This window comes from Schistocerca nitens, chromosome 4 (assembly GCF_023898315.1).
Source record: "Schistocerca nitens isolate TAMUIC-IGC-003100 chromosome 4, iqSchNite1.1, whole genome shotgun sequence".
Taxonomy (NCBI): Eukaryota; Metazoa; Arthropoda; class Insecta; order Orthoptera; family Acrididae; genus Schistocerca; species Schistocerca nitens.
Window position 1 is genome coordinate 407,406,524 of NC_064617.1, and position 144,179 is coordinate 407,550,702.

General features: G+C 40.0%; 1 protein-coding gene across 1 annotated transcript; it reads right to left on the reverse strand.

The window, feature by feature from the left end:
• Positions 1-4,626: 4,626 nt before the first annotated feature.
• LOC126251992 (enolase-like) lies at positions 4,627-119,864 on the reverse strand. The gene is made up of 7 exons (XM_049952772.1): positions 119,796-119,864; positions 114,850-114,949; positions 114,529-114,705; positions 64,003-64,157; positions 59,743-60,105; positions 46,174-46,594; positions 4,627-4,941 (listed from the first exon to the last, which is right to left on the reverse strand). The coding sequence occupies exons 2-7, from the start codon at positions 114,910-114,912 to the stop codon at positions 4,819-4,821; spliced, it is 1,302 nt and encodes a 433-aa protein (XP_049808729.1). The 5' UTR covers positions 114,913-114,949; positions 119,796-119,864; the 3' UTR covers positions 4,627-4,818.
• Between the last annotated feature and the right edge of the window lie 24,315 nt (positions 119,865-144,179).

Genomic DNA, 144,179 nt, shown 5'->3' on the forward strand with positions numbered 1-144,179 from the left:
ACCATTTTGAGTGGCGTGACTACGAACAGTGAACATTCACACATTCCGTCCCACGTTCGACATCATTTCCCACATTGTGCTTCCAGACAGCCCACACCTCCACAGCCTCCCTGCAACACGGGTGGCCCTGGCTCTGATCATACGTCGAGCTTTCCGCAGACTAACACGCGTTCTCAAACTTTGAACTTTTTCTCACCTGTTGCCCCCGCGCCAGCTCCAGTCGAGCTTCCGTCACCGTTCTCAGCACATCTTGGTGTCTCATACACGTTGGTCTACTGCGACGCGTCAATCCGGACACACCCACAACGTGTTGAGCTATCGCAACCGCAATCGACAATTACAGTGTCTCACCCGTGTCGGCCTTCCGCGTCACAACGGATCGCACTCAACCATAACGCGTCACTTTCATGCTGCCACCCAAACAGCTGTCGTTACCTCATCCCATGGAGGAATACTCTCCTGGAATACTACAGCAACAACAGCTCGATTCAGGCTGTGCCCTGACGAACTCAACTCAACCTGTTCTTCCAAACATTCTACAACACTTACCGACACTGCCGCCATTTAATCCCGACAGAGCAACAACCTGGTTCAAAATTATGGACGAAGTATTCAACCATTACAAATTCAACGAGTCAACCAGGTTTCTGTGCCTCATCACCCACCTGCACGACCAGGAGGACTTGATTGCTGACCTGGTCAACGCCCCGGACTCATCTACCCGGTACACTCTAGCCAAAAAGACAGTTCTACATTGGCTTCCTCACTCAACTGAGGCAGCAATACGGCAAGTGCTCCATGTTGAGCAACTAGGCAACAACAAACCTTCCCAGCTCTGGAGACAGCTATGTGCCCTGGTCAGCGCCGATCTATTCTTTGACACAGTTCTCCTCGCCATCTGGTCAGATAAACTATCTCCTCACATCCGCTTTGCTCTGGCTCAAAGGTCTCCTGAACCCATCGAGCAAAGAATGACAATTGCTGACAAGCTAGACGATGCATCACTGCTCTATTTCGCCAACCACTGCCTACCTGACAAGTCTCAGATTCAGGCTCATCGCCCTCTGGCCGGATGTGGCCGGGGCCATACTGTGCCAACCGTTCCGCTCGCTCTGGGAAGCAGTAAACAAGCAACTGGGATGTCACTGCCCCACCCACGGTCACGCCCCCTCCTGCAACCCTACCTGCCAAGGCCACCGAACCTCGGCCACCCACTGGCAATGAACTTTCCACAGGAAATGCAACCGCACTACCCGTACTGTTACTTCCACACACGGTTTGGCGAGGCGGCACGCAACTGCAGACCACCCTGCTACTTCCCAAATACCAATCGCAGGTAGGTCAGGATGCCGCCTCCTGCACATAACATGACAGGCACCCCCCAACAGTGCAAACTGTTATGAACAGTCTCGCGGTAGCAAGCATCGAGACCAACCAGGACAAATTGCAGCTACATCAACCCGCTGTCACTTTTCTTGGTTTTCAGGTCTCTGCCGATGGCATTTCACTGCCTCCTGAGAAAGTACAAACAATACTAAACCTATCCATACCTTCGTCATTCAAAGACCTCCAGCGCTATCTGGGGACGGTTAATTGTTATCACCGACATCTACCTCGGGCTGCGGAGATTCAGGCTCCACTGACGGACGCCTTGGCAGGCACCAACACTTCTGGATCTCGGCCCGTTCCATGGACCCCTGCTATGACTGACTCTTTCACTGCTCTCAAAAAACTTCTTGCCGAGGCCTGCACCATCGCACACCCTCATCCCAATGCGCAGCTTTTCATCACCACAGACATGAGCGATACTGCCATCGGCGCTGTCCTTAGCCAGACAATTGATGGCCAAACTTCGCCTCTGCAGTTCTTCTCACACAAGCTCACCAATGCACAACGCAAATATTCCACGTTTGACAGGGAGTTGCTCACGGTCTACAAAGCAATCAAGCATTTTAAGACTGATGTTGAGGGACGCCCTTTCTATGTTTTAACGGACCACAAACCCCTGGCTGTGGCCATTATAAACCTGCCAGCTAACCCGCCTCCTCGCCACTTCAGATACATGGACTTCATATCTCAGTTGACCACTGATGGTCAATGCTCCGACCACTCCCTCCACGTCGGACTTACGTACTTGGTCGAGTGACTTCCAGCTCCAATCGTTGAGCTCTCCTCCGACCTCCCATCTACTCCGGTCACACGCACTCCGTTGAGTGACCACATGCTCCCCACATTGAGCTTACCTATGATCAGGCCCTCACTGCCAGGCTCTTCGCCGGCCCCTTCGACCTTTCCACTGTTGCCTGTCTCGCCCTGTCGAGGTTTCTCACGCCCCCACCCCCCATCTTGAACGTTGAACATGCCCTCGTTCGAGGTGTTTGTGCCTGTCCCCCGAGACAAAATTCACGACATCTCAATAATACCGCACGAAGATACACTGTTTGTCATGTGTTTCTCTTCATCCAGTGCTCATGACACAACCTCCGCCATTCCCTGCCACCTGGTGGAATGTGTTTCTCTCCCACACGATGTCAACCTGGACATGCTTTGTGTGTTCGCCACGTCCACTGGAGACATCGTCATCATTGCTCCGTTCCACCTGCAATCCACCAGCCTACCTATCGCCACACAACCAGCACGCCCAGTACAACGCCCGGCTCGCTTCAACAACTTCCAGGTTTGGTGGCCGAACCATCCTTCACGACATCTACCCACACAGCTCCCCAATGACGCTGTCAAGCTGACCATGGTCCGGCTCCCGTGGACTACTCCTGCCAATGCGATAGTCACCCCCCCCCCCCCCACTTCTCAAGAGTACTCCGTACTGCAGGTGGGAGTGGGGGGGGGGGGGGGCGGCGGCGGCTATGTGGCGCTGACGAAATCGACACCAACATCGATGTATCCATCTTTGAACTAAGCTAAGATTATCTTTGGCCTCTTCCGCCATGTTCAGTTCTTTGTGAACCTTGCTTGTGTGTAGTTGTATAAATGAACTACTCCAAAATGGGAGTGTTGTTTGATGTAACTGACCCGAACATCCCCCTCAGCCATATGATCACTGAAGACAAGTCATCATTCACGTGGGTGATGGCAGCTGTATGTTGTCGCTATTGAAATGATTTACAGGTGGGCAGAAACGATGATACTCATGAAAAAACATATTTCCAGGATGACTTTTCATTCCAATGTCACACTGCTGTCTTCTGTTTTCCAAGTAGTTTTCAAACAACTACAGTGTACTGTCTAAAAATCTTAGCTGTCACATATTTCTGAGCAGTCTGTGAAACACTTTGCTGCAGTCAAGTAGTTACAAGGCTACATCATCAACCCCAGGAACTACTTAAAACTCTTCTTTGCCTCTTGAGGAATTATATGTTAATTAGACCTTTCTCTTCAAAGTGGTTGCACCTATGGTACCATTAACCGTATTGTTACGGCATGCAAGCCACCGCACCCTGGCGAGGTAAGTAGTTCACAGGCGTTTTTTAGTTTTATGTAGATGAAAAAGAGACAGTGATGGACACTGTGTCCCTGTCTAGTACACACAATAGAGATTCTCAGGACTCAAAAAATCTCACCAGTCACGAGTCAAGGAGGCTCATCAGTCAGCTAAATTATGAACATATCAAGACTTCTGTTGGTATGATGCAAGATGACTGTTCTATAAATGAATTTGATGGCATATAATCACATCAGTTTGTATGAGAAGTCGATCGAGAAGCTCCTGGTACAGAATCTGTCAGTGATGAGATATGCCAGCAATTATCTGATGCCATTCAGTCCAAGACAGTACTTTGTGTGAGGTGTAGCAAAGGCTGTGAAACTTAGGATCAGCCACACATTTCATTTCATTAACAAGAAAACAATGAGTCACAGTTTTGTCACCTACGAATCCTGCCAATAAGCTGAATCTCTAATGGTCTCAATGAAGGGGCCAAGCAAAGTATGCAACTAATAAATTTACTTGCTGATTCATTGGGAAACAATGTAGATTTAATTTCCCAGCAGTATTAGCAATAAAGCTTAGTATACAGAGATTAGAATGAAATAATTTGCATGTAACTGATTATTGCAGTATGTTATTTTGCCCGTCACTCCTTCAGTACTGCGTAACCGAATCCAATTATTCCAGACACTATTATTCATCTATGCAACTATCACACCTGATGCCTGTCTTCACTTGCAATCTGGAATCACTTATATGTTGTCCTTTCTCAGACATTTGTGCCAGCTCCTATATGGACTGCATCATCTGAGTTTGCAATACAGTGTTAAAAAATTCAGTGAAATCTTGCATAACATTTTTAGTGATTGAGTATCACCATTCTACCAGTTAACACACAGATCTTACTGCATGTAAAATTGTAGAACAATTAATCAGATTTCTCTGTACATTATCCACATGGAAATGCTCATTTGAGAGACTAGCTTTGGAAGTGACAACAATGAAAAATAAAAATAGATTTTATTTCTTCATCAGTTCTGTATTTTTTCACATTATGGCTGTTTATACAATGGCTTCATTTCTCACCTGTAAATAACATTTTTCAGCGAATGTGTTGAGATATATTGAGTGTCAGATTTTAAGATTTTAGATGAATATCAGATTTTAAGATTTTGGTCTAATGTTTTTGTTTGTAATCTGTATTCTCTCTTCTTTAAATATGAACATTTCTGTAAATGCATAATAATAAAAAAACTAGTTAGTATGACATAAGAACAATAATTATGTCTAAGAGCTCAGACACTATACTGAAGACACTGACAACATTATCACTATAAAACAACATCACATTCCACAGAAATGTAAAAGGTGGTTTAGACTGGGCGGCGGAAATCTTTTCCAGCGAACCTAGCCGTGTGCCCCAGTTCCTCCTCAATGCGTAATAACTGATTATATTTAGCTAATCTTTCTGAACGACATGGTGCACCAGTTTTTATCTGCAACAAATAATTTTAACAAATTTGCATTACATTAATAAAAATTAATATTGTTCAAGACAGTAAAATCGTATAAAAATTACCAAACAACTTAAATTACAGAATTCTTCAATCAATTCTCTGTTAATTTTAGACAGAGACTTTTAGGTATTTACTCTCCATCACATTAAATCATATGTTTATGTATGTCCAGGCAACCTGACTAAAAAATAAATACTGTGGCAACGTCAATACAAACCTGGGGCAACACGCTTACCAGATGTCTTGTATTACTCAGGTCATTCATTACATTCCCATAAGTGAACTACGAACTGGTTCTCATGTTTCATCTATATATCCTTATTTTTCAAAACACTTACGTTGTTTTAAATTTCAGATCATTGAACAAACTGTTATTCTGACAATGTATCACCCAAGATGAATATTATACTGACTACTATGGTTAATGTATTTCATAGGTTTTTTCAGACAAATTTCAGCAAAAAACTCAATGATACTGAACTGCATTAACTGAATTTTATTATGAAATACAGTTAATGCAGTTCATTGTCATGAGTTTTTTGAATCCTCTACTTCAGTTTGTCTTTGCCACTGACACCTTCCTGCTAATTATATATTTGTTCTTTCTTCTTTACCTTCCTTCATCCTGCATTTCCTCCTTATGTCATTACCATCTCACACAACTTCCATTTCCTCTGCAGCTACCAAAAAAGTCACCAGTTAATTCCATGATTTGTTCATTTTATTCATTATAATGGATCCCTGTTACCCATGCCACATACACTGCATTTTTTAAACAAAGTATTAGTGTCTATTTTCCTTCACACTTGGGAATTGTAATTTATTACAGAGGTAATTAATATGTTTCAGATCACTACTATCAGCAACAAAATCTCCATGCTCTTGCGTGCACTGATGAAGATGATTATATTTTTGTTTAAATGTGCCATTGTAGAATTGTTGCCATTTCCAAGTTATTTTGAATTTCACACCATTCTGAAGATACAATATTTTGTCAATCATTTGTTTTATTACTCCTTTTCTGTTGTTTCATGGCATATTGTCTCTCTTGTAGTACAAGTGCAACATAATTTCTGAGAAGTAATGGTTTGAGTGTTACATGTATTTGTTTCCTTTTGGAGAGTGCTGTGTAACAGTAAAGATTAGCTTCATTCCACACAATTTTGTATCCTTCTACACAATTTTGTATACTTCTGTAGATAATCTGATATCTTTGCATGAGTGTACTTATCAAAAACATGATCTTCAGCTTTTTTAACTACACCTTCCAAGAACAAAAAAAAAAAAAAAAAAAAAAAAAAAAATTTCTGAAAATTTGGAATAGTGTTAGTCCGGCTCATTTATTTCATGCCACTGAGATACATCACTCTAGTGACATAACTTACAATGCTCATCATTAGTGATTGTCCTGCAATGAATAGGAAAAAGCACTGAAACATCTTATGGTCAAAGTGTTTTGATTTTTTCATCTTTCACAGGGCTAAATTAAAATAAGAACTGTGCACTTTCTTGCCAAAGTCTTTCTACTGCAAAATGCTGTACTTTGTTACTAGTGTTCACAATTTTTAATGCAAGATATTTCCAAACTAGGGGACTTTGTTCATCCAATGATTAGAATTTTTTCATTGATTTTTTTATTATAATGTTCAATGTCCCCCACTCTGTTTGTTCAGCAAGGTTTCCTTCTTTAAATAATTATCTCTATTTATTTATTTGCCATGTCCACTTTAATTCTTTTTCTTCGTGTTCCTACTACTCCACAGACATTAATATTCTTCACATAAAGACATTCACTTATATCTGATTGTATTCTAGATTTGGAAAGAAAATTATTTATTATTCTTTATATTCATTAATATATCAAAATTTATTCTATAACTTGTTATCAAAATTTAGGAAACACAAAACAACCAATATGGTCAATACAGCATTTGATAACATATTGCTTGCTGTAAAATTGTGATTCATTGTAAAATTGCTGCACACAACTTGTGAAACTTTTGCTAGAGAAATTTTGCCATGCATTTCATTTCCATCAGTGATGATGGGGTAGAAACAATCTTTATAGGGGGGAGGGAGACAAAACTATGGAAACACCAAAAACATAACAGATTATCATGGCTAATATAATGTAGGAAAACTGTTGGCATTCAACAGCTTCCAGTCATCTTAGAATGGATAAATATAGGTCCTGCATAGTTTTGGGACAAATATTATACTATGCTTCCTGCAAAATGGTGGTCAAGCTCAGTTAACAATGACAGAGGTGAACAGCAATCACAAACCCTTCTCTCCAAAGTAGAATACAAAGGCTAAATAAATACTGAGATCTGGTGACTGCGAAAGCCAGGAGAGATGTGGCAATTCATCCTCATGCTTACAAAACCAGTCCTGGACGATACGAGATGTATGAACAGAGGCCCTGTCATCTTTGAACCCAGCATCACCATTGGGGAACAAACATTGTCCCATGGGATGGACCTGATTAGTCAAAATAGTCACATAATCCTTGCAGAGTGCCCCTGGAATATCTCAATATGGCTGCCCAAATCCTCACTGAACCCCCACCATGTTTCACTCTTGGGATGTAAACTCAGTCAGAAGTTGGAAGAAGTGTGATACAGGACTCATCCAACCAAATGACTTCACTCCATTGCTCCACAGTCCAGGTTTGTGGCTTCAGCACCATGTTTTCCAGTTATGGACACTTGTGTTGCATGTGTGGTTTTGGATTTCCAGCTCACCCTGCAATTCCCAGCTTATGTAGCTCACATCTTATTGTTTTGGTTCTAACAGTGTTCACAAGTGGAACATTCAGTTCCGCTGTGACTTTGCAACTGTCGTCCTGTTATTTTTTGTCACAGTCTTCTCCAATGACCATCTGTCACAATCACTTAGGACACACGTCTGTCCACATTGTGACTTAGTAGATGAATTTTGTCCATTTTCCCTGCATGCAGTTCAGACATTCAATATGGTGCCTCTTGAAGCACCAAACACTTTGACTACCTTGGTTACTGAAGCACTACCATATGAGCATCAACAATTTTCTCACATTTCAATTCATTTTGCTCTGATATAATACATTCACAACTGCACAGAACACTGATCTGACCATGATTGACACTTGGACTATATTGAGGACACTGCACAGGTGTCGTTTGTGATCAAATACAGCAGAGCAACCTGCAGGCTTGGCTAACATTTGGATTTATGTTCAAGCATGCATTTCTCATGATGTTTCCACATTTTTGTGCAATCCCTGTAGTTAATTATCCTAGCAAGAATCATTTCCTCATCTTGGTGTACAAAATCATTGACTGAAGTATGGAGAACTAATACCTCATGATATAATCTGATGTGACACCCTTGGTCTAGAGGGAGCATCTTTGACTATTGATCAAAACTTTCTAGATCCTTCTTTCGAACGTTGTTAATACTTAAATTTTGAATAATAATCATCAGCAATGGTGGCCAAAGATTTCTGGCATGAGAAGTCACCCTTGCTCTGTCAATGGCCTCATCAAAGAGGGTGGAGAAGTGGACAGAGTTTAGGGCATTCAATCACCCTTTGGGTGAGAAACTGCCCCTAAAAGGCAGAAGAACCAGCAACGATCAATGGCATGTGTATAAAGAAGGCAATAGGAACCACAGGCTTAAAAACACACAAAATATATCCATGTCACATATGGCCTTTAAGTGAGAGAGAGTCATGATGCTCCGTCTACAGGCAAATGATTCTGGATTAGATCCCATTTGGATCTCAGTAAAGGGCTGCCAAGGTGGAGGTGATCATGACAAATGATTCTGGATTAGACCCCACTTTGATCTTGGTAAAGGGCTGCCAAGGTGGATGTGACCATGACAAAAAGATGGCATAACCAATGAAAGGGTAATACTCTGTGAATCAGAGCATGGAATGTCAAAAATTTGAATATGATAGAGAAGCTAGAAAATCTAAAAAGGGAAATGCAAAGGCTCAGTCTAGATATAGTGGAAGATGGATGAAGTAAAATGGAAAGACGATAAGAATTTCTCATCGGATGAGTAGAGGGTAAAATCAAAAGCAGCAGAAAATGGTGTAATGGAAGTAGGACTCATTATGAATGGAAAGGTAGGACAGACAATAAGTTACTGTGAACATTTCAGTCATCATATTCAACAGCAAATCAACACCAACTGTAGTTCAGGTATACAAGCTGATATCACAAACAGGAGGTGAAGAGACAGAGAAAGGATATGAGGATATTGAATAGGTAATTCAATGGAAAAAAGTAGATAAAAAAAATCTACTCACCAAGTAGCAGCATGGGAACACACACACAAAAGGGTTTAACTTTTACAAGCTTTTCGAGCCAGTGGCTCCTCCTCCTGGCAGAAGAGTTGAAGGGGAAGGAAGAGGGGTGAAGGACAAGGACTGGAGAGGTTTAGGGAAATGGGTACAATTCAGAAAAGCCACCCAGAACCCCAGGTCAGGGGAGACTTACCGGACAGGATGAGAAGGAAAGACTATCCATTTACATTATATTATCAATAACTGAATATTTTCATTGTTATATTAGCTCATACGGCCATCATTTCTTATGTAACCCTCTGAACAGGTAATTCAGTCGTAAAGAGAAGATGAGAATTTATTAATCGTGGGGGATTGGTATACAGTTGTAGGGGAAGGAATAGAAAAAAATGGTTACGGGAGAATATGGGCTTGGTTTAGGAATAAGAAAGACCGAGTTCTGCAATAAAATTCAGTTAGAAATAGCAAATACACTGTTCAAAAATCACAAGAGGAATAGATAGATTTGGAAACGCCTGTAGGTACAGGAAGATTCTGTTGGATTACATCATGGTTAGACAGATATTTCAAAAACAGATACAGGAATGCAGAGAGTCCCCAGGAACAGATGAAGACTCATATCACAATTTCATAATAATGAAGAGCAGACTGAAGTTTAAGACAATCATACAAAAGAATTAAATGTGGCAGTAAGTGGGATACTACAGTACTGAGGAATGGGATACCACAGTACTGAGGAATGATGAGACGTGTTTGAAGTTTATTAAAGATATGGATACTGCTATAAGGAGTCCACAGTAGGCAGTTCAATTGATGAGGAAAAGAAATCTCTAAACAGAGCAATCACAGATGACGGAAAGACAAGCATAGGTACTTTGAAGGTAACTGTGAATAAATCTTGGGTAACAGATGAAATACTTTAGCTGATGAACAAGAGAAGGAAGTACAAAAATGTTCAGGGAAAAACAGTAATACAGCAATATAAATCACTGAAGAATGAAATGGATGGCTGGAGGACAAATGTAAGGCTGTAGAGGCTTATCTTACTAGGGGTAAGATAGATACTGCCTACAGGAAAATTAAAGAGACCTTTGGAGATAAGAGAACCACTTGTATGAACATCAAGAGCTCAGATGGAAACCCAGTTCTAAGCAAAGAAGGGAAAGCAGAAAGGTGGAAGGAGTATATAGAGGGTCTATACAAGGGCGATGTACTTGAGGACAATATTATGGAAATGGAAGAGGATGTAGATGAAGATGAAATGGGAGATACGATACTGCGTGAAGAGTTTGACAGAGCACTGAAAGACCTGAGTCGAAACAAGGCCCCCGGAGTAGACAACATTCCATTGGAACTACTGGCGGCCTTGGGAGAGCCAGTCCTGACAAAACTCTACCATCTGGTGAGCAAGATGTATGAAACAGGCGAAATACCCTCAGACTTCAATAAGAATATAATAATTCCAATCCCAAAGAAAGCAGGTGTTGACAGATGTGAGAATTACCGAACAATCAGTTTAATAAGCCACAGCTGCAAAATACTAACACGAATTCTTTACAGACGAATGGAAAAACTAGTAGAAGTTGACCTCGGGGAAGATCAGTTTGGATTCCGTAGAAATACTGGAACACGTGAGGCAATACTGACCTTACGACTTATCTTAGAAGAAAGATTAAGGAAAGGCAAACCTACGTTTCTAGCATTTGTAGACTTTTGACAATGTTGACTGGAATACTCTCTTTCAAATTCTAAAGGTGGCAGGGGTAAAATACAGGGAGCGAAAGGCTATTTACAATTTGTACAGAAACCAGATGGCAGTTATAAGAGTCGAGGGACATGAAAGGGAAGCAGTGGTTGGGAAGGGAGTAAGATAGGGTTGTAGCCTCTCCCCGATGTTATTCAATCTGTATATTGAGCAAGCAGTAAAGAAAACAAAAGAAAAATTCGGAGTAGGTATTAAAATCCATGGAGCAGAAATAATAACGTTGAGGTTCGCCAATGACATTGTAATTCTGTCAGAGACAGCAAAGGACTTGGAAGAGCAGTTGAACGGAATGGATGGTGTCTTGCAGGGAGGATATAAGATGAACATCAACAAAAGCAAAATGAGGATAATGGAATGTAGTCGAATTAAGTCGGGTGATGTTGAGGGTATTAGATTAGGAAATGAGACACTTAAAGTAGTAAAGGAGTTTTGCTATTTGGGGAGCAAAATAACTGATGATGGTCGAAGTAGAGAGGATATAAAATGTAGACTGGCAATGGCAAGGAAAGCGTTTCTGAAGAAGAGAAATTTGTTAACATTGAGTATAGATTTAAGTGTCAGGAAGTCATTTCTGAAAGTATTTGTATGGAGTGTAGCCATGTATGGAAGTGAAACATGGACGGTAAATAGTTTGGACAAGAAGAGAATAGAAGCTTTCGAAATGTGGTGCTACAGAAGAATGCTGAAGATTAGATGGGTAGATCACATAACTAGGAGGTACTGAATAGGATTGGGGAGAAGAGGAGTTTGTGGCACAACTTGACCAGAAGAAGGGATCGGTTGGTAGGACATGTTCTGAGGCATCAAGGGATCACCAATTTAGTGTTGGAGGGCAGCATGGAGGGTAAAAATCGTAGGGGGAGACCAAGAGATGAATACACTAAGCAGATTCAGAAGGATGTAGGTTGCAGTAGGTACTGGGAGATGAAGAAGCTTGCACAGGATAGAGTAGCATGGAGAGCTGCATCAAACCAGTCTCAGGACTGAAGACCACAACAACAACAACGAAGAATGAAATTAACAGGAATTGCAGGGAAGCCAAAGCAAAATGGCTGCTGGAAAAATGTGAATAAATCAAAAAAGAAATTATTGTTGGAAGGACTGAATAAGCATGTAGGTCAGTCAAAACAACCTATGGTGAAATTAAAAGAAAGGAAGGCATCATTAAGAGTGCAATGGGAATTCCATTGTTAAATGCAGAGGAGAGAGCAAATAGATGGAACGAGTACACTGAAGAGCTCTATGAGGGAAGAAAATGTCTGATGACTTGATAGAAGAAATTCAAGTTGAAATGGAAGAGATTTGGATTTTCAGTATTAGAGTCAGAATTTAAAAGAGCTGTGGAAGATTTGAAATAAAATAAGGCAGAGGGGACAAATAACATTCAATCAAAATTTCTAAAATCACTGGGGGACAGAGGACGGGAGTTCGCAGTCAAATGACTATTCAAGTTGGTATGTAAAATCTACAAAACTGGCAACTTTCCATCATATTTCTGGAAAAATATCATCCACTCAATTCTGAAGATAGCAAGAGCAGGTAAGTGCAAGAACTATTGTACAATCAGTTTAATAGCTCATACATCCAAGATGGTGAAAAAAATAATATACAGAAAAACAGAAAAGAAAATTCGTTACATGAGGATCACCATGCCTTTAGGAAAGGTGAATGCACCAGAGGCAGTTCTGACAGTGTGCTTGATAATGGAAGCAAGACTGAAGAAAACCAAGACAAGTTCATAGGATTTGTTCACCTAGAAAAAACATTCAACAATATAAAATGGTGCAAAATGTTTGAAATTCTGAGAAAACAGGGGTAAGTTACAGGGAAAGATGGGTAATATACAATATGTCTGAGAACTAAGAGGGAACTACAAGACCAGAAGACCAAGAACAAAGTGCTTGGATTAAAAAGGGTGTGAGACAGGGATGCAGTCTTTCATCCCTACTGTTCAATCTGTACATCAAAGAGGCAATGGCAGAAATAAAGAAAGGTTCAAGATCAGGATTAAAATTCAGAGTGGAAGAGTATCAATAACAAGATTTGCTATTGACATTGCTATCATCGGTGAATGTGAACAAGGATTACAATATTTGTTGAATGCAATGAACACACTGATGAGTACAGAATATGTATTGATAAACTGAAAAACAACAAAAGTAATGAGGAGTAGCAGAAATGAGAATAGCGAGAAACATTAGAATTTGGGATCAAAAAGTGGACAAAATTATGAATTCTGCTACCCAATCAGTGAGGGGCGAAGTAAAGCCAACATAAATAGTAGACAAGTACAGACAAAGCGGGCATTTCTGGCCAAAATAAGTTTACTATTATCAAACATAGGCATTAATTTGAGGAACGTCCTTTGTAGACGGATTGCATTTTCCTAATATTCTGCTAATAAACTGAAGTCTACCAGTTGTTTAACCCATGACTGAGCTTATGTGATCATTCCATTTCAAATACCTACAAAGTGTTACGCCCAGGTATTTGTATCAGTTGGCTGATTCTAAGAGTGACTCACTGATATTATAGTCATAGGATACTATGTTTTTTTCTGTTTTGTGAAGTGCATAGTTTTACATTTCTGAACGTTTAAAGTGAGTCGCCAATCTTTGCACCACTTTGAAATCTTATAAAGAACTCACAGAACATCTATGCACTTTCTTTCAGACAGTACTTCATTACAGATACTCATCACCTGCAAATAGTCTGAGGTTAATATTGCCAGCAAGATCATTAATATACAACGCAAACAGCAAGAGTTCCAACACAATTCCCCGGAGCACAACTAAAGTTACTTCTACACCTGATGATGACTCTCCATCCAAGATAACAGATTGCATTCTCCCTACCAAAAAGTCCTCAATTCAGTCACAAATTTCACTTTATACTCTATACGATAGCACTTTTGGCAATAAGTGTAGGTGTGGTACTGAATCAAATGCTTTTTGGAATTCAAGAAATACTGCATCTACTTGACTGCCTTGATCGAAAGTTTCCAGTGTGTCACGTGAGAAGAGCAAGTTGGATTTCAAATGACTGATGTTTTCTGAATCCTTTTTGGTTGGCTTGGAAGATGTTATTCTGTTCAAGATATAGCATTACGTTTGAGCTCAGAATATGTTCTACAACAAACCGATGTCAAAGATAACGGATAGTAGTTTTTTGGATCACTTCTACTACGCTTCTTGTAAACTGATGTAACCAGTGCTTTCTCCCAACTACTGGGCATGGTTTTCTGTTTGTGTTATGACAATAGATTGTAGTTGAGGGAGGCACTAATGCCACCACAAATTCAGTGCAGAATCTGATAGGGATTCCATCTGGTCCTCGAGCTTTGTTCAGTTTTAATTATTTCAGCTATTACTCAGTTCGCACAGACGAAGGTCAATGGCTGGTTAGCCTTTAACTATATACGTGAAGACAGTAACTATTCTTGAAAGAACAGAATACTGTTGATGACCGTGCAGCTTTTCCCTGGAATAAATGATGACTAACTGAAACCCTCAGCTGCCGACAGGTGTTGTTGATATACCACGATGTGGACAGCTGAAAATGTGTGCCCCGACCGGGACTCGAAGCCGGGATATCCTGCTTACATGGCAGACGCTCTATCCATCTGAGCCACCGAGGACACAGATGAATAGTGCGACTGCAGAGACTTATCCCTTGCATGCTTCCCATGAGACTCACATTCCCAACTGTCCAAATGTCTATAAGGTACATTACATTTGTAGAATTGTGGACAGTTGGGAATGTGAGTCTCACAGGAAGCGTGCAAGGGATAAGTCCCTGCAGTCTATAAGGTACATTACATTTGTAGAATTGTGGACAGTTGGGAATGTGAGTCTCATGGGAAGTGTGCAAGGGATAAGTCCCTGCAGTCGCGCTATTCATCTGTGTCCTCGGTGGCTCAGATGGATAGAGTGTCTGCCATGTAAGCAGGAGATCCCGAGTTCGAGTCCCGGTCGGGGCACACATTTTCAGTTGTCCACATCGAGGTATATCAACAACACCTGTCGGCAGCTGAGGGTTTCAGTTAGTCATCATCAATTGCAAGATGATTTAGACAAGATACCTGTATGGTGCAAAAAGTGAAAAGTGACTCTAAATAATGAAAAGTGGTTACATGATAAATCACACAAATCTAAAGGCTGCAACCAACTAAATACTTACAGATTACAATTATGAATAACTTAAACTGGAATGATCGCATAGATAATGTAGTGGGGGATGCAAAGCAACGACTGTGATTTATTTGCAGAAGACTTACAAAATGCAACAGACTGCTTACACCATACTTGTCCACCCTCCTATGGAGTGCTGTTGTGTGCTGTGGGCAGTGCGATATCAGTTCAGAAAAGGGTAGCTCATTTTGTATTATTGCGAAACGGGAGAGAAAGTGTCATGGACATGATACATGAACTGGAATGGCAATCATTAAAACAAAGACATTTTTCATTGCAGCAGAATCTTCTCATGAAATTTCAATCAGCAACTTTCTCCTCCAACTGCGAAAATATGCTGTTACGCCCATGCTTTGCTTTCTTAACAGCCATGTTAAACTAAGAGAAATGAGAGCTCACATGAAATGAAACAAGAACTGGTTTCTCCTGTGTGCCATTCGAGAGAGGGATTGTAGAGAAATAGCTTGAAGGTGGTTTGATGAGCCCTCAGCATGCTCTTAGTTGTGAATTGCAGGGTAATAATGTGCACATAGATGTAGGTGTATGGGGTAGCAGGGTGACCTGAGAGCCCTTGAAACAGCCAAAATGCCAAAGAATAATGTCTTGGTGGCAGAACGCAGGGCTATACATGCTCTGTGAGGGGACTATGACACAGTTTTCCCAGCAGATGACAAAGGCAATGCAATGATGCTATTATGATCAGATGACTATTTGCAAAGATTGAGATGCTACTACAGGATCCAGCACAGAAGCAACTGCCGAAGGAGCCTACATAAGCTGTGACAACAAAGACCATCTCACTCCTCAACAACTCAGGACTGGACAGGAATATGGTCAGAATGCTATCCTTCAGAACACCAGTACTACGACAACTTTGGGCCTCCCAAAAACACAGACAAAGTTCACTATTTCTGAGAGGGAACACTATATATTCACTAATCTATGGCATAGCCAAACACCTGGCACAGCTACTAAAACCTCTCATCGATCACTGTCCACACCACATCAAGAAGTGAACACAGTTTATGAAAGTGCTTCAGGAAATATGTCTAGACAAGGGGGGTTCCTAGTCAGTTCACTAACACTTCAAGGTAACAGCTCTCAAATCTGCACTACTGAAACCAGAGCCAGTCTGCGGATATGTAGCTGATGTGGATGACATAATTGTGGTTTGGCCACATCGTGAAGAATTCCTGTCACCTTCACAGTATACACAACAATGTCAGCTTCACTATGGAGGTGGTGGTAAATGGATGACTACAATTCCAAGACATTCTGATAAAGAAGAATGCTTATGGCATGCTGGAACATTCAGCCTGCAGCAAGAGGACATACACAAAGACCTGTATCTTATCATGAATTGTTGCCACCATCCAGCACAATGCAAATCCGTGCTAACCATCCCAGTATGCAGAATAAGAGAAATATGAGACAAGGAAAGTTTGACTCCCAAGTTACAGGATCTATGAGAAACCTTCCTTAAGAAAAACTACTCAGAGGCCCAAATAATAGGTGCTATAGAGCTGGGCAAAAAGGGGAAAGAGAACAATCCAGAGGAAGAACCCTTCCCAGTGCTGGACCCCACAGCTGAGGCTGTCAGATAATGTAGAAGCTCAGCATATAAACCATTTTCCACTCAGCAGTTAAAATCAAGAACATACTTGGATCAGTCAAAGATCAACTAACCTGGCAGCTTCAATGCGAGTAGTGAGTGTAGCATGTAGTACATTGGTAGGTTCCAGTGACGTATCTCGCAGCACTATTCAGAAAATGTGAGGAGCATTTGACTTGGTCTAACCAATAAGACTGCAATGACAGAGCACAGCATCAACAAAGGATATAACTTTCAGTTCCCAACTGAGCTCTGCATGGGATGTGCCATTAGCAAAAATAAGTCAGGAGTGCTCTGATACGAAAGTGGCAGAGGCATTGGACAGAACAGACAGGCAACACCGGCATTTGATTCTAGGCCCTACCTTCAGGGAATGGGCTACCTCATGACCACCCATGACATCCAGAGATGCGCGACTTGCCCATTCTTTAGGCCACGGCACAGAAGTTTGAAGTCCAGCAACTATAAAGGAACAAACAGAACAGGTACCCGACACTTCTCCTGAAGATGATGAGCAGGAAACTCAACAAAACATTGCAACAAAACAATTCCATGACTCTCAGTTGATAACCCAAGAAGATTTCATCAAAGGGAACTGTTATTGTTGTTGTGGTCTTCTGTCCAACGACTGATTTGATGCAGATATCCATGCTACTCTATCCTGTAAAAGCCTCTTCATCTCCGAGTAACTACCGTAACCTACATCCTTCTGAATCTGCTTACTGTATTCATCTTTTGGTCTCCCTGTATGATTTTTATCCCCCATGCTTCCCTCCAGTACTAAATTAGTGATCCCTTGATGTCTCAGAATATGTCCAACCAACCGATCCCTTCTTTTAGTCAGGTTGTACCACAAATTTCTCTTCTCCCCAGTTTTATTCAGTATCTCCTCATTAATTATATGATTTCCTCTTCTTATCTTCAGCATTCTTCTGCAGCACCACATTTCAAAAGTGTCTCTTCTCTTCTTGTCTAAACTGTTTATTGTCCGTGTACCACTTCCATGCACACTTACACTCCATACAAATACTTTCATAAAGGACTTGCTAACACTTAAATCTATATTCAATATCAACAAATTTCTATTCTTGAGGAACTTATTTCTTTCCATTTCTAGGCTACATTTTATGTCCTCTCTACTTCAGTCACTGTCAGCTATTTTGCTGCCCAAATAACAAAACTCATCTATTACTTTGAGTGTCCCATTTCCTAACATAATTCCCTCAGCATCATCTGATTTAATTCCATTATCCTCGGTTTGCTTTCTTTGATGTTCATCTTATAACCTCATTTCAAGATACTCTCCATTTGGTTCAACTGCTCTTTCAAATCCTTCACTGTCTGACAGAATTACAATGTCATCAGCAAAACCTCAAAGTTTTTATTTCTTTTCCCTAGACTTTAATTCCTACTCCAAATTTTTCTTCTGTTTCCTTTACTTCTTGTTGAATATAGAGTTTGAATAACAATGGGGATAGGCTACAACCCTGTCTCACTCCATTCTTAACCACTGCTTCCCTTCTGTGCCCCTTGTCTCTTATAACTGCCATCTGGTTTCTGTAGAAATTGTAAATAGACTTTCTCTCCCTGTATTTTACCCCTGTCACCTTGAGAACTTGAAAGAGAATATTCCAGTCAATGTTGTAAAAAGCTTTCTCTAAGTCTACAAATGCTGGAAAGGTAGGTTTGCCTTTCCTTAATCTAGCTTCTAAGATAAGTCGTAGGGTCAATATTGCCTCACATGTTCCAACATTTCTGCGGACTCCAAACTGATCTTCCCTGAGGTTGGCTTCTACCAGTTTTTCCATTTGTCCGTAAAGAATTTGCGATAGTATTTTACAGCCATGACTTAATAAACTGATAGTTCAGTAATTTTCACATCTGTGAACGCCTGTTTTCTTTGGGATTGGAATTATTATATTCTTCTTGAAGTTTGAGGGTATTTTGCCTGTCTCATACATCTTGCTCACCAGATGGCAGTTTTGTCAGGGCTGGCTCTCCCAAGGATATCAGTAGATCTAATGGAATACTGTCTTCACCCGGGGCCTTGTTTCGACTTAGGTCTTTCAGTGCTATGTCAAACTCTTCACACAGTATCATATCTCCTATTTCATCTTCATTTATGTCCTCTTCCATGTCCATAATATTGTCCTCAAGTACATCGCCCTTGTATAGACCCTCTATATACTCCCACCTTTCTGCTTTCCCTTCTTTGCTTATGACTGGTTTTCCATCTGAGCTCTTCTTATTCATACATGTGGTTCTCTTTTCCCCAAAGGTCTCTTTAATTTTCTTGTAGGCAGTATCTATCTTATCCCTAGTGATATATGCTTCTACATCCTTACATTTGTACTCTAGCAATTCCTGCTTAGCCATTTGCACTTCATGTCGAGCTCATTTTTGAGACGTTTGTATTCCTTTTTGGCTGCTTCATTTACCACATTTTTATATTTTCTCCTTTCATCAATTAAATTCAACATATATTCTGTTACCCAAGGATTTCTATGAGCCCTAATCTTTTTACCTACTTGAACCTTTACTGCCTTCGCTATTTTATCTCTCAAAGCTACCCACTCTTCTTATACTGCATTCCTTTCCCCTTTTCTTAACAATCGTTCCCTAATGCTCTCTCTGAAAGCCTCTACAACCCCTGGTTCTTTCAGTTTATCCAGGTCCCATCTCCTTAAGTTCCTGCCTTTTTGGAGTTTCTTCAGTTTTAGTCTGCAGTTCATAACCAATAAATTCTGATCAGAATCCACATCTGTCCCTGGAAAAGTATTACAATTTAAAATCTGGTTCCTAAATCTCTGCCTAACCATTATGTAATCAATCTGAAACCTTGCAGTGTCTCCAGATCTCTTTCACGTACACTTTCACGTACACTCTTTCATGATTCTTAAACCAAGTATTAGCTATGATTAAATTAAGCTCTGTGCAAAATTCTACCAGATGGCTTCCTCTTTCATTCCTTTCTCCCAGTCCATATTCACCTACTACTCTTCCTTCTCTTCCTTTTCCTAGTATCAAATTCCACTCCCCCATAACTATTAAATTTTCGGTTCCTTTAATTACCTGAATAATTTCTCTTATCTCATCTTACATTTCCTCAATCTCCTCCTCATTTGCGGAGCTAGTTCACATACATACTTGTACTACTGAGATGAGTGTGGGCTTCATGTATATACTGGCTACAATAATGTGTTCACTGTGCTGTTCATAGCAGCTTATCTGCATTCCTATTTTTTTACTCAGTAATTAACCTACTCCTGCATTACCCTTATTTTATTTAGTATTTATAACCCTGTGCTCACCTGACCAGAAGTCCTGTTCCTCCTGCCACCAAATTTCACTAATTCTCACTGTATCTAACTTTAAGCTATCGATTGCCCTTTTTAAATTTTCTAATCTACCTGCCAGATTAAGGGATCTGACATTCCATCCACCAATCTGTAGAACACCAGTTTTGTTTCTCCTGACAATGATGTCCTCCTGAGTAGTCCCCACCCAGAGATCTGAAATGGGGACTACTTTAGCTCCAGAATATTTTACCCAAGAGAATTTCATCATCATTTAACTATACAGCAGAGCTGCATGCCCTCAGAAAAAATTATGGTTGTAGCTCCCCTTGCTTTCAGACACAGCAAGACCGTTGTGGTTTATACTACAAGGTCAGATCAGTCAATCGTCCAGACTGTTGGCCTGGAACTACTGAAAATGCTGCTGTCACTCTTCAGGAACCACACATTTGTCTGGCCTCTCAGCTAATACCCCTCTGTTGTGGTTACATCTAGAGTGCAGCTATTTGTATTGCTAAGGTGTGCATGCCTCCGCACTAACAGCAGGGTCCATGATTCTTGGGCGGTGGAGAGGAGGGGGGGGGGGGGGGTGGAGGCAGAGGCAAAGGGTACTATAGGTATTAGAATCACAACAGTGTAACATTGAGTGAGGCAGCGCAATGGCAAAGATACCACATCCTGTATGAGTGAAGTCAAATCATGTCTAGTAACCTTCTTTTACAATAGCATGCTTATACAAAATAGGCTTATTTTTCTGTCCGTTGAACATGATTTTCATTTGAAAATTACAAGTTTTGAGCAATAGCTCTCCTTCGATCTGTTAAACAATAAAAAAAATTACAAATGGTTTCTAATTCTGTCCTATGTGACTTTGTTTGTGTACCTCTGCAGTGAAGTGTATGTTAATTTGGATCATCCTGGCAGGTGAAAACTGTGAGCCGGACTGAGGTTCAAACCTGGGGCTTTGCCTTTCAATGGCTAATGCTCTTCTGACTGAGCTATCCAAGCTGTCAGAGCAGTTTTTGAGTTGTGCAGTGATAGCTCAGGAAAAGCAAAGGCCCCAGGTTTGAGTCCCAGTCTGGCACACATTTTACTTGCCTAGAGATTTCAAGAAATGATCAGTTTCACGACTTTTCAGACCAAGTGTGTATATGCTCTACCTTCTGCTCAGTTCAGAAAAGCTGGTGGTGATGGGGAGAGATCCAGATGGTTTGTCTAGTGAAGCAGCCATCAAAGTAAAGCATGTTATGTTAAGATGCATGCTGTAACACAGAGTGGTCTACTCTGCTCTTGGCCTCAGTTTGGTGGTGGCCATTCATCCTGGTGGAGAGCTGCTTGGTAGTCACACCAATATAAAATGCTGTATAATGACAGTAGTACAGCTGGTATTTGATATGACTGCTTTCACAGGTGGCTCAGCTTCTGATGGGGTACAATAAACCTGTAACAGGACTGGAATAGGAAGTGCTGGTTGGATGGAATGAGTAGGTCTTGCACCTGGGTCTTCCACAGGGATATGATCCTCGTAGTAGGAGGTTGGGATTGTGAGTGGCATACGGATGGATTAGGATGTTGTGGAGATTGGGTGGGCAACAGAACACCAATTTAGGAGGGTGGGAGAAATATTGGGTAGGATGTCCAACATGGTGATAGGTAATCCAAGTCCACGCAAATGATGTGGTTCAGTTGTTCCACTCCGGAGTGGTACTAGGTGATGAAGGACAGACTGCTTTGTGGCTGATTCTTGGGGATGGTGGGAGGGTTGGGGGTGTGAGGGGAAACGGCACAGATCTGTTTGCAGCCTAGCTCTAGTGGGGGAGAGTGCCTGTCTGTGAAGCCCTTGGTGAGATGCTCAGAATACTGGGCAATGGAGTTCTTGTCACTGCAGGCTGTATGGGAGGGATATTTTGGTATGAAATGGATGACAGCTGTCAAAATGCAGGCACTGTAGGTGGTTGGTGGGTTTAATGTGGATAGAGGTGTGTATAGAGCCATCAGAGAGGAGGGGGTCAATGTCCATTAAGGTGCCATACTGGGTTGAGGAGGACCAGGTGTAGTAGATGGGAGAGAAGGTGTTTAGGTTGTAAAATAATAAAGATAGGGTGTCTTGACCCAGCGTCCAGATAATGAAGATACCATCAATGAACCTGAACCAGACTAGGTGTTTGTCACTTTGGGAGGCCTCCTTAGACGGCCCATAAACAGGATGGCATAGAAGGTATTACGCTGGTGCCCATGGCTGTGTCATGGATTTGTTTGTGTACCTTCCCTTCAAACGAGAAGTAGTTGTGAGTTACAATAAAATTAGTAAGATGTATGAGGAATGAGACAGTGGGTTTGGAGTCAGATGGACATTAAGAGAGCTAGTGCTGGTGTACAAGGGTGCAGTGTTGACAGTGACAAGCAGGGATCCAGGAGGTAAAGGTGCACATAGTGGAGAGTCGGTGAAGGAAGTAGAAGTAGCTGGTATCTTTGAAATTGGAAGCTAGATTATGGGCAATTGGTTTGAGGTGTTGATCAATGAGGGCCGAAATTCTTTCAGTATGGATGCAAAACCAGCCACAATGAAGTATCAAGGATTGCTGGATTTGTGGATTTTGGTGAGCGTGTAGAAGGTGGGTGTGCAGAGTGTAATAGGAATGATGAGGAAATGGGCTCAGGGGAGAGTTAGGATTGAGCCTAAGGCTTCAAGCAGGGACTGGAGGTTGTGTTGGACTTCTGGGGTGGGATCTTTCTGGCAGAGTCATTGCGATTTATAACAACAATGGTGGAAGCTGGTTTTGCAGGTAGTATGATTAGGAAAGGATTTGTTTTGATGTGGTGAGTGGCTTTGGTGTTCTGAGGAAGGGTCCTGGGGAAGGATGGTGTGGACAAGTTGGAGGTAAGAGGAAATCCTGGAAGGTGACCACCAGTTGGTTAGGAGGGAGGAGGGGGTAGGGGGGGGATAGGGGATAACAATGGGATGGCAGTACGAACTGGGAAAGGCAGAGTTCTATGTTGGAATTAGGTTGGCTTTGAGTTGAACGAATGGTGGCAAAATAGTGTTTCCATTGCAGGAATCATGAAAAGGAGTGTAGGACTAAAGGTGAGGCTTTGGACAGGACTAAAAATTCTATGGAGCTGAGGGTTTCAATGTAAATGTAAACAACACACCCCCACCCCCACACCCGCCGCCAATATGTCTGTCTCCTCTTGCCCCCTGTCTTTGACTCTGACCTTGTTTGTTGTTATTGCAAACAACCATGACTGAGAATTGAAGTCACTTAGAATGTAAGGGCAAATCAGTTGGGATCACTGGTTTCACGTTGTGAGAGAGACCTCTCCAGCTGCTGGATCTGTGAGGACAAAGGCTTCAATGACAGTATTTTGCATAGTTTTCATCTGTGAACACATACAATTACATCAGACAGTTCCGATTCCATAGTAGTATTCTATTCATATGGTAATAAACCATAAATGCAACTTCCCTGTGGCCAAGATAGACACAAAGCCCATGCCTACTACAGTAGTACAAGTTCATATGCCAACTAGCTCTGCAGATGATGAAGAAATTGATGAAATGTATGACGAGATAAAAGAAATTATTCACGTAGGGAAGGGAGACGAAAATTTAATAGTCATGGGTGTCTGGAATTCGTCAGTAGGAAAAGGGAGAGAAGGAAACATAGTAGGTGAATATGGATCCTGTTTCAAAAGGCTCTAAAATAAAGAAACATTGTTCAGAATGACATAAAATTTGAATAGAAGATTATCAAAGAAGAGGGAATTGTTATGAAAAAAAAATTGATGCTTTAAGCAGCAGAATATGCAAAATAAAAGACGTTGAGCACATGGCTGTTTCTGTTGGCACCTGAGAAGCTTGGCAGGACTCTCTCAAGGCAGGAACATACTCTACTGCTCATAAAGCTCTTTTACATGAACAGTGTCTGTGCACCAGTAGCTCTGCAGAAGTTCTGTACAATCAAGAGTATGAAAAAAAAGGCACTGGTCCAATTACTGCTAAGGATCTGGAATGTAAGGGCAAATCAGTTGGGATCACTGGTTTCACGTTGTGAGAGAGACCTCTCCAGCTGCTGGATCTGTGAGGACAAAGGCTTCAATGACAGTATTTTGCATAGTTTTCATCTGTGAACACATACAATTACATCAGACAGTTCCGATTCCATAGTAGTATTCTATTCATATGGTAATAAACCATAAATGCAACTTCCCTGTATCCTGTTAAAACTGATCGTGATGAAGAAAACAAAACAGTATGTTTTTTTAATGTATCTTGCTTACAATTATATGTAATGAAAACAAATAAGCAGGATGATTATAATTAAAATAACTGTTTCAAAAGGCTCTAAAATAAAGAAACATTGTTCAGAATGACATAAAATTTGAATAGAAGATTATCAAAGAAGAGGGAATTGTTATGAAAAAAAAATTGATGCTTTAAGCAGCAGAATATGCAAAATAAAAGACGTTGAGCACATGGCTGTTTCTGTTGGCACCTGAGAAGCTTGGCAGGACTCTCTCAAGGCAGGAACATACTCTACTGCTCATAAAGCTCTTTTACATGAACAGTGTCTGTGCACCAGTAGCTCTGCAGAAGTTCTGTACAATCAAGAGTATGAAAAAAAAGGCACTGGTCCAATTACTGCTAAGGATCTGGAGAAAATGAGTACAAAATCTGAAAAGTCAGGTTCTTTCAAAATACAATGTGGCAATTGATACAATGTCAGTAGGTGTGCCCACAGCATTGCAAGATGGATCAAGCAGTGGTGGGCAAACATGCAGTGCATGGGAAATTGCCAAAACTTCAGACATGCCTGTGAGCAGGGTGCATAAAATTCTACAAAACAAAGCACCAGTAGCTCCGCAGAAGTTCTGTACAATCAAGAGTATGAGAAAAAAGGCACTGGTCCAATGACTGCTAAGGATCTGGAGAAAATGAGTACAAAATGTGAAAAGTCAGGTTCTTTCAAAATGCAATGTGGCAATTGATACAATGTCAGTAGAAGGTGTGCCCACAGCATTGCATGATGGGTCGAGCAGTGGTGGGCAAACATGCAGTGCATGAGAAATTGCCATAACTTCAGACATGCCTGTGAGCAGGGCGCATAAAATTCTACAAAACATCCTACATTGCTATCCAAACAAAATTACCCACGTTCAGATGTTGCTTCATGCTGACCTGCAAGTAAGACAAATGTTTGCTCTAGAATTTCTTGCTCACGTGGAAGTGGACCTTGAATGGCCATGAAACGTTCTGTGGACAGACGAAGCCCACTCCCATATCCAAGGACATGTCAATACACAGAATTGCAGAATAAGTGCAATGGAAATCCACATGCTCATCAAGTGGCGTCACTTCATTCTGCAAATATAGCTGTAGTGCAGGTTGATGGCATCATTTATCGTGGGACCTTATTTTTTTGAGGAGATGTTACCTGTACCATCACTGGTAAATGCTGTGAGAGTCCATTGCACACCATCATTCCAGCCTTCAAACAGCATGGATGTGTGGGTAGGATCATATTTTTTTGAAAGATGGTGTTCCACTGCACACTGCACCATCAGTTTAGCAGTTGCTGCAGAGGCAGTTTGAAAATGCTGGACTTATCAGCTATCATTTCCCACAGCCTGGCCTTCCAGATCACCTGATCTTAATTTCTGTGACTTCTGGCTGTGGGGTTATGTGAATGATTCTGCATTCAGTACTCCAATTACAAATGTAGCTGAGCTGAAGGCACACCTTGCACAACACATTCTGAATGTTACCCTTGAGACACTCTGACCTGTTGTGGAACGTTATTTTTTTATTTCAAGTTGCGACAGGAAACAGCGTACAGCATACTGAACATGTCTTGTGCCAATCTCATGATAATTAAAAATTGATTTCATTGTTGCTTTTTATCCAGTTTTTGGTCTTGGGACAGTTAAAAGCCAATTTTGATATAGTTTTTTACGCAGAGTTTGGCCTCTGGTCAATTAAAAACCGATATCATTATTGTTTTTATGTGGTTTTCAGCCTCAGGACAAGTAATTCTGATGTCATTGTTGCTTTTTATGCAGTTTCTGGCCTCAGAACAATTAAAAACCATCCTAAGTGATATGACTTTGCCACAGTGGATGGGCTTACCTAACTAACAGTTAGTTAACAACTGCTAAATGCCAAACTTGTAATCATACACATTGCACAGTAAGGTCGGTTTAATGTGCAACTCACACCATAGCCAACATACTGCAATCCATATGTCATTTGTAGCTGAATCCATTTACGTTAAGACACTTACAGCACTATGTAGTAAGAAAATTTTCATTTTTTTTTTTTTTTTGTTCCTTAACATTTCCCCCTTCTTTGATACACACATAAAAAAAAAGTTTTGCATCCCACCAGTTCCAAGAGTTCCGGAACCTGTACAGAAAATTGCAATAGGGATCAACATAAACATCATTCCTGCTCTTTTTATTGCTCATGAAAACCACAGCTGGCCGGAGTGGCCGAGCGGTTAAAGGCGCTACAGTCTGGAACCGCACGACCGCTACGGTTGCAGGTTCGAATCCTGCCTCGGGCATGGATGTGTGTGATGTCCTTAGGTTAGTTAGGTTTAAGTAGTTCTAAGTTCTAGGGGACTTATGACCACAGCAGTTGAGTCCCATAGTGCTCAGAGCCATTTGAACCATTTTTGAAAACCACACATTGCGTGTTGTACCACCGTACAGTGAGACCTTCAGAGGTGGTGGTCCAGATTGCTGTACACAGTGGTACCTCTAATACCCAGTAGCACACCCTCTTGCATTGATGCATGCCTGTATTCATTGTGGCATACTATCCAAAAGTTCATCAAGGCACTGTTAGTCCAGATTGTCCCACTCCTCAATGGCGATTCGGTATAGATCCCTGAGAGTGGTTGGTGGGTCACATCACCCATAAACAGCCCTTTTCAGTCTATCCCAGGCATGTTCAATAGGGTTCATCTCTAGAGAACATGATGGCCACTCTAGTTGAGCGATGTCATTATCCTAAAGGAAATCATTCACAAGATGTGCAAGATGGCATGAATTTTAATCCATGAAGACAAATGCTTCGCCAATATGCTTCCGATATGGTGCCACTATCAGTCGGAGGATGGCAACCAACGGCATACATTGGCCCCACATAATGCCACCCCAAAATAGCAGGGAACCTCCACCTTGCTGCACTCACTGGACAGTGTATCTAAGGTGTTCAGCCTGACAGGGTTGCCCACCAAACACGTCTCCAACGATTGTCTGGTTGAAGGCATATGCAACAATCATCGGTGAAGAGAACGTGATGCCAATCCTGAGCGGTCCATTCAGCATGTTGTTGGGCCCATTTGTACCGTGCTGCATGGTGTTATGGTTGCAAAGATGCACCTCGCCATGGATGTCAGGAGTGAAGTTGCGCATCATGCAGCCTATTGCGCACAGTTTGAGTCATAACATGATGTCCTGTGGCTGCGCAAAAAGCATTACTCAACATGGTGGCATTGCTGTCAGGGTTCCTCTGAGCCATAATCCATAGGTAGTGGTCATCCACTGCAGTAGTAACCGTCGGGCGGCCTGAGCGAGGCACGCCATCGACAGTTCCTGTTTCTCTGTATCTCCTCCATGTCCAAACAACATCGCTTTGGTTCACTCTGAGACACCTGGACACTTCCCTTGTTAAGAGCCCTTCCTGGCAAGTAACAATGTGTATGTGATCGAACCATGGTATTGACTGTCTAGGCATAGTTGAACTACAGACAACACAAGCCGTGTACCTCCTTCCTGGTGGAATGACTGGAACTGATCAGCTGTCAGACTACCTCTGACTAAATGGCACTGTTCATGCATGGTTGTTTACATCTTTTGGTGGGTTTGGTGACATCTCTGAACAGTCAAAGGGACTGTGTCTGTGATACAATATCAACAGTCAACATCTATCTTCAAGAGTTCTGGGAACTGCAATGATGCAAAACTTTTTTTGATGTGTGTAAATATTCTGTTCAGATTAGATGACATTCTGAGTTGAGGTTCTTTTCTACGGTGTTTCAAAACTGAAACTTTCATTATAATCACCATGTACATAGAAGAAATAATTTGTCTGATGGTTTAAATGCTCTGCTATCGTAGTTAAAACTGACTGCAAGAAAGAAAATAAAATCCCACATATTCTCGGCACAGCATTTTCTTTCTTGTTGTTGGTTTTAACAGAAAACCTGTAGATTGTTGCTTAAAAAAATACACAGCTTCTATCTGTCTGATTGTTTATTAGAGTGTTGGGTAAATATGTGAAGTAAGTCAAATACAAGTGTTTCAAGATTTCTGCTAACACTGTTTCTTTGTTATATAATGTTCAAGAGATGGCACTCCAGTAGGTATAAAAAACACACATATATTCAAATGCAACATTGTGTCAAAATTTCAAAGCAATTGGTGAAGAAATTTCAGAGATTTAAAATTCTGAACAAATAAATATTTACATTTTTATTTACATGATTGTTTACTGCTTATAAGAGGTCCATATGATAACTTTAATTTATAGTAAGACAAACTGTTACTGTCACAGGTGGGAAAGAAAGCTAAAATAACTTTTCTGAGAAAAAGTTCTAGTTGGTGACTTGAAAAATAGAGAAGAACATTCTATCTACCCTTAAGTTCAAGCTAAGAGAAATAAAAGCAGAACCTGTATGACAGAGTGATTAGATTAGAAAATATAATCACAAACAGCTGCGGATTCTGAGCATAGTGGACAAAGAGTACAGATTCTGAAGATTGACTTAAATGAACATTGTGGGAAAAGTGAAATTAGCAAATAAAATGGAGTTAGCTGAGAAAGAATTTATAAGATCTAGGCAGTAAACTTTTGGAAACTGTACCAACAGAATTACTATTGAAAAGTGAGGTTAATATTTTGAAAATAGTTAGCAAGAAGCCTGGATGAGAGCTAAGAAGTGAAGGTGCACCCTAGGAATCCAAGTAAGGCTGCAAGTATAAAGTGAGACTTGTATAAAAGGCTTTTTGATGCCCAACTGCAACTCTAAAATCTAGATTTTTAATTTTAACGGACAAAGTACGAGAGATACACCAGGAAGATCTAAACATGGATATTAGTTTAAAATGTCTTCTAGTCACATACTGAAATGCATCAGATGAAAACAGATTATGTGAAGAGTTAGAGAAAACTTTAACCAAATGAAACTGATTTTTAAAATTCAGAAGGTAAGTGCAAGTCAAATGATACTGGTAACAGAACTAGTTTTTAAGTATTTGTAAGGTACCTCAACACTCCCATAGCAACCACCTAAGGGTCACAATCATTTTCATGAACGTACACTATGTGATCAAAAGTATCCTGACACCTGGCTGAAAATTACTTACAAGTTTGTGGTACCCTCCACTGGAAATGCTAGAACACAATATGGTGTTGGCCCATCCTTAGCCTTCGCGACAGCTTCCACTCTCTCAGGCATATGTTCAATCAGGTGCTGGAAGGTTTGTTGGGGAATGTCAGTCCATTCTTCATGGAGGGCTGCACTGAGGACAGGTATTGATGTCAGTCGGTGAGGCCTGGCATTCCGAAACATCCCACAGATGTTCTGTAGGATTCAGGTCAGGACTCTGTGCAGGCCAGTCCACTACATGGATGTTTTTGTCATGCAAGCACTCTGCCACAGGCCATGCATTATGAACAGGTGCTCGATTGTGTTGAAAGATGCAATCACTATCCCCAAATTGCTCTACAACAGTGGGAAGCAAGAAGGTGCTTAAAACATCAATTTAGGCCTGTGCTGTGATAGTACCATGCAAAACAAGAAGGGGTGCAAGCCACCTCCATGAAAAACATGACCACACAATAACACCACTGCCTCCAAATTTTACTGTTGGCACTACACTCACTGGCAGATGACGTTCACCAGGCATTCTCCATACCCACATCCTACCGTCGGATCACCACATTGTGTACTGTGATTCGTCACTCCACACAACGTTTTTCCACTGATCAATTTTCCACTGATCAATTTTCCAATGTTTACACTCCTTACACCAAGCCAGGTGTCCCTTGGCATTTACCGGCATGATGTGTGGCTTATGAGCAGCCGCTCGACCATTAAATTCAAGTTTTCTCACCTCCCGCCTAACTGTCGTAGTACTTGCAGTGGATCCTGATGCAGTCTGGAATTCCTGTGTGATGGTCTGAATAGATGTCTTCCTATTACACATTACAACCTTTTTCAACTGTTGGCAGTCTCTGTCAGTCAACAGATGAGGTCAGCCTGTATGCTTTTGTACTGTACATGTCCCTTCACATTTCCACTTCACTATCACATTGGAAACAGTGGAACTAGGGATGTCTAAGAGTGTGGAAATCTTGTGTACAGACGTGTGACACAAGTGACACCCAATCACTTAACCAGGTTCAAAGTCCGTGAGTTCCCCGGAGCGCCCCATTCTGCTCTCTCACAATGTTTCATGACTACTGAGGTTGTTGATATGGAATACCTGGGAGTAGGTGGCAGCACAATGCACATAATATGAAAACATATGTTTTTGGGGGTGTCCAAATACTTTTGATCACATAGTGTATTTGATAGGAATTTACCCAAGTCCCAGGATGATAAACTTAAGAGTTAGATTGGTCTAAAACTGATCTGATGCAGCTCTCTACACCAGTCTGTCCTGTACATGCCCCTTCATCTATGCATAAATCCTACGACCCACAACATCCATTTGAAACTACTTACTGTAGTCAAGCCTTTGTCTCCATCGACAATTCAGAGCTATTATTAGAAACAGGTGATGCACAATGGGGTGTCCTCCATTTTGAAGATTTACAGGTAGTATTTGAGAAAGGTTTAAAAATAAATCTTGGTCTGAAAGTGCTCAGTCAAATCTGGGTTTAGACTTGCTTAAGCCTGGCACTTTTAGATAGTGTTAGATACATTAACTGCTTCAGGTGGTACTTAAAACCAAGTCATGTATTTAGATGACTGAGCCAGTAAAACCTACCATGCAGGTATATTAATAAGTCGTTTACCACTGGAGTAATGGTAAAATTGATTCAGATTCATTGAAGTGTTTAAGTTGGCTTTCTTGAACAAAGAGATTTCTTGAACCATTCAAGAAGTTGAAAGAAGAAAGGCAGAAATAGCAAAAGGGAAAGACTGCAGGCAAAGCTTGAATAAGAATCAGGGATCAAAGTCTGGAAATGGAAGCTGGAGTTTTTAAAGCAACTACATGAAGGAGATGATAGGAACTGTTAAGATTAATCACAACGGAGAGAATACAAAGAACACAATACAAACAGATGATTCTAAATAACAAAAGGAGAAGGGAAAGAAGGTGGAGGTGCCTTGCATAACTTTGGTTAGTTGGGCTCAGCAACACAAAACCCAGAGCATTTTATAATGGCTTAATCCATTATCAACAGGACCAAAATGTAAGGGACATACTATTTTGTTAGCAGTTATATGTTTAAGTATTTCCTCACTTCCTGTGTCACCAGAAGATATTTCCTGAGCTGAGCTTTAGAGGGCATATCATCTGACAGAATAGAAAGCTGTACAACCAGTGGAGGCTGTAGAAATCATTTTGTCTTGATAAATGTGGCAGAGCAGCTAGTGTGTGAGTATCATCTGTATGTTCACTCCTGAACATTCTCTTGATCAACATCTTAAATCTGCTACTGCTATCTTGCTGGCCAACCATTGTCTTCTCACATCACAGGGGTCACTAAGGAAGAAAATATGGCAAATCTGGAATAATTAGCAAAAATGCAATATTTGAAAGTGCAAATTTTTGCATGCTTCACACACATTGTGGACAACACAAGAATCAGGCTGACTTCCCCCGCCTTTCATGAACCTGATTAAATATCCATTAATTCACCATAGATACAGCAACAAGTATCGGCTCCAATGAAGCAACTCTGCAAGAAGACATTCCAAGCAAAGCCTTTGACTGCATCTCACACAGCCGCAGAAGCTCTTGGTGCATCAAATTTGATGTTTGAAGAAATAAAAGAATGGTTCATTATAAAAAAAAAATGAATATCAATGAAGGAAAAACCTAACATTTGATAAGCAGTCTAACCAACATTGAAGACCAAGAAAACATGGAGACTGTCAGACTACTGGGCTTCAAGATTGACAGCAAACTCTCCATAAATGATCACACTGCATATGTATGCACCAAACTTTCTCATGTGATATACCTCCTGAGGAAGCTGAAGAGGGTAATAACTGACCAGTTTCTCACAATAGTCAACCATGCACTCTTCCACAGCCACTTTAGCTATGGACTGTTGTTGTGGGGACACTCCTCAGGCAGCAAAGATGTGTTGCTATTACAAAAAAAGCCATCAGGATCATATCCTCTAGCAAAAGACTGGACCACTGTAAGCCCATTTTCACCAGGCTAGGCATAATGACTGTTTTTAGCCAGTATGTGTTTTTCTGCCTCAATTATATAAAAGAAAATCAAAGGAATTTTAGCATAAGACAAGAAATACATAATCATGACATTCGCTGTAAGAGGAACATTGAAGTGCCAAGGTGTCGCCTATCAAGTACACAAGACAGCTTTCCAACAGTCGCCCTAAAAATGTACAATCAACTGCCTCCAGAAGTAAAATCCCTGCCACCTGAATTATTTCAGAAAAAAATTGCTCAGGACTTGAAACAACATCCACTATATTCCTTGGAAGAGTTTTTCAGCAGTGATTCTAGTGAATGGACAAAATAATAAATATTGTTATGTTTTATATATAATTTTGCCTAAATTTAATCTTATGTTCTCAGTTAACTGCACATTTAATTTTGTGTTTTACTTAAAGTACATATTTTGCCAAAACGAAAGTTTATGTGTGTGATCTACGTGGTTTTGTAAACGTTTTGCTTTATGTTATTTTCATTTGCTGCTATGAAGTTTTACTTTCCTGTTTACTTATATTTCATTTTCTCTACGTTCTATGTGTTTTTGTGCACTGCATAAGTATTTTCTTTTATGTGTAATATAAATTTTGTATATAGTGTTGTATAAATGTTAGTTGATAAACATTGCATTTGTGATGCAGTCTGTCCAGCCATGGCTGGTAAACAACAAAGATGTAGTAATAAAGTAATAAAGTGCTAACAAACTCCATGCCTAATGGATTCCGTACTGGGGAAAATTCTCATGTTTGCTGCAGACACATCATAAGCTAGGCATTGGTGCTAGGCAATAGGGCAGAAAACCCTCATTGTCAACCATGTCAGTCATGCCACTCTTTTCTTTCACTTTAAAGATGCAAAGTATAATTATTGCAAAACTGAAAAGGGGAATTAACCATTATTTCTTAATTACAGAAAACTCTGTTAATATTTGTAAAGTGATCAACCAGTGGCTGCAACTCTACACCTTCTGTGCCACCAGAAGATATTTTCTAAACTGAATTTCTGGGGCCGTATCACTTTACAGATGCCAGGGAAGGACTAACATTTCTATGAGAGGAAGGATACAAGAATTCCTCAGCTCCAATGGTAGGCAAAGCAGCAAAAGCCAATGCCAGGCACTGGTACAGCAACCATAACAGATCTTTAGATGCAGAAAAAACATTAAATCTTTACATGTGATGCATTTCACCTATTCTAGGCATCATCAGACAATCGGGAAATTACAAACTGATATAAGCATAAATTTATATTAAGGACAATAATAAATGAATAAATTAAAAATAATGAAGGAAGACAAACATCGACTGGACTATGGATCACAGGGCGACATTTGTGCATTAGCGGGTGGTGAGTGGTATAAATTTCAACTCACAAAATACTGCACCATGACTGAGCTTACCGATAAAAGCTTGCTAATCATGACCGAGGTGTTGTAATTAAAAGTGCCATCTAACCGGGTGGAAAAAAACTATATAGCCACTGTCAATGCTTCTTTATCTCACACAGAAGCAGCACAAAAAAAGGTATTGACAGAAGTTAACAGAAAGCTACTTAGACTTGAGATGGGTACCTACCTTAGGCAAATTCATGAAGCAGAAATGGCTAGGCTAATACACCAAATGAATAGGCACTAATAATAACAAAAAAACAGCAGAGGATTAATGATAGAGACTACATCAGTCCTCCGCTTACATCTACAGGGTGCAAAAGTAAAATTGTGGCTATCCCAATTCTTGGGTCTTTTTAATACGACTTGGCTAAGCTATTTTGGCATACTAAAGTTCATTTTCTTCTTCTTCTTCTTTTTTTCTCTCTCTCCCCCAGGCAGTAAACACTCCCCCATAATCAGGAATTTATTCTCGAAGTCAGGAATCTATTCTCGATGTTTGGACAAGAAGAGAATAGAAGCTTTCAAAATATGGGCTACAGATGAATGCTGTAGATTAGATGGGTAGATCACATAACTAAAGAGGAGGTACTGAATAGAATTAGGGAGAAGAGAAATTTGTGGCACAACTTGACTAGAAGAAGGGATCAGTTGGTAGGACACATTCTGAGACATCAAGGGATCACCAATTTAGTACTGGAAGGAAGCATGGATGGTAAAAATCATAGAGGGTGACCAAAAGATGAATATACTAAGTAGATTTAGAAGGATGTAGGTTGAGATAGTTACTCGGAGATGAAGAGGTCTGCACTGGATGGAGTAGCATGGAGAGCTGCATCAAACCAGTCTTTGGACAGAAGACAACAACAACTACTACTCAAGTTCTAAGTACTATCGTCAAGGAAGAATAGGGTCAGGCAGTAATGATACAACAGATTTTAGTAAAATCTGCCAGGGGTAAGTGAGTATTAAAGACTTTCTAGCAAATAACTGGTAGCTTCCCCTGCCTGAATAATCTTGGGCATATACAGCATTTTTACTTGAGAGAAAGTCATACCAAATCACTGCATTACCCATTGGATTAAACATGCTGATCACAGTGCTCATTATAGCTGTGGATCAAGTCTTTGGGCAAGCTCCTTGGACAAAGCAACCTTGTATGTGACTATTACTTCACTAATGACCAAAACATGGGGGGAACACTGCTGAATCCTAATGTAATTACTGGATCAGCAAAAGCAGAAAGAAATCACGAATAAGTTGTACACATGCTTCTGATTATGATGTAGTCTGGTTAAGTTTTTCAGGAATTGAAAAAATGTTGCTACTGTTAGCCAAAACCTGGCATGAGAAAGGAACTATTCAGTAATTAAAAAGAAAATCTCTGAGTTGTATGGTATCTTAAAAATTAAGGTGCTATATCAGTTCATTCCTTAAAAAATGACTATACACTTGCGTAACAGAACTTTTTCACTTTCACAGCACAGTGAGCTAGCACATTGGTACCTATTATGATGGGCTTTATAAAGGACGTCCCATTAAGAATGCAATTTTTGATATGGCCACCATTTTTGTTCTGGTTAAGTTTGCAGATCTGAATGATGCATGATTTCCATCTGTTCTCTTTTTGATCAATAATCGAGCACTTCATAACAAAACAGTGTGCTCTCATAGTAAAAGCTTACTACAACTGTGCTTAATGTTGTGGGGAGACTGTTTGCAAATGCTGTGGAATGACTGTACAATGTAATGCTCCTAATAAGTCAACTGTAAAGAGATTGAGTGCTAAATTTGAGAAAACTCGTTTGGTTTAGGAAATTAATCATGGAGCAGCCTTGTGTTGCCATTCTGTGGAAAACATTATCTACATGATTGATAACAATTCTGTAAGTCTGGTGAAATATATTCACTGTCTCATAAAACTGGATATTCCCAGAACCAGCATGTAACGAATTCTGAAAGATCTGCACCTCTGAGTCTATGAAAAAGAACAGAAGACAATCACAAAAAGCACCAAGCACTTATCCACTGGGCGCATGCAAAAAAAGTGTGGACAACAATTTCGCAAAGGAAATAATATTCATTAATGAAACACACTTTCTGTTTAATTGCTTTTGTGAACAAGCAAAATTGCAGGATTTGAATCACAAAAAACTCTCTTAATGATTATGAAGCACCAATTCTTTTCCAGAAAGCGATTATGTGGTTTGACATTTGAGGTGGAGGCATAATTGGGCAGTACTTCTGCGAAGATAGCACCAGAAATCCATTAACAATGGATGGTAAATGCTACTGCGGTATGTTAAAGAAATTGTTGGTTGTCTGAAATGAATCATGTGAATGCTGAGGAGGTTCGATTTCACTCGATGGAACAATCTGTCACACATCTATTTCAACAATGGATTTGTTAAGAGAGAGTTTTTCTGTCCAGGTGATTTCTCGCAATAGTGACACTAATTGGCCACCCAGATTTTGTCATTAGACACCACATGATGTCCTCCTGTGGCACTATTTGAAGCCTCATGTATATAAATTCGAAACTAAAGGTGCATGTACACCAAAAAGTTGTGGAAAATTTCATTTAATGAATAAGTGTGGGCCTGAAGTTATGTATTTCATACATAATCACAGGTAGCACACGCTGCAATAATACATAAATTACTTCTATTATCAATATCAAACAATGGGAAATCCAGGATGGAATGTAACAATACCAGAGAAGGAAAGTTGCTACTCACCATATAGTGGAGAGGCTGAGTCATGATAGGCACAATAAAAAGATTCACACAATCACAGCTTTCGGCTGAAAGCTATGATTGTGTGAATCTTTTTATTGTGCCTATCGTGACTCAGCCTCCCCACTATATGGTGAGTACCAACTTTCCTTCTCTGGTCTTGTTATATTATCAATAAATTTGTATGTGGGTGTGCACTCAAAAGTTGTGTTCATTATTATTTGAGTCATTCCATGTCAAATCAACAGAGAAAAGAACAATTTTCAACCTGATCCTCTTTGAATTTCATAAAATTTTGTGTGTTCATTGCACATGACAAGGGAATGAAAAATACCAAATTACAAAATTTTAGCACAGGTAAGACAAGAGTAATGGACACTCAAAGATCTAAAAATGTGCAGAAAATTTGACAAACACTGCTGACAAAAATGGGTGTAACTTTTGTTCTAACAAAGACAGAACAGCGAACCAGGTAATTTTGGAAAAATCTTGAAAAAAGCATTTCATTGATATGCAGTTTTGTCATATTCAAAGAATGTACACAATTAATGTCACTGAGCTTGACCTTTGACATTCACTGTCTCAAAACATGTCATATTCAAAATGGACGATAAAAATATATTTGCTTCTTCATGTTACTCTATACAACATAGTAAACAATCAACTTGGGATAACAATGGGATTAGGAGATATAAATTGATAAGTGCAGCAGTGTATTACATTAATGCAAAATAAGTTGTATTCAGAGTCCAAGACACAAAGCACTGAAAATCATCTTTCTTGTTAAAAAGGTGGTGTTACAACAATGCACAGTAAGGTAACAATGAAAGCAGGCCAGTCTCATGCTATCAAATAATGGATGGCAGTGTGGCTGCTACATGTACACAGGTAGTTGCTGCAAAAGGTGCTGTGTGTTGAAATTATACAAATCTACCTTGAAGATGGAGTTTGAAAAGATGGTTCAAATGGCTCTGAGCACTATGGGACTCAACTGCTGTGGTTATCAGTCCCCTAGAACTTAGAACTACTTAAACCTAACTAACCTAAGGACATCACACACATCCATGCCCGAGGCAGGATTCGAACCTGCGACCGTAGCGGTCGCACGGTTCCGGACTGCGCGCCTAGAACCACGAGACCACCGCGGCCGGCTTTGAAAAGATGATTGGTTGTTGAAATCCATTCAGGGAATATGTATATGACAGATACAAGAAACAAATCTTTGTTAAATGCAAATGTGGATGATTGATATGACCGGTGGTATAATGTCAGACTACAAAAATATGTGATAAATGTAAAAAAAAAAAATTAACTCAGGGACAAGGGCAAGTGGCTTACCCAGCTACATGAAACAAACTTGCATAGCGCCTCAGACAACTCAGACACATCTTTAACACCAAAAATTGCTTCAGATGCATTAAATGATACTTTGGTATCTTTTGGCAAGTGCCCAGTGAAAAAGAAGAGACTGGTAGAGAAAACATATGTGCAGAAAAGGTTTGAGCACGTGTCTGAGGTATTCCAAAGTAAATACATACCTAGTTTGGAAAAATGCAGATTATGAAACAAATGTTGAATCTGAAATGATAAAGCAATTGAAAGAGAAATTCAGTACCAGCACCACAAGCCATGAGAAGATCCAAATTTTGATACTTCTTCCAAAAAGTTTGAGCATTCAAAGGATTGAAAATGAATTTGGAGCCTCTAACTATTTAGCGAGAAAAGCAAAACAATTAGTCAAAGAGTGTGGCATTTATAATCTCCAAAACCAAGACCTAAACCAGTCTTAAGTGAAATAATTGTGAACGATCTCATAGAATTCTACAACAGAGATGATAAAAGATGGTGTTTACCTGGGAAGAAGGATTTTGTTTCTGTCAAGGAAAATGGTTCCAGGATTCATAAACAAAAACAACTAGTGTTGGGAAACCTGCATGAACTCTATCAGGCATTCGAAGATGAAGACCCAGGACTGAAAACAGGATTATCGAAATTCTGCCAGTTGTGACCCAAGAACTATTTTTGACTGGTGCAACCCAGACCTATAGTGTGTGTGTTTGCAGTGTTCACCAAAATGCGAAGCTTGTGTTGGAAGGTTCCAGATCAAAAGAGTTGACACATTATACAGAATGTCAACTTAGCACCTAGAAACACTGTCTTGCTCAGATAATTTGTAATCCTGTACAGCCAAAATGCTGTATGTCCACATTCAAAAACTGCCAAGGTACACATTTTATCATGACACACATGTAAGTGTTGTTTGCTGAAAATGAATGTTGTTTGCTGAAAATGGAATTACTGAAATAACATAATAACTATGGACATGCACAGATATAACTACTCTATAGACTTGTGTATCATCAGTGGAAGACTCCTTGGAAAACCTTGCAGGCAAATTAAAGAGGCTTCTGTTGCATTCCTTCATAGCCACCCAACAGTCTGAATTTCTCCAGCATCTGAAAGAGACACTTTATGCCAAAATATACATTTCAGTATGTGATTTTGCAGAAAATTATGCAATTGTCCTACAGGATGAGGCGCATTTTCATTGGAACAACATCCAGAAAACTATACAATTGATCAAATTTCCTTTGTTATAATATCAGAATGCCTTCAACATGACACAGTGAGTGTTCATCTTTTACAGTGTCATTTGATTAGCTTCATGACGTGCCATTTCCATACAACACCCAAGTATGTATACTACTTCTCAGGTGGTGCTGGAGCCCAGTAAAAGAATCACAAGAATTGTGCCTTCCTAACTTTTCATCAGGCTGATTTCAGTTTCTCTGAGAGTGGCGTTTCTGTGCCATCACATGGCAAAGAATCATGTGATGCAGTGTGTCTACTACTGTCAGATAATGACAGATAGACAGTTGCTAGAATGATGCTCCAAGAAGATTGGCAGTGTATCACTTTCATTTTATAACTAACAGTGAGTATGATGAAGAAGAATCTCTCCTTCAAGAGTGATTTGCACAAATTCATGCAATTCTAGGTACCCACAATTTACATTGTGTTATTGATGCTGGCCATTACAATATCAAAACAAAAGTTTTCTCCTGTTTGCCAGACGTCAGAAATGAATCTCTTACTAGGACTCAGCAAGACTCGTACCTCAGTGATATCACAGCATTTGTTGCATGCATGTATGAAGGTTACTGATGGCTTGGATGTGTTTAGAATGTTAATTAAGACACCAATGAGGTTTCAGTTAGCTTCCTCTATCCTTATGGGCCTTCACCTTCATGTGTACACCCTGAGAAACCTGACAACTATGAACAAGAAGGACAAAGGTTGATGTGAGAACAGCAACAGGATAAACGTACTTCCTTTCACCAAAAGATGCACAAACAGTGTTGTATGTTGCTTCCCAGTATTGAGGCAAAGCAAGTCTAGATGATACATTTGTCATATTTGTTTCTGTAAATCTGAATCTGTTTATCATGCCTTCCAAGCATGTGTTTGGCTGGCCTTCCAAGCGTTTGTTTGGCTGGGATGGTTATATCATGTTTTGCATCACTGAAGGTGACCTTGCATATTATAAATGCTTAACAAGCAAAAAATGTGTGCTAATGGTAACATCTATCTGGGAGACTAAGATACTAAATTTTAGTGAACATCAAAAATTAATAACAGTTCAAAAGTATGATGAAATATTAATACTAACATTTTTATTGTGTTTAACTCATAATTTGCCTGACAGCATGAAAAATTACATATCCTTTGCTCATGAAAGTGTTTATAAACTTCGTTATTCTTTTGCAAAATTCAAAAAATTACAAACTAACATTTCCAATGAAACGGTTTGGAAAGTTGACATATTTTTTCAGATATATTGACAAATATTGAAGTAAAGAAAAAAATTACAAACTTACCTTATAGCAGAGGTGCTGAGTCGCAGATAGGCACAACGAAAATTACTAACTTTCTACACATATTTTACAAATTTTCATGGAGTACTGCAAGCAGTAGGGTTTATCACATTTCATGCACTCATGGAGGCAAAGAAAAAATTACAAACTCTCTGCACATATTTCACATATGCTCATGGAACACTGTAAAGAACTGGGTTCATCACATTTTACACACTTGTATTCCATTGTTCCGTTCAGTTTGTGTGGATAGTAATGACAGTTTTTTCTCTTTCCTAACTTCTCACTTCTTCCTCTTTTTACTGAATGACCATCTCGCTGTTCTTCACTCAAAATATCTGAAATAGTTTTCCTAATTTCATCTGGTAACTTTGGAATCTGGAGCCTTCTTTGTACATGTCTTCTGATTAAATTTATTCCTATGCTCTTCATTAACTCAAACCTTGACATTGTACCCTTGTATAAATACATAACATAGTCATTTTCGCACTAGTAAAATATTGCCAGTGGTCACCTCCTCATTTGCCGATTAGCAGATTAGTAGCTGCACTTCATGTCCAGAACATCTAACCAGATTTTGTGGCATTATAGAAATTAATAAATTCTGGTTTGCTCACTTTTTTGATCAGCATATGCAGAGTGTTGCATTGAAGAAAGCATTATAACTGTCCTACATTTTTTTGGAAGAAAAGATAATAGTGTAAGATCCTTACTGAAACCATAAATACAGGAACCCAGTTCTTTCTTTGGGATAGAAAGAAACTCTTTTGGGATTTCTCTTTTGTTGGATTTTCGAGTTCCAACATACATCAACACACAGTTAAATGGAGGGGAACCAATTGTCTGCTGTGATATTCCTGTTTGTTCCATATATATGAGGCGTGTTTTTTACGTAAGGTCTGTTTTGTTGTAACACTAGTAGTTCATGCGCATACTGCAACGAGCACATGCGTCGTGTACTGGCATGCCTCGGGAACAACTGTGCTTAGTTTCAGCTCTGTAGCTAACCTGTACGGTTCCGTTCTGTGCTTTCAAAATGTTTAAGACTATCAACTCGCCCGCTGCGTGTGAGGTTTTCTCAGTGATACAGTTTTTGTCAGCAAGGAACCTGTGTGCTGCAGAAATTCATCAACAGATTTGCAAAGTGTACGGTGATACTGTTATGAGTGAAAGCAAAGTGCGTAAGTGGGTACGAGAATTCAAAGATGGCCGTGATGAGGATTGCTCTGGTCGCCCTTGTTTGATTAGAGACGATTTGGTGGCTTCAGTTGAAGCGAGGATTTATGAGAACAGGTGCTTCACAATAACAGGTATCTCAAATGAATTTCCTGACGTGTCGAGATCAGTGCTTTACAACATTGTTTCTGAACACCTAAGGTTTAGGAAACTGTGCTCCCATTGGGTCCCGAAACTCCTAACAGAGGACCACAAAAACCAAAGATTTAAGTGTGCGATGAAGTTCTTGACTTGTTATCACAAAGAAGGTGATAGCTTCTTGAGTCAGATCATAACTGGAGACGAAACATGAGTTTTGCGTATCACATCTGAATCGAAGCAACAGGGCATGGAATGGAGACACACACACACTCGCCTGTAAAGGTGAAGGCCAAACACTCTGTCCCAGTGCAAAATCATGACGTCAGTGTTGGTCAACTTCATGTAACAATGAACCACTATGAATGCAGAAGCATACTGCCAAACCCTGAGAAAGCTATGCACAGCGATTCAAAACAAAAGATGCGGCATGCGGACAAAGGGAATTGTCCTTCTCCATGACAATGCAAGATCTCACACTGCAGGTCAGACCCGCGGTTTATGGGAAAGTTTTGGCTTGGAAGTTTCAGACCACCCACCCTACAGTCCTGATCTTGTGCTGAGCAATTACTATCTGTTCCTCCACGTCAAACAACACCTCAGTGGCAACCATTACAATGATGATGACGATGTGAAAATGGCAGTGAACTCTTGGTTATTGGAGCAGGTGGCAAGTTTTTATGAAGAGGGTATTTTAAAATTGGTTGAGAGGTATGATACGTGTTTGAACAAACTTGGCAACTATGTTGAAAAATAGAGTGAAGTATGTACTTTCTGAAAATAAATTTACTTTTTTGAAATAACCTTTTGTTGTGTACTTATGTTCAAACAGACCTTGCTTAAAAAACATGCCTCGTACATTTGGAAAGACAAATCACAGACTGAGATGGCTTTTGGAACTTTTTCTCTTCTTCTGTTATTGTTGCTCCATCACTACCTTTCCCCACATAAATATAAGCATTATATAAAAGTGATGAGTATGCATCTGGGAGACACAAAACCTTAATGCCATATTTAGCAGGTGTCTTGGGCATATATATTTTGAATTGGTATCTGACTCTAAATGGGTTTGGACTCTCATGAATACAACCATGAACTTCAATGAATTGTACCTTCTTACAGTTAGAAATAAAGGTGTTGAAAATGTTGGACATAGCTGCTGCCGGATCATCTATTTTCCTTTGTTCACAAGTAGACGCATCATCAAATCTGAGAGCCACCAGTAAAACTTCACATCATTTTAGAGACATGGTTGCATGAAAAATGGGACATTCAGTACAATTATTTGCAAAAAGTGATGCCAATTTTTCATACTGAGACTTGAAAAAGGAACATAGAACCATCAGACCAATCAATGCTTCAATTTGCCATGACAAGCTATGTCAGTTTTGGTGTCCCCATTTCCACTGTTCTGACAGAGTTACTGTCTTGTTCATTCTCAGATGAGTTGAGAACTCATTCACACCTGACCACCTGACTCAGAATCTGAATGATAATCTCATTGCTCTCCTTGAACTTCTCTAAAGCCACCAGCATCATTCTTTTGTGACACATCAAGTATCCCTCCACTAGTAGCCACCTATAAAGAGATATTTGTAAAGTCTTTCACTTAAAGTAATATCTGTCAATCAGATGGAGGCGAACTATTCCCTTTACAGTAATATCTGCCTGTAGATGATATGGGTGATGTGTGTGAGTAAGTAAAACAATAGAATTGTGGAAACGAAACAATTACGCCCACACAATAATAAGTTCAACTCATGACTGAAGCATAGTCAAAACATCAGATCAAATTAATAATGCGTGTGTGCCAACAATGCGTTGAGAAATTTTATATCAGCTTATGAGATCACTGTTACCAACTAAAGGATAATTTACTGTGCTATGTTATAACACCACTTTTTTAACAATGGACATGTTCTTCAGTGCTTCGTGTCATAATGTGGGTGTCTGAATACAATTTATTTTGCATTAATGCAACACTTTGCTGTATTAATTAATTTATATCTCCTAATCCCATCGTCATCCCAACTTGATATTTTGCTATGTTGTATAATGTAACATCAAGAAGCAAATATATTTTTATTGTCGGTTTCAAAGGTGACATGTTTTGATATATTCAAGGTCAAAGAACAAGGTCATAGACCTTAATTGTGTACAATCTGCAACTATGACAAAGTTTTATATCACTGAAAATCTTGTTTCAAGATCTTTCCACAATTACATGGCTCACTCTTCTATCCTTATTAAAATAGAAGTCAAAGCCATTTTTGTCAGCAGTGTTTGTCAAATTTTCTGCACATTTTTGAATGAACTTTGAGTGGACATTACTCTTGTCTTACTTGCACTAAAAATCTGTAATCTGATAGTTTTCAGTCTCTTGTCACGTGCAATGAACACATGCATTTTATGAAAATCAAAGAGGGTCAGGTTGGCATCTGCATTGATTTGACATGGAATGACTCATATACAAGATTATGACTTAAAAGATATAATATGCAAAACAACAGAATAATGTTGGAACTAATGTTCTGACATGACTTTCATAAGGGGTGGAAAAACAAAAAGGGAAGAAAATGGAGAACATTCATAAAATTACATTTCTGAAAGCCTTCGACTTTCCATCAAGCATTAATTCTGTCATCTGAAATTAGAAGTTACTTTTCCTTCAAATGAGTCCACAGTTGTCCTCACTAATCCGAATGGAGCCCATAGCAGTCCAAGTACCAAAGTAAAATTACTTAACAGAGCAAGAAATTCAACCTAGTTGTTTATGTGGCAGTTAATCACTATAACTGCCAACTGACAGAGCTAAACATTTTACAAATAAACTGCACAATAAAATTAAAGGGCCACTTTTTTGAAACCCTATCATTTTCTCTCATTGCACCTAAATGACTGAAATTTGGCTCGAAGGTGCCTACAACTTTCCTCTGTAATATGCAAAAGTGAGGTGTCTTCCAATGTCACCTCAGACTCAGCAATGCTTCAAACAGCAAGCTGTTAGAGCTCAGAGGCCCATTTGCATTTTAAGGTGCGTTATGATGTTGCATTGGCATAACATTTTACCACAATTCTGCCCAACACCACTGTGAATGTTTCCACCAAGGGAAGGTCATCATATCTCCCCTTGTCCACTTTTCACACCTATTCGTGATACCTCTGAGATGGTCAGAACCGCAACGTCCAGCATGTATTGAAATCACACTGTTTTCTTATGTCTTGCTGAGGAATCATACACATTGCTACATAAAATTAATACCAAAAGGCCTCAGGAGTTGTCATAAAGGGCAGGAGTGACACCATCTTCTCTGGGATGTTCATTTTCAAACATATCACTCTCAAATATGACAGGCTGGAGCATAAAGTGCAACAGAACGGTATTCTTGAGAACCTTTGATACTGCTGACATGTCGGATATTCAATCCTTCTCTAATCATACCATGGGGCTGCAACCCCCTGAACATGATCTTACACCTTTGGGGTATAGAATGACTGGAATTTTAGCTCTGCTATACAGGATGGACCCACTCTGGACCATTCAAAACCACTCAAACAAATCTGAATGTGATCCAGTTCAGAAAATGGTGTTCATGTTTTTTCATCCCTCCTTTTTCACACTCACCTATAATGTGTGCATGGCAGTATGGGGGGCTGCCACACTTACACACCCATGAATGAAACAGCAAACAGTCCCTCTAAGACCCCACAGTTTAGTGACACCCTCAGATGTGCACCTTAAAATGTGCATGAACAAGGACTCTCATTCACCAATTCCTAGGCACCGGCAGGATAGGCAATTTTTTTGGCACCCCTCACACTTTGAATGCAACCAGCAGGCGATAGTGCAGTGGCATAGTGCCACTCAGCTGAGGAGTGTCATGTGGTGCCACACTTTCGTATCACTGCAGAGGAAGGTTGTAGGCATCTTCAAGCCATATTTTAAACCTCCATATCACAATGGGACAGTTTTTAACAGCACAGAATTCATCACAGTCAGATTGTTAAATTCTGAACTCTGTATACATAGCCTAGTGTGTCTGTGTGTAACTCTTAATGAGAGAAGATTCATCTTTTCAGTCTTGAAACATCAATTACATGATTAAGATGCGAGTTTGTAGTTACGCAGGCTTGATATGTCAACAACTATTGTACAATTCCTCAGAGCATAACAATATTCTCATCATTCAACAGCTGTGAATTTCAATCTGGGTCACAGTGTTTCTTGTGATTCATACTTTATATCTCGAATACTCTGTTTACTTACTTCCTCTATTTAACTGATTTAAAAAATAGAAATTGTGAGAATTTATCATACCTGTCCAGTTCCTAGTCCTACAACAAGATCAGCTATGAAAAAGTCTTCTGTTTCTCCAGATCGATGAGACACCATTGTACCCCAGCCATTCGATTTTGCCAAGAGATGGGCTCGGATGCTCTCTGTCACAGTACCAATCTGATTCACTTTTAACAACAAACAGTTGCAGGCTTTCTTCTCTGCTGCTAGTGCGATACGTTTTGGATTGGTAACAGTGAGATCATCTCCAACAATTTGAATATTTACTTGTGATGTAAAGGTGGTCCAAGCATCAAAGTGATCTTGATCAAATGGATCTTCAATAGACACTAATGGGTACTCTCTAATGAAATCAGAATATATCTCTGCTAGTTTATCCATACTGGCCCACTGGCCCCTGTCTGAGTTTGGATTTTTAAAATCAAGATCATACATGCCATCCCTAGAAGATTAAAAAAATATACATCAGAATGTTATTACGAGGAGTCTATATGAATACACACATCAGTAATCCATCAACAGCAAACAGCTTAGACAGTAATGTACAAATACATCAGCTTGAGGACTTATTATGGAATAGAGTCTTTTTGTGCTTCAAGCCACATCAAGTGGTTCAAAGTCTGTGATTTTTGGAGCAGTACTCCCCAGGCACTTAGATTAGATTAGATTAGTACTTGTTCCATAGATCATGAATACGACACTTCGTAATGATGTGGAACGTGTCAGGTTAATAAAAGGTGTCTATACAAGATATTACATTACATAAAATATTACATGACACTTAATATTTTTAAATTACTTTTTCTTTTTTTTTTGGGGGGGGGGGGGGGAATTACCCACTTACTATCCAAAAATTCATCTAATGAGTAGAAGGAGTTGCCATTAAGAAATTCTTTTAATTTCTTTTTAAATGCTATATGGCTCTATGTCAGACTTTTGATGCTATTAGGTAAGTGACCAAAGGCTTTTGTGGCAGCACAATTTACCCCCTTCTGAGCCAAAGTTTGATTTAACCTTGAGTAGTGAAGATCATCCTTTCTCTTAGTGTTGTAGCCATGTACACTGCTATTACTTTTGAATTTGTTCGGATTGTTAATAACAAATTTCATAAGTGAATATATATATTGCAAGGCTACAGTGAAGATCTCTAGCTCTTTAAATAAGTGTCTGCAGGATGATCGTGGATGAGCTCCAACAATTATTCTGATTACACGCTTTTGTGCAATGAACACACTTTTACTCAATGATGAGTTACCCCAGAATATGATGCCATACGAAAGCAGAGAATGAAAATAGGCATGATAAGCTAATTTACTGAGATATATCTCGCCAAAATTTGCAATGACCCTAATAGCATAAGTAGCTGAACTCAAGCGTTTCAGCAGATCCTCAGTGTGTTTTTTCCAGTTCAACCCCTCATCAATGCATACACCTAGAAATTTTGAATATTCTAGCTTAGCTACCGATTTCTGATTGAAGTCTATATTTATTAATGGTATCATTCCATTTACTGTGTGGAACTGTATATACTGTGATTTGTCAAAGTTTAGTGAGAGCCGATTTGCAGAGAGCCACTTAATGATTTTCTGAAAAACATCGTTTACAATTTCACCAGTTAATTATTGTCTGTTGGGTGTGATAGCTATACTTGTATCATTGGCAAAAAGTACCAGCTTTGCATTTTCGTGAATACAGAATGGCAAGTCATTAATATATATTAAGACCAGCAGAGGACCCAAGACTGAACCTTGCGGCACCCCATTCTTGATTGTTCCCCAGTTTGAGAAATCACCAGTTTTTTGCATATTATGTGAACTGCTTATTTCAAGTTTCTGCACTCTTCCAGTTAGGTACGATTTAAACCAGTTGAGCACTGTCCCATTGATACCACAGCACTTGAGCTTATCTAGAAGTATTCCACGATTTACACAATCAAAAGCCTTTGATAGATCACAAAAAATCCCGACAGATGACTTCCGGTTACTCAGAGCATTTAATATTTCATCAGTGAAAGTATATATAGCATTTTCCGTTGAAAACCCTTCTGGAAACCAAACTGACATTTTGTTACAACTTTATTTTTATAAAGGTGTGAAGCTACTCTGCAATACATTACTTTTTCAAGAATTTTGGATAAGGCAGTCAGAAGATAGATTGGGTGGTAGTTGTTGACATCAGATGTATCCCCTTTTTTATGCAGTGGTTCTTGTTAGCTGCTAGCTACTAACTACTACATGGTTCACAGTATTGATCTTATGCAGTTATACTGGTCATGCTATTAGTGGTGCCTATTAAATTTTCATATAAGGCAATGTATTCACTATATAACTGTTCTGCCCTTTTTAACTTCACAATTGCTGAGTCACACACAATACTCAACTGCAGCCCATCCTATTTACTGAAGATAATAGATATAATTTTGATTTATATTACTTAAACAGCATACATTTCATGTGCTGTCATCTTATTTAAGTGTTCTATTATGGTTTTGTAATAGGAAGACCATTAGTTCCATCTTTGTTAATTTACATTTCCCATACTATCTAAGAAAGGGCATACAAAATAAAAATATCATCAAGAAGCACATCCCTACTCTTCAGTGCTTAAGTGATGGTAAAGATAAACCATCAAAGTCAAAGCAATATACATCATCTCCAAATCTTTATCAAAAATTTGACATATTCTAAGTCCTATGAAGGATGACATCAACCCACAAACTCAGCCCTTATAAAATACTTTGTAATTGTGGGTATTCTTACAGCAGGTAGACAATGCACACATTTTTAATATACATGAATGCCGGAAAGAATAGGGGGGGGGGGGGGGGAAGGGGGAAGGGTTGTGCCTAATTTACCCACAAGTAAATTCATTAATAATAATAAAATTGACAATACAAAAACAGAAAAAAGGGAACCACACAATCAGGCCATGAAGCCCATGTGATAGTCAACTAACTGTCATGTCATCCTCAATCATTCATCATGGAGGTGTATGGGGTCAGATGCAGTTGTTATTTGTGCATCATTTGCTAGTTGAAGACTAGCTCTTCTCAACACGTTTTATATACATGAAGACAGTAACTGTTCTCGAAAGAACAGAATACTGTTGATGACCGTGCAGCTTTTCCCTGGAATAAATGATGACTAACTGAAACCCTCAGCTGCCGACAGGTGTTGTTGATATACCTCGATGTGGACAGTTGAAAATGTGTGCCCGACCGGGACTCAAACCCGGGATCTCCTGCTTACATGGCAGACGCTCCATCCATCTGAGCCACCGAGGACACAGATGAATAGCGCGACTGCAAGGACTTATCCCTTGCATGCTTCCCGTGAGACTCACATTCCCAACTGTCCAAAATTCCACATATGTAATGTACCTTATAGACATTTGCCCATTCACTCACTCATTACTCACGCACGCTTTGGCGATTCCTGTAAGAGTTTGGGCAACATGTGTGCATTTGCACAGACGAAAGTCAATGGCTGGTTAGCCTTTAACTATATACGTGAAGACAGTAACTGTTCTTGAAAGAACAGAATACTGTTGATGACCGTGCAGCTTTTCCCTGGAATAAATGATGACTAACTGAAACCCTCAGCTGCTGACAGGTGTTGTTGATATACCTCGATGTGGACAGTTGAAAATGTGTGCCCCGACCGGGACTCGAACCCGGGATCTCCTGGGTCCCCCTGAGATTATCGAGTGCACATAAATAACAGTTCCTCAGACAATGGCCACCACATGTAAGCTTGCATACCTAGAACTCTGTCTTCTATGGTTCCATAACATTCAATAGGATCTTCCCAGTTTGTTAGCTTTGGATTCGGCAAGGACAAACTGCAAAAGCTTTAAGTGCCACCGATGAAAGACACCTTGTGAATCAGTGGAGGGTGCTAAGCTGTTGCATTCCTTCCATGCTATGCAGCAGTGATTAGCAAAATAGGATGCATGCAGAAATGATGTGGACTGGGACCAGTGTACCAGCCTGCCTCCAAGCCCATGAGATATGTTCTGCCCCGTTAAAGACAACATAAGTCTTTGAATTCCTGGCATGTATAGTGTCTGGTGCCCTCTGTGAATGTGGTAGCATTTAGCACAAACTTTTCCACTTGCTGATTTCTGTGCAGAGCACCCATGACATATTAGGCAAAGGGAACTTGAGAACTCAGCTGTGGCTGAACAAATGCCTACAAAATGAACATAAAAAAACAATTTGAAAGTTTTGGCTCTAACATCATCATATTGGGATTCTAATATAAAAGGAAGGTCTGAAATTAGAGTAAACAGCAATAATTTTAACAGAGATCAGTAGTACACGCTTAGTAAGGCATTTGTCAGGCTTTGGAGATCAATCAAAGCACAGATGGTGGCCTGGTACTTGTAGGGAATGGGAGCAGCAGTTTCAAAAGTGTCACCAGCCCCTCACACCACATGACATCACTAGGTTCCGTGGCAGGATGCAGCTGCTATGAGCTGCCCAACTTGCCTTCTGTGCATATGTAACTTTAATCCTCTCTGGAAGGTTCTAAACACTGCTACTGCATCTATGTAAGCATAACACTGACCCAGCACCAACAGTCAGTGATTTTGACTCCTGATGATGGTGGTGGAGTCAGCTGTCAAAAGCTGGTGATTTCAATGTAGATTTCCTTAAAGACTCTCCCAATAAGAACTTATTTGAGTTAGTAACACTGTCATTCAACGTAATTCCCACTGTCAAGTTTCCCACTAGGGTAGCCAATTGCTCACAAACAGCCATTGATAATATCTTTATAGAAAAGTCCAATGAACAAAATTATATTACAAAACCAATAGTCAATGGCGTCTCAGACCATGACATGCAGCTCCTTCTGTTAAATGTTAATACTGAACAGGATATAAAATCTGTTAAATCTGAGCTCAAGAGGGTACTCAATAAGTCAAAAATTGATTATTTTAGGACACTCCTCAGAGACATTCACTGGACTGATGTTTACAGACACAAGCAGACACAAGACTTCAATATATCCTCTCTTCCCGTTACCCACCAGGCCTCAACCTCCATTAATTTCAAGTTGCCTCCGCTCATACCTCACCTGTCATTCAACAACTTCTTTGCCTCTGTACTTCCGCCTCGACTGACATCTCTGCCCGAACTCTTTGTCCTTACATATGTCTGCTTGTGTCTGTATATGTGCGGATGGATATGTGTGTGTGTGCGAGTGTATATCTGTCCCTTTTCCCCCCTAAGGTAAGTCTTTCAGCTCCCGGGATTGGAATGACTCCTTACCCTCTCCCTTAAAACCCACATCCTTTCGTCTTTGCCTCTCCTTCCCTCTTTCCTGATGAAGCAACCGTGGGTTGCGAAAGCTTGAATTTTGTTTGTGTGTGTGTGTGTGTGTGTGTGTGTGTGTGTGTGTAAGTACAATCTAACTTCTGTGCCATTTCAGTGCAGTAATGTGTTCATTGTAAATAAGTATTATAGTAGTTGTATTATATGTTCATGAATAAATAAAAAAACTTTTTAATTTTAAATTCAGTGCATTAGTATTTGTAAAATGACTCCTTCATATAGTGTTCATTAAAAAGTGATGATCATTCCACTTGTGACCTGTGGAATGGTACATTATCTTATTTGTTTTAGTTGTAAATATTTGTCATGTATTGTTGTTTTTCTGACATGTTCCACATCCTGGAGGCCATCACAAAAGACTCCAAGGGCAATACAAGCCACAAACTGTTATGCTGAGCCATTCTCCTGCTATATAGGATTGACGAATGTTTGTAAAAGAAAATACGCAATACTACAGCAACTGATTTTCAATCTCTTAATATTTATTGCCACCAAATGTTCCCTTGTTGGTGAACAGCTTTGAAACTTTCAGGAGTCTCAATATTTGACATAATCAGTCACTTACACTGATTAACAAAAATCTACAAAGTCCACAGGTGGCAGACTAATATATTCCTTTACACAATGTTGATGGACATAATGCTTTCACATTTTAACAGTTTGGCACTAGCTAAATGAAAACTACATGATGCTTATGAATGTTATCCTTCATATTGTCCCATAGATGGTTACATTTTGGTCACAAAACACAGACCACTTACATGATATTTACGAACGTTGGAACTTTAATAGTGGCAAATATTTATTAAATTATACAAAATAGATAAATGTTTCAAAGTTTTACTGTCCTTCAGAGTATTCACCATAATTGTGTATAACCAGTTGTCAGTGATGTGGAACTCATAGGATAGCTTTAGCAGTGCCAGTTGTGTTGATAGTTCGAGAGGTGAGGTCTACTTCCCGAATCTCTGTGACATTTCTGAAACGAATGCAAACAAGTGCTTCCTTCATCTCAGGAATCAAGTTGAAAGCACAAGGGCTTAAGTCCTGGGACTGTGCATGCTGTGTTCCAAAAATGAACAGCTTAGAGAAAGAAGCAGTGGCACTTTCTGCAGGATCCGCCCATCATTTTGTAGGACAATGCCAGGTCTCGTGTGGTACTAACTTGCATCTGGTTTGGTCGATCAATGGGGCTTGATTCCTGAAATGAAGGAACCACTTTATGGAATTCATTTCATAACTGTTACAGAGATTCGTCAGGAAGTAGACCGCTCCACTCGATGTATCAACACATCTGGCACTGCTAAATGTGTCCTATGACTTCCACATTGCTGGTAAGGGGTTAATGCTGTGAAACTTTGAAACATGTGTCTTCTTTGTGTAAGTTGTAAATAAATATTTGCCACTATTAAAGTTCCAACCCTCGTACATAATGACAGCTAACATGAACTGAAAATCACATTTTCTCCCTTGAGCATAGACTATCTGAGACTTTGCACACTATACTTATTTTTATATGAGCATAATTTGGAAAATTACAATTTACTGTAATACAAGATTGTTACAGTGAAACAACTATTTTATGTTTTTGTGTGATCCAGACTTAAAAAATGCAAAAACGTGAAAAATTCTGAATCAAGGAAAATGTTATAACCCCAAAAATACGAGCAAAAGCATATGTAATTGACACATATGATTGAAAACTGTAATCCTCACCATTACATTGTACAAAATCTGTAAAAGTGAAGGAAATTAAATGTATAACACAATATTTAAACAATAATTTGAGGTAATGAATTTCATCAGTTCTTAAAAAATCACAGATGTTTAACAGCAAGTAAAACTTGGCAAAAAACTGTAGTTGGTATCTGGGTACAAGATAATTGAGCTATTTTCTGACATGCTACAACTACAAATTATATGTCAAAACACACGCTTTTGAGAGCTCTTTCCTTTGTGCTCATCCAGAAAAAAGCAAAAAATGATGAACATGGTGAATTAAACTGAAAGCTGTAAAGTATGGTTAAAACTATCGGAATCTAACACGGGGGTGTGTATGTTCCTTCTGTAGCCAATGGCAGTGCAGTATACTTTGGCGATGTGAGCGTAGTGACCTCTAGTGTATTGCATGTACACTTCCCTTGTTCACTGTGCTGAGTAGTCGAAGTGGAGCAATTTGCAGTGTTGCCAATGTGTGCCATTTGCACATATGGTACTTTTTTATACCAATGAATATGAAACAATATAACAAAAAGGACAGATGCTACTCACCGTGTAGCAGAGATGCTGAGTCACAGAAAGGCACAACAAAAAGACTATTGGAAAGTTAGCTTTCAGCCAACAAGGCTTTTATCAAAAATAGACAGCATACACACCTATATACAAACAAACGTAACTTACACACACATGACAGGCTGGCAGCTGGAGCCAGTCTAGCTGCCAAAGACTGTGATCATGTGTGTGTGAGTTGCGTTTGCATGAGTGTGTGTCTGGGTGTGTATGCTGTCTATCTTTGACAAAGGCTTTGTTGGCCAAAAGCTAACTTTCCAATTGTCTTTTTGTTATGTCTTTCTGCGGCTCAGCATCTCCGCTATATGATGAGTAACAACTGTCCTGTTCATTATATTGTTTCATTCCATCCTGGATTTTCCAATGAATGTGAAATAAAGTTACGCCTGCTGTAATTTCACTGTTTCTCTGTCACAGCAAACTATTACTTTATAACATTCTGTCTGCCATCACAATGCATTAAACACCACTGAAGACTGCAATAAAGACACACAAGCCATTGCACAATTGTTCACTGAACATGTCCTGTTAACTGAGCTGCTGAATGTAGCATATGGAGTAGCCTACGATGGCTGCAATTGGTAGAGGCATGATACATTCCAGATTCTGTTGACAGGCTCTGACCAGAAAGACTGAAAGTAAAATTAATTACGATAGTGAAGGGTATATGAGGTATAACTACTGAACTGAACCTAAGTATGCTGTTGTGTGAACCATCTGTCTTTCGTGCCACTTATGACTCGTTCAGTCTCAACACATATTAATAGGAGAAGAATGAAATTCTCACAGCGACTTTGATTTATAGCATCTGTGGCTGTTTACACTTTATAATCCAGTACTTTAGGAGTTTTGAATGTTTCATAGGGTATGTAAACTTATTATGTGTGTTAGTGTGGTGTGGTGACTGTACTGGCTGTTGGGTGACGTAACAAGTCCCCAGCCAATAAGAGCTCACTAGCTGGAAATGACTGTTCCTTGAGTCTGACCGAGCATATTCTTCGAGCCTCAGTGTTTGAATTTAAAAGGTTGATGATCAATCTTGTTGCTGAATACAGTACATTGCAAATACATGCAAAAAAATGGATTGAGTTATATGTGGCACAAGAATAGGTGGCAGCTAGGCCCCTTCATCACGTGTTGGATCTGTCCAAAACATTTTGAACACTTTCTGTTTGCATGTCCTGTTTTCCTATATTTGCCGCAGCCTAGCAGTAGCTGTATCAATACTGCCTAGTAAAGTGAATTGTTGCAAACTGTGTTGGGAACACTGAACGTGGATTTTGTCAGCATTTCCTCTCATGTCTCTCCTCTCCAAAACAGCCTACAATATTCCCTTAACTCTGCCACCACTCGCAGTGTGAACCATCTGTCTTTCGTGCCACTTATGACTCGTTCAGTCTCAACACATATTAATAGGAAGAAAACAGGATGAAGTCAAGCAAGATGTTGAGTAAGAATATAAAATCGAGGCAATCCTTACTAGGAAGAAAAATAAAATTGAGGAATTTTCAGCAATTATTTCATGGGTTTCTCATGGTGGTTATAAATTTATGGTGTACAATCATGAAAAACGTAAAATTGAAATTCCACTGCAGGTACGAATATAAAAATTAAAAGGAACAAAGGCACAATATGCAGCTAAAAGCAGAATAATTAGAAAATGGCGAAATTATTGCTAAGGTACTATGTTAAAGGAGAGCAGTTAACTTTAAAAGGGGATTACCAAATTTTACATGAAATTCTCAAAGCTAACATGTCATTTTAGAGAAAAATTTACATTTTTGGAAACTGAAAAATCAGAGCTGTCAAACTGTGGTAATGCATTTTGGATAGAAGTACATTTTAACATTCAAACATTCTAGAAAACAAAATTTCTGAATACAGATAACTTTTTAAATACAAAGTTTTCGGAAAAAGAAACAAACTTGTTAAAAGAGGGGAATGAGGGCTTTCAAATGAGCTATACCAATTAAGAGCCAAACGCCTGCTTGCTCGTTAAAAATTTCTGCTTCATGTGGTTTTCACAATAGTAAATCAATAATATTTCATTAAATCAAATATTTTAGATAAACTAACTATAAGATTGTTGTTGTTGTTGTGGTAATCAGTCAAGAGACTGGTTTAATGCAGCTCTCCATGCTACTCTATCCTGTGCAAGCTTCTTCATCTCCCAGTACTTACTGCAACCTACATCCTTCTGAATCTGCTTAGTGTATTCATCTCCTGATCTCCCTCTACGATTTTTACCCTCCATGCTGCCCTCCAATGCTAAATTTGTGATCCCTTGATGCCTCAGAACATGTCCTACCAACCGATCCCTTCTTCTTGACAAGTTGTGCCACAAACTCCTCTTCTCCCCAATTCTATTCAATACCTCCTCTTTAGTTATGGGATCTACCCATCTAATCTGCAGCATTCTTCTGTAGCACCACATTTCGAAAGATACTATTCTCTTTTTGTCCAAACTATTTATCGTCCATGTTTCACTTCCACACATGGCCACACTCCATACAAATACTTTCAGGAACGACTCGATGTTAACAAATTTCTCTTCTTCAGAAACGCTTTCCTTGTCATTGCCAGTCTACATTTTATATCCTCTCTACTTCAATCATCATCAGTTGTTTGCTCCAAAAATAGCAAAACTCATCTACTACTTTAAGTGTCTCATTTCCTAATCTAATTCCCTCAGCATCGCCCAACTTAATTTGACTAGATTCCATTACCCTTGTTTTGCTTTTGTTGATGTTCATCTTATATCTTTCTTTCAAGACACTGTCCATTCCATTCAACTGCTCTTCCAGGTCCTTTGCTGTCTCTGACAGAATTACAATGTCATCAGCAAACTTCAAAGTTTTTACTTCTTCTCCATGGATTTTAATTTCCTTTATTGCTTGTTCAATATACAGACTGAATAACAATAGGGATAGGCTACAACGCTGTCTCACTCCCTTCCCAACCACTGCTTCCCTTACATGCCCCTCGACTCTTATAACTGCCGTCTGATTTCTGTACAAACTGTACATAGCCTTTCGCTCCCTGCATTTTACCCCTGTCACCTTCAGAATTTGAAAGAGAGTATTCCAGTCAACATTGTCAAAAGCTTTCTCTAAGTCTACAAATGCTAGAAACATAGGGTTGCACTTCTTTAATCTTTCTTCTAAGACAAGTCTTAGGGTCAGTATCGCCTCACTTGTTCCAAACTGATCCTCCCCGAGGTCAGCTTCTACCAGTTTTTCCATTCGTCTGTAAAGAATTCGTGATAGTATTTTGCAACCATGACTTAATAAACTGATAGTTCGGTAATTTTCACATCTGTGAGCATCTGCTTTCTTTGGGATTGGAATTATTATAGTCTTCTTGAAGTCTGAGGGTATTTTGCCTGTCTCATACATCTTGCTCATCAGATGGTAGAGTTTTGTCAGGGCTGACTCTCCCAAGACTATCAGTAGTTCTAATGGAATGTTGTCTACTCCCAGGGCCTTGTTTCGACTTAGGTCTTTCAGGGCTATATCAAACTCTTCACGCAGTATCATATCTACATCCTCTTCAATTTCCATAATATTGTCCTCAAGTACATCACCCTTGTTCAGACCCTCTATATACTCCCACTTTTCTGTTCCCTTCTTTGCTTATGACTGATTTCCCATCTGAGCTTTTGATAATCATACAAGTGGTTCTGTTTTCCCCAAAGGTCGCTTTAATTTTCCTGTAGGCAACATCTATCTTACCCCTAGTGATATATGCCTCTACATAATTACATTCGTCCTCTAGCCATCCCTGCTTAGCCATTTTGCACCTCGAGTCGAGCTCACTTTTGAGACGTTTGTATTCCTTTTTAGCTGCTTCATTTACTGCATTTTTATATTTTCTCCTTTCATCAATTAAATTCAATACATCTTCTGTTACCCAAGTATTTCTATGAGCCCTCATATTTTTACCTACTTGAACCTCTGCTGCCTTCACTATTTTATCTCTCAAAGCTACCCATTGTTCTTCTACTGTATTTCTTTCCCCCATTCTTGTCAATTGTTCCCTAATGCTCTTCTGAAACTCTCTATAACCCCTGGTCCTTTCAGTTTATCCAGGTCCCATCTCCTTAAATTCCCACCTTTTTGCAGTTTCTTCAGTTTTAATCTACAGGTCATAGCAAATAGGTTGTGGTCAGAGTCCACATCTGCCCCTGGAAATGTCTTACAATTTAAAACGTGATTCCTAAATCTGTGTCTTGCCATTATATAATCTATCTGAAACCTTCCAGTGTCTCCAGGCTATACCATGTATACAACCTCCTTTCATGATTCTTGAACCAAGTGTTAGCTATGATTAAACAATGCTCTGTGCAAAATTCTACCAGATGGCTTCCTCTTTCATTCCTTATCCCCATTCCATATTCACCTACTACTTTTCCTTATCTTCCTTTTCCTACTATTGAATTCCAGTCACCCATCACTATTAAATTTTGGTCTCCCTTCAGTATCTGAATAATTTCTTTTATGTCTTCATACATTTCATCAATCTCTTCGTCATCTGCAGAGCTAGTTGGCATATAAACTTGTACTACTGTGATAGGCATAGGCTCCGTGTCTATCTTGGCTACAATAATGCATTCACTATGCTGTTCGTAGTGGCTTACCCGTGCTCCTATTTTTTTATTCATTATTGAACCTACTCCTGCAGTACCCCTACTTGATTTTGTATTTATAACCCTGCATTCACCTGACCAGATGTCGTCTTCCTCCTGCCACCGAACTTCACTAATTCCCACTATATCTATCTTTAACTTACCCATTTCCCTTTTTAAATTTTCTAACTTACCTGCTCAATTAAGGAATCTGACATTCCATGCTCCAATACATAGAATGCCAGTTTTCTTTCTCCTGATAACAATGCCCTCCTGAGTAGTCCCCAACGAGAGATCCGAATGGGGGACTATTTTACCTCCGGAATATTTTACCCAAGAGGACGCCATCATCATTTAACCATATAGTAAAGCTGCATGCCCTCAGGAAAAATTATGGGCGTAATTTCCTCTTGCTTTCAGCCGTTTACAGTACCAGCACAGCAAGGCCGTTTTGGTTTATGTTACAAGGCCAGATCAGTCAATCATCCGACTGTTGCCCCTGCAACTACGGAAAAGGCTGCTGCCCCTCTTCAGGAACCACAAGTTTGTCTGGCCTCTCAACAGAATACCTCTCTGTTGTGGTTGCATCTAGGCATGGCTATCTGTATCGCTGAGGCACACAAGCCTCCCCACCAATGGCAAGGTCCGTGGTTCATGGGGGGAGGGGGGGGGGACTATTAGATTATCATTGTAATTATTGTAACGTGTATGTACTGTGTATGTTTTGTTAGCAACCTGAGATGAAATGAGGGAGTGTTATAAGAACGAACTGGATAGTCACTCCTTGCTGTTTCACAGCTCATTAAAACATTTCTTTGATAACTTTGGTTTATGATCTAAATCTAGAATGGATTATGACTGACTATAATGTATTAATTGAATTAAGAGAATGAAATTTTAGTTTCACAATTACAGGTCATTTTCCTCTTTTAAAACATGATGCTGCACAGAAAAGCAGCTCATATTCTGCACACAAATAACATGTCTCTTTTCAAAGGCCTTTCTTGTATGGCTGGCAAAAATTCTGGAAAATATCTGGCAGTAATATAAAACACTTTCACTATTCAAGATAGACATCCAATTGATGACCTTCATTGTGGAGAGGATATGGGCAACTATTCTCCAAGACTAATCATGAATTCTACTCTGCTTTTTTCATTACAATATTTTTTGTACAGTGTGTATGCATTGAAGCATGTTTCTTATTGGTTTATCCCTCAGCCCTTTTTTTCAGAGACTAGTAAACAGTTATTGTGCATCTTACATTAATATGGTCAATATCTCTAAATTATGTACAGATACCTTAAAAAGATTTTATTTATGATAATACAGTAAAGCTTACTTATAAAACTCTGATGCAGCAACATCCATTCCAATTTCCACAAGTCCAGTATATCCAGCTTTTGTAATAGCCTCTGATATAAGAGACAGAGCCTCCTTATTGTTCTGTATATTTGGTGCAAATCCTCCTTCATCCCCTACAGCAGTAGCATCAAGGCCAAAGCGACTCTTTATCACACTTTTTAAGTTATGATAAACTTCACTACCAATTTTCATGGCTTCTGTGAAGTTTTTTGCTCCAGTTGGTAATATCATAAATTCCTGCATTGCTAACTTGTTACCAGCATGACTTCCTCCATTAATCACATTAAAAGCTGGCACAGGCAGTATGATGTTAGAATTCCCTGCCAGATCTGCAATGTGCCTGTAATATCAGAAACAGATATATTCTAATTATATTCTTTCATTCCAGAAGAAAAAGTTATTTAACTCACATTTTATTTAAATGAAACAACAAGTTTACTGTTACCAATCAACGGTGACTGGTAACAGTAAACTTGTTTCATTTAATGTCAGTAACAGTCATGGTAAAGCCTAACCTAAAAATGTTCGCATTTAAAGTCACATTTGATTTCCTACTGGAAATAGTGAATGAGCGCCCCCCCCCCCCCCCCCCCACACACACACACACTGTTTCTATCACAAAAGAATTTATGAAATACAGTATTTCACTGAACTTGTTAAAGCTACTATCCTTTTCATATTGTTGTTATTCAATTGTGGTCTTTGCTTTGTTTAAATAATAATTCAGCTAATTTAAAATAATTAAGCACAGAGCATGTTTATCACCATTTATTACCATATCTACATCGTTCGCTAGTCAAAAATGGATAGACTGTGTCAGTGTTAAAAAATTAAGATTGCACAAGCATTATAATATGAAAAAAAATTAGCATAAGTATGAATAATAATACAGAACAAATTTGCATAAGTACAGCATAACACATAATGGCATACAGAGTGAGAAATTTTTTAAAAGTACATGTTCACTTCATTTCATATAGCAGTGAATTGTTTAGGGAGTTCAATTTGCTGTTTGACTGTCAAAGAACTCTTTTAAAATGTACAGTGTTTTTTGTAGTACATTTTGTGACATCTGTCCTTGAAATTTCACCACCTCCAATGACTGAATTTTAGTATATAGATGGTTTGAGACTTAATTTTAACAGCTACTGCTGGACAACTGTCCTGTGTCATGCATCATGCAAAGTATCTACTTGTTCTTGAGCCTTACTGACACCAATGCATTTTAAGCACAGAACTGTGTCTTCTGTGAACTGCAAGTCCTGCCCATGAGAGCTTAAATCATTTATAAATATTAGGAATAGGAAGGGGGCCATTACTGATCCCCATGGCACACTGTATTCCGACTTCACTTCTTGTGATAGTGCTCCTTCAACTGATGCAATCTGTCTTCTGTTTTCCAAATAAGATTTGAAGGTTGCCTGAACAGTACCACCCAATTCCATATTTACTGAGCTTGTTTAGGAGTACCTCATGAGGAATGCAGTGAAACGCCGTAGGAAGGCCACAAAGGGTCAGTGCTATAGAGTCTTCATTCTCAAAACTATGCTTTCTTCTAGTAACCAGACCTACTGCTGCTGCTGTTGTAGATTTGCCTTTCCAGAGTCCATGCTGTGCATATGTGAAGAGTAATTTGATATTTGGACTTTCACAGTAGTCTCAATGGCTTTAGCAAGAACCAAAATAATTGAGATTGGTCTGAAGCTTGCTGCCATGGCTGGGTATTCATTTTTAAAAACCAGTACTGTCCATGCAAGTTTTAGAGAGTCTGGAAAGACACCAGCAGTAAAACACTTATTAATTACCACAGTTTATGGCTCAGCAATTTCATACATGATTTCCTTGAGGACATTAGTGGACATCCCATGTATATCTTGATTATCAGAAGGTCCATAAGATTTTACAATCTTTATTATATCATTTTTTGTAATTCTCTCCAGTTTATCATGGTGCATCATTTGTCATTTATTATGGCAGCTGCAGGGTCTACACTAAGGTCTGGGATTGAATTTACCATGTTTTCCACAATGTCTATTAAATAACTATTAAAGTCATCTGGACTATACAAGTTTAAGGGACATAGGATACTCCAATACCACTGACGTGCACAAGGAGCAAGGGGTATATAAGAAATAACAGTCTTTGAAATTATGATCTGTGTAATGAAAAGATTATGTGTACTTTTAATTATGTGACAAAATAACTGTTCAAAATAATTAACAATTTATGCAATGTCCCGAATCTCTATAGTCAAAATGATACAGATGACAGTTTGCAGGCCATCAACAGCAGAACTCTTTGACTTCATCAGACAAAGATATAAAATACTAATAAAGCTTATTAGACAAAAATGGGGTGTCATTTTAAGTGGTGATTTCAAAATAGATTTCATTTCCAGCAAGAATATTATGACAAAGTAGAACTGCAACTGATAATTTATTTCTAAATCCATTTATCTTTCATGAAGAAGATGAGAGCCTCATAAAGAATTGTTTGTCTGCAGAAATAAAATGTCCCAACTGATCTGGTTTAGCTAAAAAAGTGAGAAGTACACACTCACAGAATCATAAATGGCAACTCAGTCACAGCATTCATAGATGGGTGAACAATGAGTAGAAATTTTCCTAGAGGTCACAGCAGGAGATGAATTCTTTCTTAAAATTGTTCTTTCAACATTATGAGGCCAATGTTCCTCTGTAGTTGTTTAGGTACAAAACCAAAGAAGCTGAGAAAAAGGGTTGCTAACATCTGGGATCAAAGAACCTCTTGCCAGGATGAGAGAGCATTATGCAAAGCAGAGATTTAGCTCTAATCAAAACCTAACTGTGATTTACAAAGTCACAGTACAAGACACAAAAATAATTTTCATGTGTAGGGTACAGAATGGTTGTATGTATTCCCGTGAGAAAGTACTCAAAAAATTTCTAATTAATGTAAAGTAAAAAATTGGGAATTCCAACTCATTCAAAAGAAAATTAAAAATGTTCACCATAAGCAACTAATTATATAAATTATCTGAATACATAGATTTGAGGATTGAAAAGTTCTGTTATCTGCATGTCAGATATCAGTGTTGTAAAGCTTCATGACAACTAATGTACTGTAAATAGGACTCAATAAATACTGATGCAGGTAAACTTTGCTTTGAAAAATACCATTGCAATCAAGTATATACTAAGCTGCCAATAGCAGACAAACAGCAGCTGTACAGTATAACTGAGGAGATTGCAGCTTTTTACAAAGTAGCAGTTTTCTTCCTAAATTCCTTCTTTAAATAAGGATGTTTTAACGATTAATAGCACTTAGCAGTATAGTGATAATTTGCTGTTAATACAGTATATAGATTAAGTTTCTATGATTTCACTATCTTTTTTAAATGAATAAGTTGACTTATTCTACAATACTGACAGTTCTTATCCTTTACTATAACTGCAGAACACAATGGATAAATAACAATGTGTCTCTTCATATGAGGATAATACTAGCTGCTGGAAGTCTGCTGTGTGCATGTGTTTTGTGATACATATTCTGTAGTTTAAAGGCAACCATTCTTCTTCAAACTAGTAAGCTATGTTATTAATTACCTGCATGTGTCGAGGGATCACTGTTAGACATTGTAAATTGCAATGCTACTTGTCTTTGTGACATCTGATATCTAATGTGGATAAGTTTTAGTATTCTGATGTTGCCAGAGATGTTCCTTAACTGGTGGAGATGTTCCTAAGTAGGCACCTATTGACGTGATTTATCTTTAACAGGCTATTTTTCCTACCAATGACAAAAGATATTTGATTACACATGCCCAACAACCCACTCCATAAGTTTTAAAAATCAGTTAACCCAGGCTCCCCTTCTCAGTTCTGTTCAGGTGCAGTACATACTTTTCCAAACCCATCATACTCAATGCCAGCCATTACAGCTTTGGTTTTGTGAAAAATGTCAAATTACAAAAATTTTCTGTTTGTATACCAAACATAACATCATGATCTGAATACAGAACATTTTTAGCTAAACACTTGTTGTTTTCATTTGTTCTGCACATATACGAGTGCTTTGTACAGGAGAAACTAAGTTAAAAATAAAAGTTAAAAATAATCCTCTAACCAAAAAATTGACAAATGTTATATGGTAAATACCTCTGTAAATTACATAAGTCACATCATTTAAGTAAAGGTAAGCATTCACTGTTAATTCCACCACCAGTTGCTTTCAGTACCATAGTGAAAGCGCATTTTACCTGTAGAGAGGTACACCCTTCTTGGCTGCTCCTGCTTTGCACACAGCAAGTGAAACCCCCAGGATAGCATTGGCTCCTAACTTTTCCTTATTTTCTGTTCCATCCAATTTAATCATAAATTCATCAATGTCCTCTTGCTGAGTTGCTTCAAGGTCCTGGGGAAAAAATATTCAGAAACTGTGATTGGACCAGTCAAAAATATTTGGTCTGTGCATTATTTTATAACAAGTTGTTAACATTAACAATTCTTAATAAATCAACATTGCAAAAGCTGAACTGACATAATGGTCATAGTAATCACTGATCCCTTTTTGTGTTGTGAGAGTCATGGACCAGGATTAGTCCCTTCGCTCATTTATAACAGCAGAGGTGTACACTTCTGAATTCCTACAATTTGTCATCTGTTCCACAAATGTGCCATTTCCAGAATATTTACAAATGAATTGCAGTTGAACACTCAAAGTGCTGTCTTGTGTTTTGTGTCCAACATCTTGAGACCAAGATGGGTTCTACAATTCAACATAAGGACAGGGGGGATCCAATCATAGCTGTATATTCTGTAGTACAGTAGTATTAAGATAATCTTCAATCCCGCATTTTATGGGTAAACTTTATGAAGATGGTCAGAAATATGTTCCAAGGGCAGTAAACCCACTTGAAGTTAGAGATAAAAGGTCTTTGACAGTTTCCACCAGTAAACACCCAATTCTTTGAGACTCTAACTCCAATGTATAAAACAGCTTCAAACACCTGATTACTTTACAAACGAGTTAATGTGTTAAAAATTTGATTTTGAGCACATAAGCCAGAAAAAGTTTGGAAAAGATTTGGCAGTGTATTCAACTTTTGCTGAAAGTTTCCAAGAGTTCTCATTACAAAAGACTGGATGAATATAATCTCGATAATTTGCACTCCATTTTAAGCAAAAGCTAGTTTCTCACACATCTAAATGTTAATGAAGTCATATCTCTGAATATATAGTCTCATATAATGACACAAATTTGCAGGTATAGTCAATGATTTACGTAGATACTGTTAGCAATGTGAGTTACAAATGGAGTCAGTAGTAAAGAAGTAATAAATTAAAACCTAATGCATGATACTGAAGTTTTACTGTATACCAGTTTAAGCAGAAGCTAGTTTTTCACTCAACTAAATGACTGTGATGACGTATCTACAGAACTATGTGTTGCACAATCTTGCAAGTATATCCAATGGTATATGTGGATACTGTCTGCTAACTGTGTTTCAAATAGAGTCAGCAGTAAAGCATAATAAATTAAAATATCATGCCTGACTCTGAAGTTTTACTGCATGAACACCAAAAATCTACTAAGTGATAAACTTTTTGCTTCCAATCATTTTGTGTGGCATTTATATTAGATTACATTTACTTTCATTCCAATTGATCCATTGTGAGGAGGTCCTCCAGGATGTGGAACATAAAAAAAAAAACAATAATACATGACAAATATTTACATCTAAAACAAATAAGCTAATGTACCTTCCACAGGTCCCAAGTGGAATGATCGTCATTTTTTAAATCAAAACTATATGAAAGAATCATTTTACAAACACTAATGCACTGAATTTAAAATAAATATATGGTTATTTTTTATTTATGAGGTAATATACATGTAATAGAACTACTGCAATACTTATTTACAATGAACACATTACTGCACTGAAATGGTGCAGAAGTTAGATTGTACTTACACACACACACACACACACACACACATTTACAATGAACACATTACTGCACTGAAATGGTGCAAAAGTTATATTGTATATACACACACACCCACACACACACAAATCAGTTGGTCCTACTGAGAAATTCATCAACGGAGTAGAAGGAGTTGGCCACCAACAAATCCTTTAGGCTTCTCTTAAACTGAATTTCAGTGGTTGTTAAGCTATTTATAGCTGCTGGAAAGATATTGAAAATGTGTGTTCCTGAACAATGCACATAATTTACAAGAGTAAGTGACTTTAAATCCTTGGAAGATTATTCTTATTTCTAGTATTGATCCCATGAATGGAGCTGTCGGTTTGAAAAAGTGATATATTTTTAATGACAAATTTCATTAAGGAATAAATATATTGGGAAGCAGTAGCTAGTATCCCTAGTTCCCTAAACACGTTTCTGCAGGACGTTCTTGAGTTCACACCATATATAACTCTTACTGCACGTTTTAGTGCCTGGAAAACTTTAGCTTGACATGATGAATTACCCCAAAAAATAATCCCATATGACATTATGGAAGGAAAGTAAGCGCAGTACGCCAGCCTTTTCATTTTTGTATCCCCTATGTCTGACACAATTCGCATTGCAAGCAGAGATTTGTTAAGACACTTTGGCAGTTCTGTGGTGTGCTCCTCCCAGTTGAATTTATTATCAAGCTGCATTCCCAAGCATTTAACACTGACCACTTCTTCTATCTGCTTGTCATTGTATGTTAGCCATATACTCGGGGGACACCCCTTACAAGTTCTGAACTGCATGTAGTGTGTTTTCTCAAAGTTTAGTGACAAGGAATTGGCTAGGAACCAGTGATTAACATCCAAAAATATTTTATTAGACGATCTTTCTAAGACTACACTTGATTTGCTATTAATTATTGCAATGTTTGTATCATCAGCAAACAAAACGAACTTGGCATCTGATAATGTGATTGATGAAAGGTCATTGATATACACAAGAAAAAGTAAGGGCCCTAAAATGGAACCTTGTGGGACCCCACATGTAATTAGTTCCCAGTTGGATGATGCCTGATAGCCTAATATTTATTCAAAGTGTACCATTACCGGTTTCGAATTGTTGTGATTCATCCTCAGATGGTTTACATGCTTTCTTTATGACATGTGGTGTGTTTTTTACAGATTAAACCATCTGAGGATGAATCACAATGATTCGAAACTGGTAATGGTACCCTTTGAATAAAGGAACTGAAAGTAAATTTGTGGCTCGTTGCTGTCCCAACACCATTAACATTTGTCTTCAAACTACGGCCACGGTCTCAATCATGTCATCATATGACAAAATTGCACAGAGTTGAAATACCTGCTGATTGTTGAAAATTCTTAACCAATAACTGTTTATGCTGATGTAGTAAGCTAGAGTTTTGTTTTTTGGTTTCTTTCTCAAACTGAAGGTTTGTCTCAGTCCTAACCTCTCTTAAAATTGGGTTTCTTTCTGTCCTCCCTACCCAAAAATGGGTCTTTTCTGAACCCTATAACCACTGGTATTTTATAACTCATTACAGTGCCTCCCCCCTTTAACTTTCCTGCTATTTTCCCAGCCAGTTTACCCTTCCCTTTCCTGTTGAGGTGAAGGCCATGCCTAGTATAATCCCACCTATTGAGAGAATCAACAGGAACCACACCAATGTGTGACCCTGCACCCGACATAAGCAGCCATTCCAACTTCAAATTAACTCTCTTGACAGAAGAGTTCAAATGAGCCCAGTCATGGGGCCCAAGAACAGATACAAACTCATCACTAGTATGCTTCAATGCTGACACAATCTTTGCCAGGTCACACTCTATACTGTACCCCAGATCTCTATCAATACTATTACTTGGCCCACCCACTATAACCACAGTGTCTTCCTTAGTGAAATCTTTGCAAAGTGATCCTACATCCTCTGTCACCTGCTCCAGACCAGCACTAGGTTTAAAAAAATTGGTGACCTGGTATTCTGGTCCTAGTTCATCCTGCAAAAGTTGGCCAACACCTCTTCCATGGAAATTGCCTAACAACAACACTATCTTTCTCTTTACTGATTCCCCTAAATTCTTACTTTTCAATTTGCTGCTGAAAGTTTGTTGTGCCCTGCCTACACCTGCAACAGCTTGAGGCTCACCAGCTTCTAACTGAAGCAACTGCTCAAATCTATTTTCCACATTCACCACGAAGCTGTCAGACAAAGTTCTAGGCCTGTTCCTCCTGTTGCCTGTTGCCACTTCCCACCTCTCTTTACCCTTCTCTCCCCTTAACCTGTCAAGATATCCCTTGGCCTTGTCTAACTCAGCCTGAAGGGTGGCAATTTTCCCCTCCTGTTCTAGTATCTTCCTATCTCTACTACGTATCCTACAAAACCACTGATGAGTCTCATTTACTTCCCCTATTCCCATGCCACTACAGTCACCCACATGGAAAAAACTACAGCACTCATCACACCAAAGCCCCGACCTAACAATTCTACAGCAAGTCAAGCACTATTTATTCATGATAAATGTAATAGTTTATTAAGAATAAGTCAGTTAAATTACATAAAATAGAAAGAAACATTCCACATGGGAAAAATATATTAAAAACAGAGATTCCATGACTTACCAAACGGGAAAGCGCTGGTAGATAGGCACAATAAAAAACACACAAACACACACACAAAATTTCGAGCTTTCGCAACCCCCGGTTGCTTCGTCAGGAAAGAGGGAAGGAGAGGGAAAGATGAAAGGATGTGGGTTTTAAGGGAGAGGGTAAGGAGTCATTCCAATCCCGGGAGCGGAAAGACTTACCTTAGGGGGAAAAAAAGGACAGGTATACACTCGCACACACACACCTATCCATCCACACATATACAGACACAAGCAGAGATTTGTAAAGGCAAAGATGTCAGTCGAGGCAGAAGTACAGAGGCAAAGATGTTGTTGAAAGACAGGTGAGATATGAGTGGCGGCAACTTGAAATTAGCGGAGGCTTGTGTCTGTATATGTGTGGATGGATAGGTGTGTGTGTGCGAGTGTATACCTGTCCTTTTTTTCCCCCTAAGGTAAGTCTTTCCGCTCCCGGGATTGGAATGACTCCTTACCCTCTCCCTTAAAACCCACATCCTTTCATCTTTCCCTCTCCTTCCCTCTTTCCTGACGAAGCAACTGGGGGTTGCGAAAGCTCGAAATTTTGTGTGTGTGTTTGTGTGTTTTTTATTGTGCCTATCTATCAGCGCTTTCCCGTTTGGTAAGTCATGGAATCTCAGTTAAATTACAGATAAACACAAAAATATGTTCCACAAATTTGGCCTATATGCAACTGTGTGCAAAAAAAAAACAACAGTGCAAAGTTTCTGAAAAGAGCAAAGAACAACTAAACGAAATTCTATGATTTGCTGTGGAAAAACGTAAACAGAAAATACGACTGTACGATCTTTTTAAGTTTTCTGCTACATTACGTAAAGAAAAATGAAACCATTAATGGTACACTTAAAAGGCACACTAATACAACTATTTACCATGTAATCAGTACTAAACTATATGTCTTTATAATCTAAAATGACTTATCTTTAACAGAACACCAAAACTCACACTAGTCGCCTGGCTGCAGGGCTGCCAACGAGAAAGTTTTGCTAAGGTTAGAAATCAAGTGTGAATTTGGTGGTAGTTGCTAAGTGCTCTCATTCTCAAATACTGAATGAATTAAGTCCAGGTATCGGCACATCGTCAGTTATGCTGCCTCAAGACAAAAACTCACAGTTTAAACAGTAATAATGTGTCTTATTGTGTTAAAATTTTAATACAAGAATATACTTCTTAATGAGTAAATTATGGCAGCTTTTTAAATTTGATCAACAATTATGCAAAATAATGAAAATAAAATTTTTGTTGCTCCTGGAAGCTATAAGATAAGAAACTTGCAACTGGTACCAGGTCCTGGGCTCTGGGACAGTGGCTTAGTAATATAGATGATTGGAAGCACAGTTGAGGACACACTTGTGTGTAATAGTATTGTAGCTCCACATTCAAAGAGGACAGTGAGCTGGAGCACTGTCATGTAGTAGCCACATTACCCTTCATACCACCAAAGGCACATCTTCCATCAGCAGAGGCAGGGTCACTGAGTCACGCCAGCATATCTTTGGGAATTGATATTGGAGAGGTCTGCCATGAGAGCATTGTGCTGCTTTTTGTCTCTAGTTGAGGTGGATAGGAAGCATTACTGGCTGGTGTGGTATCACAGTCACAAGTCAGCCTACAAATGAGGAAGGGGAAACAAGAAGGAGTGCTTTGGGTAGCAGCCAGCCTGTCAAATTGTGTTCTTGCTGATTGCTTGTAAATGTCTTCCATAACTCACAAGGAAAAGGCACCACTGATTCCAAAGGGGATGCTATCATAAATTTAAATATTTGTCATTACATTTTGGATTTCAATATCAGTCATTAGTGCTAAGTTTATCACCTTTTTTGAATCATTGTGCCTTAATAATGCATGTATGTTTGTCATAATTATTATTAAAATAATGGGGATGATATATTACAGTCATACATTATCCTAATCAGTTGTAAGGTCAAATATTTGTTGTATTACAGCCAAATGTGATCAAATATATTTTGAGATAAAACTGTTGTGATGCACCAGGGTGAATCGCTCTTAAAATGTGTAGTTCAGATTCGGTTTCTATTAATAAATTATGAATAGGGATTTGTCAAGTAAAACTCTGCAGGAAGTGCAGATATGTCTCATCTGTGAGACATTGTGGAAGGATGACTGGTGCAACAAGGCAGTTTCCAATAACTCCTGTCCACACATTGAGGCCAAACTGGTACTGACGGTTTGCTGCCACCATGTCATGGGGATTTTCCGTAGACTACAGGTCGGTGTTGTGAAGGCTGATGATACCACCCCTCGTAAAGGTAACTTCATCTGTGGATAGAATGGATGACAGAAATCCCAGCATGATGGGGGCCTGTGTGACATAACTGTTTCCACAGAGCAAGGCCTGTACATGTTACAAGTGATACAGAAAGTGGCAGTTGTCATGGAGAATGTACTACACAGTTGCCTGGTTTACCCTATGCTGGTAGGCCAGCTACCTGTTGTTGATACTGGGGTCACTGTCAAAGATACTTTACTCTCATCCTTCAACTTGGTATACCTATCTGGAAATGTCTTTCCAACCATATGACCTTTCTGCTCCTTTTTCTCTCAGGGACCTTTTCCTGCACATTGACCCCCCACTCCTCCCCACCTTCAGCAAATTACTCTGTATAATCTTTCACAATTTTAGCATGTCTCAATTGGTTAAAACTGCAGCTAGGACGACTAAAAATCTCAGTACTGGTGGTCAAATACTTGAGAATAAATGTACAGGGTGAAACAAAATGGTACTTAAAGTTATCAAAGGATTTTATGGCGTGCATTCAAGAACAAACTGAGGATAGGAAACCCCCTCTGGAAGTACCACTTACAGGTCACCGAAGTTAAAAGGGTTCAACATCTAATGCTAGCCCACACCTTTGGCAAAATATGTATGTACATTGATGGACAACAAGCGAAGCTCCTCACAATGGGCCTGACAGCATCCAGGACATTTGGTGACATATAATGTGGCCTGCCCATTATAACAACACTGTGTAGAGCATGTAACCAATGGGTGGCCTAGCAGTGGCACTGGCCTCTGAAATTTTGATGTTTTGTAGTATTGTTGGGTGAGATTTTAAGAGAGAATTCCCTATTCTCAATTTGTTCTGCAGACACACTCTACAACATCTCATTGAAGTATGTCAGTATTATTTTGTAACACCTGTAAACAGGTTGTGTATCTCTGAAAGATATTGAACATTCAAGTCATTACAACAAAAAATAAAAGTTGGTTTGTAAAAGCCCACCTAACCATAAGCCTGAAAAAACACATTTTTCAAAACCCAAAAAGTAGGTTTTTTCTTGTTTGTTGTGAAACCAGAGGCTTAAGCACATATTACAAGAAAAAAACAATTACAACCCTCATCATAAGTCATGCATCTACTGACCTGGTTAAAAACCACCTCTACACTTTCCCATCCAAGTTGTTTGTGCATGTTTTCTTATGTCATCTACACATCTTTCATTACCTCATCTTCCTAGACTTTTCTCACCACTTGGAATCCAGCAAAGAACTACTATGGCTCACCTATCATCCATTCACTTGGTTGCTTCACTACTTCCTATCATCTGTTTATTTCTTTACACCCAGTCTAATTATGCCTTCATCTTGTGTGTACCCTGGCCTTGATCCACTAGTTTGTTTTCATGTCTCACTTAATAATTCCCAACATAGCTTACTAACAACACTTAGTTTTTAATGTTTCAAATTAAAAGTTAATGTCTCAATATCGTAAGTCAAAAGAGGCAATAAACACTGCCTGCAAACTTTCAGTCTCATACTCATAAGAAGCGTATTTTAGAAAACTTAGTTTAATTTGCCAAAAGCACTCCAGGAGAATTCTTCACTTTGGTTCTCTTAGTGCCCAATCAGTTGTTGTCTTCAATCAACAGAAATTCATCAACTGATTGTATCATGGCACAGCTAATCTGTAGAGTTACATCTTTCATGGGTTAGCTGTATGTTATTTAGTTTCACTGTAATTCATTTTCAGGACAGGCTTCAAACTTTCTCTATTAAGTGCTTCCATTAGTTGCTGAAGTTTATTTACACTAAAAGCAAACAGTACAATGCCATCAACAAAATGAAAGCAGACAGTCATGTTCCTTCATCTTTTTTTCTAGTTTAGGGATCAGAAAACTCCCTCTAGGATGATTAACAATAGTTTTGGTGAAAGAATCTCCTAACCCCTCTCAATTCTGAAATCCTGCCTAACCTAATGAAGTCTTTGGAAGCTGCTGATGAATATGTTCTTCAGTATACAAATAATGTGAATCCTCGTCTTGTTTCACAAGAGCTGGAAATACAGAGTTTGTTGAGTCAAAAGCTTTCTTAAAATCTATGAATTCCAGAGAAAATGGTATTTCAAACTTGGTGCTCTATTTATAATCCATTCATATATTATAAATGGCCCACTGTGCTATATATTTGTAAAGGCTAATTCTTCCTTTCTCAGATTAAAATCCAATCATTTTGCTATGTAAATGGTGATAATTTGAAAGGTCCTCTGACAAGCATATGTCATTCATATATCTTTAATAAAGTTTACAGAGAAACATAATGAAAACTCTTATTAAAGTGATCTAGAACACATTTCTTGGTTGCAACATCCAGATTTCTTGTAGTAACAATCTTGTTCACATAATCAGTTTCCTCAAATAAAAAGATCATTTTGTGGCAGGCGTTTTCAGAATGACAACAAGGTGATTTTTGAGGTGGAATGTTTTCTGAACAACTTAAATGCAGTCTTCTACAGCCAAGTCCTCTATCATTGGGGAAAATGTGTTGCATTGAAGGATGAATATATAGAGAAAGACTAACATCATCACCTAGATCATCACCTGATTTTGTGGTTACAACTTGATGTTTTCAAGGCGATAATTAAAACTTTATGACTACCCCTCATATTGGAAAAAAGGTTTATGATTAAAAAAAAACTTCACAAACTATGCAGATTGGCCTGGGGAGAAACCTTTTTGGACAGTTATATTACAAAGTATAAATTTATCAAGACTGTGTAGCAAATGATGGGATAGTGGTATGCAGATACACAGATGCAGTTATTATTTTGTATAGAAGGTATAAAAGGGCATTGCATTGGCAGAGCTGTCATTTGTACTCAGTGATTCACGTGAAAAGGTGTCCGGCATGATTATGGCCAGATGATAGGAATTAACAGAATCTGAACATGAAAAGCGAGTCGGAGCAACATGGGTGGGGCATTACATTTCAAAAATCATTAGGTATTTTAATATTCTGACATCAACAGTGTCAAGAGTTTGTCAAAAACACAAAATTTCAATCATTACCTATCACAATGGAGAATGCAGCAGCCCACGGCCCTCACTTAACGACTGAGAACTGCAGAGTTTGCACAGAGTTTTCAGTGCTAACAGACAAGCAACACTGCATGAAATAACCACTGAAATCATTGTGAGATGTACGACAAATGTATCCATTAGGACAGTGTAGCAAAATTTGGTGTTAATGGGTTATGGCAGCAGATGACGACACGAGTGTGTTTGCTAACAGCTGGTTGGTTGCTTAGTTTGGGGTATAAAGAGACCAAACTACAGAACCATCAATCCCCTTTTCCTCATGTAAACAAGGCTCAAGTTACAATAGTTCCCAAAAGGTGTCAGGGAAAGGAAAACAGTGGAAAACTAATGGAGAATCACACGGAAATAAAAAACAAAAGAAGCTAACCAAAAGGGGAAAACGTGCTCTAAAAGGAAAAGTAATAGAAGGTATTCAAATTATACAACAGGTAGCCAAGGCTGGCTGATCACAAGAATAAAAATGGATGAGCCAGCCACTATGTAACAGACTAAAATCTCCAGCCTAAAAGAGAAGGCAAGATGAACATACACAGGAACAAGTACACCAAGGCAAACAAATAGTAAAGAAAAACTGAAGAAGAGTTAAAATGGAGGGAGGGTGGAGGTCTGGGAGAGACGGTCAGACTCCCAACCTTAGATTGTGTTATAAAAAAAATCCCTTACGAATAAAACGTAAAACAACTTCAGCCATTGAGGCGTTGTCGCCCAAAACCTGAGGCAGGGTGATGGGAAGGTTAAAAGCCCGCCACAGAGTGGCTAAAATTGGGTAGACCAACAAGATGTGGATGACAGTCATATGGGAGCCACAGCGACACCAAGGAGGGTCCTCATGATGAAGGGGGTGACTATGTGTTAGCCAAGTATGGCCAATGCGGAGCTGGCAAAGGGCAATGGAGTCTCTGCGAGTGGCTTGCATGGATGATTGCCACATATTAGTTGTCTCCTTGATAACACATAGCTTATTTGGTGTACTGAGGGTGCACCATTCAGTATCCCAGATGCAAAAACTTTGCAGCCGAAGACCAATCGAAGATCAGTCTCTGGCAGGGCTATCTCCAGAGTTGGTTTGTTAGTAGCCGGTTTGGCCAGGCAGTCAGCAAGTTCACTGTCCAGGATCCCAACATGTCCTGGGGTCCACAAATGAAGGTGACTGAATGTCCACTGTTGCTGAGGGCATGAAGAGACTCCTGGATAGTCATTACCAAAGGATGGAGAGGGAGGTGCTGGTCGCGAGATTGTAGGCTGCTTACGGAGTCACTGCCAATAACAAAGGACACCCCAGCGCAGCAGTGGACATGCTCAAGAGCGTGATAGATGGCTATCAAATATGCAGTGAAAACACTGCAGCCAGCTGGCAAGGAGTGCTGTTCAATTAGATTAGATTAGATTAGATTAGATTAATACTAGTTCCATGGATCATGAATACGATATTTCGTAATGATGTGGAACGGGTCGAATTTTCCAATACATGACATAATTAGGTTAATTTAACAACATACTTAAGTTAATATAACAACTTTATTTTATTGTGTTTTTTGTTTTTCTTTATTTTTTATTTTTATTTTTATTTATTTTTTTTTATTTTTTATTTTTTAAATATCTTTTTGTTTTTTTTTCTTAATTTATATCTAAAAATTCCTCTATGGAGTAGAAGGAGTTGTCATTCAGAAATTCTTTTAATTTCTTCTTAAATACTTGTTGGTTATCTGTCAGACTTTTGATACTATTTGGTAAGTGACCAAAGACTTTAGTGCCAGTATAATTCACCCCTTTCTGTGCCAAAGTTAGATTTAATCTTGAATAGTGAAGATCATCCGTTCTCCTAGTAATGTAGTTATGCACACTGCTATTACTTTTGAATTGGGTTTGGTTGTTAATAACAAATTTCATAAGAGAGTATATATACTGAGAAGCTACTGTGAATATCCCTAGATCCTTAAATAAATGTCTGCAGGATGATCTTGGGTGGACTCCAGCTATTATTCTGATTACACGCTTTTGTGCAATAAATACTTTATTCCTCAGTGATGAATTACCCCAAAATATGATGCCATATGAAAGCAATGAGTGAAAATAGGCGTAGTAAGCTAATTTACTAAGATGTTTATCACCAAAATTTGCAATGACCCTTATTGCATAAGTAGCTGAACTCAAACGTTTCAGCAGATCATTAATGTGTTTCTTCCAATTTAATCTCTCATCAATGGACACACCTAAAAATTTGCAATATTCTACCTTAGCTATATGCTTCTGATTAAGGTCTATATTTATTAATGGCGTCATACCATTCACTGTACGGAACTGTATGTACTGTGTCTTATCAAAATTCAGTGAGAGTCCGTTTACAAGGAACCACTTAGTAATTTTCTGAAAGACAGTATTGACAATTTCATCAGTTAATTCTTGTTTGTCAGGTGTGATTACTATACTTGTATCATCAGCAAAGAGAACTAACTTTGCCTCTTCATGAATATAGAATGGCAAGTCATTAATATACACTCCTGGAAATTGAAATAAGAACACCGTGAATTCATTGTCCCGGGAAGGGGAAACTTTATTGACATATTCCTGGGGTCAGATACATCACATGATCACACTGACAGAACCACAGGCACATAGACACAGGCAACAGAGCATGCACAATGTCGGCACTAGTACAGTGTATATCCACCTTTCGCAGCAATGCAGGCTGCTATTCTCCCATGGAGACGATCGTAGAGATGCTGGATGTAGTCCTGTGGAACGGCTTGCCATGCCATTTCCACCTGGCGCCTCAGATGGACCAGCGTTCATGCTGGACGTGCAGACCGCGTGAGACGACGCTTCATCCAGTCCCAAACATGCTCAATGGGGGACAGATCCGGAGATCTTGCTGGCCAGGGTAGTTGACTTACACCTTCTAGAGCACGTTGGGTGGCACGGGATACATGCGGACATGCATTGTCCTGTTGGAACAGCAAGTTCCCTTGCCGGTCTAGGAATGGTAGAACGATGGGTTCGATGATGGTTTGGATGTACCGTGCACTATTCAGTGTCCCCTCGACGATCACCAGTGGTGTACGGCCAGTGTAGGAGATCGCTCCCCACACCATGATGCCGGGTGTTGGCCCTGTGTGCCTCGGTCGTATGCAGTCCTGATTGTGGTGCTCACCTGCACGGCGCCAAACACGCATACGACCATCATTGGCACCAAGGCAGAAGCGACTCTCATCGCTGAAGACGACACGTCTCCATTCGTCCCTCCATTCACGCCTGTCGCGACACCACTGGAGGCGGGCTGCACGATGTTGGGGCGTGAGCGGAAGACGGCCTAACAGTGTGCGGGACCGTAGCCCAGCTTCATGGAGACGGTTGCGAATGGTCCTCGCCGATACCCCAGGAGCAACAGTGTCCCTAATTTGCTGGGAAGTGGCGGTGCGGTCCCCTACGGCACTGCGTAGGATCCTACGGTCTTGGCGTGCATCCGTGCGTCGCTGCGGTCCGGTCCCAGGTCGACGGGCACGTGCACCTTCCACCGACCACTGGCGACAACATCGATGTACTGTGGAGACCTCACGCCCCACGTGTTGAGCAATTCGGCGGTATGTCCACCCGGCCTCCCGCATGCCCACTATACGCCCTCGCTCAAAGTCCGTCAACTGCACATACGGTTCACGTCCATGCTGTCGCGGCATGCTACCAGTGTTAAAGACTGCGATGGAGCTCCGTATGCCACGGCAAACTGGCTAACACTGACGGCGGCGGTGCACAAATGCTGCGCAGCTAGCGCCACTCGACGGCCAACACCGCGGTTCCTGGTGTGTCCGCTGTGCCGTGCGTGTGATCATTGCTTGTACAGCCCTCTCGCAGTGTCCGGAGCAAGTATGGTGGGTCTGACACACCAGTGTCAATGTGTTCTTTTTTCCATTTCCAGGAGTGTATAATAAGAACAACAAAGGACCCAAGACTGACCCTTGTGGAACCCCATTCTTGATAGTTCCCCAGTTTGAGGAATGTGCTGATCTTACTTATTTCAACTTTCTGCACTCTTCCAGTTAGGTACAAATTAAACCATTTGTGCACTGTCCCACTCATGCCAATGTATCCAACATGAGTGTTGGTGAAACCAGCAAGATCTTTGAACACTGATCCATCAGTGTAGACAATTTCTGAGCCCTTAAACATGCCGAGAATAAAGAAAAATTGCCGATGGAGAGCCTTAGGTGGAAGTGAGCCTTTTGGGTGTTGCAACAGGACCAGACAAAGCTGTGGTCGAGGTATGGACCATGGAGGGGTACATAAGTGGACCCGCAGGTAAGGTGGTAGTGGGAAAGTGTCGAGTTCAGTGAGAAGCAACCAGACACAGACTGCAAGGGGGTGCCCTGTTCTGGGCCGCCATTGTGGGAGATGGAACGCCATGTTAGGAAAAAGGAGACGGTAATTGGGATGGTGAAGTGAACTATGAATATGGGCATTATGATCTGCAAGCAGTAGTTTCCACCAGAGTTGCAGTGGAGGAACGCCAGCTTCCATGAGGAGACTGTTCACTGGGCTCATTCAGATAGCTCTTATCGCAAGCCAAACTCCACAGTGGTGGATATGTTCTAGCACCTGCAGCACGGAGGATGATGTTGAACCATACACCAGGCTCCCATAGTCAATACGGACTGCACAAAGGCTTTGTACAGCTGCAGCATATTATTAAGATGCCACCAGCACTTTTCCTTAAGCTGACAAAGATGCAGGAGCCAAATTAAGTGGGCATTGAAGACCAGTCCCAAAAAGCGGTAAGTCTCCACTACATCAAGTAGTTGCTCATCGAGGTCAAGTTCTTGTTATGGGTGGCCAGTACGATGACGACAGAAGTGCATGACGCAAGTCTTGGCGACCAAAAGCCGAAAGTCATGAGTGAGGGCCAACGACTTTGCCTTTTGTATGGCTACCTGCAACCAGCATTTAGCCACACCAATAGGTGAGGAGCAGAAAGAAATATGAAAACTGTCAGCGTATAGGAGGAGAGATACTGAGGACCCTAATGCTAGTGTGAGACCCAAACAGCAATTAAAAAGAATGGGAGACTCAGGACAGAGCCCTGTGGGACCCCATTCTCTTGTATATGGGGCAAAATGTAGGAAGCACTGACACGAACTTGAAAAATCAGTATAAAAATCAGGGACAGGCCCCAGAGACCCCACTCATGAAGAGTAACGAGGATGTGGTGTTGAAAAGTGGTCTCATAGGCCTTCATCATGTCAAAAAGGACGACAATAAGGTGCTGTCACCAGAAAAAGGCCGATTGAATGGCAGACTCCAGGAGAATCAGGTTTTCAGTGGTGGAGCACCCTTGCCAAAAACCACCCTGGGACAGAGCCACAAGGCCCCAAGACTGCAGCAGCCAACACAACCAACGGCTCACCACATGTTCAAGCAGCTTGCACAGAATGTTGGTGATGCTGATAAGATGATAGCTATCCACATCTACCAGGTTCTTACCAGGCTTTAGCACTGGAGGGGTGATACTTTCCCACCATAGCAACAGGAATTCGCCATTGATACAGATGTGGTTGAAGAGGGCAAGGAGGTGGCACTGTTAATCTGCTGACAGATGCTTACTCATTTGGGAATGGATACGGTCTGGACCAGGGAATGTGTCAGGACAGACAGCAAGTCCACTGAGAAATTCCCACTCACTGAAGAGAGTATTATATGGCTCTGGGTGGCATGGACAGAAGATAGGTGTTGTTGTTTTACCCGGTTTGAGGATTCAAAAGGCAGTGAGGTTATTCTCAGACACAGAGGTGCAATCATAATGCTTGGCAAGATGCTCTGCAATTACATCTGGATCAGCAGACACAGCTCCAAGTGTGGAAATTCCAGGTACACCTGCAGGGGTCTGATAGCTATAAGGTCATCAGAGCTTGGTCTAAACCCAGGAAGGAGTTGTTCGTATTGCAATGATGGAGACGTATCGTTCCCAACACTCCTGTTTCTGTTATTTGATGAGTAGGTGGACTGGGCCACAGAGCTGTTTGAAGGCAATGAGATTCTCCAGGGACGGGTGGCCCTTGTGACGTTGGAGGGCCTGCTTATGGTCTCAAATGGCCACAGTGATTTACAATAACCACCAGGCACTGACTTCTGCAGCAGGTAACATGAGGAATGAGGAATTGCCAATTCAGCTGCAGTAACAATGGTAGTAGTGACACTGTGGATCACTTTGTCTATGTTGCCATGAAACGGAAATTCAACAGTCATGGCAGCAGTGAAAGTGGTCCAATCAGCCTTTATAAGAGCCCATATGTGCAAGTGTCCAGATGAGTGATGCTGGGAGAGGAACAGGAAGAGTGGAAAGCAGTCACTGCCACACAAGTCATCATGAGCTCTCCAGTGGACAAACAGGAGAAGGCCGGGACTGCAGATCGAGAGATCAATGGCCGAGTATGTGCGATGTGTCACACTGAAATGATTGGAAGCACCTGTATTGAGGCGGCAAAGGTCGAGTTGAGTTAGTACGCCCTCAACATCTTTACCATAGCCAGTAATCTTAGTACCACCTCATAAAGTGTTATGGGCATTAAAATCAACCAGAAGTAGAAAAGGTGGGGGGAACTGGAAAATTATTCAGCCAATACATGGTGCGGCACTTCGCCATCTGGCTGCATTGTCCTCACTCTGAGAGCCACAGCTTCTAAACGTGTTTGATGGGGCACAGGTTCGCTACAGACAGAGGTAAGGACATAGATACAAATGCTGCCTGACAGTCTGTCACAGTCAGTACAGTTTTTGTAGTTCCTCTGATAGCCACTAAGTGCATGAGTCCACATCACAGGAAACCAGGTTTCCTGAAGGGTGTAATGCTTGAGTTGTCATAGCTCAGACAGGTGGGAGAAGAAACCACTGCAATTCCATTGGAGAATGCCGCTTCCCTCTGGGAAGGCATGAAGTGACCAAGGAGGAAGATTATGCCTCAGGGTCACCTGCCGCCACCAGCTGAGTATTTGCAACCAGTACCACTGCATCCAAGGCATCGGCAAGATCTAGGTTCTCAGGGAATGCCAGAATCTCTATCTCGTTCTTGGATGCAGAACTGTTAGGGAGTGGTGGTGTGGGGGCCACTAGAGTTTCCTGTTTCCTAACAGGCTTCTTCTATGTTTGTTTGCTCTCTCGCAACTCCTTAGGGGCTTGTTGCTTCTCAAAAGTGGCTTCAGGGGCAGAGGAAGATTGTGAAGCCCTTCGGCTAGCAACTAGTGGCCGGTATGGCCATGCGGTTCTAGGCGCTTCAGTCTGGAACCGTGTGACCGCTACAGTCGCAGGTTCGAATTCTGCCTCGGGCATGGATGTGTGTGATGTCCTTAGGTTAGTCAGGTTTAAGTAGTTCTAAGTTCTAGGGGACTGATGACCACAGATGTTAAGTCCCATAGTGCTCAGAGCCATTTGAACCATTTTGGAGACTATGGAAGGTAGAGTCCCAAGGGATGCCTTCCATGTGAGAGGAGCCAGGGAAGGCTGTTGCTTCTCCAGCTGGGAGGAGGGGACTGATGTCTCCAGCATTTGGTGGGGCAATGCTCCCGAAGAAGAAGATTTGGGAACAACAGAAGAAGACATGCCCCCAGTCAGCAGGAGAGAGGATGAAGATGGGCAGCCCTGAGTGCCCACTGGAGTAAGCTTAGATGAGGAGCATAACAATGTCATGGCAGGTGATGCCATCGTAGAGGCAGCGTAAGACAAGAGCATTCGAACAGCATTCAACCTTTCATATTTTAGTTTAGCCTTGTGGTAAGACAGCCTGTCCAGGTTCTTGTACTCCATAATTTTCCACTCCTTTTGGAGTACCGTGCCGTCTGGCAAGCAGGGGGAGTGGTGCACTCCACAGTTAACATCGGTGGGAGGAGGTGCACATGGAGTATTTTGATGCAGTGAATGTCCACAGTCTCTACACGTGGCACTGAAATTGCACTGGGAGGACATGTGCCCGAATTTACAGGATTTGAAGCACCACATAGGGGGAGGGATGTAAGATTTGACGTCACATCGGTATACCATCACCTTTACCTTTTCAGGTAACGAATCACCCTCAAAGGCCAAGATGAAGGCACCAGTGGCAGCCCTATTGTCTTTAGGCCCCCTATAGAGGCGCCAGACAAAGTGAACATTCCATCATCCCAAATTAGTGCATAGCTCATTGTCGGATTGCAACAGGGGGTCGTGATGAAAAATAATTCCCTGAACCATGTTGAGGCTTTTATGGGGAGTGACCGAAACAGGAATATCACCCAGCTAGTCACAGGCGAGTAACACCCAGGACTGGTTAGGGGATGCCACCTGAATCCAAAACCAACCTATTACACATTTTGGACAGCACTGTCATTTCCCCAAACTTGTCCTCCAGGTTCTCAACAAAAAACAGAGGCTTCATATCCAAAAAGGAGTTGCCGTCAGTTCTGCTGCATGCTAGGCCTAAATAATGAGGTGAATATGGCACTCTTCATTCTGTAATGCTACATTCCTCCCATGGTGTTGCTATGGTGGAGAATGATTTAGGGTCATACCTATCAGCATTGTAATCAACCTTCCCTTTCTTAGAGACTGCTGGGGCCATTCGGTCCCCAGCAAAAGATGACTTAGTCCACTTCATTGTGTGTCAGCCGCCTGGATACCACCCACTCCAATTAGGGGCTCTCCCCACAGGCACCATCCAGTCACAGCAAAGGCCAGCTGGCACGATGGCCGTTGCCTGCCCCAAGAAGATGGGCATTTACTCCTTGGCATAAATGGGAAGTCTGCAGCCCAGGCATCAGTAGTGTGATTCCTGTGTTGTCAATGGACTACCATCAAATGGTTAAATGACGGCCCCACGACAACTTGTAATCTCCCCACGGAAAATTACCCTCTACCACGCAATAATTAATAATTACCAATCAAATCATCCACATTTATTCACTTTTGGAAAGTATCTGATCGGATTTTCTAGGAATATATGCGCCGACAGCTCGTCGACGCCAAGGTATTTTTCTAGTACGTTTATTCTTTGGAAGAATAGAGATACATATATGTGTTCTCCATGGTTGTTAGGGAGGAATAACGAGGACAGCTTCGGAAGTATCTGTTGGAAGATTGTCGGGCTGCTAAAGGAGACAGATTTGCTCTTCTTCTCGCTAAAGCGAGCTATTAACGTTTGTGCCACTAGCGGGTTATTTGGAGAGAGAGAAAAACTGTAAACGCAAATTAAGTAAGACTTGGAATCAACAGAAAACGGAACATGTACTGGAGATGGATTGAATATACAATTTTTCCTCAGAAATAAGGTTTGTGACCTTTTTATTCTAGAGTGAATGACGAATGAGTTCTCTGTCTGAATCATTGATAATTGTTTTGGCCCTGTAATTAGTGGGGAAGTTTCAGTTGTGACGAAGAGAGCCTGCAATCACCGCTATTTTATAAAATCTTCCAAAAAGGCTTCGGACACATCTGAAATTCTAAATCTGTCGTAAAATGAACGAATAGTTCAAACGATCGATTTTCCCAACTGAATGCAGCGCTTAACAATAATAATAGATATAAAGATCTTTTACAGCAAGCCAGCCGCTGAATATTAAGACGAAGGGCTCCACCAGAGATTCTATTGGGCTGAGTTCACGTAATTAAATAATATATTTAAAACTGTATATAGATAAAGGACAGAGAGAGAGAGAGAGAGAGAGAGAGAGAGAGAGCGGATGAAATTAGAGACAATACGCAGAATCCTCCATTAGTATAATTGTTTGCCTGTCTTATCACGGATCAGCCTAAAGATAGAAACAGGAGGCCCTTACTTTGCTATACAGGTTCATGTGTGAGAGACATTACACCAAGTTAGCGGCAAGCTGCATTCACATACTTTCATCATTTACAGTATAATCCATTATAATGGCGACCGTGACAGGACTCGAACCTGCAATCTTCGGATCAGATGGCAAATTATTACAAACTAGTAAATGGCGTATTATTTTTCCGCTGTGGAAGGCCAAACAAAGTCCGTTGGTGTGTTTGTAAACCTGAGGCGCAAATAGAGAAACTTGTATGGTTTACTCATTTAACCTGTGGGCATTTTGGTGCGACAAAATGTGCAGACAAGATAAGTGGGTACTGTTATTTTCCCAACATAAAGCGCAGAGTGCATGAGGTTTTAAAGAAATGCATAATCTGTCAAAAAACAAAGCCGGATTCAAAAGGGAGTAAGCACCCATTATGCTCTATATTAGTCCAAGAACCAAAAGAATTAATTTCGTGCAATCTGTGTGGACCGTTACCTACTTCAAGAGGTGGTGTTAGATATGTGTTGGCTTTTCTCGATATGTGTACGAAATACGTAAAGCTATACCCGATAAAGGTGGCTACAGTCAAAGTAATTGTATTAAGATTGGTAAGGGATTATCTTCCACATGTTGGTACCCCTAAAGCGATCATAACAGACAATGCCAAGATATTCACGGGACTCCGATGGAAACAGACTTTGTCTCAAGTCGGTGTGAAACACATACTAACATCATTTTACCACCCACAAGGTAATTTGGTTGAGAGAATTTTTAGAGAGTTCAATCGATTTATGAGGACGTATTGCCATAATAAGCAGACTGCGTGGGCAAATTATGTGGAAGAGTTTGAGCAGATATACAATAACATGCCCCACTCCTCAACTGGATATACACCTCATGAATTGATGTTCGAAGCAAAAGAGGAAAACTTCTGGACTGACCATATGCCCAAAACTCAGGAAACTGAGATGCCTTGGGAAGAAAAAATAAGACAAGCCATCATAAATATGACGAAAAAAGCTGATCAGAGAAAACAACAATTTGACAAATTAATCAAGAGGGTACAGACATACTGGGTCGGAGAAAAGGTACTAGTCAAAAGACATACCAAATCATCCTTAATAAAGAAAAGTATAAAGAAATGGGAGTTACTATATACTGGCCCATACATTATCCTACAAATTCCGAATCCTGGGGCTTATCTATTAGCATACCCGGGATCGAACAAAATAAAAGGGTTATTTTCCCATTACGACTTGAAAAAATTTAATGAAGATTAGAAGATAGGAAGGAATGGTGTTGCGAGTGACAGAGATGAACGCTCGTAAAAAACATAACAATAAACTGTGTGTGTAGTGTTAGAAAACTTTAAATGGAAATAATTAATCAGTGACATAGACTATAGAAATAGTGACTAACTATTACTATCGAGTGTTGCAAAGATGATAGTGAAGATAGGCTTCACCTGTGTTTGGGTGAACATGGAACTTTAGCATTGCTAATGTCATCAAGATTTATAAAGGATCTAACTGACCTTCAAGAACAATGAAATGTTCCACGGAAATGACGCTGAATAATCAAAGGAGGTTCCGAGTGAAGGTTCATATATAATTTCAAGTGCACACTTAGATGTGTAAACGTGTGAAGGGATGTGTTAAGGCAATGAATCATGAGTGACGGTTAACGCCGCAAAGATGATTTCCCGCGCAAAACAGTTGACATCGGCGCGAGAGTCAGAATCGATATAGATGACACAGATATGCTTTGTAAGAGACTCGCACCAAACGCGAGGGTAAACTGATTCATGTTGAACTTTAAAAAGAAAAGGTGTTATAATTAGAAGTTAAGAGGTTTTAATTTATTATTGAATGTTTAAAGAAAGTAATATTCGTAGAATTAGTAGTTATTTAATGGATTGTGTTCGTTTGGAATTTTTGTTTGAAAGAGAAAAATCCATTTCCATATATGTGCATGTGTGAACGCCGTATGAATCAGAAAATAAATGAAAGAAGTGAATCCGCATTCCTCAATGCTAATAACTTTTACATTTCAACAATCAATTGGAGAAATATGTGTATTTAAGATAAAAAGTTTTTGAGTATAGATAAATTATATGACTTTCAAGGAAATCAGGGATTATGTCTTTGTATAAAATGAACCACACTTTCCATTATTCGATGATTTGAATCCAAAATCTACTGTAAGTTGCATGAATCCTTTAAATTACGAAGAACAAATCACTGACAGAAATGTGTCAGAACTTTCGGACTTATAAGCACAAGTGGGGACGCAAAGTCCAAAAGAGTATTCAAACTAGAATAAATATGAGGATGTTTTGGCAACAGCATTAGTTAAAGGTGAAATTCCTTGAAGTACATCGTAAGAAAAGGGATGCATGAAGCCATAAGGATTTTGCTTTCAAAAAGGAGAATCTTGGACGGTGCAACCTAACCAGTTCTCTTACAGGAAGAGTTTCCCCTTTTATCATTGCTAATTCTTTTGGAATGAATGTTGCATGTGAAATCGGGTATCCCTGTTCCTTCTACTCTTCCCATTGGGGGCCACGTAGAAGACCGACTACAAAGTGGGCCGCGTAGAAGACCGACTACAAAGTGGGCCGCGTAGAAGACCGACTACAAATGTGGACATCGGGGACATGCAAGACCCGGGGGAGTTTTAGCACCGCAAGAGATTGTCCTAGGAACAAGATTGTAAAACGAAAACTTACGTTATTTATTGTAAAATGTTTTTTTTTTTTTTTGCTAGAGGCACAAACCACTCTTCTCCAAAGCGTTATATAAATCGATCCCTATCTTTCCTTTAGAGATCTATTTCCAAAATTATTTTTTTTCCTTCTATAGGCTTTCCTATCTTCTATGTACCGTAAACTGGGGGTCTAGGCTTAAGAGGTTTTCCAAGGTTTCCCTGCTTAAGAAAGTTCCCAAATGGGTAGACCCTGATAACAATTTCATGAAAGATCATCTTCCTTGGTTGTGCACAGCAGACATAACACCTTGATGCACGTAAAAGCAATACAGCCGCGAAACCTGTCTCTTCATTTCTTCTGTTTTCAATATTTCTTTTCTTCGTCTGTCTTAAACATAATATTCTTTTTCAGTCGGAGGACTGACAATTATCACTTCCGGGTTATCCACACTAATAGATAGCTCGCGAAGTGTGTTCGGCAAATAAAAATTGAGCTCACAAACTTCGCTCGCTGCGAGGGGCGTTGTAATCTCCCCACGGAAAATTACCCTCTACCACGCAATAATTAATAATTACCAATCAAATCATCCACATTTATTCACTTTTGGAAAGTATCTGATCGGATTTTCTAGGAATATATGCGCCGACAGCTCGTCGACGCCAAGGTATTTTTCTAGTACGTTTATTCTTTGGAAGAATAGAGATACATATATGTGTTCTCCATGGTTGTTAGGGAGGAATAACGAGGACAGCTTCGGAAGTATCTGTTGGAAGATTGTCGGGCTGCTAAAGGAGACAGATTTGCTCTTCTTCTCGCTAAAGCGAGCTATTAACGTTTGTGCCACTAGCGGGTTATTTGGAGAGAGAGAAAAACTGTAAACGCAAATTAAGTAAGACTTGGAATCAACAGAAAACGGAACATGTACTGGAGATGGATTGAATATACAATTTTTCCTCAGAAATAAGGTTTGTGACCTTTTTATTCTAGAGTGAATGACGAATGAGTTCTCTGTCTGAATCATTGATAATTGTTTTGGCCCTGTAATTAGTGGGGAAGTTTCAGTTGTGACGAAGAGAGCCTGCAATCACCGCTATTTTATAAAATCGTCCAAAAAGGCTTCGGACACATCTGAAATTCTAAATCTGTCGTAAAATGAACGAATAGTTCAAACGATCGATTTTCCCAACTGAATGCAGCGCTTAACAATACTAATAGATATAAAGATCTTTTACAGCAAGCCAGCCGCTGAATATTAAGACGAAGGGCTCCACCAGAGATTCTATTGGGCTGAGTTCACGTAATTAAATAATATATTTAAAACTGTATATAGATAAAGGACAGAGAGAGAGAGAGAGAGAGAGAGAGAGAGAGAGAGAGAGAGAGCGGATGAAATTAGAGACAATACGCAGAATCCTCCATTAGTATAATTGTTTGCCTGTCTTATCACGGATCAGCCTAAAGATAGAAACAGGAGGCCCTTACTTTGCTATACAGGTTCATGTGTGAGAGACATTACACCAAGTTAGCGGCAAGCTGCATTCACATACTTTCATCATTTACAGTATAATCCATTATAAACTGACGGGCTACTGTGTTAGATATTGGGTGCGGAGAAATCCAAAAGAGTCATGAGGGCAAAAGAGGACAGTAGGCAATGCAAGAAAATGACATACTCTGGAACGTGTCCTCACCCAGATTGTTGAATTGCAGGTGGAGATGCAAAGCCATGACAATAAGAATTGCAGGAGATCTAATCTAATGTCACTATGGATAACTGGTGCAACAAGCAAGGCATCCTCCCCCAAATGGCTCGCACTTTGGATAATGAAAGATGTGTAGGTCAAACCTTTAAAGGGGACCATAACTGATTAGGCTGAAAAGTGGGAGACAGCTTTTAGTCACCTCTTATGACAGGCAGGAATACCTTGAGCCTATTCTAACCACTGAACCCGCAGGGGGTTTTGCCAACACCACAACATCGCCTACAGTGCCTCTCCTGGGCTTGTGACCATATCAGTTGGGCCCTAGATGACTGAAAACTGTGGCCTGGTTAGATGAGTCATTTCAGTTGGTAAGAGCTAATGTTAGGGTTTGAGTGTGGCACAGACCCCATGAAGCCATGGACCCAAGTTGTCGTGGAAAGCACTGGCTCCTTTGGTCCAACTGAACTCATCATTCACTGGGAATGGTTTAGTTTGTCTTAACCAATAGGAATGGCCCACTAGTGCAAAGACCTGAATTTCATGAGCGTCAATGAAATGGAACTGCTGTTTACTGATGATATACTGCCTTCCTTGATGAGTCATATTTTCTCCTTTATGGGACAAATTAAAATCTTTACATCTGGTGATAAAGGTTGAAAAACAAACACTTTTCAAACAATTTTGGAAGAAAGAAATTTGATGGAGATGCTATTGTTGATTGCAAACTTTTATTTTGCCTCTGAACGGAGGATGCTTGGAGGGGGAGCTAGCATCCGGCTCAAGTGCTATGTGGTGGGGCAAGCCTGCCTCCATCTCCCACAGCAGCCAGCTTAAAGCTTAAGTACTCTTTGAATGACAGTCTTCCTTTTTCATACAGGAGTAGTTGGAATACATGAAGTTCATGGTGAGCCTAGAGAAGGACCATGTACAGTCTGTTCACTCATTTTTGTAAATGATATTGTAAATCATAACAAACAACAATGCTGACAAATCAACAATGGATTCATAATGGATTGGTGCACAGTACTGTTACAAAGCTAAGTTAGCCAAAGAGCATAAACATTCCAGAGTCACACAAAGTGAACAGATCTCTCTTGGCCACAGAGGAGCCAAGATAAAGTGTGTGGCCAGTATGGTTTGAGAAATGATTAAAAAGCATACTTTAGGACTGTTAACCCCTGCAGCAGCCACTCTTGACCGATTTACATATCCAGCCTTGGATAGCACACTGACCCATGTATGATTATTTTCTTACCTAAAGGAATAACTCCTTCAGCAACATAGCACATTTCGCCACATGTGTAGAGGATTTCAGAAAAGCCTCGATAACCGTGATCAGAATTTCAGTGTGCTTCGCTTGGTGCTTGATTCCCCATCTGAAATTTTGTAAGATAATTTCTATCATCTTGTTTGCTCTGTAAATCCTCTATAAACCAGTCTTCAACAACTGTGAGAACCACTAAACACAGCTTGGCTCTATGTATCTGTGGAGCCCTGTCAGTACCTCAGTGCTTCACTTTCAGCTAGCTCATCTTCAGTTCACCCCTAAAAGCAGTTACTATGGGTACAAGTATATTTACATAATAAAATGACTGCAAACTATAGTAAAAGATAAAGCAAAGTGAAATTAGAAATATGCTGTAATTACATGAAGCAATCCGGTCTTTGATATTTTGTTGTGAGACAACATTCTTCTCCAACATTTAATAATATAATTATTGCAGTATGTTCTGTTTCAAATTCAACAATCCAGACTGCATGTGAAAGTGTTAAAAAGTATTATCTTTCATGGTGTCTTCTTTTTCTCTTCCATCTCTTTAGTAGTCTCACCTGACACGGGTAAGGTAAATACATCGTAAATTTGTGTAACTGTTGCCAACATCTCACAGGCATCCTATGATCCATGTGACATGAGGTCTGTGTCAGTATACTATGTGATCCAGCTACTGGGGCTACAAAAGGGTAGTCACAGCAGGCTGTAAGCCACTTCAATATTCACCCATGCTACCTTTCTGCAGTGGTCTCAGTGGTCTTTTACAAACAACTGTGTAATTCTTTGGATTAATTTGGCTTGCTGCTCTGACTTTGCCTGTATCCATTACATAGGACTTGGACTGTGATATGTTTTCTTCTTGTGGCTTGTCTACTTAAGCTTCTGCTGAACTTATTCACTGTCCAGTTTATGATTCCCCATTTATAACAAGCTTGTATCAAGTTTACTTTGTGAAAAATATTGAGTGCTGTCTATGAAAACTGAACGAGAGGCTGGACAAATCACATTAGATGAACTTTTGTCTAAGAAATGTGGAAGTCATTCAAAGTTACTGGGACTGCAGTAGTAGCAGACAGTATAAATATTGCACTTCCTAAAGCCCATCACGGAAATTTCAGCAGTGGCATCATTTCCAGGCATCTCGGTGTTTCCATTATTTTACAAACCCAATGAGAAATGAGACATGTGCCATAGGTGACTGACACCAAATTTCCAGGCAAGTCAATTTACTGACCCTCAGCAACAATGGATTTTTGCTATCAACAAATCTGCATCTGTATAGTTGATGAAGTGTTAGTACGATTTATGGCATCAGCACATGCTATAGTCTCATGGTGGTTTTATGAGGTGAGGGAAAAAGTTGGCTTATACCTCAGTGTCAATATCACTTGTATGACTCAATTTGGAAAACATTTAGTGAATTGTATACATAAAGTCCTGAAGCACAAAGCTGATGTAAATCATGAAATTAATTTGAAAATCTTTGAATCATATGTCACTGATGCTTTGATGCATACCTTAAAACACAATGTGAGTGTGGAGAAACGAAGACATTCACACATAATGGCTTCAGTATTTCCAAGTCACTGAGAAGAACAGTAATGGTGGGAGTTCTGTTGTATATGCTAATATTTATGTGCACTTGTTACATGCTAACTGCAATTTTTTGAGTGGTGATAAGAACAAGGAGTTCGTGCACTCGTTTCTAAGGGAAATTGAACTATTATGATGAATGCTGGAGTTGAAAATTGCTTTGTGCCAAATGCAAATAAGGACAACTCTCATAATTGCTATATCTGTGATTAGCCAGATATCAGCACACATCAGCACCTAGGAGAAAATGGGTGAAGTCACAAGACAGAATGGCTGCCTGCAGAAGAGGACACAATACCAAGCAGTAGTTGAACTAAACAAAACTGACTGATGGCAGACAAGACATAAACTAGGCCAAGCCCAAAGCAATCAGATTTACTTAAAGTTTTTACTCGGTACTCTAATGAGCATTCAAAAAGACGTAGGCTGCGTATTTTTGTAATACATATAAAATATAAATATATATGTAATACATAAAGTCCATCATCCCAGCCGAGTGTGTCTGAAGGTCCGTCGGATGGTATGGAAATCAATGACGGCTGCTAATTTTCGAAATTTTTGGTAACAACAATTCCACTTTACATACTATGTATATATTTATATAATATGTAAAAACAAAGATGATGTGACTTACCAAACGAAAGCGCTAGCAGATCGATAGACACACAAACAAACACAAACATACACACAAAATTCAAGCTTTCGCAACCAACGGTTGCTTCATCAGGAAAGAGGGAAGGAGAGGGAAAGACGAAAGATGTGGGTTTTAAGGGAGAGGGTAAGGAGTCATTCCAATCCTGGGAGCGGAAAGACTTACCTTAGGGGGAAAAAACGACAGGTATACACTCGCAGACACACCCATATCCATCCGCACGTGCACAGACACAAGCAGACATTTGTAAAGGCAAAGATGTCAGTCGAGGCGGAAGTACAGAGGCAAAGATGTTGTTGAAAGACAGGTGAGATATGAGCGGCGGCAACTTGAAATTAGCGGAGGTTGGTAAATCAAGCAACTGACCTGCCTACACCCTGAAGCTTTCTATGTGGGAATGACGAGCAACAAGCTGTCCATTCGCATGAATGGACACAGGCAGACAGTTTTTGTTGGTAATGAGGATCACCCTGTGGCTAAACATGCCTTTGTGCACGGCCAGCACATCTTGGCACAGTGTTACACCCTCCGGGTTATCAGGATACTTCCCACTAACACCAACCTGTCAGAACTCCAGAGATGGGAACTTGCCCTTCAGTATATCCTCTCTTCTCGTTATCCGCCAGGCCTCAACCTCCGCTAATTTCAAGTTGCCGCCGCTCATATCTCACCTGTCTTTCAACAACATCTTTGCCTCTGTACTTCTGCCTCAACTGACATCTTTGCCTTTACAAATGTCTGCTTGTGTCTGTGCATGTGCGGATGGATATGGGTGTGTCTGCGAGTGTATACCTGTCCTTTTTTCCCCCTAAGGTAAGTCTTTCCGCTTCCAGGGTTTGGAATGACTCCTTACCCTCTCCCTTAAAACCCACATCTTTCGTCTTTCCCTCTCCTTCCCTCTTTCCTGATGAAGCAACCGTTGGTTGTGAAAGCTTAAATTTTGTGTGTATGTTTGTGTGTGTGTCTATCGACCTGCCAGCACTTTCGTTTGGTAAGTCACATCATCTTTGTTTTTAGATAATTTTTCCCACGTGGAACGTTTCCCTCTATTATATTTGTATAATATGTATATTAAGAAAATATATAGCCTATATCCTTCCAAGTGTTTGTTAGAGTACTGTGTAACATTGATCAAGACCGTTTTGAGATTTTTGGTAACAACTTTTCCACTTTATATATTATATTTGCAGGATGGCCAGAACCGAGGTGAAAAGTTTGCAAGTGTGTTGCAGGAGAGGTTTGCTGAGAAACAATTACTAAGATAAAATTTTGATATGTTAAACTTCCTGGCGATTAAAACTGTGTGCCGGACCGACACTCGAACTCGGGACCTTTGCATTTCGCGGGCAAGTGCTCTGCCAACTGAGCTACCCAAGCACGACTCACGCCCCGTACTCACAGCTTTACTTCCACCAGTACCTTGTCTCCTACCTTCCAAACTTTACAGACGCTATCCTGCAAATGCAGGACTAGCAGTCCTGAAAGAAAGGATATTGCAGAGACATGGCTTAGTCACAGCCTAGGGGATGTATCCAGGATGACATTATCACTCTGCAGCGGAGTGTGCGCTGATATGAAACTTCCTGGCAGATTCAACTGTGTGCTGGACCGACACTCGAACTCAGGACCTTTGCCTTTCGCGGGCAAGTGCTCTACCAACTGAGCTACCCAAGCATGACTCACGCCCCGTACTCACAGCTTTACTTCCACCAGTACCTTGTCTCCTACCTTCCAAACTTTACAGACGCTATCCTGCAAACAATGCAGGACTAGCACTCCTGAAAGAAAGGATATTGCGGAGACATGGCTTAGTCACAGCCTAGGGGATGTATCCAGGATGACATTATCACTCTTCAGCGGAGTGTGCGCTGATATGAAACTTCCTGGCAGATTAAAAATGTGTGCTGGACCGACACTCGAACTCAGGACCTTTGCCTTTCGCGGGGAAGTGCTCTACCAACTGAGCTACCCAAGCACGACTCACGCCCCGTCCTCACAGCTTTACTTCTGCCAGTACCTCGTCTCCTACCTTCCAAACTATACGGAAGCTCTCCTGCAAACCAGGCACCACTGGCGGAAGTAAAGCTGTGAGGCTGGGGCATGAGTCGTGCTTGGGTAGCTCAGTTGGTAGAGCACTTTCCCGCGAAAGGCAAAGGTCCCGAGTTCAAGTCTCGGTCCGGCACACAGTTTTAATCTGCCAGGAAGTTTCATATCAGTGCACACTCCACTGCAGAGTGAAAATTTCATTCCGGAAACATCCCCTAGGATGTGGCTAAGCCATGTCTCCACAATATCCTTTCTTTCAGGAGTGTTAGTCCTGCATGATTTGCAGGAGAGCTTCTGTAAAGTTTGGAAGGTAGGAGATGAGATACTGGTGGAAGTAAAGCTGTGAGGCTGGGGCGTGAGTCGTGCTTGGGTAGTTCAGTTGGTAGAGCACTTGCCCGTGAAAGGCAAAGGTCCCAAGTTCAAGTCTCGGTCCGGCACACAGTTTTAATCTGCCAGGAAGTTTCATATCAGTGCATACTCTGCTGCAGATTGAAAATCTCATTCTGGATTTGATATGTTGCACCATTTCCAATTTATTTAACACTGAAATTAGCCAGTCAGGTTGATGTTCACGCATATTCCAGCAGCCTGCCAAAGGTGGTGCTGCCCATCTTCATTTGGTTAGTTGGAACTTGAATTTGCATGCATGATGGACAGATTGGCTATCTTTAATGCTAAATAACTCAGAAATGGCGCAAAGCACCACATATTTTTCTTAATTATTTCTCAGCACAACCTACTCTGCAACACCTTACAAGCTTTTCAGAATGTTCCTGACTACCCTGTATATTTATATATTATCTAAGGGGAGATCGGAAAGTTGCCTATTTATTTATTTTTTTATTTACACTGATGATGACTGACAACCCTTCGAAATTAGATCAAAATAAATTCACTGAATGCGAATAACTAAGTCAGCTGTATTCGGTACAAACATTGTACCTGTTGGTTATGTATGAAAATTTGTGTCAGACCAGGACTCGAACCCAGATTTCCCCCTTATTGTAAGTGGTCCCCTTATCATTAGGCTATCAGTGTATGCCTCTGGGAGTTCCCCTTACTTCCATGTGTCGTACTTCTTACTCCCTATACGATAGTATCTTACATTTATCACTAAATGCTTAGAGCTTAACTCTGTATTCTCGCATTAATGAGAATAAGACTGTGGGGAATCAAGACATATGACTTATCATCTAGTGCCGGCCTTGGAACATAATATTTACACTGATGATAATTGACAGCCATTTGAAATGAGGCTGAAGTAAGTTCATTGACTGAGAGTAAGATGGTGTCATTTGCATTAGGTACAGATGTTCTAACTATTGGTGACATGGAAATTTGTGCCAGAGTGGGACTCCAATCTAGATATCCCACTTATCATGAGTGCCATTAGGCTACTCATGCACTACTCCCCAATCGACCCAGACTTCCACAGGTCACACTGTCTACAACTCTGCAACATGTTAGAGTCACAGTCTGGTAAAAATTTTCAAATGCCACCAACAGGTAGAAAATCTGTACCTACTACAGCTGATGCCAATTAATTCACATCCAGCAAATTTATTCTGAACATCGGTCAATTATTATCAACATAAATTTTGTATGTTAACCGGGGGCCTAGAAACGACGGAGTGACTCCATCCCCAATGCAGCCACAGTGGTCCACAACCCCACGACGACTACCACAGTCCACTTCACTCCTCCACTGCCCAACACCGAACCATTCTTTCAGGGTTATTGTGCATTTCTGTTCCCGGTGGAGTCCCCCAGGGAACGTTTCACAGCAGACGAGTGTAGCCCCTATGTTTGCGTGGTAGAGTAATGATGGTGTACGCGTACGTGTAGAACTTGTTTGTGCAGCAATCGCCGACATAGTGTAGCTGAGGCGGAATAAGGGGAACCAGCTCGCATTCATCAAGGGAGATGGAAATCTGTCTAAAATCCATCCACAGATTGGCTGGCTCACTGGACCATGACACAAGTCCACTTGGCAGGTTCATGCCGGGGACCAGGTGCTCCTTCCCAACCCGGAAAGCTGTGCGTTAGACCGCATGGCTAACCAGGCGAGCAACGTAATTATTACATGATCAGGTGGGAACTGGATAATAATTCATAGGTCTCAATTCCCCATTGTCTTATTCTCACTAATGCAAAAATAATATGGTATAAGGATGTAGACATTAACGTAAATATTATGTGCCGAGAAGGGCACTAGATGATAATTTACAGGTCTTGATTCCCCATAGTCTTGTTCTCACTAATGCAGGAATACAGAATTTAGCTGCGATCATTCAGTGATGAAAGTAAGAGATTACAGCATAGGGCTGTAGACAGTGTGACATACGGAAATTTAGGCAACTGCTCGCGGTAAGCAGGAAATCTGGGTTCGAATCCTGGACCCCAAAAAATTTTCACATGTCACCAACAGGTAGAACATTTGTACCTAATACAGCAAATTTACTTCGATCAAAAAGTTTCCACTTGAAAGCATTGCTGCAGTGTATATGCAACATAGCGTGACTCCAATGCAGATATATAAGCACTGACATGTAGGCAAAGGATTAGTGTGGCATTCATGTCTTTATGACATGCACATAGTAAATGTGGAAATGTGATCTATGGCAATGTTACTATCACACGTCTCCAAACAGGACCAAAGGGCTGTTATTCTTTTCTTGGTTGCTAAAGGACAAACACTTGTAGGCATCCATCAGAGAATGAATAATATGTATGGAGCAGCATGTCTGTCAAAAACCACTGTTGTGGAGTGGTACATCAAGACCATGCTGGGTGCTTTGCACATCATAATGCACATACCCATGTCACAAATGTCATAAACCAGAAATTATACCAACTTAAGTGGGAGACACTCAAGCACCCATCTCACAGTCCATATTTCTTGTAATGCAGTTATCACACCATCAGTTCCTTAACAAAGGCATTGAAGATTTAACAACTCATGTCAGATGAGGATGTGGAACAGGCATTTACAGACTTCTTCACAAAACAGGACCTGGTGTTTTACTAAATGAGTATCATCAACCTGGTTCATCAGAAGGATGATTGCCTCACTGCTCTCAGAGTTTTACCTGTTTGGCTTACCAAATCTGGACTGTACAGTCTTCAAACGGTAACTTTCTATTGCCCCTTATAAATATTAAAAAATATACAGGGTGATTCAGCTGCACCTACTGATGTCGTTTTATGCAACCCCACATGACAGAACAATGTTGTTGGCCAGTTTGCTCAGCAGATGTGAAGCACACTGTCAAAATGACAGAGAGTAACGGATAAATTACACAATGCCTATTGCACAAAGTTTATTTATGATACTGCTTTAGCACATTAATGCAGTGAGGCATATGTTATTCTTTTCACTGGGTTATATACTGGAATGTTGTCACTTCCATGCTTCCTTTTGACATCTCCTGTTGTTTTTGATTGTGTTACACACTGTATAAGGCAACATTTCTGAACCGTCAGAAAAAGATTAAGCACTGTAAACAGAATAAACTTACAGAGACATTCAAACCCCACAACTTTTTGAGGACAACTTCTTCCTGCATCAGTATGAGACTAGACGTAGGGCAATGTGATGTTATATTCAATGCAAGAGCGACGCTACACAGCATCTCCAAGGCAATGATGAAGTGGGGATTTTCCCGTATGACCATTTCATTTCTGGAGTGTACCGTGAATGTCATGAATCGAGTAAAACATCACATCTCTGACATCACTGTGGCCGGAGAAAGATCCTGCAAGAATGGGACCAACAATGACTGGAGAGAATCATTCAACATGACAGAAATGCAACTGTTCCGCAAATTGCTGCAGATTTCAATGCTGGGCCACCAGCAAGTGTCAGCATGCTAACCATTCAACAAAACATCATTGATATGGGCTTCCAGAGCTGAAGACCCACTCATGTACCATTGATGACTGCATAACACAAAGTTTTATGCCTCACCCCCCCCCCCCAAAAAAAAAAAAAAAAAAAAAAAAAAAAAAAAAAAATGAAATTGGACTGTTGATGGTTGGAAACAATTGCCTGGTCAGACAAGTCTCGTTTCAAATTGTATCAAGCGGATGGACGTGTATGGGTATGGAGACAACCTCATGAATCCATGGAGCCTGCATATCAGAAGGGGACTGTTCAAGCTAGTGGAGGCTCTGTAATGGTGTGGGGCATGTGCAGTTCGAGTGATATGGGACCCCTGATACATCTAGAAATGACTCTAACAGGTGACATGTAGATAACTATCCTGTCTGATCATCTGCTTCCATTCATGTCCATTGTGCATGCTGACAGACTTGGGAAGCAATTCCAGCAGGACAATGCGACACCCCACACATCCAGAATTGCTACAGAGAGGCTCGAGGAACACTCTTCTGAGTTTGAACACTTCTGCTGGCCACCAAACTCCCCAAACATGAAAATTATTGAGCATATCTGGGATGCCTTGCAACGTGCTGTTCAGAAGAGACCTCTACCCCTTTGTGCTCTTACAGATGTGATATAGTATCTCTCTAAAGAGTAACACCATATATACTATATCCATATATTTTAAAAAATGATAACCATGTTAAGGTACATATATCTATTGTTACCTTACATTAGTTTATTAGTCTTAAAATTGACAAGTCGCCCATTATAATTCCATTTGCTAACACTCATCCAAAGCTTTGAGAGGAAACTTACATCAATTATGTGGCTGTTGCCTGTATGGATACTGTTCCTGATACAGATGTAGTGCAGATTGCACAAAACGACATCAGTAGGGGCAGCTGAATCACCCTGTATAGCATATGTCCACCTGAATATTCATTAGAACTTCATGTAAAAAACTGAGATAAATCAGATAAGAACTTTTCGTGATTTTTGGATACAATGTTCCCATTTATATGTTAAATATATATTTATAAATTGCACAGGGTGATTAAAATTAAAGTTAAACTTTCAAAACGCTGTAGAAATAACACCACTGCTCAGAATGACGTCAAATTGCAACGGAGTGTTATCAGAGAAGGGAGAAATTATGGCAGTAGAAAAAAAATAGTGGGAACATTGATCAATAGATGGTGCTGCAAGTGTCAGAATACATAAATGAATAAACCTGCCATTCGCACGGCCCATTGAAGTTGGTATAAACACGGCAGGTACACGGCTTTTCCTCCTTTCGCATCTGTGACTTTTGCAATTACTGTCTCAATGCAGGATCGCGCTGTGCTTGTAAAGTTGTATTACAAGAATGATGAGTGTGCACACATCGCTCTGCAGAAAGTTCCAGACACAGAAGGTTTTGAGGAAAGGCATTGGTTTGATGACTGCTGTAGGTCTGGAGAAAATGATTCGGAAATTTGAAAAGATGGGTTCTTTTGGTGTGCAACCTGGTAGAGGGAGGAAACGAATTGATTTGATGTCTGTGGAAGCAGTGGCCACAGCAATGCAGGAGGAGATGAGTGGTGGTGTGTAAACATGCAGTGCATGGAGAATTGCCCAAACATTGGACATAACTGTAAGCACAGTGCATAAGATCCTATGAAACATCCTTCTTTGATAACAATTCAAAATTATCCATGTGCATGAGCTGCTTCCTGTTGACCTGCCAGAAAGAGATACCTTTCCTTTAGAATTTCTTCCTCACATGGAAATGGACAATAATAAGCCATGGAAGATTTTGTGGACAAACGAAGCCCACGTCCATCTGACAGGATACGTCAATTAGAGTGCTGCAACGCTCAGTGTTTGACCGGTCACGGCTCACCTGTTGACTGGGGGACCGAGCCGCTCGTGTCCGGCCCCATACGACTCGGCTCGGTCACATACTCACCCCATGTCTGTTGTCCGGATTCCGGACACGCGGATAACCGAGCATGACCGGTCACCGCTGACATCTCACCTCGCCTCGCCCCGGCTCGCTGCACTGCACTGTACTGTACTGTACAAATCCAAGGTCTCTCTCTCTCTCTCTCTCTCTCTCTCTCTCTCTCTCTCTCTCTCTCTCTCTTCTCTCTCTCTCACACACAGTGTATTTATCTCTCTCTCTCTCTCTCTCTATTTTAATACAAAAGTAACGTTTCCAAGAACGGGTACGTGACACAGCTAAATTCATAAAGCACCTGGAAACTAAAATGATATTTCTATACAATCGCGGATAGAAGACGAGTCTCATTTCCAAAGAAATGATATATTTTTCCTTTCATTTATAGGAAACATTAAATATGTGCTTTCCCTGTAATATAGAAGACAACCATCTTCATAAAGAAAGCATACAAAGAACATTTAACATTTACAGATGTAGCTTTTCGTACTTTTCAATTGTTTGCAACATAAACAGAATTATAGTTATTGTTGATCAGCAGTAAATCACTAACGCGTCCCGGATTTAATTGGCTGCAGCAATTTGTTAGTAACATTCCGGCTTTACTAAAGCAGCTTTCACTAGATGCGCTTGTTGCTGGGATGCATAAAATACGTCTTGCAACTGCAGCCAAATCTGGCAGATCTGTTTCATGTCTGCTCCACCAATTTAAGATGTCATCATCATCTCCGGGGTGCATTAAAATGTAAAGACCTACTTCATCTGCTGCGGATGATCTGTTGTTCCTCCATTCCTTGAAACGATCTCTCTTTGTGGGTGGTGATGACACAGTACTTGAAGGATCTATGATAATAAACAAAAGAGACAAGTAATACAGAACTGATATCGAGATCATCGAAACGTTCCCGTAAGAGACCGATGACCTCGCTGTTTGGTCTCTCCCCCCAAACAACACGACCCCCATTCCCATAAAAACGAGGTGTTTTACGTTAATGAAATATTATACGAGTCACAACATTCCCGTTTCTCTATAATACACTTTCCACTAACTATGCAAAAACGATTATGTTAATGATTGCATGTTGTACCTGTGAACGTAGCACACATTTGTCGCACATTGCTAAGAATTTCCTGCTTTTCACTTATTTCAAGCATATTAAGATCACGGAAGGATGGCCAAAGAAACGATCTTTGTGAGGTTTCTTGCAACTGTGTTTCTTTAAATGAGTGGTTCCCGACTGGGAAAACAATAAAGTGGAGTAGTTTATGCACGATACGTACCCAGTAGACGCACTGTTTTCATCTACAACCAACAGAAATGTACTCCATACTTGGCTTTTTAGACCTTCCTGTTTCTTTAATGTGTAAACATTGGTTTCAATCTTACATCTTACTACACTGGCTTCCTTGCGCTGCATGATTACAGAGAGAGACACACCACAAATGAGAAGCCCATACTGGCTGCAGTGTCACACGGATAATAACACGTGTAAATGTGTTTGAAGTTATGTGCTACGTATTCGGTCACGGCTTCTATGCTCAGTCACAAGAACTAGTGCGGGCAGCCTATCCAGTTAGGGTGTGCTCGCCCCACCTCGTATTTTGTGCTCGCTTACTTGGTCATGCAGGACTCTAATGTCAATACACAGAATTGTTGAATATGGGCAACGGAAAATCTACACGCTAATCAACCGGTACTACTTCATCCTGAAAAGGTCACTGTGGGGTGCGGGTTTATGGCATCATTTATCACAGGGCCATATTTTTTCTAAGAGACAGGTGCTTCCGGTCCTGTTACCTGCATCATCAATGGTAAGCACTATGGGTGTCTTTTGCCCAACCACATCATTCTAGCTCTCCAACAGCGTGGATGTATGGATGAGATCATTTTTATGCAAGATGGCACACCTCCACACATTGCAAATCCAGTTAACCAGCTGCTGAAGTGCCATTTCAGAAATGCTAGAATTATCGGCCTGGCCGTCTCGATCACCTGATCCTAATCCGTGTGACTTCTGGCCGTGGGGCTATCTGCAAGATGTTGCATTCAGGGTTCCGAATGCAAACTTAGGTGCATTGAAGGCATGCATTGTGCAACACATTCTGAATGTGACCCTGGAAACACTTCTATCAATTGTGGAACATGCTGTTTGTTGATTTCAACTTGCTGCAGAAAACGATGGACAACATATTGAACATGTTTTGTGCCAGTCACACATAAATAAATATCTGAGTTGATTTTGATTCACACTTTTTATGTGGTTTTTGGCATCAGGATAGTTAAAAACTGACTTTTCCCATGCGATGTCATATGACCTTGCCGTGGTGGATCGGATTACGTAACTAACAGTATCACACCTATACACTCATGCACACTGAGCAATGTAGTTTGTTTAATGTCAAATGTACACCTTAGGCATTGCTGTGTGACTCATTTGTCATTTGTAGTTGACCAGTGTTAAGTTATAAAGCTTACAGTGCCATCTATTGCTACTATTTTGTAACTATTTTTTTTTTCTTCTGCCAAACATTTTCCCCCTTCTCCGATAGTACTCCGTTGCAGTTTGACGTCATTCTGAAAAGTGGTATTATTTCTACTACAGCAGTTTGAAAATTTAACTTTAATTATAATCACCCTGTATATGCTACAAAGATATACATCCTATGTTAATTCAAATGTTCATTAGAGTATCATGTCAAAATCTGAAGTAAACTGGACAAGAACTTTTCGAGATTTCCACTTTACATACTACACATACAACTACATTTTATATGTATTAAGACAAAATATAGCCTCTATCTATCCAAATGTTAGTTGTAGTATTGTGTAAAATTTTTAAGTAAATTAGTAAAGAACTTTTCCAGATTTCTGGCAGTGTTTCCCCATTACATATTACACATATGTTTATACATTACATATATTAGAAAAGCATAGCCTATATCCATCTGTATATTCATTAGAAAACTGTGTAAAAATCTGAAGTAAGCTGGTCAAGATTTTTTCGAGATATTTGGTAACAATGTTCCACCTTATGTACTACATATATATGTCTTTTGTATACAGAGTGAGTCTAAAAGCACTTTACAACTTTGGAATGATATAGAAATTTACTGAGATTACTCACAGGACTGGCAGGTGTGTCATTTTGTACGAAACAACCTCAAGTTTCACATAAAAGTTTCAAGTGTCACTTTGCTTTGATGTAACTACATTTGTGATGCAGCAAACATCCCACTGGTAATCAATTTCTTACCACATAGACTGCAGAAAATCAGGTGTAACTTGTGCAACGGCAACGTAGATTAGATTTTTTAGGTCCACTAAATTGGTTTGGTAGGGGAGAAACATACACATGGTCTTTAATTATACACCAGAGAAAGAAATCCAGTGGTGTCAGGTCTGGGGAGCAAGGTAGCCATATAATTGGCCCTTCATGGCCAATCCACTGAGCTGGGAACCGACTACCAAGGAAACGTCAAACTTCCATGAGAAAACGTGGTGGTGCACCATTTGCTGGTAATAAGCTATCCCATCTCAGTCATCTTCATTTGACTGCAGAATTAAAAAAAAATCAAACATACCCAGATACACATTACCAGTGACAGTTTTCTCCAAGAAGAAGAAAGGGCCATACACTTTCAGTATGCTAAGGGTACAAAACACATTAACTTTGGGGTGTGCTTTAACCATGCCACTTATATGAAATGTTGACTCATCACTGAAGAGTACTGCATCCAGGAATGTCTATCCAATGCAACATTTTGGCATGGAATTTCCCACAAGTAACCTTACCTGCATTACTAATGTGCTGTGCCTTTGTGAATCTGTATGGTTTCAAGTCTAAACAACTACACAGTACGCACCAAACACTCTTCTGTGGAATGCCAGTCTTGTGAGACAAATGTCATGTTGATTGTTGTGGACTGCAGGCAATGCTCTCCCTAACCTGTTCAATATAATCAACATGCGGGTGACCTGTTGATTTATCATATCATAGTGAACAACCCACCTCAACAAATTTCTTGTGCAACAGTACATTGTAGGCCCACTTGGAGGTTCTCTAACATATCTGGTGCGAAATTATGCTGAACAGTTATTGCAGAGTTCACTTCATGAAACCAAAACACATGGCAAGCATGTTCCACAGCAGTGAAAGCAGTCATTTTAACTGTGCACTACAATGGCACTTCTGGTGGCTGAATGTCATACTGATGCACTTCGTGAATCAAACTCGTTGTTTGCTACATAATGACACATCTACCCATTCTGTAATTTATCTAAATAAATTTCTATATCATTCCAAAGCTGTAAAGCCCTTTTTGACTCACCCTGTATATGAAGAACATATATAGCCTACATATGTCTGACTGTTTATTAGAGTATTGTGTAAGAATTGGAAGTAAATTGGTTAAGTACTTTTCAGGATTATTAGTTATAATGACTTGTCTTTATGTAGAAGTAATAGATATAATTATGGAGAACACACAAAAACTGTATGTACCAGCAATAAATAAAACATTTTCTTACAGGAAATGTTGAGAATATCCTCTTGGTTATGTCTTGTTAGAATGTACAGTGAATTGTTATTCTTAGTTTCACAACCACTGTTTGTTGTTCCTATGCAACAAAGGTAATGTTCACACATTACTCACTTTATTGCTTGTGTTTAGATGTGACTAACCTCGCTGATCTACTTGGATCAGCTGTTTAGGGTTCATCACAGACTACACGAGCACAGAGCATCAGCTGTTTAGTGTCCATCATTGACTTAGTTTCCTGTACACTTCAATGGAAGTATACTCAACCGTGGAGTTGGCAGATGCTCATTTGCTGTTTGAGTTAGCAGATGGTAATGGCTATGGTGCTCAATGTTTGTATTGGGAGTGATTTCCAGAACAATGGTACCCCAAGAGCAGGACATTTGACGCAATCTTAAGGAGAATGACAAGTTTAAGCCTACTGCTCACATCTGCGGGAGGCCTAAATGGATGAGTATACCTAACTGGAGAAAGAACTTCTTCATGCAGTTGACAACAGCCCTAGTGTCAGTGTAAGATAATTAACTGAAAATAATGCTGACCACATGACAGTCTGGAGAGTGCCATAGGAGAACCTGCTGTATCCCTACCATTTACAGCACATGCGGGCACTATGTGTAGTTACTAGTTTATTTTTGTAAATTCTTGCATGTTTGACTGCTTCCTAGGCACAGCCTCTTATTTTAATAACATTGTAACATAGAGTACCGCTGTTGTCATCGACTCTTGTATTGCACCTCGTATTGTACAGGCTTTTGTTCTGTTTGGTTAGAACATTTCAGTGTTGGTTAGACCGTCAGTGAGAGAGCACCGTGAGTTCCTACTGGGGATAATTCGAGTACACCATTCGTTTATTACATATTTTTATGAGCTTCAAACAGGAGCAGCTTCAGTAATGGATAGGAACTCTGATTGCTGTGAACAGATGTGACCTGAGTTGTTGATCCTTTGCTCAAAGATCCAGGCTGTGTTGGCTTCTGTCACACACCTTGAGGCTACTGCCAAGGGGCATCACTGTGGGGGGTCGGAGGCAGGTATGCGAGGGACGTCAAGCACATCCCACATGTCCCCCGATCAGTCCACTGCTGTGGCCACTCAGGGTACTGCATGCACTGAGGTTGATCCCTCAACTGTGGTCGAGTGGGAGATCATTCCAAAGTCTGGCAGGCAATGAAAGACTTTCTGAGGGGCCGATCATAGGGCCTCCCCGAATTGTTTGACGAAGAGGTTTCGGGCATTATCTGTGGCTGATGAAGTCTCTGAGCTGGATGCAGTCATCCTCCCTGTTCCAGAGGAAGCTTCTCGGCCTACAAGATCTGGGCATTCACAGAAGATGGGTTTGCTGGTAGTTGGGAGCTCCAACGTTAGGCACGTAATGGGGCCCCTTAGAAACATGGCTGCCAAGTAGGGGAAGGAAGCCAATGTGTTTTCCATGTGCATACTGAGGGGAGTCATTCCAAATGTGGAAAGGGTGCTTCCGGATGCCATGAAGAGTACAGGGTGGAGCCAGCTGCTGGTGGTGGCCCATCTTGGTACCAATGATGTGTGTCACTTTGAATCGGAGGAGATTCTCTCTGGTTTTGGGCAGTTAGTAGAAATGGTAAAGACTGCCAGTCTTGCTTGCAAGATTAAGGCAGAGCTCACCATCTGCAGCATCATCGACAGTACTTACTGTGGTCCTTTGGTGCAGAGCCAAGTGGAGGGTCTGACTCAGAGGCTCAGGCGGTCCTGTGACCGTGTAGGCTGCAGATTCCTTTACTTGCGCCATCGGGTGGTGGGTTTCCTGGTTCCACTTAATACGTCAGGAGTCCGTTACACACAGGAAGCAGCTACATGGGTAGAGGAGGCTGTGTGGAAGGGACTGGGCGGTTTTTTAGGTTAGAGGGTCTCAGAAAACCACAGAAAGGGCGTACTTCTAAAAGGGGACAAGTAAAGCACAGTAAGGTAGTTGTAAAAACGATCTGTATTGTAGTTATAAATTGTCATGACTGTGTTGGGAAAGAACCAGAGCTCCAAGCTCTGATGCAAAGCACTGAAGCTCAAATAGTTATAGGTACAGAAAGCTGGCTAAAGCCAGAAATAAGTTCGGCCGAAATTTTTTTACATAACCTAACAGTCGGTGGCGACTTCAATCTACGCTTAACATGCTGGAAAAACTATATGTTTAAAGGCGGCGGCAGGCATAAAATGTCATCCGAAATTGTACTGAATTCTTTCTCAGAAAATTATTTTGAAAAATTTGTTCATGAGCCCACTCGAAGTGTAATTGGTTCTGAAAGCATACTTGACCTCTTAGCAACAAATGATCCTGGAGAAATAGGTAGTATCAAGACGAATATAGGGATTAGCAACCACAAGGCGGTTGCTGCTAGGCTGAATACCATAACACCTACAACCATCAAAAAGAAACGGAAAGTACCTCTATTTAAAAAAGCTGATATAAATGCTCGTAAGGCCTTTTTAAGAGACAGTATCCACTCCTGATGTGATCACGTAAGCATAGAAAAGATGTGGAATGATTTCAGAGAGATAGTATCAACAGTAATTGAGATTAATAAGTGATGGTACTGATCCCCCATGGTATACAAAACGTGTCAGATCGCTGTTGCAGAAGCAATGAAAAAAGCATGCCAAATTTAAAAGAATGCGAAATCCCTAAAACTGGCAAAGTTTTGCAGAAGTTCGGAATATAGTGCTTGATTCAATGCGAGACGCTTTTAATAATTTCCACAATGAAACTCTGTCTCAGAATCTGGCAAAAAACCCAAAGATATTCTGGTCATATACAAAGCACACCAGCGCCAAGATGCAATCAATACCTTCACTGTGCGATAACAACGGCGATAACAACGGTGACAGTGCCACCAAAGCAGAGTTATTAAACATAGTTTTCCGAAACTCCTTCACCAAAGAAGATGAAGTAAATATTGCTGAATTCCAATCAAGAACAACTGTGAAGATGAGAAACACAGAAGTAGATATCCTCAATGTAGCAAAGCAGCTTAAATCACTTAATAAAGGCAAGGCCTCTGGTCCAGATAGTATACCAGTCAGATTCCTTTGAGAGTATGCTGCTACAATAGCTCCATATTTAGCAATTATATACAACTGCTAGCTCACAGAAAGTTTTGTACCTAAAGACTGGAAAATTGCTCAAGCCACACCAATAGCCAAAAAGGGAAATGGGAGTAATCCGCTGAATAACAGGCCCATATCACTAATGCCAATTTGCAGTAGGGTTTTGGAACACATACAGTGTTCAAACATTACGAATTACCTCAAAGAAAATGATTTATTGACACATAGTCAGCACAGATTCAGAAAACATCATTCTTGTGAAACACAACTAGCTTTTTATACCCGTAAAGTAATGAGTGCTATCGACAGGGGATATCAAGTTGATTCCATATTTTTAGATTTCCAGAAGGCTTTTGACACTGTTCCTCACAAGCATCCTCTAACCAAACTGCATGCCTATTGAATATCGCCTCAGTTGTGCGACTGGATTCGTTATTTCCTGCCAGAAAGATCACAGTTCATAGTAATAGATCGAAAGTCATCGAATAAAACAGAAGTAATATCTGGCGTTCCCCAAGGAAATGTTACAGGCCCTCTACTGTTCCTGATCTATATTAATGACATAGGAGACAATCTGAGTAGCCCTATTAGATTGTTTGCAGATGATGCAGTCATTTACAGTCTTGAAAAGTCATCAGATGAGCAAAACGAATTGCAAAATGATGTAGATAAGGTATCAGTATGGTGTGAAAAGTGGCAATAAATAAAAGTGTGAAGTTAATCACATGAGCACTAAAAGAAATCCACTAAATTTCGATTATGCGGTAAGTCACACAAATCTTAAGGCTATAAATTCAACTAAATACTTAGGGATTACAATTACAATTAACCTAAATTGGAATGATCAGATAGATATTGTTGTGGGTAGAGCAAACTAAAGACGGTGATTCATTGGCAGAACACTTATAAGGTGCAACAGGTCTACTAAAAAGACTGTTTACACCACACTTGTCCACCCTACTCTGGAGTATTACTGTGCGGTGTGGGATCTGCATCAGGTGGGACTGATGGATGACGTCAAAAAAATTCAAAGAATGACGGCTCGTTCTGTATTATCACGAAGTAGGGGAGATTGTGCCACAGACATGATACGTGAACTGGAGTGTCAATCATTAAAACAAAGGTGTTTTTTGTTGCGATGGGATCTTCTCATGAAATTTCAATCACCAGTTGTCTTCTCCAATTGCGAAAACATTCTGTTGACACCCACCTACATAGGGAGAAATGATCAACACGATAAAATAAGAGGAATAAGGTCTTGTATGGAAAAATTTAAGAACTCATTTTCCCATGTGCCGTTCGAGAGTGGAATGGTAGAGGGACAGCTTGAAGGTGGTTCATTGAATTCTCTACCAGGTAGATGTAGATCAGCAGCTGATAGCCCCGTGTGGGTACACTTCTGTGAATGGTTCATTCAACAATGTGTTAACCCTCACTTTAGCGCAAATGTGATGTTCATGGATGAGGTTTCATTTCAATGTGATAAGACTATGAAATTTCACAATCACCATGTATGGGCTGTGGAAAATTCTCATGAAATTGTGCAATTGCATCATCAACAAAGAATTCCTGTCAACAATTGGGCCAGCATTGTTGGTGACTTTTTGTTAGGACCTTGTGCTCTTCCACCTATGCTCAGCAGAGAAAGGTGCCCTGCTTTCTTAGAGAATACTCTTATCTTTTCTATTAGGGCACGTGGCTTCATGAGTGATGTACTTCATACACAATGGAGCTGCTCCTCATTTCAGTATTAATTTTCGTAGGCTTCTAGATAACAGATTCCATGATAGAGGGATAGGAAGAGGCTGACCAATTCATTGGCGTCCATGCTCACTGGATCATAACTCACTAGACTGTCAGTTGTGCAGGCATTTGAAAGCTGTTATATACAGAAACCCAATATAAGACAAACAAAGTCTTCGTGTCATACTGTGGAAGATTGTGAAGCAATATGCAGTTCTTTAGGGATATATCATCATATCAGGGATCAATGATGAAGAAGTAGATGTAGATCAGCAGCTGATTGCTACAGGAATCCTTAAAAATAGAGGACATTCTGAACATTTCATTTAGGAAAGTGTTACATAATGTGCTGAAATGTTCTTTTCCTCTGTGTCAAAATGTGGAAACTGAGCTATAACATGGAAATAAAGCATTTCTGGACTCATCTCCATGCAACATTTTCTTCCTTTACACATCAAGAATGATTCCTGAAAGTTTGGCCACACACTTTTGTCACACCATTTAGGTAATCATGGTTTGCTTATTTTTGTGTCAAGTGCTTGTGAAGGAGGGAAATATTGTAACATCTAATATAAATTTACATGCTAGTTAATCTTTTCAGAAATTATGTCTGGAATATAGCCTCCTATAGAAGTGAAATGTGGATGGTATGCAGTATAGAAATGTGGGGCTACAGAAAAATGCTGAAGATTAGACGGATAGATCAGAGAACCAATGAGAATATACTGGATTGAACTAACATTGTCTGAAAAGGAGAACTCCCAGATTTTAGTTTATAGATTTTATGAACAACATATGTGATTTAATTTTCATGTCTCATTTCTTCATTAAATTTGTTTTACAATTTAATTATACATATCAGTTGTGAATTAAACAAAATCAACATCAACTTCATACTACCGCATGGATCATTTGCTGGATATAGATCTCCAGTGGCAAGAAAGCAACACCACCATCAGCAGTCAGTCACGACTCACAATATTTTGAAGGAGTAGGCCCATTTCCTGTTGCTTCAACTGGAAGGCGTCATTCAATATCATTGAAAGATACTGACCGATTTGTACTTATATTTGATTAACTTAGTTAACAATTTCAGTTCTAAGTAGAGTACACAAAATTGCTATTGTTTGGAACTTAATTATTTTGAAATTTGCATACATGTTTTGGTAGCTTTTGGTATTTTTGAAAGCTGTGTCTATTACAAATTCTTAAGAAGAATTTGAATATTATTTCAAATAATACAAGATTTTTCTTGTCGTGAGACTAATATCTAAAAATATAATAAAAACTACTTCAATTTATAGCAAATTTTTCAAGTTTTTATAAAACCTGTTAAATTTAAAAGTGGAAGTTCTCCTTTTCAGGCAATCTAGGGCTGTATGGTACTGAACAACAGGAAAGAGAAAAAAATATCTTTTGGAATTAGCATTTCTAAAAATAAAATAATATTTTTCATTCAAAATTATGGAGAGCAGCAAGGGGTTGTTTCCTTTCTGGCTTTATTAAAGCAAATCCAGATTTCGGCTAGTAACTCGTCATTATCAGTGCAGTAATTCAGGTTTTGAACACACTATGGCATGTATCGAAAATCTGAAATACTGGATTGATAATGGCTAGTTACTAGCCAAAATCGCGATCTGCTTTAATAAAGCCAGAGAGGAAACAACTGATCAGTGCAGTAATTCAGGTTTTGAATACACCATGGCATATACCAAAAATCTGAAATACTGCATTGATAATGGCTAGTTACTAGCCAAAATCTTTATCTGCTTTAATAAAGCCAGAAAGGAAACAACTGACTGCTGCTCTTCGTCATTATGAATGTCGTGTCACAGTAGTTGAGTGCATTCCACATTCCCAATGGAAGGTAATTTGATAGTTTTCAATTCTCACTGAGGTTATCATTTTAATCAGAAAATTAAATCAAGCAATGGAAAATCCAGAATGGAATGTAACAGTATTATGAGAAGGATGATGATGATGATGTTTGGTCTGGGGGGCACTCAACTGCGTGGTCATCACTCGTATAAAGTCCCAATTTTTACACAGTCCAATTTTTTTACGCAGTCCAATCTAGCAACTGTCACGAATAATGATGATGATGAAATGATGAGGACAACACAAACACCCAATCCCCAGGCAGATAAAAATCCCCAACCTGGCCGGGAATCGAACCCCGGACCCCATGATCCAGAGACAGCAATGCTAGCCACTAGACCACATATTATGAGAAGGAAAGTTGCTGCTAACCATACAGTGGAGAAGCTGAGTCACAGATAGGCACAACAAAAAGACTCTCACAATTAAATCTTTCTTACAATCAGAAAATTATTATCTTTAAAATAAAAGAGCAACAAAATATTTAATATTTTACATATGTAACGAATGTTGCCCAAGGCAACCCCTTAGTGGCCTGCACCTTAGGCCAGGAATTTTATGATGCAGAACAAAAAATAAGGATCTATTGCTTTGTCCTGAATGTTAACACATGTTTAGTTCAGTAACATCTGAGACTATTTCTTGGCCTGCCTAAACCAATATGGGCAATGACAAAGAAACACCGAACAATCTAACAAGGTATTCCACAATGTGTAAATTAATTGCCTAGATAATATTATCATCACATGTAAAACAAACATTGAACATCTGTGAAATTTGCAACTTATGTTTCACAGACTTTCACAGTGTGGCCTTAAATATAGTCTTTCCAAATGTTGATTATTTACTTCCAACTGACAGTCACTCGCACAGAAAGCAAGAAAAGTCTGCAACTAAACAAAGACTTCTGAGTGTCTGTGGGTAAACTCAGTTATTATCCTTGAGTAATCCTTTTCAGCACCAAGATCTCACGTCCTTTAATTTATTAGAGAAAAGGCACCAAATCCTATTGATCCCAGGCCTGTCAACAGGCATTTAAGCAACTAAAAACCTTAGATAAGCACCATGTCTAGCAACATATCAACTGACACCTCTGCATGTGGAATCAGTCTAGCTACGCATACTATCATGAGATCCAACACTCTACTGAAGATGATATCCACTGTACCCTTATTACTGACAGTGGGTCACAGTTCATGGTAAATGCCTTTAAGCACATCAGTATCCACAGTGGCATCGATCATGTAAAAAAGCCTATATTTTAGTTTGCATTCAATGGCACTATGGAAAGATGTCTGCATATTTTTAAAACTCAAAAGCTTAATCAATTATGTGTGGCTACTTCTGAAGGATATTTCAATTGTTTTCTAGCAACAAACATAGCAACACTCATCAACAGCTGCAATCCAGCCAAGCTGCTTCATGGCACCTCTCAGCTCTCAATGGATGCACCTCACTCTGCTGTTCCCCCACTGGAGCTAGATGAGGACAAAGTTAGCACTCCAATTAGGGCAGCATGTTTGGCGGCACAACAGGATGAATCTGAAAACCCATAATGTTTCATCAGTGCATCAAATGGTGATGGTTGCAACAACTGGTGTCAACTACAAACACAGTGGAATCAGCTATACTGGAACTGTCTGCACCAGATGCCACTAGCTCTTGCCACCACATTCCAAGAACAACCATGGTCAGCACCACCAATGAGCCCTCAGGGCAACCAGGAACTGCCCTTCCGAGGGTTTCTGACCAGCTGTCCAAACCTCCCAATCTGAGACAATGCCCACACCAATGGAAATGCCATACTTTGCCAGCGTCTCCACTGCCTTCTCCTTTCAAGGGATGACATGGAGCAGAGATGGTCAACCACTCACTATCAGCAGCCTACCTGTGCCGTACAGTGGCAAAAGCACTTTGACCTCTCACACCAAGCATCCTTCCCCGTATTGGCCAGGAGAGGGGGAAATATATCATCAATCTGGGCAACTGCTGTGCTGCCTGGCAGGGATGCTGCAAGCTACTGGCAGGGATGCTGCTAGCTACTGGCAGAAAAGTATGGAGCAGCATATCACATCCACCGATAAAATGCTGGCTACGGTGACCGGAGATAGTGGTCATATGTGCAAGAAGTGTGTCTGCTTGTGTGAATGTGTGTGTTTTTCTTTCTTTCCTGAAGAAGGATTTGGCCTAAAGCTCAGTGTGCAACAGTCTTTTCATTGTACTTGTCTGCGACTCGATGTGTCATCTTTAAGGTGTTCAGAAATCCATTCTTTCCATAACTGTTAATATTCCAACCTGTCCTTTCCATTGCTTATGTCAAGTTAAGTGTTGAAATAAACGTTCAATGGTGTTTACAACACCTCTATCTGTTAACTGCATGGCACACCTTCACCTAACACATCATAGAAGAACATATTAACCATTTATTTGGTTAATTCAAATCATATACATGTGGCGACATGCTGCAGTGCATGCACGCTCGCCACCTTTTACCTTCAGCAGACAACAACAGCAGACAACTTGGATCGGCTGTGAGCAAAGCGGACCAACATAGTGAAATCTCTCTCCACCATGCACTGCCTTGTGGCAGCTCTGGGGTTTTTCCTGGAGAGAAGCATGCAATGGAAACAACTCCCTGACTAGCACTTCCCATGCCAATGCTGAATGATTGACGTGCTCATTTAAGTGAGATAGTGTTTTACAGTGAGTGTCCTTTGTGCTGTTTGAACTTGAAGATGAGACTTGCCACAAGGCACAGTGACTGCATTCTGGACATGTACAGCTACAGAGAAGAAGACACTGCTGAGTCTGAATCACACGCTTCACCTGAACAATGACTGCAGGCATCTGCAAAAGCCTTGCTGAGCACTAGCAGCAGAGCATTAGAATTTTGTTCATATGGACCAATTTTAGATTGTTGTTTTTCATGCCACCCCCAACAGTTTCACAGGATCAGTAGGTTACTTCTGTACCACAGAATTCTCAGGAATGAGTGCATCACAGTGGATAGTGTGCCGTATGTCCCCTGATTGCCAGTCTACCACTCCCATGCCCGTAAGTTTTACTTCCTTGTATTTGCAAGTTAGGGAATAATCGTGCATAACTGTTGACACTTTTACTTGTCACTTGCTGAAACTTCAATTCTGTGAGGTTACTATGTGCTACTGGAATCATACCCACTGGATCCATTTTTATTGCTATGTAATTTTGCTTTGGTAATGTCCCATGTTAATTTTTATGTAATTGTGTCCTGTTCCAATAAAGCTACTGAAAAATTAGAAGTACTTTCCATGTCATATTTGCCTTTTTTCCCGCTAATGCCCACACATACTAGTGTACCACTGGGCTACGTGTGCAAGGTTTGCGAGGAAAGTATTTCCCACACTCAAAACATTTGTTGAGAAAATGAGGAGGGTCTGTTGACAGTTCCTCAGTATTATGGGCAACCTTGATGAGTTGATCTTTTAATTTCAAGAATCAGACTAACACTTCTTAACAGTTGTGTTTGTGTTCAAATATTAATTTTTTCTGCTTTGTGGATATTTATTGACTGATGACACTTTAAAAAATTAAACATAACACAATGTGAAAGGTCTATGGTTCAATCCTCAATTAGTCCTAGGATTTTTCTGTGATTTTTTGTTTCCTTCACCTCTGACAATGATCTATTAATATGAAAAATACCAAGTTGAAATGTGATTTGTAGTTCACATCAAACTGTAGGTCCTCCCATAAATATCCTGACAGATCAGTTCAAAGGTGATAGGAGGCAACAGGAACATACAATTTCCAATAAGATCAAACCTGTGGTATCCATGACAACCTTCAGATTATTTATACCTCCTTTTTCACCCCAATGTTTGGAATACAAGTCCTCATTTCTAGTGATACTAAACAGCAATTAGAAACACCTTCCACAACTTGTTTGGCCAAGGTTTTTTCTTTCTCAGAAAACCATGAATTGACTGAAAGCTGGTAATATGTCACATTGTATTAGAATAAGGGCTACAACAGTACCGATTTAGAAAGTGCAGGCCAAATGATTTTGTTGATGTTGTCAACAGCAGTCCTAACTCCTTTGCCCATGTAATTGTTTTTCTCCTCATCTCTAAGTTCCAAGGCTTCATGAACACCTGTACTTGCCCCTGATGGAACAGCGGCACGGAACAGACCTTGATCTGTCAACAAGTCCACCTATTAAAAAATAAATTGAAAAGAAAAATGTATTCAGTAATATAAAAATGCATAATTTCTTCACATTCAACATAAAGGGAATAACTAGCCTACAAGATTAATTCACAAACAAAAATTATTGCAAAACTACCTCACTTCATGTACCTCAACTGTAGGATTTCCTCTTGAGTCAAAAATCTGTCTTGCATAGCAATTCTGAAGAGGCATACTGATGCAAAATTTATTTGCTTATGTCAGTAAACAGCTGAAACAACATCATTCTGCAATCAGATCACACAAATAATATTCAATAATGTACAGACAGCTGCTGTAATTTCTAATGAAATATTCACAAATGTGTAGGCTCCTTGTGTAAAGACAGGTGCAATTCAAAACTCTAGCTTCGTACACTTCACCATTCATGTCATTTGTCCTTCACATTTCACTGAATATGTTAAGATATTTGTCTACTGCCATATATAAGGGAATCTGGGACATTTTTGAGTGACATGCAAAACTGCTACTGTATTGTCAGTCGTAAACTACATCTGTGTTTCCTAGAAATTTTGGCAACAGCATCCTTGTTTAGATAACCATTTCCTCTAATTTCAGTGTATATCTTATGTGAGTAAAGGTGCATTTCTGAGAGTTACTGGAAGCTTACAAGGATAATGCATAAGGTATTTCATAGTAAATCAACAGTTGTGTGCTGCAGTTGTGTATTCTACAAACTTGGACTTTTTGGAAAATCATTTCCCTTATTGGAGTGTAGGTACTCATGCAATAGTGCAATAGTTTCACCTTTTCTGGCTGTCAGCCTTTCAGCATTGTTACATAAGTCTGCTAACAGACACAACCTCATAAAAGTCAAGACAAAAAGTAAGCTTCAAAGAATCAGTTATCCCATGTTTTTCTCTCATTGTAACATACACCACTTTCTTGAGCAATGCTGCTTCAGCTATGAAAGGGAATTTGCAATCCTCATTAATGTAATGTGTCATGAAATTAAAAGGGAATAAGCAAAGTTAATTTAAAGTTGCCAGTAATTGTTTACTACCCAGATCAAAATTGCACCAACCAAATGAATTGGTTGCTGTTTGCAAGTAGCTAAAAGTCAACCTGACTGTTGACAAGTGAAGGAAGCTGCAGTAAAAGGGTGTGTTGGGCAACTACCAAGAGTTGTTTATCAGAAATACCAAAGTTATCTCAGGTACTATAGATATAAATTAAGGGGAAAAAAAACAACAACTTAAACATTAGTGTCGTGCAATATTTTGTGTAATGTAACATCTTGTACAGACATCTTTTATTAACCTGACACGTTCCACATCATTACGAAGTGCCGTATTCATGATCTATGGAACAAGTATTAATCTAATCTAATCTTTGGATACTACCTCCTGACTAAAAAAGATCTGGTATTACTTGACAATTAGACTGTGAGGATCGAGTCAGTGGTAGGGCTAGGGAGTTCAGAACAAAGAGCCAAATCCAGGACCTTGATCTGGAGGGGCTGAGCTCATAGAAATTTTGTTTTGAGATTAAGAAGAAACAGGTAAGCAGCAACCAGGAAAAATTCAGAGTACTACATTCGCCCCACTTACCAACAGATCTGAGGTGCTATTTCCCACTGAAAGTGACACAGCAATAGGGTCACACTCAACCTGCAGAGAAGTCTGCTGTGTCCCATGGCAGAGGGAAGCAAACAGAAAAGTATAGGCTTCTGTCAGTCATTAAGAATTCAAACATTTGTTAAATGGTATATAATTTTTATTTTGGCTGAAGTGACAGTCATGGTAAATTTTTTGAATGATGCTGTCACCATTTGACAGTAATAATTTTTATTTTATTGTTAAACAATCCAGATTTCAGCCTTAGGCCATTTTCAAATACAAAATATTATTGATATGTCAAGTACAAAATCTTATTTGTATTTTGACATATAAATAATTTTGACATATAAATAATTTGATGATACATTACATTAAAGCGGATTGCAAATTACCTTTCAGAGCTGTAGCAACAGCACCGAAGAAAGTGGTGTATGTTACAATGAGAGAAAAGTCTGGGATAAATTTATTGATTCTTCGAAGCTTACTTTTTGTCTTGATTTTTATGAGTTATGTTTGCTAACAGACTTACGTAGCAGCACTGAAAGGCTGACAGCCAGAAAAGGTGAAAATATTGCACTATCAAATTAATACCTACACTCCAATATGGGAAATGATTTTCCAAAAAGTCCAGGTTTGCAGAATACACAACTGCTGATTTACTATGAAATATCTTTATCTTTACATATAAATAAGTTTTTGTACTTGAAAAATGGCCTAATGTCAAAATTTGGATTGTATAACAATAAAATAAAAATCGTTACAGTTAAATGATGGCAACACCATTAAAATGTAAAATAGTAGTTTCCCTTAGGCGAATGGCAGCAAAGGATTGGAAGGATCATCTACATTCTGTGTGTATTTCAGGAGGCCACATTCAGCTGTTCTTGCAGCCACTAAGGGATCAAGATGTAATAAACTTCAGGTTGTGGCACACACTGGATTGATCAATGCTCGCTATCTGGGCTCTACCAACTACTAGAGAGGATGGCAATAGACGAGCTCATCTCAACAGAATTTGACTGAAGCTGCTACATTATCCCCAGAACTGATCGTAGCCCTCTGGTTCTGAACAGAAGCTTTTTAGGTTAGGTGACTCTTCATCCAGTCCATGTAATGACAGCTGTAGGAGACACTATATTATTTGTGTAAGATGCAAAGAAATGCTATCCACATATGAGACAATTAAAATTCCAGAGTCGGACACCACTAAACAGTAGTGGAGCTCACATAATATCAGATACACAGAACTGGTTAAAACCTTAAATTGACAGCAATAAGGGTTTTAACATAAATCTATGTGTATGTCAAAAGGATACACTGAGGCCAACTGTAGGTGTGTATTCATTTCACTAGACAAGAAATTCAAGTCCACCAACATAGAAACTGAAGCTACCATATAAGACTGTTAAGCAAAGTCTCAGCAGCAAGGGTGGAAATATACTTAAAATTGGATTCTTCTATTGTCAAACATAACACCCCCAAATGTAACCAAAAGCTTTAGTGTAACTTCGTCTTTTTAATAGGCTTCATATATTCGCCAGTCATATTCTCAACATTGGAGGAGACAAAAATCCTTCAACTAGTAATTGGGATACCATAAAATGAGATGAAGTTAACTGATTTTGGACTTTAAACTCAAATATTTCTGAAACCAATAAAATTTATGTATTGGTTTTTGTTTCAGAGAATGGGTACTGCACTGTAGCAAGAAAATTCTTGGGCTTTACTGCGCCGTTCCATGACAAATCAATCAGAAAATAACAACTGACAGATATTGTCTCAGGTTTTGATGTAACTTGGCATATTCGTTCCCTTTTTTGAATCTAATTAAGGAACCAAAATATTCTGTGCTGTCTCAAACCATTTAGATTTTGTAGCGTTTTGAAGTTTTTGGAATTTAACAGATTTTGGTTGTCAAGTGAAGAAATACAGTGTGTCCAAATATACAAAATAACTTATTTCTTCCTTATTTACCGACAAATGCTGATACAATTTTATTTGTTTGTGCATCAATATATAGAGTTCAGAGAAATGTTAATTAAAACATCATGAAATTTTCATGGCTGGAAAAAATCTTTAATTGCAGTTTTCACTGTTTAAAAAAAAAACCAAATACAGAACCCATGCTAAGAGCACTGAAAGGGAAAAGGATAATCGAATAACTCTTTTTTTATATTCCTCTTCTAAAAGATGTACTCTATCAAATAAGAAACAAAAATTAATGAGTTTTTCACTCATTTGTTGTGTATTACTTCACAGACAAAAACTATTAACAAAACTCACATGTTTACCCATAGTGTGTAGAGTTGCTGACTTTACTGTTCTTTTGTTTAACAATGTCCATCTTGCTACCCTTCAAAAGTAAAAGTAATGTGTAACAAAAATAAAATTAAACACTTTGCTTAACGTGAAGGCATGAACTCTGTTTATGTAATGCACTGAACTACCTAGTGCTTCTTTCTGCATGAGTTATGGAATCAATAATGTCGAAGCTTTGTAGAAATACACAGCAGCATACCATTGTTACCTTATTTCTGTAAACTGTTGAATAACATTCCCTTGTAGTGTGTACAGGTGAGTATAGCTCAACTATTTTGGTAAGTAATTCTTCAGTTTCTGATAGTAGGAAAAAGATGTTGGTCAAATTTTGTTTCTTTTCTAGATTTTACACCAGTGTGAAAATAGCTGTGAATGACACACTTCACCCAACAATTGATCTGAGCTTCTAAATAACACAGTGGACAATAATTATTGTCATAAGTGTAACTAGTTATAGTGTTTTTTAACATTTTTAAAATTTGCTGTGTAATGGAGAAATGCAGTGTCAGGGAGTTACTGACAGTAATTGTCATTTATTAAAGTATATCAAACAAAAAGCCATACGCTCTATTGAAGAACTATTTGAAACTAATTTAAGTATCTTAAAAGTGCAAATGGAAGCTGGTGTCAATTTAAAAACTATTTATGTTCACCATCAATGTAGGTTTCTGCAGAAGTATGAATTTTTACAAAAGATTGGTTGCAGCCCTTTGAAGAAATATAAATCATCAATTTAAAAAAAAAATAAAAGTAAAAAGCTTTGTATTGTAGCCATAGAACAGAGCAGATTTCTTTTTTCCAAAGGGCTACAAATTAAAACCATGTCAAAAACTGTGAACGTCTTGCAGGAAACAGCTACTTCAAATAAAGTAAAAAAATTAAAATTGATGAGTGTAGTACTGAAGCTATTTTACATGCCAAAGATGAGGTAGCAGATGTCAGATTACCACCTGACAAAGTATTTCAATTACAGAAAAGTACTTTTAGTGGTAAGCCATGTGCTTCACTCCTCCCATGAAAATTACAGAGTGTACCTGCATGAAAATGTAAAATGAAAAATTCAAATTGCTCTTGAAGTTGATTAATTATCTGAGGAAAAAATGACTTGGAAATAAGTTTGGGGAAAAATCTGATGTTATGGACGAGCCTACTGATTTAATTAAAAATGAATTTACTCACTACATCATGAAAAAAACAGATTCAGATGCTGACAATTCCTGCTGTGCTACAGTGGTCTAGGAGAAAAATATTCTAGACATTCAATGTATCTGATTATTCTGTTCATATAACTCAAAAATTATTCAAAGAGAAGGGTTTTACAGTAGAACTTGATCACAGTCATGGGACAAATTTGAGCCCTTTTACAATCAAAATTTGAGGATAATGATGAACAAAATTCAGTCAAGTACAGTCAGTCGGTTTCAACTGACTGAACTCAAATGATATGGTGCTCGAGCTCACTTTGAGAGTTTGCTGGGGCATCTGAACAACTTAATACCACATTAGTACATAGCCAAGACAAAGATGTTTAAAAAAAATGAAAAAAGAAAGGAAAAGGGGAATGGCTTCATCACACACAGCAGTCATTTCAATAGATGTCAATGAAAACTATGCTTTCATAAAACAAGAACAGGCTCAAGGTTATGTACTGAATCATCCTCCTCCTCCAACATTACTTTTTCTTTTTATAGAGATAACGGATATCTTGTAAGCTATATATGCCTGCATAGGTTAAAATTATCTCAGCTGTTTCACTAAAAGAAGTCACATGATTTTGTATAATATGTATAATATTTCAGGCTAAAATGTATAAAAAAGAAATTAATGTGTTACAATCAATATGTACTAACAGTTAAAATTACTCTTCTTTTGAAAATATTTGAAACTACAAAATTTGTGGCATACTTAAAATCCATAATATTAATTGCACAATATAACACTAATTATTAAATTCATTTCTGGATTAATTTATAAAATAATGAAATATTTTAGTGATGATTCATCTTTTGTTTTGTAAATTCTTTTGCTTTGTAAACTCTTTGGAATAATGTGAACACCACAGAATGTAAGTAGTGGTGGGCATTGCCTCTGATGGAAACAGATGTATTTTGCTAAACTTGTCAAAAACAATGTAATTATTGTTTTTTTGAACGTGGAAATTGTAAAGTCAGTGTGATTTAGAAGAATGTGATAAAATAAAAAGATATTCATACTAACAGACAACTTTTCAATGGTTATTTTGTCATCACAAACCTAAGAAACCGAAATTTTCAGCTGCAAGAAAATACTCCGAGACAAGACTTTGAGCCATCGACAACAACAATAAGACAATGAAGATAAGTAGAAAAGTTCTTCTTTTGTAACCTTACTCCTCTCATAATTTTCAAGATTTGTGCAAGGAATGTGACTTTAATGGTGAGAGGGTAAGATTACAGTTACCACTGCACTTCAGATTCATGCACTATTCATCCTGTCATGATATACTGAAGGGATGCAAGCTATGAAAAACTTGTTTTACCTCTATGTATTATTTCTGATGACCTTCAACATGATGTGTCTATGGTATATGACATCCAGAACACAGTAACAACATTTCCAAAAGGAAACTACTCACAAGTGACAAACATTCACTACTTCAGTAATGGTTGTGCTTGCCAGTATAAAAACAATTTAATGATCTGTTTTTGCATCAGAAAAACTTAACTCAAACCCCAGTGATAATTTTTTGCAACCAGTCATGGTAAAACAGAATATGAAGGTATGGGGATATTGTAAAATGCTTAGCTAGGAAGGAAAGTCTACAGCAACATTTGGGCAGATAAATAACAACAACAAATGAACTATTAAAATGTTGAAAAGTCAATATTACAAATAGTAATTTAAACTTATCTCCAAAGAAGTGGTTAATTGAATTCACCAGACTTTGCAAAATCACATGAAAAACATTTCTAGGAACAAGAATTTTTCACAACTTCCAACCAATGTATGACTTGGGAATAGATAAGGCTAGAAGACTTAGTGGTGATGCAAAAGCAGCTCTCACATTCAACTTATGCAACATGAAGCAAACTTTATTTGTGAAACTAGGTGTTTTATATTCTGAATGTTTTATGGTTTGAATTTAAGATAAGTTACAGTGTTTTGGTATGGTTAGTGATGTAAATGCCAAAGAGAGAAGATGTGTGTATAAAATTTTTCTCATGGGCCATCAGAGTTATTTTTCTAGCTCGAGAAAGAAGGTTCACGTGTGAAACCCATCCATAATGTCATTACAATTGTGGATCCTTCAAACGCAATGACTAGGAGGACTTACAGACTCACTCAAGAAAGCACGTCGTATGTTAATATTCAAATTTCGAAAAATACTGAAGACACTTAAAGAACAATGACCTAGAATTTAAATGTATTTTAATATTGATTTTTGCAACAATATATGAAATATAATCATACACTGATATGTGTTTGCCATGTCAGTTTTTTCTTTAAAGTCATGTCCCCTCAGGCAATGTATTTAATCTTGTTTTAAATACTCTATACTGTTTATTTTTCAAGTTTTTAAAGAAAAATACTGAAGACACTTAAAGAACAATGATCTAGAATTTAAATGCATTTTAATAGCGATTTTTGTAACCATATATGAAATATAATCCTACATTGATTTGTATTTGCCATGTCAGTTTTTTGTTTAAAATCATGTTCCTTCAGACAATGTATTTAATCTTGTTTTAATTACTCGATATTGTTTACTTTTCATGTTTTTAAAGCAAAATGGATATTGTTAAGCAAAAAAAACAAAACAAAAATTTGTAAACACAACACACCATAACCAAGCATATAAATTTTCTTGATTATTTTCATCTATGGAGTAATAAACAATAAGAAGTAAAAAACCTCATATTTTGTCATTTGGGAGAGTGCATCTTTTGGAAGAAGAATAAAAAAACATTATTTGAGTATTCTCTTCCTTTCAATGACATAATCAGTGTTGTTCTCTGCACTTAGATTTAAAAAAAAAAATTAATCTGCAATTAAGGAGTGTTTCCTTGCTGTGTGAAGTTTCATCATGTTTTAATCAACATTTCTTGGAACTCTTTGCTTACTGATGCATAGGCTTACACGAAAAATATTCATATATAAATAAGGAAGCTATCAATTATTCTGTATATTTGAACACATTGTATTTCCTCCGCCTGACAAGCTGTTAAATTCCAGAAACTTTAACTGGGTGTAAAACCCAAACCATTTGGGACAAATAATATATTAAATTACTACTTAAATCCATAAATGGAACAAATATGCTGAGTTACATCAAAAACTCAGACCATGGTGGTTGAACTGATGTGGAATGACCCCACTACATTTGCTCTAAGACACCGGAAAGAAATACTGCGTTATGGACTTTACCCCACCTGGGCGTGAATTTGATCAATTACCTGTTATGTAATAATTGTGGATTGTTTATGACTCTTGGGTGACTTTAATTGTTCTGAAACTTTATCAACAATTGAAAAATAAATCTGGCATAGTACCAGTACTGGTAACTAAATTTTAATAATAATTTCAGAGTAACAAAGAAACTTTATGGACAAAAAAATTTGATCTATGAAATTCCAGAGAAACGTACACAAAAAACATGTACAATGTATAGTGAACCCAAAGATGTTGACTACGAAAGAAAAATCTCCCCTCCCCCTTTTCTCCCAACTATTGGGTATGGCAATTTCTTTTTCTTTTGTACCATCTAAAACCTTGATTGTATCTGTATTATCAATTACAGGTCACATAAAATGAGACACATTTCCACATAAGAATGTAACATCTTGTTATCCTTGGCATTTCATAAGACCATACCTCACATAGGCCTTCTGTTCCAGGTTTTTTTTGGAGCAGGAATGCAAAGGAATGCTGTTGCTACACATCAAAGATCCATGACAGAAAGCAGAAATCCCAAGTTTCCACAATTGAGCAAGTCCTATCAATAGAACCTCTTCTTCTTTAGGACTAAAAACTGCCTGACCACCTTGTGTTTTACCTTGACAACCATCCTGTTTATTAGGGTCACTTTAGGAATTGTATACGCTCTGTTAGCCTTGTTAATGCTTATCTTTCCATTTAAAAGTTCTATAAGACAGTTCTAAAACATCCACGCTCTGTTTCTTTGAAGAACTCAATTTATGTCTGTATGCACAACTCTTCGATCTCACCTTTATGATGCAATAAATAGAACTGCGACCTACAAGATGAATTCAGAAGTTAACAAACAACAATTTGCAACTACGACTTTCCCACTCCACTGTCAGATTGTTATAGTAGTAGTAGTAGTAGTAGTAGTAGTAGTAGTAGTAGAGGGTTTTTTGGGCGCACGGCAGCAAGGTCTTCAGTGCCCGCTCGGTACAGTAATATAAAACAGAACAGAAAACACAGGTATCAAGCTTTGAAAAATATGTGCATAGACAATTGTTGCTTCATCCAGAGGGTCACATTGTTGCTGCATTCATTAGATCACATACACAAACATTTGTTCACAAAAGAACCTCTAGAGTCAGGTAGTCAGCTTTTGCCCACTTCCACCAAGAAGAAGAAGAGTTTTATTTCCGTGTCTATAAATAGATAAGTCCATGAACCATGGACTTTGCAGTCGGTGGGGTGGCTTGCATGCCTAGCTCTGCCATAGGCACAACCACAACAGAGGGGTAGCTGTTGAGAGGTCAGACAAACATGTGGTTCCTGAAGAGGGGCAGCAACCTTTTCAGTAGTTGCAGGGGCAACAGTATGGATGATTGATTGATCTGGCCTTGTAATATCAACCAGAATTGCCTTGCTGTGCCGGTACTGCGAAAGGCTGAAAGCAATGAGAAACTCCTGCTGTAATTTTTCTTGAGGACCTGCAGTTCTACTGTATGGTTAAATGATGATGGTGTCCTCTTGGGTAAAATATTCCAGAAGTAAAACAGTACCTCATTTGGATCTCTGGGTGGGGACTAAACAGGAGGATATCATCATCAGGAGAAAACAAAACTGATGTTCTATGGATTGGGGCATGGAATGTTAGATCCCTTAATTGGGCAGGTAGGTTAGAAAATTTAAAAAGGGAAACTGATAGGTTGAATTTTGTTAAAGTGGGAACTAGTGAAGTTTTCTGACTGGAGAAACAGGACTTCTGGCCAGGTGAATACATGGTTATAAATACAAAGTCAAATAGAAGTAATGCAGGCGTTGGTTTAATAATGAATAAGAAAATGGGAATGCGGATAAGCTACTATGAGCAGCATAGTTAACACATTATTGTAGCAATGACAGATATGAAGCCCACGGCTACCACAGTCATCACGTCTACATACCAATGAGCTTTGCAGACGATGAAGAAACTGAAGATATCTATGATGAGATAAAAGAAACTATTCAGATAGTTAACAGAGATGAAAATTTAATGTAATTCGATAGTAGATAGAGGAAGAGATGTAAAAATATTAGGTGAATATGGACTGGGGGGAAGGAATGAAAGAGGAAGCCGCCTGGAAGAATTTTGAACAGAGTATATTTAATGGTCACCAGAATGTGGTTTAAGAATCATAAAAGATGGTGGTATACGTGGAAGTGACTTGAGGACACCAGAAAGTTTCAGATTATTATAATGTAATGGTTAGACAGAGATTTAGGAACCAGATTTTAAATTGTAAGACATTTCCAGGGGCAGGTGTGGACTCTGACCACAAATTGAAAATAGGTACGAAATTAAGGAAAAATTTGGAAATTTGTGGTAAGGTCTTATGGGATCAAACTGCTGAGGTCATCGGTCTCTAAGCTTATGCACTACTTAATTTAACCTAAACGAACTTACACTAAGGACAGCACACACACACCCCTGCCCGAGGGAGGCCTCAAACCTCCCACGGGAGTAGCCACGTGGACCGTGACAAGATGCCTCAGACTGCATGGCTACCCCGTGCGGCTAAAATTAAGGAAATTTGACCTGGATAAGTTGAAAGAATCAGTCATTGTTGGGAGCTTCAGAGGGAGCATTAGGCAATGATTGACTAGAACAGGGGAAAGGAATACAGCAGAAGATGAATGTGTAGCTTTACGAGATGAAATAGTGCAAGTGATAGAGGACCAAATGGGTAAAAAGACAATGCATAGTAGATATCCTTGGATAACACAAAGAGATATTGAATTTAACTGTTAAAAGGAGAAAATTTAGAAATGCAGCAAGTGAAGGAAGCAAAAGAGAATACAAATGTTTTAAAAATTAGATTGACAAGAAGTGCAAAATTGCTAAGCAGGATTGGCTAGAGGACAAATGTATGGATTTAGAAGTTTATTTCATTAGGGGAAAGATAGATGCCACCTACAGAAAAGTTAAAGAGGCCTTTGGGAAAATGAGAAGCAGCTGTATGAATATCAAGAGCTTAGAGGTAAGCGATTCCTAAGCAAAGAAGGGAGAGCTGAAAGGAGGAAGGGAGATGAACTTGAAAGCAGTATTATAGAAAGAGAAGTGGATATACATGAAGATGAGATGGAAAATATGCTACTGCTAGAAGAATGTGACAAAGCTCTGGAAGATCTAGATCAAAACAAGGCCCTGGGAGTAGATGATATTTCGTCAGAACTACTGATAACCTTGGGAGAGCCAGACATGACAAGACTCTTCCATCAGGTGTTCATGACATGTGGGACAAGCGAAATACACCAAGACTTCAAGAAGAATGTAGTAATTCCAATTCCAAAAAAAGGAATTGGCTGATAGGTGTGAAAATTACTGAACTATCAGTTTAATAAGTCATGTATGCAAAATACTAACACAAATTCTTTGCAGAAGAATGGAAAAACTGGTAGAAGCAGACCATGGGGAAGATCCGTTTGGATTCCAGAGAAATGTGGGAACACGTGAGGCAATACTGACCCTGAAACTTATCTTAGAAAACAGGTTAAGGAAAGAGAAACTACATTTATAGCATTTGTTGTCTTACAGAAAACTTTTGACAATGTTGACTGGAATACTCTCTTTGAAATTCAGGAAGTAGCAGGGGTAAAAAACAGGGAGCAAAAGGCTATTTATAACTTGTACAGAAACCAGATGGCAGTGATAGGAGTCGAGGGTCATGAAAGGTGGGCAGTGGTTGAAACAGGAGTGGGACAGGACTGTAGCCTATCCCTGATGATATTCAATATGTACTTTGAACAACTAGTAAAGGAAACCAAAGGAAAATATACAGTTGGAATTAAGGTTAAGTTCAGGGAGAAGAAATATAAACTTTGAGGTTTGCCGATGCCACTGAAATTCTGTCAGAGACAGCGAAGGACTTGAGATAGCCATTGAATGGAGTGGACAGTGTCTTTAAATGAGGATATAACATGAGCATCAACAAAAGCGAAACGAGTATAATGGGCAGCAAAATAACTGATGGTTGCCGAAGTAGAGAGGGTAGAAAATGTAGAATGGCAACGGTGAGAAAAGTGTTTTGAAGAACGTAAACGTAGCCTTGTATGGAAGTGAAACATGGACGATAAAGAGTTTAGATAAAAAGAGAACAGAAGCTTTAAAAATGTGGTGCTACAGAAGAATGCTGAAGACTAGAAGGGACTATCACATGACTAATGAGGAGGTACTGAATAGAGTTGGGGACACAAGAAATTTGTGGTACACTATGACCAAAAGAAAGGATTGGTTGGATGCATTCTGAGACATCAAGGGATCACCAATTTAGTATTGGAGGGAAGTGTGGGGATAAAAATCGTAGAGGAAGACCAAGAATGAATACAGTATACAAATTCAGAAAGATGTAGGTTGCAGTAGTTATTCAGAGACAGAGAGACTCTCACAGGATAGAGTAACATGGAGATCAGGATCAAACCAGCCTTCGGAATGAAAACCCCAACAACAACAACAACAACAACAACAAATAGGTAAGTATAATAGAGTAACTTTCGTTATTGCTCAAGTTGTCATTGCGAAGTGCCAGTGCACAACACACGTAATAGACGTGAGTTGTTTTATGTCAGTCACTCGAATAAAAATTTTAGCTCATTAAAAAAGTTAAAAATCAGTCCTTCTGAAAATGATTGGTATTCAAATGGAAGTTCAGAATACTAACATTTAGCTGCTACCACAAATTAAATACTTTTGAACAGTAAGTATAATAACTAAAATAAAAGAATTTTTATCACCAATGTACGTATACCTAGTTAGGCCTACTTAACATAAAATCTTTTTTGAACTTTTCAGTCAACTTCAAGTCTGCTGTCAACTTCACCATATTTGAGGGTAATTATAGATTTTTAAGTCACGAGAGCAATAAGGCTTTCTGCGAAGCAGCACTAAATGCTTTCTCTGAAAACTACCTAGAACAGATAGTTCTGATGGAAATATGTTAGATCTAATGGTGACCTACAGACCATTCCTCTTTGAGGATGTTCACCCTAAATTGATATCAGTGACCATGAGGCAATGTATTAAAATGGTAGATAAAGTAAAAAGGAAACTAAAGGAAGTAGAAAGGCAAACAAGACTAAGAAGAAGTAGTGTCATATGACAAGAAGGAACTTGAAGAAATATAGCTATACAGGTAGGGTCATATAGAGGAACCACATCTCAACTTTAGAAGAATGTCTGCTGAATCTTGGAGATGTATACAACACACAAGCTGGTAGTAGAATAAACCGTGATGGGAGACATCGTCCGTGGTATACAGTCTCTCTAAGGAAATGTCTAAGGAAACAGTGACTACTGCATTACAGATGATAAAAAGAGTAGAGCTATAGATAGAAAAATGCTGAATGAAACATGTTCAGCTGTCAAAATGGCAATGTGTGCAGCCTTCAAGGACTACAGTATTAGAAATTTTCAAAAATATCTTCCACAACCCAAATAAATTCCTAGTCATACGTAAAGGCTCTCAGTGGTATCAAAGTTAATTTCGACATGCTTATTGATGGTGTAGGAACCAAAATTGAAGCTATTAAAGCAAAAATAGGAAAGCTGAACTTCATTTTCAAACAGTCCTCTTCAAAGGAGAACAAGAAGTACTGCCTCAGTTTTAACTCTCACAGAACTGCAAAAAATAGTATAGATATTACCATCAGTGGTATTAAGAAACAGGTGAAATCACTAATGTGGAATCCCTATTAGATTTTGCACAGAATTTGCAGCTGAGTTAGTCCCCAGTGTAGCCATACTATTCAGCAGATCCTTCAAACAACAAATTGTACCCAATGGGTGGAAGAAAGCATAGGTCACACCTTTAAAAAAGGATGGTTACTAGTAGCAGAAATCATTCGCAAACTACAATTCAATTTCATGCACCTGTAGCGGAATCCTTGAGCATAATCTGAGCTCAAAGATAAAGATGTGCTTGAACAGAATGACCTCTTCCATGTCAACCAGGGTGGATTACAAAAACATTGTTACCGTATGAAAAACCCAACTCACTCCTTTATCACACAAGATGACATCCTGAAATCCAGTGGACATTGGATCAAGACAGACAGGTGGATGCAGTATTTATTGACCTTCAAAAAGCATTTTACTCAATACCACACCAGCCCGTATGGTTAGCCGTGCGGTCTAACACACTGTTTTTTGGGCGGGAAGGCATGCCGGTACCCGGCACGAATACACCCAGCGGTTTCGTGTCGAGGTCCGGTGTACCGGCCAGTCTGTGGATGGCATTTAAGGCAGTTTTCCATCTGCCTCAGCGAAAGTGGGTTGGTTCTCCTTATTCCGCCTCAGTTACACTATGTCGGCAATTGCTGTGCAAACGCTTTCTCCACAAATGCATACACCATAATTACTCTACTGCGCACACACTGGGGTTACTGGGGTTAACACTCGTCTGGTGTGAGACATTCAGGAAGGGGGGGGAGGGGGGGGCACAGTGGGGCAAACCGCACAATAACCCTGGGTTGGTGTGGGGCAGTGGTGGGGTGAGTGGACTGCTGTAGCCTGTTGTGGAGTTGTATCCACTGAGGGCTATGGCAGGGACGGAGCCTGTCCATTGTTTCTAAGTCCCCAGTTCCATACAATACAATACAATACAGTACCACACCAACATTTATTAAAGACAGTATCATCATAAGGTGTATCGAATGAAATCTGGGACTGGATTGAAGATTTATTGGAGAATTATTGACAGAAGTAACTCCAGGCACACCCCAAGGAAATGCAACTCTTGCAGTTGATGTTGTATGTTAATGATCTCACAGAGAATATTAACAGTAACAATAACTGCAGACTTCCTACAAATGACGCAAATACCTGTAATGAAGCACTACTTGAACCAAAAATAGCATAAATATCCAGGCAGACACTGAGAAGATTACAATGTGGTGCAAAGACTCATTACTTACTTTAAATACCATAATCATTGTTGTAAAATTGGATGCAAAAAGCAGAGAGATGGAAATATCTATAAACTTTTAGTCAAAAATGAAATCAGTCAACTCATGCTCGTGAATAAAGTAGGTGGTAGAATTTGGTTCATCAGCAGAATGCTGGAAAAATCCAACCAGTATACAGAGGACACTGCTCACAAAACATGCTTCTGAGACATCCTAGAAAATTGCTTGTGTGTTGTACCCACGTAATATAGGTCTCAGAGAAGATATTGAGTATTAAAAAAAAGGGGGCAGTACAAATGGCCACAGGTTTATTTGTATCCTGGGAGAGTGCATTGTACACTGGATGCTGCAAAAACCTTAATTTTTCAGTGCTTGAAAAGAAGTCACCAACTACCATGCAAAACGCTTTTTTACAAAGTTTCAAGACCTTTGAAGAATCTAGGAATCTAGTACTGCACAAAGAATGTGCTCATTGTTCTTGTGATATGTGGGGGAACTGCCGGCCGGAGTGGCCGAGCGGTTCTAGGCGCTTCAGTCTGGAACCGCGCGACCGCTACAGTCACAGGTTCGAATCCTGCCTCGGGCATGGATGTGTGTGATGTCCTTAGGTTAGTTAGGTTTAAGTAGTTCTAAGTTCTAGGGGACTGATGACCACAGCAGTTAAGTCCCATAGTGCTCAGAGCCGTTTGTGGGGGAACTCGCATAAACTACGATTTGAATACCAAAATAGTTTTGAGATTCCACTATAAAATGGGTCTTCCTACTTTTGCTGTTAGTCAATATCCATTACTATTCTGGCTTTCTTAGCAGGGAGGGGGGACAAAGAAGATTACAGAGTATGTTTATATTAGATGTAAATATATTACTCTTGTGTCTGTCAGAAATAAAAATTTGCATCTGTAAATCTGTAAGAAATCTTAATTGTTTGATGTAACAATAATTAATTGATGTTTTAATACCTAGAAGAACAACAAAGTACAAGAGCTTCAAGTGCTCATGAAAATCAGTGAAGCCCACATAATACTAGACCTAGTGCAGAAAGCTGTTGAAACCTGAAATTGATAGCAGTGAGATTTCTGGGGAAATTTTAACAGTATATCAAAAGAATAGGCAAATGGGAAATGGAGGTGGTGTATTTGTCGCAGTAGACAAGAAACTCAAATCCACCAAGGTAGAAATTGAAGCTGCATGTCAAATTGTTTGGGCAAGACTCAGTATCAGGGGTGGCCATAAAATGATTACTGAAACCTTCTATCGCCCTCCAGACTCATCTCCTGATGTAACCAAAAACTTTAGAGAAAACCTCATTCCCTTGTACCTAAATTCCCCAGTCATACGGTAATCATCAATGGAGACTTTAATTACCCAACAATTAAGTGGAAAAACTTCACTTTTGTTAGTGGTGGGCAAGATAAGACATCCTGTGAAACTTTACAAAACATCTCCTCTGAAAACTACATAGAACACATAGTTAGTAACCCCACTCATGATGAAAATATATTGGATCTAATGGCAACAAACAGACCTAACCTCTTTGATGATGTTGACATCAATATGGTATCAGTGACCATGACACGGTTGTGGCAACAATGATTAACAAAGTACAAAGGACAACTAAAACACGTAGAAAGTTATATATGTTCAATGAACTAGATAAAAAATCAGAAGTGTCATATCAGAGGAACTCTGGCTCTAGTTTAAAAGAATAGTTGAGCATGCACTGGATAGATATGTACCTTGGAGAACAGTTCATAGTGGTAGGGAAACTCCATGGTATACAGTAACTGTAAAGAAACTTCCAAGGAAGCAGAGATTGCTGCATAATAGGTGTAAAACAAAGCGTAGGGCTATGGATTGAGATATGCTGCATGAAACGCATTTGGCTGTCAAGAGAGCAATGTGTGATACCTTTAATGGCTACCATAGCAGAATATTGTCAAGTGATCTTCCACAGAACCCAAAGAAATTATGGTCGTGTGTAAAAGCTGTTAGTGGCACCAAAGTTAGTGTCCACTCCCTAGCAAATGAGACAGGAACTGAAATTGAGGGTAGTAAAGCAAAATCTGAAATGCTTAAGTCCATTTTCAAATGTTCCTTTACGAAGAAAAATCCAGGAGAATTGCCCCAAATTAATCCCCATACCCCTGAAAAGATGAATGAAATAAGTATTAGTGTCAGCAGTGCTGAGAAACAGCTGAAATCATTAAATCTGAATAAAGCTCTAGGCCCTAATGGAACTGCTGTCAGATTTATACTGAATTTGCAGCTGAGTTAGACCCCCTCCTAACTACAATCCAATGTAGATCTCTTGAACAAAACACCATACCCAGTTCTTGGAAAAAGGCACAGGTCACACCCATCTACAAGACAAGTAGTAGACGTGATTCACAACACTACCGTCCAATATCGTTGATACTGATTTGTTGTAGAATCTTATAACATATTCCAAGCTCAAACATAATGAAGTATCTTGACAGAATGTCCTCCTCAGTGTTACACAGCATGGATTTCCAAAACATATCATGTGAAACACAACTTGCACTTTTCTCATATAACATACTGAAAGCTTTGGATCAAGGTAACCAGATAGATGCAGCATTTCTTGATTTCCGAAAAGCATTTGACTCGGTGCTGTATCTACACTTGTTGTCAAAAGTACAATCACATGGGGGATCAAGTGCAATTTGTGACTTGATGGAGGACTTTTTGGTAGGGAAGACACAGCATGTTATCTTGGATGGAGGGTCATCATCAGATGAAGATGTAGCTTGTAGAAGTAACTTTGGGTGTGCTCCAGGGAAATAAATTGGGATTGTCAGTGGCCATATTGCACATTAAAGGCCTTGCAGACAATATCAATAGTAAAAACAGGCTTTCTGCAGTTGATGCAATTATCTATAATGATCCGAAAGAAGTTGCATAAATATTCAGTCAGATCTTGATAAGAGTTGAATATGGTGCCGAGATTGGCAACATGCTCTAAATCTTCAGAAATGTAAAATCTTATAATCCACAAAATGAAAAAAGTAGTATCCTGTGACTACAACACCAATGAGGTCACTGTTGGAATCGGCCAACTCATACAAATACCTGGGTGTACACTTTGTAGGCTTATGAAATGGAACTACCTTACCTTCAGTCTTGGATAAAGCAGGTGGTAGAATTCGGTTTACTATTAGAATGCTGGGGAATTGCAATCAGTCTACAAAGAAGATTGTTTAAAAATCACTGGAGCAAAGGCTTCTAGAATATTGTTCAATTGTGTGGAGCCCATACCAAATAGGGCTAATGGGGGATATTGAACGAGTACAGGGAGGGGCAGCACAAATGGTGACAGGTTTGTTAAAGTCACTCAGAGAGTGTCACAGAAATAGTGAAGGAACTGTACTGGAAGGCTCTCGAAGCTAGACGTGAACTATCCAGAGAAAGTCTATTGACAAAGTTTCAAGAATGGGCTTTAAATGATTACTCTAGTTATATACTACAACTCCCTACGTATCACTCACGTAGGGATCTTGAGGATAAGATTAGAATAATTACTGCATGCACACAGACGTCCTAACAATCATTCTTCCCGCGCTCCAAACGTGAATGGAACGAGAAGAAACCCTAATAACTAGTACAATGGGTCGTACCCTCTGCCATGCACCCCACGGTGGTTGCAGAGTGTATATGTAGGCCTGGTCGATATGGCAGTAATTATTAATACCCAATAATGATCTATGCAGTATAAACCACACAGTTAATCTCAGTCAAACGTGTAAAGCAACTGGGATTGTATCTTCAACATATGAACACAGATTTCCATATAATTTTCGCAGGTACTGAGTCAAAAAGGCGAGTTAATCCAGAAACTGTATTAAATTACGATATAACATGGAAGTAGATCGCTATCCGAGCCAAATCCATTGCTTCTGTGGCAAGGATTTTCTTTGTCAACAATGAAATTATACGTATTTACTCGCGCAATTACTGGTGAGTCAATATAATGGACAAAAGTTTGCGTCTTCTATTGCCATTACGTTTTATCATGTACTGCCAAGTGCTTCATCGAACACATTGCATTGCCAACAGTCTTTTAGCTTTGTGACTCTTGGAATTAAGTACCGTTAACTGTGTGCAAATCATTAGCTCTAAGTAAAAGTACTTACCAGTAACAAACTAACACAAAACCGCTACACTATGTTTAAATCTCAGTACTCAAGCAGGTTACTTCATTTGCCAATATTTTTCTTGTTTACTACTTATCACTCTCTAAACAAACTTGGAAACAGAAGAAGGGTTCAGAGACTCCGTCGATACAAAATCCGTGAACTAACGTAACAATGTCATCATCAACGGCACGAAATAAATTATTCTTTGCCAGAAAACGAGCAGTACAGACATTAACAAACAGTGCTTAATATGAAACTGCGGACGGCTTCAATGCACTTTGCTTACAGGCGAGTCTATAACTTTTGCAGTTGTTTAATACTTACACGTGAATGAGCAGCTTTTAGGTAGCTACCAGCCACGAAAACAGAGAGATGCAGTGAAAACCCAAGCACACCGCAAACTCAGGTCTTAATAACGCATAAACAACAATTGAAAGTAGGCGATGCTCAGTGACCAAAAACGTGCACAAGAGACCCACCTGAAATGTTACCCAGACACAAATTGATTGAACTTCGAATTTCAAATAATTTGAGTGATTGTGAGACGAGAAACAAGTGTTTAGAATACATGTCTGAATCCAATAATAAATAGTGAGCGGTATCGAGATAGTTTCTTTGGATCAGGAGGAATTTATGCTAGGCCTGTTCTTTATCCATTTATTCAATACTGACACGTACGATTTGTTCACACATTATTCCCAAAAGTGAGCTAATGCTCCATTTCTAATTGACTGGTATTTATTACATCTACATCTACACCCTGCGAACCACTGTGAAATGCATGGCAGAGGGTAAATTCCATTATGGCAGTTACAAGTAATAGTAACAGTAGTAGTAGTAGTAGTAGTAGTAGTATTATTCATCTGTAGATCTCTTTTTACAAGGATACAGGGCATGTCAAAATATTTACAAGTTTAGATCAATTTAAAACAAGCTAATTCCTATACACATATTTTTACAGACTTCTAGCTAGAGACAATCATTAGATTTACTACTGGTATATAACAGGCTTTTTTACAAATTACTTATTAAATAATGTAATGCCACACTTCACTCATATATCACTATCAGTCACTGCACACACTATACACACATTTTTTCATAACACACACAGGTGATCTCTGGGCTATTTTCTGTACCACAACTTCCCATTTGCTATCCTGAAAAACCGAGACAGCATCATCCACAATGAGTGAAATGTTGAGCTCAGAAAGAGGAAGAGGTGTTAGTATTGTGCTACGCATTGGGTAAGTATTTCTAGAAAGGAAAAATGCCGGAAAAAATATAAAGTGAAGGTGTTATGTGGAATGTTGGATGTTTTATAATCATTATAATTAGTATTTATTTGTATAACATTTTTTTATCAAACCCCTATTCTGTATTATCTAAGTAATCCTTCAATTAGGGCTTTTTCCCGTTCGATTCACGTATGGGGCATGGAAAGAATAGTTGTTTAAATGACTGTGTATGCAGCAACTATCTAATCTTGTCCTCAAGATCCCTATCTACTCGATATGTAGGAGTCTGTAGTATCAGCGACAACCAAATGTTTCCGTTTGTGGGTGTTGCTGCAGCCTATAAGCAACGTAGCGCGACTCCAATGCGGGTATATAAGCACCGACACGTAGACAAGGGATTAGGGTGGCATTCGAGTCCTTCCGACCTGTTTGCGGTCAATGGGAAAATTTGAATTATGGCGATGTTATTCCCAAATACGTTCTAACAGACGTCCTGTTATTCTTTTCTTGGCTGGCGAAGGACAAACATCGGTAGACATCTATTAGATACGAGTGATATGTACAGGGCAGCATGTCTGTCGAAAACCACCGAAACGTCGGGGAAAACTGCTACAAGAGGTGCTGCTGCTTCATGATACCGCACGTTCCCATATCGCAAGTGTCGTAACGTGGGGGAAACTCGGCCACCCGCTGTATAGTCCTGATCTCTGCCCATACGATTATCAAGGCTTCGGTCCCTTAAAAAAGAACTTGAAGGGTAGACGATTCCTGTCCGACAATGATGTGCAGCAGATAGTTACGGACTTCTTAATGCACCAGGACACGCTGTTTTACCCAACGAATATCGTCAACCTGGAGCGCTAGTGGGATGATTGCCTCGATGCTCACGGCGATTTTACCTGGCTGGCATACCGATTCTGGACTGTACGACCTTCGAACGGAACGTTTTTGATCGCCCGTTACCTATTCCCAGAGTCATCAATTAATCCCTGTCCTTGAAACTTTGTTAGTAGACTTTCCCAGGATTGTTTACGTCTATCTTCAAGGGTCTGCCAGTTCATTTCTGTCAACATCTCTATGACACTCCCTCGAGGGTCAAACATACCTACAGTATGACTATTCGTGCTGCCCTTTTCTGTGTACATCTGTTGTCAGTCCTATTTGGTAGAGGTCCAATGCATTTGATCAGTATCCTAGGATGTGTCGCGGGAGTGATTTGTAAGCAACCTCCTTTGTAGACTCATTGCATTTCCCTAGTCTCCCATATACTTGATAGATGGAAAAGTTTGCGTGTGAGTAGGTTTGTTACTCCTTCACGCTGAATCTGCCGGACGGATTTGCAAGAACCTTTGAATGGAATTAGCTTATATCCTGAATTAACACACAGGTTACTTTTAGAAGTACGTAGTACAAGATATTTATTGCTTTGAAGGATATAACGCGAAATGTGGAACAATAATTACTCTTAGAAAAAGCTATTTAGCCTTTGATTTTTGAACTGTATCGTATTTGTGAAAATGATTTTATTGTTTAATGAGTTCTGCATAATATGATGCAATGTAATGAGTACAATGCTTATACACTCCTCAAAGTGTTCAATCCACACTTCCATACTAGCCTGTCAAGTGTGTCTTACAGCTTCTGAGAAACCATTTAAAGGCGTACGACAGAGAGACGTCTTTTTATATTCAGAATATGGTAGGGTTTTAGTGAGGTTGGATTTGATTTACGATATGGCGAGCATACCCGCTAGCACCAGGTACACAGGTAGGCATTGTTACATGTTCAAATATGAAATTTGCGCTGAACCGAAATAAAAATTTGTTTATTTCTTTCTTCGTCGAGTTGTGTGTTCGTTATTCCTTCACGCTGAAGCGGCTGGACGGATTTGGATGAACTGTGGAATGGAGACAGCCTAACAAATGGTTCAGATGGCTCTGAGCACTATGGGACTTAACTTCTATGGTCGTCAGTCCCCTAGAACTTAGAACTACTTAAACCTAACTAACCTACGGACATCACACAACACCCAGTCATCACGAGGCAGACAGCCTAACACACGAAGGCTAAATTATTAACACAAAGGCTAATTTTTATTCCGAAAAAGATCACTTCGCACGTGATCGTCAAAGTGACTGCTGTTCCTGTGGGACGAATTCCTGTCATCCCAACAAACTCGCCTTTTCAGTTCGGATGCTTGCAGCTCCCTTTGTAAGTGGTCTTCTCAGGGTTGCCAACACAGAAAAATTTATTCCGCTAAACTGAAGTTCAAATTCTGCAAAATGCTTATTATTGTTATTTACGGTACCATTCTAAAAACGAAATTTCGATGCACTGATAACTTACAACGAGTTTTTTGTCATCGTTATGGCATATTACTACTATTACTACTACTACTAGTACTACTAAAAGGACGTTTACGAAGTTCAGATTGCATTCACCACATTAATGTAGTTCAAGTCACAGTATTTCATTTCCTTCCTCATCCTGAAGTAGGCTGTGTGCTGAAGTGCTGGGACCGAGTGAAGGTGTCCCTGGGGCATATACTCTCAAGGTGCCGATTTCTGGGAGAACATTCGCCGGCAGCTCGTAATCGTGACAGCACTTACAAATATGATTAAAACAAGCTCTTATTGTAATTATGACGTTTACCACAATAATAGTCTGTTCCGGAGAGATGTTTTTATCAAATTTAGTTGGCCAAGGGCCCTTTGCACCTCTGCATCGGACCATTGTAAAACCAAAAGCATAATAGCCAGATCTGAGAGTTCTCGGAAAGGATTGAAGCCGCTGGCATCTCTGTATCACCTAATTTCATTCCAAAACGCCGCAGTATTGTTGATTTGTTTCCATTGAGCCTGTACCACTGAAAATCAATTTTTGTTACTGTACTGTCTGACAAGCCCATTTCGTTAGGCAGCGATACCATTGGTTCTTCTATCACTCTCAAGCATTCTCTTGGAGCAATTAAGGATACTTTTTGCAACACTTTTATATTTTGGGGCAAGCGGCGTTGCAGCTCAGAAGCAAGGGAAACAACAAAATGTTCACATCTTTTCCTTATGGCCTTCTCGACCTCTGATGAAATTTTATTGGAAGCATTCATATCCTGCAGTAAGACTTCGACTTCATGCCCCAAGTACGAGGGTTGGATGAAAAGTAATGCCTCCACCTTCGTAATTGGGTTTGGATGGGAATATTTTAAGAAATCAAACGCAGAAATAATCCTTAGAATATGATCTTTAATTAGCAATATTCACTTTTCCATATAATCACCAGCCAATTAGATACATTTCTGCCAACGATGAACAAGTTTTCTGAAGCCGTCACAGAAGAAGTCGACACTCTTGTTTCCGCAACCACAGTCTCACAGTTCTCTGAACGTCTTCGTCAGAAGCATAATGATATCCCCGGAGATCGTCTTTCATTATCGGGAACAGATGGAAGTCAGACGGTGGTAAATCTGGAATGTATGAAGGATGTTGTACGGTGGTGAGATTCAGTCTCTGAAGTGTGTGGTTTGGCATTGTCATGCTGCAGGAAGACATTACTCTTTTCCTTTCGGACCCTTGTCAGCCGTCGTTTCAAAGTTCGCTGCGTTATGACGTAACGCTCTGAATTTATTGTTGTTCCACGATCAAAGAATTCAACCATCTGCGTCCCAGAACACTATGGCCATGATTTTTCCAACTGAAGGCTGTGTCTTGAATTTCTTTTTCTGGGGTGAGTCTTTGTGTCGATATTCCGTAGACTGTCGTTTCGTCTCCAGGTCGTAATGGTGCACCCACGTTTCGTCCCCTGTCACAATTTAATGGAGAAAGGCGTCACCTTCATTCCAGTAACACGAGAGGAGTTCCTGGCAAATTTCAAGTCTGTGCACTTTCATTTCAGGAGTCAGCATCCTCGGTACCCATCGTGCACAGATCTTCCAATAGCCAAGCAAAGCACTAATGTGATCCACACATTCTTGTGAAATGCCGATTGTGCTTGCAATTTCTCTGCGAGTGATACGTCGATCGTCCTGAATCAATCTGTCAACATTGTGGTTGTGAAACTTGTTGTTTGCTGTCACAGGACGTGCAACTCTTTGTTTGTCACGCTGGTCAGATGTTCCCGTCTCAACATCTTTAAACATAGTCGCCCAATGAGGCACAGTACTCACACAACACAGTCACCATAAACTGCTTTCATTCTCTGATGAATCTCCTATGGCGTGATTCCTTCTGCTGTCAAGAATTCAATGACTGCACGTTGCTTAAATCGCATTGACCGACTGTCTGCGCAGGGTTCCATACTTTACACTGTAACAACACAACCGTTCAATGCTTAGGCTTCCCGTCAACTGGAGCTGTAGAGAAGACGATACGGAACAAGCCAGTACCTGCCGCATACCAATGCTGCCTACTGTTGAAAGAGATACGAAGGTGGAGGCATTACTTTTCAGGGATCAATTCTAGTGTCCAATACCATCCGTCGGTTTTGACCAATGATGTCATACGTAAGGCAAAGATGCTGCAATGGACAATCTATGTATGGAACGGATTATACTTGTAAACAAACGAATGCAGCATGCCATAAAATAATACGTTTAACGCGATTATTATTTACGCGCTAATTTCATTTAATCGAGTCGAAGATGACAAACAAATCAGAACACGAGAGCAATTACGAGTGCATATTATATTTTCCACTCGTACTGCAAAAACGATGTAAATAATGAACCGTCGAATAGTTGGAATCGGTAACTAGAAGCGACCTATGTAGGAGGTCATTTCTAGTTACAGATTCCAATATTACTGTTTGTTGCGCAAAAATCTTATATCAGAAACGTGCTTAAAAAATGATCTTGTTAGTGAACTACAAAATACGACTAGACTTTCAAAAAAATGAAAACCTTTACACTCATTACTGCACACGCAAAGAAATAAAACGCAAAAAAAGACTAAACCTTGCAACCGATAATTATACTACACGAAAGTCACACTATCTACAGTAGCTCCAAATAACACTCACTAAAACTGATATACCAGGAGTGACAGTAAAAATAAGACAAGTGTAGCAGAAACATCGAAAACGAAAACAAAAGGGGCTAGATAAGAAGAAACTTACCGCATATGAACTTCCAAAGGAGTCAAAGATCGAGACTGACAAAAGCGAAATAAGGGTATACCAATAAATAATAATGCTTGTACGTCAAACTGTAACGAAAGAGGCAAAATCCAGAATAACTAGTGAAAAAAATAATAAGAACCGCAAACTGCCAGGCACGAATGAGGTACCATTTAACTCAGCTCTTCCCTACCAACCGCCCTCAATCGGACGCAAAATTTTAAAATAATAAAAAAAAATGAAACCATGAGTCAATCACATAAACCCTCCGGCAAAAACACAGCAATACCCCTCGGCCCACCATTGTAACCAGAAAATATTAAAATGACAGAAACCTATCTGCAGAGAAACCACTTGTGCACTCGCACAATACAGTAACATAAAAAAACGCAACGTAAAACAAGAAAAAAAGTTTCAGACCTGTAGTAACCACAACCAACAGCGGGAACGCCTTGGGCCGTGGATCGGAGCCGCCAGGCGGGCAAGCCGCCGGCGGTGGAGCACGCACCACCGGGTAAACACAGGACAAGTCGGACGACAGACCAACGACAGCTGACAACAACCGACCACGACCGACTATGAGCGTCACAACAAGGAAGAGATAAACAACGGAGGCGTGTGGAAACCACAACACCAAACACCAAACGTAAATCCACTCGGAACCAGAGCCAGGCAAATGTCAACAACAAGCAACGACCAGAACGCAGTACCGCCGAGATAGAAACGAAATCCAGAGCGAGTACCAGACTGGCTGGACTAGGGCAGAGCGGGTCCCTATATACAAAACCGGAGGGAGCGGCTATTGGCTGCTGTCTGCACGTGGCTTAGCGGTGGCGCCCTCGCTGCTCGAGAGCCACTGCGCGGAATAACCGCCGCGGAGGCGGGGCCCTGGGCTGACCACGTCCATTTGTTCTGCCGCGTGTTCGACTTCCGCGGCTGAAGGTACTAGATCCCTCCACCCCGAAATTGGTGCATAGGGGCGTAAATGCCCGGACGATGCCGAGGCGGGCGGAACGAGGGCACGGGTTGTGAGATGTCCAGAGGGACCACTGGGGGAGGGGAGGGCAGACTGTTTGCGGCATCCATCAAGGTGTCACCAGAGGGCAGGGGGTCAGTGGGCGTCTCTATACCCCGGCGAGGCGGAAGGGGTGCCTGCAGAGCCGGCGAGGAGATGGAAGTTGAAGGGAAGAGCTCCACCTCGAGGGACATGTCAGCACAAGGGAGCAGGGAAGGCGGTGGAGGAGGAATCAAGGCGGGGCCCTAGGGCGGAGTTGGTTATGGTGGCGACGCTCGAGCCCTCTGTGTGTCTGTACGGTCGTCACTCGCCGCCCATGAGCCACTGTCACCGTAGCGGGCGTCCATGCAGGTGTGCTGCCATAGGAGCGGGCCCACACGGCCATGCCCGGGGTGTACCGCCGGGAGGGGCGAGAGTGTGGCCCAGAAGGGGATGGTGTCAGCAGGTGGAGTAGGGTCCGAGGTTGTCACCCATGAAGGAGTTCAGCAGGACTATGACCGGCCACCGTGTAGTGCGGTAAGTGCTTAGGAACAAGGTGAGGGCTGAGGTGGTGGCCGATGGCTCCACTGATTTCATCAGCTGCTGTTTGAAAGTGCAGACCAGGCGTTCCGCCGGGCCATTGGATGAAGAATGGAAGGGGGGAGAGCGAATCTGTTTGAGACCGTTAGCAGAGCAGAAGGCCTGGAATGAGGACGCCATGAATTGGGGCCCGTTATCTGTGACCAACGTCTGAGGAAGGCCTTCAATGGCCAACACCTGGGCCAAGGCGGTGAGGGTGGCGTCAGTGGTGGTGGACGCCACGCGAACCACATATGGGTATTAGGAATAGGCATCAATGATGAGGAGCCACATGGAGCCTAAGAAGGGGACAGCAAAATCGAGATGGATCCTGTCCCAGGGTTGGCTGGGTGTTGGCCAGGGCACGAAAGATTGTGGAGGACTAGCCTGATGGCGCGCACACACTGTGGAACCATGGACCAGGTGCTCAATGTCTCCATCGATCCCTGGCCAATAGACATGTCGTCGAGCCAACGCCTTCATGCGAGACATCCCCCAGTACCCGCGGTGTAATAAGTGCAGGACGCGGTGGCGTAAGTCCGGGGGGATGATCATCCGATGGGCATCCAAGTCCGTGGACAACAGGAGGACGTCCTCCATCACCGAAAGTCTGTGTGAGACGTGACGCCACGGGCTGAAGTCAGTTTTCAAACGTCGGGTGAGGTAGGGAGGCCAACCATGGGTCACATAGCGGAGGACTTGCCGCAGAATGGGGTCCCTGCGCGTGGAAGCGGCGATATGCGTGGCTGTCAGAGGAAATCCATCGAGAGTCTCCCAGCGGGCAGAGTCGATGTGGAAGCACAGGACTTCCTGCCGGTCGAACGCCGGATCGGGTCCTGCTGGGAGACGTGACAAGGCATCTGCATTAGCGTGTTGACTAGTGGGCTTATAGCGGATGGTGTAAGTGTAATTACGCAAGAACAACGCGCAGCGCTGAAGACGCTGAGCCGTCCGTTCTGGGAGGTGCGAATGGGGGCCGAAAAGCTACACTAAGGGCTTGTGATCCGTGAGGAGGGTGAACCGCGCCCCAAACAGGTAAATGTGAAATTTATGAACTGCAAAAATAATGGCAAGAGCCTCCTTTTCGATCTGAGAGTAATTCCTTTGCGCAGGGGTTAACGTCTTGGATGCATATGCCAAAGGTTGTTCCGACCCATCCTCATTCCTGTGTGCCAGGACTGCCCCAATCCCGTACACTTAGGCATCAGCCGCCACCACCACCAAGGGACGATCCAGAGAGAAAGGTGTCAGGCAAGGGGCAGATTTCAGCATCGTCTTCAGGCAGGTGAAAGCCTGATCGCAGGCAGAAGTCCACGTGTAAGGTATCCCTTTGTGACGCAAGCGATTTAGGGGATGCGCGACGTGGGCAGCTTGGAGTAAGAAATTTAAGTAATAATTGACTTTCCCCAAAAATACCTAGAGTTCGGATAAGTTTTGTGGATGGGGAAGGGCATCGATGGTTGCGACATTGCGGTCCGAAGGGCGAATGCCATCTTTACTGAGCCAATGTTCTAAGTACTCCACTTCCGGTTGAAAAAAACTGCACTTCTCCAGTCGACAACGTAAACCCGCAGCCTGCAGGGCGTGAAATAAGGTACTGAGGTTGCCCAGATGTTCCTGGCGCGTGCGCCCCGTGACTAAGATATCAGCAAGGTAATTGACACAAGCCGGTATTGGTTGCGTAAGTTGCTCGAGATACCTCTGGAAAATCGCAGGGGCAGAGGAAATGCCAAACGGAAGATGCATGTATTTATAGAGACCGAAAGGCGTGTTGATGACTACGATTGCTTGTGATTCCTCATCCAACGGCAATTGGTGATAGGCTTCTGCCAGATCAATCTTAGAAAAGTACTCGCCACCTGCCAGTTAAGCGAGAAGGTCTTCCTGTCGAGGAATGGGATAAGTTTCGACCAAAGACTGAGCGTTGACCGTAGCCCCAAAATCCCCACAAAGACGAAGCGATCCATTGGGTTTCTTGATGACCACTAAGGGCGTTGCCCAGGCACTCGACTATACTGGCTCGATAACCCCCGCAGCCTGGAGCCGATCGAGTTCCTGCTTGATGGCCGCACGCGAAGCTACCGACAAAGCCCGACAAAAGCGAGGCCGTGCGTTCGGCAGTAAAGTGATGTGTGCCTGGAAATCGGAAGCG

Bases quoted from the DNA above. Each gene is read 5' to 3' on its own strand.
- LOC126251992 (XM_049952772.1), bottom strand. From the start codon at position 114,912: ATGCCTCTTCAGAATTGCTATGCAAGACAGATTTTTGACTCAAGAGGA. The intron at 114,706-114,849 runs GTACATGAAGTG...ATTTTTTAATAG, and splicing joins GAGGAAATCCTACAGTTGAG to GTGGACTTGTTGACAGATCA. The intron at 4,942-46,173 runs GTATGATAAATT...TATTTGTTGCAG, and splicing joins TAGGACTAGGAACTGGACAG to ATAAAAACTGGTGCACCATG.